Source organism: Nesoenas mayeri, assembly GCF_963082525.1.
Source record: "Nesoenas mayeri genome assembly, chromosome: 15".
In the NCBI taxonomy this organism is placed as follows: Eukaryota; Metazoa; Chordata; class Aves; order Columbiformes; family Columbidae; genus Nesoenas; species Nesoenas mayeri.
Genome location: NC_137559.1, coordinates 7,917,233 through 8,061,411, shown reverse-complemented (window position 1 = coordinate 8,061,411; position 144,179 = coordinate 7,917,233). Strand labels below are relative to the sequence as shown.

Sequence of the window (144,179 nt, the reverse complement as noted above, 5' to 3'; positions counted from 1 at the left end):
GCAACCTCTAGTGCACCTATGTGTGCAGTCAATGCACCCGCTGATTGAAAAGATGGAGAAGTTAAATGACTGTACAATTCCAGGGACTCTCTGTTTCAGGTGGTAGAAGAGAACAATTTCAGTGAAAAAGATGTGTTCAGTGTTTCAACAGGCAAGCTTCTCTTCCATGGATATTGTTCATCTTCTGTACTGCTAATTCTGGTCCTCCTTGGTAGCCTCTACTTCATTCCCTCTGCACTGGTGTCCTGGGGGACAACTCAGCACCAGCTTCTCCCATCAGGTCACCTCCAGAACGGCACCAACAGTGCTCTGGATATTGGGGTTTAGGATCCTTACATACATATATATCTCTATTTTGCAGAATGAAAATTGAATTGTGTGCAAGGTCTCCTGTGCTCAAGGGGTTAATTTTTGCTTTGTTTCCTTTTCTGGTGTCTCAAAGTTAATGGGAAAAATAGATTAAAGGCTCAAAAAGATCACCTGAAACAGAAGGTGAAAGCTTTTGTGGCCAGGGATTGCTTTACACGTGGTGTGTGAAAGAGAGCACCCCATGTCAGGACATCTCCATGCTGTTTGTTTGCCTACAGCAAATTGTTTTGACGTTTGCGGATGAAGGCCTTCTCCTGCTGGCTTGCTTCTGCTGATTCACCCATATTTTATGGAGGGGAGCAGAACGAGGAGGAGGAAGACAGAACTAAGTACGGGGGTGGATGAAGAACAGCAGGATATGAGACTGCCTAGTGCTTCTGAATGGCTTGGCTTCTTAACAACTGGGGGTTCTGCATTACCCACCTACCGTGAAAACTGGCTGTGCTCTCTCTTTTGTGTCATTGTCATTTCAAGAAAAAGATCTCCTTTGGAGTTTTTCCTTCTCAATCCATTTCAGCAGCCTGCCATACAAGGTTGTGCACTTCATAGTCTACTGAGCCTCCCAAATGTTGTACCTCGTTACCATTATAGCCCTGACTGTGTTGTTTCCTACTGATATGGCGGAAGAAATGCAAAGTTGTGCTCTGTAGTGGCGTTCAGAGATGTGCAATCAAGTCCTCTTCTGCATTAGCATGGATTCAGCCACACGCTGCCTTTCAGGCTGCCAGGCTGTGGTGGCCACAGTCACAGACACAGTGACCAAACTAAATTGCTCCCATCTGCACGCCTTGCTGTCACTGTTTCTGTGCAGGAACACTGTAATGAATCTATTCTTTTTCATAATGAGTCTTCTTCCCTTAAAGAAAAAGCATTCATTTTACAATAGGAAGTGACTCATTTTAAGCATGTTAGCAGCAGTTCTGTTCCCCTCTGTCCAGTAGTGCTACTGTAATGTGCTGCAGTGCCCTTCGCTTGCTCTGATAGCTAAGCTAAAGTTCTGCCAATTTATTTGTCCTTCTTTAAGCAGGATGCAATGTACTGGCTTTGCATCCACTTCAGATTTTAAGTCAGAGAAAGTATGGTCTTCGAATAAAAGGTGGGTTGAATCAGGCCTCAGGAGGGTTCAGTTCTTATTCATTGTGTGAACTCTATCTAATGAGCAACAGCTGAAGAGTGCTGTTCTTTCAAGGTCATAACTCTGCATGTAAAAATTCTTCCACTCATATTTTCAGATCTTCCTTTAGCACTTCTGTTGTTCAGGTGTGCTGTTATGAGAGAGGCTGTTTATTTAGGTGTTGGAAATACTGTCTTTAATCAGAAGCCTGCACTGTGATTGCAGAAGGATACACGAGGCAGTAGATGGCAGGAATCCAAGATGGGTCACACTTCTGTACTGCTGTGTGCTGTATGTACACCTGCCTTTGGCCTGCTTTGGTATGTACTGGGTATTACATGCCATGTGAGTCATCAACAAACATTGCTACCCGTCACCCTTCCTACTCATAGTACTAAGCAAGTTGTGGCTGTAAGCATGGAGGTGGCAACACTCTTCAGGTCTCGTTCCTCCTACACTGCTGGGAGTGGAGAGAAGCACAGCTGGGCTGCTGCGTGGTGCTGGTCTCTTAGGTGAGGGGTACTCACCAGCAGTACCTGCTTTGCCAGGACAATGACCTTGAATGCCTTCCAGGTAGCCTCCTTATTCCAAGCTGCATATAGGGAGAAGGATCCAGGAGGACCAGTTCTCCATTTTTTCAGCTTGCCTGTGACTGGTACTGCAGTTTGCGCAGGCGCAGTGCATGTCAATCCAACACCCTAGGAAGGAGCTGACTTGCTGTGCAAGGACAGACAGTCTGTCATCTGTTAGGGGAAGGCTAAAAAGGTTAGGCACCCCTGCTGAGTTTACACCTTCCTCTAGGTCAGGACTACAGTTTCTCTCCCTCTGCATGGAGCCTGCTGAGTGCGCTCTGTTCATGGCTGGTCTTTGAATGACCTGGCTTGTCCCCATCTCTGCGACACCTTGTTCAGGCATCAGGTCTGACACAAAAGCTACCTGTTCACGCCGTCCAGCTGGGAGCACCCAAGTGTGTCCAGGCTGCTTTCCCAAGCTTGCCAAGTCCTGAATCTGAGTTTAAATTGGTGTGATGGGTTTTAAGCAGAAGCCTAAAGCATGAATAAAAGGAATGTGTAGACCAGGCTCTCAAGGTTTGGAGAAACACTTCCCTGGGGCATTGGTGCGAGTCTGTTACCTCCTGGGAATGCTTTGTGGGTACCAGGTATGTGCCTGTCCTTTGTCACTGGGATACGATGATCCCTGAAGTTGAATTACTCCCCAGGTAAACAACTGACCGGGGAGCAAGGTGGAACCAGCAGTCACACAATAAGAAAGCCAGATTTTACTCTGCCTCTCTGCACTGTCACGAAGAGGAGACCCCTGGAAGCATGGATCAGGCCAGGCCCCGGTCTAGGAAATGCTTTGTCCTTTCAGCAGCAGTGTGCTGTCCCCATGATAGAGAAGTTGATTGCATGCGAGGCAACTCAGTTGCTGCTGCACCTTCTAATGAAGCAGGAATCAGGGTCACAGCCAGGTCTCTGCAGTGAGCATTGCTGCTCCTCTGCCTGACCTGCCCAGCTATGTTCAGTGGCACAGCTATAGCAGGAGCTCTTTGGTGTTGCTGCTTTGTGCAGCTCTTACTGGCAAAGAAATGGACTGAGAGTTGGTACCTGTTGCTCTTTGCTTCCTTACCAGCCCCCTCCTGTATTGAATTGGAGAAATTTCTTCCCTCACTCACATCTGACAAGACCTCTTGTCATTTTCTCTCACTAAAGCAAGAAATACTTCCATTAAGCCTTCCTGCAGCCCCTCTCTTGCCTCCTGGCTAACTGAAGATGCTTCAGAGGTCCTCTCCAACTGACAGACATGGGGAGTACAGAGACGGCAGAGCAGGGGCTGCAAAGCAGCTCCATAAATTATAAACCCACGATCTAAATGGGAGTGTGACCCCGCTTCCAGTGCCACTGCCTTGTGCTGCTCCCCACCCTTGCACCGGCAGTTTCTCCCCGTCTCACATAGCCTGCTCCTGGGGCACCCGTGCCCCTGGCAGCAGGATTGCACACTTGTGGGACCCCTTTGCACATCTGCACTCAAAACAAGTTTCCGAAAACAGTCTCTTGCTTGCTGGCCTATGGTTAGAGGGAAATGAAGCAACCTCCCATCCCAGCTGATCAGAAGGTGCTATCATCTCTGGCAGTTGTGGCCACTGCAGCGTGTGGTACCTGCTGCAGCAGGGTCAGCCTGCAGTGATGCCTCTCTGGTTGTCCCTCTGCAGGGCGCAGCCTGCGACTTGCCTCAGTGTGCTACAACCAGAGCAGGGGGCACAGGAGTTCACTTTGCTCTCTCTCATGTCAGCATTTTTCAGACTTTCTGGTGCCTGGTTGAAGAGGGAGAAAGAAAGAGCCACTGCTGAGAGCAGGATCTGCTGAGATGCCTGGGTCATACAAGGGAGGCGAAAGGATGCTTTCTCTGCATGCACAATCAGGCCTAGCATGGCTTGGCCTCAAAGTGGAGTTGTTGAGTTAGTAAAATTTCCTTCAGACACCAAAGCAGGAAAGGCAGAAACAGTTAACTGGTCTTCCCTCTCATCAGTCTTTCTTCAATATTTGTGACAAGGAGTCAACCATTTCCATTTCAGCAAAACACTGCACTAGTGCTGTATTTGAGGACAGATCTTAGATGATGTTTCCCTAAAATTCTTGGCACCACAGAAAGCTAATTACTAAGGCCCCACAGACTCCAGGGTTCTTCTTCTAACAGGTAATACCTGTGCTACCTTTACAATTTTCTAATGCTCAAAAACTGAAGAACAGCTTCAAATTAAACAGGAAAAGCTCTTTTTAGCACCGTTCTTGCCCCATATTATATCCTTAATGAAGCTTGGCCATGTGAATCTTCCCCTACACATATCCAGTTTGTTCTCATCTCTGTGCAGTCTCAGGGACCACATACCTGATGTAAGTCCCCTGAACTCAGCAGCGTTACACCACCACGTGCTTTGGCTGGTTCTGTTAAGTGCTCTCACTGGTACCACTGCTGATCTGATCCCTTGAGAAATGTGTGGCACCACTGCAAATTTGGATCATGCACCGATTTTAGCCATGTTCTTAAAATGACAGTGTTGGGTCTGTAATTACAATGTAGTATCCTTAGGGAGCTGGTGCAAGTATGTGCACAATGCTCATTAAGTGATTTTTCTTGTCTGTGTACATAAGACTTTCCCCTGTTTCAGAGACATACAAATGCAAGCTTAGCCACAGACTGCTTCATAAAACTTCTTCACCTGATAATCTTGAGAAAGTCTTGGCCTGTTCCTAGGGGACAGGTGTTGAAATCAGAGCTTGTCATTACTGTGGAGATCTAAGCAGCCCCTAAGGAACTAATGAAGAGGAAAGTACTTCCTCATCCCTGCTGGTTGAGTCTCTTTAGGTCAGGGCTGAGACTCATCAATGTTGTGGAGCAGAGACACTTGCCTAAGCCCTGCATCCTCTGTGGGTAAACTTTCCAGTTCTCTGAACTATTAGTGTGAACTATTAGCTAATCTTCAAATTTTAATTATAAGCCAGGGAGAAAAAAAAATTAAACTAACACAAAGAACATCAATTCATATGCAGAGTGGTAATTGCATGTGTGCTGTTCAGAGGCAGGCTTCTCTTCATGTCTGATTAAATTTTTTTTCTATGAATTAATTGCTTGAATAAGAAATTAAGGTGAGCAGAACATTAAGAAATTGTAGACTATTAACTGTTATTGCTGCTTGCCACTTTATGTACAGCTACACATTTAAAGCACGATATGGGCACAACCATACTCTTAAAATACCAGTTCATCTTGGTGCATCAGATTGCTCTAACTTTTCCCCGACTCATTCTGCCTGTCCTTGGGATCGCTCTAAGTTTCTCCAAGGCTGGAGGCATTAAAGCAGGGAGCAACCTGGGATGTTTGCCCACCTAGGCTGTGCTGGGATGGGAGCTCTGCCTGCTGAAGCCCAGTCTGTAACTGCAGAAGTGGTGCTGCACAAGCAATTCTGTGTGTCAAGGCATCTCACTGACAACCTCAGACAGACCCCTCCGGGAGAAAAACCTGCTCAGTCCTCTGTCTCAGCTGAGACAGTCATGCTGATACAATGCTCATGTGGCATCTGCATGTTTTGAGCTGTGGATACCTGCCTGCTGGCAGTGGTGTCTCACGAGTGTTCACACCATGCCTGAAACCTCCATCCTTTCTCCAGTTGGGGTCTGTTGCTTTTCTCATCCTCAGCACCTCTCTATTGTCTTTGTCCCCCTTTTAAGTAGGAAATTTTGCTGAACATCATACAGTCTGGAGGCTAGTTAGTGTCTGTGAGCCGGAACTTCCTTCTAAGCCCTGTACCTGCACTCAGAGATCTCAATGTCATCATTGCCTTTGCAAGGTGCTGACCTTAAGACTGGACTTGCTAGATACTGCCCTGCTCCATCAGCCATGAGGACCGGCTCTTGAGTAAGACAACTGACTGCTAACCTTGTGATAGCGTGCTCCTTTCCTAGACAAGTTATTTACCGGTGGCACATTGCTCCTAGAGCCAGCTCTGCCCCAGGGAGCCAAGCAGAGATTTGCACCAGAAAAACTCAACAGCTACACTTTTAATTATTGCCAGCCTGGCATGCGATCGATAGGGGACAGACCGGGTGCACTCCTGTCCTCAGTACCACTTTGTCTTCAAATGGCGATATTTGCTATGGTAGAAACTTCACGACGGGCTGAGACTTTGCATGTCAAGTTCAAAGTCAGAGCGCCCGAGTCCGGGTGGAAAAGCGACCGCAGCGGTGCGAGGGCAGGCAGGGACAAACCCCGGCGGGAGAGAAAACGCCCGGACAGCACCGTGTCAGGCAGCGAAGATGCTGTCTGAGAAACGCCCCTGTAAATCCCACCAGGTACGCGAGGGAACACCTTCCCGGTGCCTTCAGCAGCCCGGGGACGCCGCAGCGCGCTCACCCCGCCCCGCAGGCAGCCAGGCAGCAGCCGCTCCGGGGAGCGCTGCTCGCAGCTCTGCGGGAGCCCCACAGCCTCACCCGCCGCCGCAGCTCCCGGGGCAGCCCGGGCACGGCGCCCCGGCCCCGCCGGCTCCCCGCTGCCGGGGCGCGGCACTCACCCGGCAACCCGAGGCAGAGCAGCAGGCTGTAGTAGACGACAGGTGCGTATCCCAAGCCGCAGCCATAGCGGTGGTGCGCCAGGAGGGAGCCGTTGTGGAGGTGGAGGTGGTTGTGCTCCATGGATGGACCCGCTCTTCCCGCGGCCGCGCTGCTGGCGCTCACTCCGCCGCACGGGCCGCCCCGGCCGCGCCGCCCGCCCGCCCGCCCCTCGCACGCTCAGCGGCGGCGGCGAGCGCGGCGCGGTCCCCGCGGCGGGCGGCGGCACATGGCGCGGCCCCCGGCGGTGCGGGGCGCTGCGGGGCCGGACGGGGCGGGACCAGCCCGGCTCCCGCCGGCAGGGCGGGGCGGCCCCCGCCTCAGGCCGCCCCGGCTGGCGGCACCCGCCGCCCCTTCGCCGCTGGCTGTGTGAGGGAGCCTGCCCTGGGACCCCCTGGGCGGCAGAGGCGGGTCTGGGGACCCGAGGAGGACGGGAAGCCTGATGGAGAGGGGCCTGAGGAGACCCAGCCTCGGGGCTGCTCCTCGGGACCTTCTCCGCTCTCAGCCCGGGTCAACACAGGGGTGCCCGGCTCTTGGCCCCTCTGTCACTCCGGCTGTGGAGCTGAGTGGCGGTGAGGGTGAGCTCCACGGGTGAACCCCCACGGGTGCACCGCCGCTGCCCCAGTGGTAAGAGAGCTCACTCCACAGCGCGGGGTAGGAAAAGAGTTTTCTCTAAGTTGGCACATAATTCAATAACATAACAAAAGAGCAGAGGCAGAGTTCCTTAGCGGTGCACCTGCCTGGCAGCCCTGGATTGTGCTTTGACACAGTCTGGGAAGAAAGTAGTAAATCTAGAAATGAGGGTTTATATCTGTAAAATTGAAATGCAAACCCAGAGTTAATTGCAGGGTCACTCTTCTCCTCACAGCACTGCAGGGTGAGCGACCGGGGTGGCCAGCTGTGACATATGCTGTGCTCCCCCATGAAAAACAGACATGTGTGTGTTTAATTCCCATGAGGCAAAGCAGAAGGGAAATTGGGATTTCAAAAATCTTTTCCACCCATTCCTTAATGTTTGTATATTCCAATACATAGTTTCAGGTTTAAGTAATAAATGATTTAGAGTTATAGTTGTTACATTAAGGTGGTAGAGTCCTGTGCTTTGTGCTACCGATCAGTGCGCTGGACAGATGACAGCATATCGATGTGTTCAGGATGGTCATGGTTTAGTGATGAAATAGGTGTTTGATTACAGTGCACTTCCACTGAGCAGAAAACAAGCTCTTGTTTCACCAGAAGTGTGTAGGGTTGAGCCCACGGCCCCCACTGTGTGTGGGAAGACTCCCCTGGATCTCTGTGCCTGCCAGAGCTGGCTGAGGATGGTGTAGGTGGGCAATACATGTGAGGCTGGTCAATGGGACATGTCTGTTGGGTTGGGGTACACACAAAAATATAGCAATTGAGTTACAAAACTAAACAAAGATGTGGTCGTTGCTCTCCAAAGACACCTGATCATTTAACATGGATAACACTATAGCATTAAAAGTATGCTACTGGTGGGAAGACACCATTAGGGCAAGTGCTGTAACAGACCATCAGGTTACTAAGTATCTGTATCTTTGGATTTTCATGATCCTATTTGAAAAGGAGTTTAGCTTCAGTTTGGAAACACAAGGAATGAGCAAGGCCCTGGTTCTGCAAGGACTTGAGTAGGCCGCTTTTCTGGGAGACTCGGCTGGTTCATACACTAAAATGTTTAATAGAAGAGGTGTTTCTGAACTGTACTAAAACTGCTGTCAAGCTTCCCAGGTTAAACATGCGGGAAAAACATACATTTTTCCTCTGTTTTTTTCAATTGATGTCTTTGTGAATGTAGTCTGAAAGATGGTTAGAGTCTGCTAGGATGGCCTTTAAGTGAATGTGTTCCTTTTACAAAGAAATCTTTTGAAACCATTCATTCAAAGAACCAACAGAATTGTATAAAGCAGTGAGGTGTGTACAATTACACAGTACAAAGCACTGTTAAATTAACTCTGCCTATTTTTTTCCAGATTTTTAACCTACAGTCTTTTCTCCTTGTTATTTTAAAAAATGTCATTTCTTCTTATATTGCTGCAACAGAGCTGATGAGGAAAGAGATGTTTTAATGCCTCCTAAAAAACAAATGGTGATTCCCAGAACCTGTTCTTCGGTGGAGTAAAACATCAGTAGGGCTGAAATAATGACTTGCTGTTTCAAAGCTAAGTGAAGTTTATCAGCAAAGCAACACACCAAAGGAGATGGCAGTGGAGCAGTAGCTTGGCACCAATGGTTAAAAAGCCTCACATCCAGTTTGCAGCACTTCGGGTCTCTCAACTTTCCAGTTAACAGTGAAATCCCCCAGAAGCTGGAGGGCAAGGAATTGCCTCTGCCATCTGTTTTCTGTTGTGCTGCTGCCACTGTCCTATCTGGCCTAGTTTTAAACATCCTCAACAACAGGACTTCCCTGGAGAGGTCTCTATAATAGTAACGTTCGTTTCCTCTGGGTTAGAGTTGTCTCTAGGGTGCAGTTCAGGTAGCTGCTCATGTGCTGGGAAGAGCTTTTGGCCATAAGACAAAGAATCTTTTCCCATATTTCCACCTGGGACTCTCACTAGGGCCTCACCACTGTGAGCAGCTCTGCTGCATCTGGTGTGTTCCCATTGTATGAGGGGAAAAACTAGAAAATTTGGTCATGTTCACTAACATTTCCTCTGGCCTGCCCTGCAAAGGGAGAGGCTGGAGAAAATGAGTCTGCTCCTGCTACCTCAGTCAGTTGGATTGAAGTTCGTTGAAGAACTTTGCTGCCTCACTGCACCAAGAGCTTCTAATGCAGGATGGACCAGGTTTCCAGGTCTGATTTGGTTTTGCTTCACTGAAGTTGAATGAGTGAAATACTTGGCAATATAGCAGAATTAAAGGCCCAAAGTAAATGTGAAGATTGCTGTCGTGTTCAGTGTGTAAAATATGCTTTGAGGGAGGGTTGTCCTTCAAACGAGTTTTTGACCTAAACGAAGTGAACGTGGTTATTTTGCTCTCTGAATTGTGCGGTAACAGAACCTTAGACATAAATAGATTTCAATAAAGCTAATTCAAAACTAACCACAATGCTTGCTTCTACTTAAAGTTGTTTATTTTTAAACTTCTTGCTATTTTCTAGGTACTTTCTAAAGGGATGACATTTACGTGCAACATCAGGCCAGCAGTGAGAAAAGCACTGGTCTGCTCCTGAATTAACAGCCAAGGCAGAATGCCTCTGGAGCTTCAGTGAGGTTGGTTTCTGAATCTCATCTCATAAAGAGCTACATGCTCAGACAATGAATGATATTTATTCTTTTCTCGAGAGCAGTTTATTCTTTGTATGACATGTTACGTAAGAGGTGGATGTACTTTGCTTTTAAAATTCCAGAACCACTTGAACTTGATTATCTTTCTGTTTTTCAGAGCAACTGAGCCTTTCTATAACCTGCTAGGCAGTGATCCTGGGGGCAGGAAGATTGAGTGACGTGTTAGTCATGCACAGCCCCATCCACTCAGACCATGAAGCAAAGCAATGGTGACTTCAAGAGAAAAGAGCCATTGACTTAAGGAGTCTGGAAGAACTAAACGTCGTGATGTTGAAAGACACTGACACGAGTAACGTGCCTGGAAGATGGCAAAGGTGAGACTGGGAAACTAATGTGTGGAGTGTGTGTGAGGGAGTGGGAGAGGCAGCTTGAAAGATGAAGATATCTCTTCCCTCAACAGGGAAATACTGTTTGGCCAAAAAAAGTGGGACTAACAGTTGCAAGAGGCAAGGGACATTGGCAAGAGAACTGGTTTACGGCCTTATCAAGGTTGCCTGATCTCTGTAGCAGAGCTGGAAGTATTCATCTCAGGGCTGCTGCAGAGAAAATGATACCTGTAGGAATTGACAGAACTTAGATTATACTTTATTAGATGCTTGTATATAATTTTGCTGCAAAAAGGTAACTCCTTCTCTTCAAAGCAATATTTTTATCTTTCCTTAATGTTAGCCTGCAGAATAATTGAGTCAAATTCTACTCCTTCTGAGTTAAAGGACTGTCTTTGTCAATACCATTCTGTAGGTCTCTCCAGGCTTACAAGGGGAGGGAAACGTTTTTGCATTCACATAAAAGCTGTCAGAAAAAAAATGTGATTATGAAAGTTCTTTGCTGGAGCCTCCTCAGTACCTCTGAAAAGGCAGGCTCCAGTTTTACAAGGGAACGGTGAAGATTTGTTCATTTTTAAGGTGATTGCTGGGGAAGGCTGCAGGGCCAGAATGCCGATGTGTCATGGCTCCTCCAGCTTGTGCTGCAGAGTCAGAGCCTGCAGCCTCACTTCTCTTCATCTCCTCTTCCTTTGGCCTCATGTCTATTTGGAGACCTCATGAAGGTTATGATAGGTCTCAAACGGTGGCTGTAATAGAGCTTTGCCTATTTGACCCATCTGAAAACTAGTTTAAAGCTTTTAAACACCTATTTTTTTTCCTCCTAAAATTAAATGTTTATTCCCTGAACTCCCTTTTAGGTTTCAACTGACAAATCTCATTGTAATTCATTTGAGCGCTATTGTGAGTACACTTTCCAAGGGAACAGAAAACAGATGTGATAAATGCCTGAACATGAGATTGAACCTAGCATCTGTTGTTTTAAAGAAGTGTTACAAAACAAAGGAAGGTAACTCTGTTTTGTCTGCATTTAATTGGTAGGTGATACACCTGGCTTTCCATAATACTCTTTTCGGGTAATGTTGACAACATGTGGCAGAAATGTGCGCTGAGATAAACTCATTTGACCTGTCCAGTTTGCAGTGGTTATGACAAATTTCTACTATTTTTGCAACAGTCAGCATATTTAAAATAAAATGAATCCACAACTCAAAACAGAAATTAAACTCTTTCTGCAAGATAAGGAAGTGAAGAGAATCCATCAGAGCTCATATGATGTACTTGTATGATGTTTAACTGTAAAGTTAACGGGCCAATTCATATGTTTAGCATAAGCATACGCTCAAGTGCTTTGCTGGATTCAGGCATAAATAAATCAGGATTAAAATGTAACTACTTGACAAATACTTCTAAAGATGGAGGCGAATTTATCCTCTCCTCAGGGTGAAAAGAAAGCACATGAGATTCATGTTACAGAGATTCTCTGTGTTTCCTCTATCAGGATTTTTAAAAGTTGAATAATAAAGTACTTGAATATTTATCTTTTTGCTTAGTCTAGAAATTCCACGTGGTTTAAGTATAGAAAAGGTAGACTGTGCACAGCCCTTGCAGGGCTGACAAATGGAGGTGAAACTTTCTTTCTCTGTTACTGAGCAGCAATCAAGTCCAGCCTCTGAATACCAGGGAAAAGGGTGAAAATACATTACATTATCTCTTATTTCAAAATCATTGTGCAAATTGTTTATACTAATTATTGCAAAAAAATATTATTATTGCGGCATAACAAAGCGTTCATATTTGTCATGGTAAACCTTGTTAGACCTTATTTTGTCACGGAGCTGCGTACTTTGTTCTGTTGTTTAGGGGTTCCCATGCAAATGCCACGTTTAGCTGTTTTGGTTTAATCCTCTCTGCATATCTCAAGATAAAGCTACCTGATTTTCATTTAGATTTGGAGCTTTTCTTCACTTTAAGGAAATACATAATCCTTTCTCATATTTACTTGTTGATGCCTTTTGCATTGCTGGAGCATCATGAGTGCCAGCAAAATCAATGCACCTCTTCATGAGAGCCAGGGACAGTTTCTATATGGAGCAGTCGTCACTGGCTGGTCACGAGGCGCCTACAGAGAGCGTCTTGTCAGAAGTGGTGGCCCTGCCGTTGCCGTGCTTGTCACGGGCACGCACAGCCGCTACCCCGCAGCTGTGAGAGCCCAACGCTGCTTTTCCGCCCGCTTGTATGGGGCTTATTCCTGACAGCCTGGGAGAACTGGAGGAAGGTCCTGCAGCATCACGTTCATTTTCCACAGGAGGGACAGGAGGCACAAGAGAGTGCAGCTCCATGGATGAAAGGTTGATGCAGACTCTGATCTTGTGGCCAATTAAATCGATTGCAAGGCCTCTTGTTAACTTATGCCTGTCTACCAAATGAGCAGCTAGCCTGAGCAGAATAAGATTATTCTCTCATTTTACATAAGGCTTTCACATGCTATCTCCCCTATTAATTAACTAGATTAAAGGTTCTGGCTTCCTTGAACTCCTCTTTTCTTGTCTGATACACTTTGAATTAGATGTAACCATTATAAAATGTATCAGAAGCAAAAGACTAATTTTTTCTCACTTTCTAGGTGTTGTGGGTATTTTTAGGTACAACACTTAGCAGTACAGCAAAAATACCTTCCTGCAGGTGGATGTTTTAAGTGGCTATAAAGGCTACTCTTCATCTGGCTTTATTTCCTTGGTGTAAAAGTTCTTATTTTGAATTTTCAGCAAGTGTAATTTGTCTGCCAGTGGACACTTATTTTCCTGCTTTGGCCGTATCTTTTTATTGTTATTTTTCTAGATAAAAAGAGTTAACACTTGTTCAAAAGTAGTGCCATTACAAATACATATAGGCTTTGTGCTCAGTCTTACGCTCATGTAGTTCCAATGAACATGCCACAATTTCTCTTGATATACCTTGGCATGAGTGAGGCACAAGCAGGATCCGGCCCAGGTTAGCCACAGCTTTCCTGTAATCCATAAGCCCAATGAGAGCACAAAAAGAAGGAAGCTCTACATAATCAGAAATCAAATAATGCAGTCTCCCTACCTCTCTGCTTAGTCGCTTGCTGGTGATATCAAACATATGTCCAAGCCTACGCTAGAGGCACAGCAAGCAGTTGCCTAGGGGAAGAGCAACAAGACCAGTCGTGTGTCTGAGCCCCGAGACTAGAAATGGTTTTGATTAAATTCATGTCATTTTACAGGCAGGTGCAGCGCTCTGATATCCTTATGTTTATTCTGCAGCTCACCTAGCTCTGTCTACAGCAGGAGGAAAAGATGCTGGAACATATCATTGAAGAAAGAAAGAAAAAAAAAGAAAACAAACTGAAAATTGAACTTGTCAGTATTGGCAGGGAGAGGGATGTAACTGCAAACTCAGTGATGCAGTTCAACTCAACAGAGACAATCGAGCAATTCTCTGTGTGGCGGAAGAGCTGCGGTAAGCCTGTCTTCTAGGTGGGGACCAGTTTCATTAACTTCAGTAAGATTGCTTCACTGAGCAGGATGAGCAGGATTTGGCTTTTAGAAAACTGCAGAGAATATTATTGCAGGGTTCTCAGATTTTTTTCCCTGTTTAAATTGGCTCAGCAGGCCTTGCAAAAATCCCTGTGGGTTTGAACAAAAAATGATTTGCAGTTTCCTAGAGGCGGACAACTGTTTCTTCTCTAATCAGATATTGCCCTGAAGGGAGCTGTGGTCTCCCTGTGGATAAGGCAGCGGTAATCTAAAGTTACTTACACGGGGCCAAATCCTGCTTGCCAGCATGTTTTAAAGAGGGTTACTAGTTTATTTTACACCTAAGTCCACAAAGGCTCCGGATGATATACAGAGTGTGGTAAGATTACATGGCAAAAGTGTCTGTCCTTGATGATATTAGTGCTTGGGCATACTTCTGACAGAGACGTACGGCTGTGATTTTTCCTACCTTGAACTTGAAAGAGAAGTCAGGATTTAATTTTATGTCAGCATCCAGAGCCTCTTTATTTCTTGCCTTTCCTCTTTATTGCTCCCATACTGCAAAAACGTACACCAAACTGAGGTCTCTAATAATACAGTCTATGGAAATCACAAATGCAAGGTCACACGGTGCTTGCTATGGGCCCCTGAAGTCCAACTTGGGCACTGCTATAAAAGCAGAGACTCTTCTGCTATTGACTCTTCTCTTCCACTGCTGTTGGTCTGGGAACACTAGAGCACTTTCTAGACTACAGACCTTTACTTCCAAATACGTCATGGGCAGAACGGTATTTTCCAAAGGGGCCACTGATCTTCACCTGGAGTCAGTGGAAGCTGTCAGTGGTCAACATTTCCAGTATGAGGCCTGAAGTTAATAGTTGTGTGCCTGCTCCTGATGGTTGATATGCAAGGGCTTTGTCGGATCAATAGCAGAATTAAATTCCAGAGTCAGACTTGGCTTTATTTTTTTTGGTAGATTGGGGTTTATGTGAGAGGAGCCATCACGAGGACTTTGTCCCTTCCCTTTTCCTTTCTTTGTACTGGCCAGTGCTTCTGGGCCAGATGATGCAGGTGACTCCCCTGTTAATTTTTGCAAGTTCCTGTGGACATTGTGCTAGCAACGACTTGCTGCAGCTGTGGATTGGATACTCACCTTTTAGTCATTGAATGAGCTTGCATATTTCTGAACTTTATTTCTCTTGTACAGTATTGGTGGTAGATCTTGAAATATGCCTTGGATCAGCCAGCCAAGTGCTTCTTCATTTTCAGGGGTTTGGTCTGTTTTGTGATGGTTGTACAATGATGGATGAAATAAGCATTTGTTTTTCAGTTTGAGGTAGCTAATGGATTTCTAAGCTATTTGCTATTGTAATTTTTTGCCTAATTGTTTTCTCTCTGTAACTGTACGCCTTCACTTCCAGGATTCACTCTTACATTCCCATGTAGCTAGATTGATGCAGATTCTGTGCACTTCCACAAAATGACACTGTTCAATAGCAATCAGGGATGCAGACAGAGGAGACAGAGGCTGCAAGAAGATTATTTTCATCTGCCACTCGAAATGTAATTTCTAACCTGCTGTTGGAAAAAATGACACCCCAATCTCAGAAAGTGGTTAACGTATCATTTTATGTGGCAATCATTTAAAACTGCTGGGCAGCTGACTAATGAAAGAGACAAACAAGCTGTACATGAGTCAAATTTCTGACTGTTTTACAAAGGCGGTTTTTGCGCAGGCACCGGTTTATAACCATCATGCTTTTTGAAATCCTTGATTTGGTCTGACGTGTGGGAAGGTTCTTGTAGGTCGGCACCACGTCTAACCTTAGAGCCGTATCTAGTTTTGTAAATATTGATTTGTCTTTAAACAGGTTGACTTTAACTTGTGTTTAATTAGTCATGGCAGATGTTCAGCTGGAAGAACATCTAGGGATCATTATTCAAATAATGTCCTATTAGCTTTTAAACCTTCCTCTTAATGTAAATGTGTAATTAGAGTGCTCTATCTCCTGCATCCTACTACAAATTCTATCTGTAAGCCAATACACTGGGATGCCAAAAAGCTGCAGGGATTGTAAATTGTGTCTTATGACTTTGTGTTTTGGGTAATTGCACTCTGAGGACAAAGCAGAGTAACACAGCAGAGCTGCAGCAGCAGCTCCCACCTTCTCGCAGTCCACGGGAAGGATATTCCCCTGGGTGGACGGTGCTTCGACAGCAGGGGAGGGCTGGAGGGCTGGAACAGTGAGTGTAGTCCTGTCCCACGGGCACAAATAGAATCTAGATGCAGAACAGCCCTGGGGGTCAGTGGCGGTGTGTCCCACAGCCCTGCCAGCTCCTCTCTTGCGAGGACAAGCTTGGCGATGGTCTGTCTCAGCAAGGGAACACCTCTGGCGCTGGGGGTGACCCTTGTCCTCTGAGTTTGGATGAGGATCTCTGAGAATTAAGACTGTTTCACATGGGTCCCTGCCTACATGAATGAGATAACATGTGTTGGGTATCTGAGGCGGCTTTCCTTCTGCTGCAAGCATTTCGTTTGGTGTGTATTTAGATGAAGGTTTCTCCCTAGGTCACTGTTTCATTGCCTCACACGTGTTCAGTTCCCAACACAAATGGCACTGCCCAGGCACTTCCTTAAAGTGATTTTGCATCAGTACAGCTCTGCTGACTCTCACTGAACCATTTCAGCACCAAACTGATAGAAATCATCAGTGAATCAGGCCACAAGGTGTGTCTCTAAACACACGTGTGTAGAATTCAGCTGGTTTAGTTGTTTTATCCTTGTAACTTGTCTCTTACAAACAAAACCCAGCCCATTTCATTCACTGCCCTCTGGTGACATATTCACTTTTTCTCATATTAATCCTTCTCATGTACAAATGTATCAACTATTTTATCTGTGGATCCCAAAGGAGAAGTTAATGTCATTATTTGCACATGGTGCAAACCAGATGTTCAGAGACCTTGTTAGTTGCCTACAGTGACGCTGGCAGCGTCCAGACCCTCAGTGGCCCCAGGGATTCAGGAGTCCATCAGCCATCCCCTTGCTCCCACTCCGCCTGCTGTGAGAGGAGCTCTTCAGTGCATTACTCACAGAAAACGAATCCCATTCACATTTTCTATTGCAATAGAAAATGATAGTTCTTGCTATCAGATAGGAGGGCATATGTGACTGTGTATATATTTAATGTTTCCCTAGAGAATGTAGTGTCATTAAACTCCTTCAGTGTTGAGTCTTAGCCATGTACCCACATTGAAATAAAATGGCATTCTAAAAAGCTCACTCCAACTTTCCAGTCTCCTGGAGTCAAGCCTGGGGTGGCATAAATCAGCTGTGTTGTCTGAGGGACTGATTTCTAGTCCTGCAGTGACACAATCTTTTTGACTTACCTGCAAAGATTGCTTTCCTGCTCTCTTCCCATCCCACTGTACCTTTCTTTTCTCTTCCTTCAGGCACAGTGCTTAGCTACTGGTTTGATTTAAAGTAAATAATGCTCTAAGGTATCCATCAGACTGTCTTCTGGATCACTCTTGAAAGGTCATTCAGTGCTCACATGGCACGCTGAAGTGACCAGAGCCTGCTGACCTGATTCTCTTAGTTATCCTACAGCCTTCACATAGGCAGCATCTGCCTTTAGTAATTAGATAATCTGTACAAATGGAGTCAACAAGCATCAGATTTTATGCTGATGTAGGACAAGAACCAGATTCCGTATCCTTCTTTGCATTTCTTTTACATGATGGAGATACCTGATACTCTTGAAAGCCAGGGGGCCTGTCGGCAGTGACAGCTTACGAACTGCCATCCAGATGCACGTGCTGATACGTCCAGTTTATTTCCTTTAAATCCATACCTGCTCCTTCCCGGTACACCATGCAGTCTTACTCAAAAACTATCCCGTATGTTACCTGTTACCGTTTGAGGCAAAAAAACAATTAGGGTTGTTTTTTTAATTACCTTGTACTTCTCAGTGTTTAACTTCATTCTTTCATTCAGGCTGTGCTTGAAGCATATCCTGCCTGATGTGACTAAGCTGTTGACTCACTTCTTTTATGGCCGTAATAAAACTAGATCTAATGACCAATGCCTGGATATCAACCACCAACAGCATTTGCAAAAAATATCCAGATTGTTCCCTCTCAAGGTTGTGTGTCCTGATATAACATTCACTTAATTGAAAATACCAAGTCAGTAATTGTAATCACAATTTTGTTTTCTTCTTTTTCTAGAGATTATCTGCTTGGCTTTAGCCTTATTCTAAACCTTCCAGTTCTGAAGGTTTTAAATAACGTTCTTTTGGAATCTGTCCCTGCAACCATTAGCACCGGTAATTGCACTCTGAGAGTTAATGTAGACAATTAGCCTTGCACTGGGCCCTAGGGATTTCATAATTCTGTGAATTTGCAGCTCACCTCAATTTTGCCATCCATCTGGTGTAATTTGGGGGCCTCTCAGCCCCTGCTGTCATCTCAGGTGGGCTGTTGCCTGTGATTCCAGCGTGTCTGTACCACACAGGGATGGGGAAGGACAAGTGTCTAATTGTTTGCAGGTTGATCCCAGCAAGTTTCTGTGATGTAGGGAAGGCTGCGGTGAGCACCTGCTTGAGAATGTGGCATCTTTGCTGAGTATAAGGTGAATTGCATGCATGGGAACACGGCCTGAGAGAATCCGTTTCCTTCTCTATATCCTTGGTATTTTCCTTTCCAGTGGCAGAATAGTGTGCTGTTAAATGTAGTACAGGGTGTGGACTGGAAGGAGAATCAGGGACCTGTAATGATCTCTGGAGCCTCCACCATCTGCGATGCTGAGGAAAGCCTGCAGTAGTTCTACCCATTCCATCTAGACCCAGGGAAATATGGGTTTTGGCCATAAGACATCTGCAATTGCAAGGCTTCCAAATTCAGATTGTATCGCAATATTTGATGCTGGAGTCATTCAATTACATAGGATTCTCAGTTTCATTTAAAAGAAATAATAGTTTTCTGTACTGCACAGCAGCAAAGATTACCTCGCACAAATGAGCCGAGGGACGAGGAAAAGCTCATGGTCCAGGGCACTGATGCTTGTTGGTAACATGTCATGATTTTAGAATCCATCCCATAATAGAGCCAATCTCATAATGGGAAGTTGCTTTCAGTGAATGCTAAGTTTTATTTTTTATTAAAGCCCCAAACTGAACAACAGCAGTTTCAGCGAATCTGAAGCTGTCTGTGAACCAGATGATATTCAGCAAATAATTTGGGAGTGAAACTGGAGACATTTGCTTTTTTTTTTTTGTCAAACATTCTAGCTTTTGCTTTGACATGATATTTACATTCCAGAATTGAGTTGTTATTAAAAAGGTAAATTAAACAAAGAAGATAAACAAAACAACAAGGGATGATTAAAAAAATTGGAAGGTGCAGACATTTTGATTTGACAAATTGTACATCCATTATGTGCACAATTCATTTTGGGGATCTGGCTGGCAAGGCTTTGCTCTGTTGCGGATGAATGCTGCAGGGAAAGCTGCCCTGGGAAAATAAATCGAGGCCGGACCTTAACCATGCTGCACTGGTTTGTGCCCTTAGTGCCAGCAGAGAAAAACCCAGCACTCCTCAGGCCCTGGCCTCCTCCTTCCCAAAGACAGCAGAAGTATTTTTGGCACATGTACAAGCAGTGTGGACTTCATTTCCTTTGGCTTTCTTGTTTTGCCGCAACCTGAGCTCACTCCAACACCTCACCTGCCAGGGTGCAATCAGCAGGGCTTTAAAATACACTTTGAAGCCTTGGTTCAAAAGAAGCACTTTATCAAGCCGGGTGATGCTCACTTGGAATCCGGCTCCTCTTCTGACTGCTGCTTCTTGCTGTTCCTCATGTGCTTTCTCATGGGCCGTCAGCCCCGGTGGGTTTTAACCAGGATTAGATTTAGGGTAGGGGAACTGGAGCAAGGAGTGGGACTGGAGTGAGGAGCACAGCCCATGCTCCTGGGTGTGTGACGGGGAGAGACCAGGACACAGCACGGCTCTGCCGGCACCACCGGGGTGGCATCCATGGGGCCTAATGGGACATCTATGGTATTAGGTGTGTGTGAGAAAAGCTTTTCTTCTCTTTTTCTGCCATGATTTTATAGAGTGGAAAGTCTTTGGGGCAGTGATGGTCAGTTTTCTTTCTGTACAGTGCCCAGTATGAGCTGAGGACTTCAGACTGGTGGTATCTCTTGTATTAATGAAATAACAGGTATGTTTCCAGTGCCAATATTGGTAAAAGTTGCTGTACCTGTTATCCCAAACTTTCTGGAAACTTCTGACCCCAGAGAAAATGTTCTGTATACTAATCCTGTTTGGAGAAGGACACCTATACTTTATGTGCATTATTTCATGCAAAGTTCAGCCTCTGAGGTTCCTTAAAGGAGAAGAATGCCTGAGAGAAAACAGCCTCTTGAGAGTTTGGGGGAAGAAATAGCACTCTGCTCTCCTCTGAGAAAAGCAAGCCGTGCTCCCAAGGAGCTGCCTGGGGATCTCATCCCACTTAGGGAATCCTACCTGGGGAACTGCAGCATCTGGGCTGACCGTTGTATTTCTGCAGCTCTCACAGCGTCCAAGATCCCTAAAAAAATACAGATCTTTCAGTGGAGCTGGGTGAGAAGTTTTTCTCCTCAGCTGTAAGGGCAGCACTGGCTTTTGATAAGTGGTTGAGTGGTTTTAAACAATGAAAAATTAAAACAATCATTCAATTAAATGTGAGCAGATGCCCTGAAGTGAACTGGTGTGGCTAACTTTACAGTTTTATTGATGATAAGGCTTGGAAGTATTTGATCATTCTTATTTCATAACTCTCTCTTGCTTAATATTATCCTTTTTTATAGCTGAGATGGTTTTAAAACCTGAGATAAATTTTTGCAGCAGCAACACGTTTTCTTAAAAATTATATAGATATAAATGCAAATCTCCAGGAACAGCTTAGAGTATACGGAGCCAGAGGGGTCTTATTCGATTTTTATTTAGAGTAAAATTTAAACAGACATTTAAATATCTATAGAGAAAAGTGGCAACTTGGATTTTCAGAATAACTGAGGCAACAGCCCCCATGACCACTTGTTGAACATGGGCCCTTAATTCATCTTGAGACAAAAACCCCTATTAATAAAGCAGCCATGGTCTCTTTGCTCCCCTGAAGGCAGGAGCTGCTCCATCTTAGCACCTGCAGGGACCAGCACTGCGTGAGAGCAGGATCTAAACCACTTTGCAAGCAAAATGCCCCCTTTTTAAAAATAAATATTTTATTTGCCTATTCTGTTGTAAAAACTGAAAACTCCCCCTTTAGCAGATTTCATCCCTAACTCTCTTGAATGTCCTACATATAAGGTCTGAGTTACTTATTTCATTTTTAAACTCTTCTAAGCTTTCTGAGTTAAGGGAAAGTGGTGGGGAGAAGCCGCAACATGAAGATCCTTCATGTTGCTGCATTCAGAAGAGGGAACATATTCCTGTCCTCTGGGTTGTAGAGTAAAAAGGGCTTGGTAAAGAATTTTCAGCAGCTCCACTGCAGACCCATTTCACTCGTCCTTCCAGCTCAGCTCATTCCTCCCAGGCCAGCAGAGCTGCAGTAGGTCCCGTCTGCCCGGTTGTCCCCGGAGCACCACAGCCCTGCAGCGCGGTGCCAGAGGAGCTCTGCCCCAGGAGCGTTCCCAACAGCCTCTGGCATGTTGGGATCTCGCTGTGCCCCCGTTCATGTCGCATGTGCTGGCGATGGTTGTGGCAAGTTCAATATGCAGAGTGCATCACGGACACAAGAGGCTGAAGGACCAGAGGGCAGCTGGCTGGCATCTTCACTGCCAAAGCTGGGAGCTAATGAGATGACATGTCTTAAAAGCAGTTTGTCTTGCTGCTGGATGTGACTCTGTGCTTACCTCTGGTCCCTTGTGTTGTTTTAAGGAGCATTTTCTTGTTTCTGTATATACTGGTTCTGCTGCATTTCTGAATAAACCAGGTGGTAACTTCAGCACCATTGCAAATTAAGAAGGTGGTGCAAGTACTGAAAAGCAGGAAGACTGCAAATAATGACTTTCTCGGAAGGGTGAAACGTGATTTACCTCATTACAGTAAACTAATTAAAGCTGGGCTCAAATCTTATCCTTTGAGCTACGCATTGACACTTGGTGATAATAGGGCTAAGTACACATAAGTCAATGTGAAAAAGAAAGGTCCCTGTTTGTGTTAATGTAGCAGAATGAGTTTTATGCCCTCTCTTTGGGTTTCTAAGACTGACTATTAACAATTTGTGGGAAAATGATGCTCTAATGCATCTACCTGACCTTTCTGAGTAGCACATGGCAGCATGAAGTCGGGAAGGAAATACACTGTTCCGTATGAGAATTCCATTTTCTGGAGGCAAAGCCTGTGAAGATGCTGCCTGCTGAAGGCCCGCTCAGGCTTTACCTCTCTCTGAAGCTACTTCACCCCCCAAAATGCTCCTCACTGCTCCCTCAAACCAGGTTGTCCTCAAGAGGTTCACATATTTCTTCACCACCAGATGAGATCATGACTGTAGATGTTCTGGTTGAGAGCAGAAGAGATTTCCCGATCTCTGCCTTCATTTTCTGCCTTCTTTTCCCAAATCCAATATCACAAGTATTTTAGAGGCGCTTCAAAAAGTTCCTTGCAGAAGTTGTACCTGTATTCTTGGGTGGCAATTGCTCATTATACTTCTTCTCTCTTGTCTCTTGATTACAGTGGATTTTGCATTGAACTGATCTCTAATTATCTGTGTGTCCGTACGGCAGCATTTGTGGCTTTGGATCCCAAAGGGATTTTCTAATCTAGAGTGCAATTGCTCATTATTTACTGGTAATAAGCTAGAAATAACTCACCTGTCTGCAAGTGTAGGAAAACAAATGAAATTAAGAATGCCAATGAAGCCAGCCAGCAGGTTGCACTTTTGAGATTTGCAGAGCATGAAACTCAGTTCTAGTCTGAGCAGAAAGAGCAGCATGAGCAGCTCTTACGTGCCCAGAAGTGTCAGTTTAAAGGTACCACTGATATTCCTGGCTTTTTAGCCGTGCCACTGCTTAGCAACTGCACATTAAAATGTCCAAAAATTCCATGTTAAGTTGGAAGAGGAGAAACAGAGATGATAACTTCAAAGTGGGAGGCATCACTGCCTTAGTTATCAGTTTGAAAACCCCACGAGAAGGACCAAATGTGATACTCTAGTCACCTAGGGCCAGATGATCAATTCAGCAGCCACCTCTCACACCTAAGCTGGATTCTTAGCAGACGGAAGAGACAAATCCGCCTTCTCCTCAGGCTGTAAAACGTTCAGAGGGCTATTCCATGGCAGCTGTGTGCTGTTGTTATCCCTGGTGTGCTGTCAGCTGGGACTCCAAAAAACTGGCTTCAGTGGTGGCAGCCCCTGACCAGCTTTGGTCCATGCCGAGCCAGGAGAAAATTAACTGAGGAAAATGAGGAGCTATAATGTCAGTGCAAGGAGGGGTGGCAGCTGCGGGCTCACAAGGGGTGTTGCTGAGGCTTTGTGCTGCTCCTCTGAGGGCTCTTGTGTATGGGTGCACTGGAATAGATGTTCTCCCAAGAGATCTGTTCTGCTTAGGTAATTATTCGGTTACCATTTGTCATAACAACACATAATAATATCATAGAGGACATGAAGAATGTCATGAGGAGTGGCTATGTTTGGGAAATCACGGGGGAACATTCTTAACATCACTTGGGATCTCTGAAATGCTCCTCTAAGGCAAAATTGAAAAGTCAACAGGAGATGTGGGGTCTGAAATTAACTATTCTGTTTGGTTTTTGAATTCTCAAACAAATCCTTTGAAAACATCAATCAGAATGTTAATTTTGACTGAGCATTATTCAGTATAGAACTGTTTAACAAATTCAAGGAAGAGTGTTTTGTTTAAAGAATTCTTTTCAGAGATGCCTGAAGCAGAGGAATACAACCTCTGCTAAGCAGTACAGTACAATGGTTTTGATAGGACTAAGAGATTCTGTGTTATGTATTTCAAGTCATTTTCTCAAAGGCTTTTAAAATGGAGGACTAGGTATTAAAGAAGAAAAGTCTCTGGAACTTGTTCAGTGAAAAAAAAAAGCAACATCTGTAAAGTGCAAACGCGTCTTCATCACAGCGAAGATTCATTGTCAAAAAGGGTGGTGGTTGCGTGTTACATCATGGTAAATTGGAAACGTCTGAAAATACTGTGCGAGGAGGTTGGGTAGTAAAAAACCTGTCAAATGGCAGACAGGGACAATTGAAGCTGAAGGAAAGGTAAGCATTGCAGAGTGGACAGAGTGTAAACCAGCGCTCTTTTCTGATCAGAAATATGGCAGCTACATAAAATTAAGAAACATCACTTGTCTGAGTCAGAGTCTGGAAAAGATTACAAGAAGAAATCTTTTCAAAATGTTTACAAACCGCAGGGGAATGTAAATCCCACTTGAGTTTTATAAGCTCAGAGACACTGTTTTGAACTCATATTTTTGTGAATATCTTTGTACATATTTTCATAGTGTCTTGTGTTTTTTTCCCCTTTTCTGGAATGGTGGCACTGTTTTTGTTCAGCAGGACAGATTTTAAGGAACCTTTAAGTGAATGAGAAGCAATAAATGTCTACTTGTTGCCATAAAGCTTTTAGTTACTAAAAATGAATCCACATGAGAAGACATTCTCTGGTGTGAGCTTACAGGGATTTTGCAGAAATCTGGATGAATTGGGGTTTTTCTGGTTGAAATTAGACAATGCGGAAGATCAACTTGTGTCCACAAGTGATTGCAACTCTTCTAAAAAAGTTCTTTATCAATAAAAGATGCGTTACTACAGAAAGGAACACCGGGGTGGCTCGTGAGGAGACAGGACAACTGAAGTCCCAAACCGTTCCCATCTTTGTGATGCATTGCATGTGATTAACAGGAATGATGAAGAGACTGGAGGCAGAATCCTTCTGAGCAGAATGTCAGGTGAAATGGTCTCTGTGTACTTATTGAATCTAATAATTTACATCTCATTGAATCCAATCAAGTTAGCAGTTTATCACGTTAAGATTGCGTTAGGTTGGCTGTCTCCAGCGAGGCTGAGTTATTGCTGGAGGGGACCCGACCCTGTGCCTGGGGCTGTTGTATTCCCCAAGTACAACATCTGACTTCAGCTGGGATGTAGCTCCATGTCTCACTTGCTCGTGATGAAGGCAAGCTGTGGGCCATCAAAAGGAGACGGCTCCACACTCTCATCTTGTTTACGCTCAGTCACTGAGATGTCCCAGAAATCAGCAGGTTTGTTTAATTTTTTTCCTTGCAGCTGAGGTCTGATCGAGTCCTATAAATGTGTTTTTATGATAGAAGGCTCTTTTTGCCCAGTTGTGGAGGTGGATGACAGCAATAGTAGTTGTATAATGCCACTTTATCTTCACCTATGGAGAATATGGAGTGATACGCTTGTTACTGGAATATTTTGCAGTTCAGAACCTTAACTTGATCAGCTGTGATTGGAAAGGAAAAAACCAAAGTGACTGGCTTCCAGATGATTCAGCAGTGGCCCGCTGGCCACAGAAATGTACAGCAGGAGCGAAGGACAAAGTTAATGCTGAGAAATGAAAGTTAGAAAATGAGATGGTTTGTGTCACCCAGTTACAATATCTCAGATTGTACTAAAAATACCAAGTGTTTTTGTAACTAACTATTGCTTATGAGGCAAAACCAAATTACTGTGATTTTTTTTTTAGTCTGTAAGTACCCAGCCTGTAAACTGGAACAAGCATGAAGAGAAGAGGGCTCTGTAGAGATGACTTGGATGCCATATAGATTTTTATGGAGAATTTTGTCTCTGCGGTGGAACTCTGTTGGATGGCTTTACAATTCTGGGGACAGATTATTGTTATTTCTTCTAGAGCTTCATCTAAACACCTGGGTCCTGCTGCAGAGTGTGCCGGGGGCTGTGAGGAGAGCTGGGGTCTGGTCACGCTGGGTGCAGCTGGACTTGAGCAGGGTCCCTGACCTCCTGGGCTTTGTTGTCTTGTACAGGGATTGTGTCCTGTGCAGTCAATAGTGTCTGACTTCATGGACCTGCTGGTGCTCAGACTCACCGCTGCAGGTTTGGTTATTGCCGGTCCCGTCAGCTCAAAGGTTGGCTGGGCTGCACCGTTCAGAGGCCACGTCAGAGCCACTTTCCCCACATTGTGTCCTGTTTCACTTAGGAAGGAGTGAAGGGAGATGTGTTCCTGCTGAGCTGAAACCCAAATATTTCGGGCAGAAGAGAAAAAGCCGAAGGTATAGTGTGAGAAAGCCTAGTTACTGTGTATAGCTTACAGGTGTGGAGACAAATGTTTTCATTGCAAGTAAACTTTTAACCAGCTTTTTCTTCTGGATTGCAGCTGCCGATTGCCCAATGTCACAAACCTCTTGGTCTGATCCTCTGTTTTGTCCCCGCTCTGCAGCCTGCTCACATTCTGCTGAGTAGAGCACTGAGAATGCTTTTTAATATTTTTAAATAGCTTGTGGGCAATTGATCTAAGATTACCAGTATCCTGCAAATTGGTCATCATTATTTAAACATCAGATAAAGAATTTTTGCCCTAGTGCCTGGGCCAAATAAATATGGTTTTGCTGGAAAATGGTTTTATAGTAGTACTTGGAACATGAGCTGATGAGAGGGGAATCACCATGTCACAGTACAGCTCACCCCAGTGCAGCGATATGGGAATCACTGGGGAAGACAGCGCCATTTCTATCGAATACTTGTGGGATTTTTTTTGTCTTGAAGCTTCAGTGGCTGTAAACTGGTTACATTTGTTTTGGAACGGGCTGGATAAAATAGGATTCCAGAGAGGCTAAATAAAAATCCAGGTATTCCTAAATGATAATTCCGAGATGATTGGAAATGCATTTAAATATGTACTGCATTTTCAGAAAGGAATGCAGATTTTTGATAATTCCCTATTTCACTTTTGGAACTATTAAAAGTCAACTGAGTTGCCTTTTAGTATGACCCCACGTTCACGTCTGCATTTAGCCCAGTGTGAGTGATTATGCACCGTGCTGTATCTGACCTCATTTTCTAGAGCCCTCTGGACAACTGGATGTCCTTTCAGGTCCTGCAATCCTTAAATTAGCTTGATTTTTTTTTCCTCAGCTGCCATCTTCCTTGTAATCAAGTAACACTTTCAGTCCTTGCAAAGACCTTTCAAGTCTTCGGAAGGGTTCGCACCTATTTTAATTCAGCCAGACACTGGTGCAGAACCGGGGCTGCAGGGACACACATATATTGCAGCTTGGCTGGTTTAACAGAGGTGACTTTGAACTACCCCTGTGCTTCAGCAGTTGTGAGATTGGTGAGCTCTGAAGGAAAACTGGAAGGGAAACTACATTATATATGGCCACGATATTTCTTTTCTTTGCCATCATTTACATGTTTCTGAGACAGGGGCACCATTAACACTTCCAGCTGATTTTATGTAAAGCCTCGTCCAGTCACTGCATTAGTCTTGCTATTTTTAAATCTTTTACCATCACAAAATACATTTAATGCACTGACAAACTGAGTCCATAACTTTAAGATTTGGCCAATGAGCAGCTGGGCAGAAAAGACTTCAAGTAATGACATAGGTAAAGATGGTTTTACTCTGCTATTTTTGCTCATTCAGTGGGTTTATACAGCGAGCACAATTAATTTAGTGGCGACATTCTAAATCATCTCTGTGTTAGTCACAGTGAAAGAATACAAAATACTCTAAAGTGTTGTTTCAGTGATTTCTCTTGGTGAGCAGTTTAAAATGGCTGTTGCATTTGGACTAGATGGAAAATCCAATTTCCAAGGCTGGGAAAAGTACTTTACTTTTTAAAATCGGGCATGTTTATTAAACTCATAAAAGTTAATGGAAACAACAAAAAGCCAATAAGATCCGGGGAAGAAATAACAAGGTTTCTCTCCTTAATAAAACTACCTTTGCCTGGGATGGCTTTTTCTGTTCCTTTCTGCAGGAGCTGGCCAGGCACCGGGGGAGGTGGCTGAGTCAGAGCAGGACTCGCAGGTTCCCTGGGGACAGAATAACCCTGAAAAACCTCTCAGAAGCTGTGAGCAGCTGCTCGGCCTCCGAGTCCGGGATTTGCAGGGGAGCTGGGGAAAGCAGCCTCCTCCGGGACAGCCTGAGCCCGGCCCTGGGCCAGACGGGTCCGTGGGTGCCCGGGCCTGAGCTGGGGCTTTCCAGTGAGATTCCAGCAGCGACAGGGCTGCCTTGACTCTGCTCCCGGACAAATCTCTGTGGCTTCAAAGGGAACAGAGTGAGGCCAGCATGTCCCACCCTGGGGATACGCTTCCCTAGCCAGGCAGCAGTGGTGCAGGGGGAGCAGGAACCCAGACCCCTTCTTTGGGGCCAGCTCTGCGGAGATGCTTCCTAGTGTCACCTTCACTGGAGTCCCTCGCTAAGGACGGGATTAACTCAACAACAGAGTGCAGGACAAAGTTTTAACCTGTTTCCAAGAGTGCAATTGTATTTCATGCAAGCAGACTCTGTGATTCTGCTGAAGCACTGGCCTTCAGAAAAGATTATCAAGTAGATGAGGTTCTTAGGGACATGGTTAGTGCCAGTGTTAGGTTAACAGTTGGATTCTGATCTTAAGGGTCTCCTCCAACCAAAATGATTCTATGATTCTATGTACAACTTCCACTTATTTTTGAATATGCAGTAGAGGGAACAGTTTGCTGGTTGTTTATTCTCCCTAGTTTTAGGGTTTTCTTCTGGCAGTCAGTACCTGCCACAAACTTGGCAAATGACTCAGAAGACAAAACACATGGAGTATCTCTCTGGTAGGAAAGGAGACAGCAGTGCGAAGGCTCAAACAACTGGACCAGAGCCAGGTTATGTTACAGAAACAACAACTCCCATAAAGCAGGGGAAGGGCTCTCATTTCTCTGCAGAGTAAGCATTAGTCTGAATTACAAGAAGGAAGCCCATCTTCTCCTGGGCTTACGAAGAAGACATCATTAACTATGTGGGTCACAGGAAGCAAGGAAAGGGATGCATTTAATGACTCTGCATTAGAGCTGTAGAAGATTGATAGATTCCTTGGAAATAGCTGGCATTTGGTTTAGAGCATCCTTTAACAAAGAGCCCAGCTGTGACCCTGTTTCTCTGTGGGGCCATTCTCACTGCCAGGTGCCTGTCCCCAACATGAGAGCAGTGACTGCTAGGCTGCCAGTCCGGCTGGACGGTGAGATGCTGAGCGAGCCCCAGTTGTTAGGAGAATGTGCCTCTTTATTCCTTGCCAATCAACATCATCATGTATAAATCTGCTGTGGGACTCCAGTGATAAAGAAAACTGATGTGCATCACTCCAGCGCAATAAATCTTGGGGCTCTAGCTGTGGGGCTGCCAAATCCACTCGTCAGCTTGTTGTTCTGCAGCCCCTCAGTCGTGTGGCAGTTGTGGCTGCAGCCTGAACACCGTTGTTTAGTGCAGGGGCTGAGCTCTGCTCGGGCAGATGAAAAAATCCTTTAAGTGTGAAGCTTGGGTTTTGCTTTTCTACATGTTCTCAGTTTTCTATAATAGAATGTTTCTCTGTAATAATTTTAAGAGCCTATAATTTACTTCCTTGCCCCATCTTCAGTAGTGACAATTTTGGATTTCAATGTTCAATTGGTGTATCTACGTGCACAGTGCGTGTATGTGTGGGGGACTTTGGGTGCGATCAGACGACTTTTTCAACTTAAATGATATCCTACTGGGATAGGTTTGCACCAGCATTTCTGGTTTTAGGGTGAATCCAGGCAGAATGGACTCAGGTCCCTCTGCCCACTGTGTATTTCTGTAGGACCTACTGCACAAAGGTTTTGTTTCCTGCTGGGGCTGCAGGGTATGCCCAGGCTACGGGTAGGGACAATTTGAGTTAATGCACTCTACAGACCAAGGTGCAGCTCACAGGGGTGAGTCTCTCAGCCTTGGGTTCAGAGAGGTCCTCTGCTCTGAAGCTTTCTGACATTAGAAAAGTTGAACATTATCTTTCTTTAAATAAATCACATTATTTTGCCCAAGACCTCAGTATTTTGTCCAGCTGGTGTCAGGTTTAATCCAGTATGTCAGGCTGGCTGACCCAAGTATTTGCAGAAGCCATGTAGTTCCTAGTGATGGACCATTTGGGGCTTATTCTCATTACAAGCTTTTTGATCATTATTCTTAAAGTAGAAGCCTGCCGCCACAAATAATGTATGTAGTGTCTGGCGTGAGCTAACTAATGGGCTGCTGGCAGGGCAGCTATTTTGCTGCCTACAGTACTTTGTACTTGCATATTCTAGTGGGATGGAAACTTCTAACTGTAGTAATGATGGGCCATCTGCACAAGCCTATATATACGTCCCAGAAAACTGCTCCCTTTGGTACTAATTTCTTCTTTAAGTACCTTGTATTACATAGGCTATAGTAACACCACAATTTAGTATTAGAAAAATGAGGGGGAAACGCAAAGAAAAATCAAATGCATAAAATTGCACATAAGTCATATTACTCCATATTTCAGAACCAACTTTCTTTCTTGAAGCGAAGGTGAGGGGCTGTGAGACTTGAAATTTCCTTCCCAAGCAATCCGTATAATTATTTATATGACATCACGACAGCAGCCCCGCTAAGGGAGGCTGTACAGTGCTATGACAGATGATGTGCCATTACAGGAGAGCTGCGACAATGTATTACAGTATCTGGAGAGCTAGGGAAGTGAATTGGGTCTTGGGAACCTTGTAAAAATGATGTGGAAGGGAAAAGACCCAGAGAAAAATTATTTTAAATGAATTTTTTTTTGCATTTCTTTACTGACTATTTAGATTCCTAAAAAATAAGTTGATTGTTCAGAGTTTCAACCAACTCTATGGCTGAGCAAGCAAATCCCAAAAGTTCAGTACACTTTGTCATTAAAATGGTGGATCTGCATCTTTTCCTCCCTTACTTCTCCATTAGCTATAAAAGTGAAAAAAACATGTAGACTCTTGAAATTTGGCAACATTTGGGCAGGTGCAGGGTAAGAGTTTCGTTGAAATCACCCATCAGTATTTCTGTATGGGTATAATTAGGTTTCAGAACATACTTCTATATGTAAAAGGGAAAAGCTACGTGATTTTTGAGCAAGGGTATATAATTGTAACGTAATTATGTTTATGTTCTGTACCTGCATTATAATTCAAATATTTTATTTTTTGTGTCGATGAGACAACTGAACAACTGAATAGCAAGTTAGTAGTATTGTGTCTTGCTTCTCCTATCTATCAGAGAAGAATCTGGATTTCTCTTTCTGTATGGTCCAAAGTAAATATGATTGAACAATTAATATACTGTGTTTGCACACAGAATTGAAGATACTCAAGTTCATGATGTGCAAGATCAGGCTCATAAACTTTCTGAAATTTACTGCTACTTTCTGCCTGTATTTAGCCCACTTCATTTGGAATCTACATTAAAAACTAAATGCTTCAGAAGCTACCACCACTATATAATGTGTCAGAAGACTCGAGTTGTTAATGATCTCACTGTATTAAGCTTAAATTGAAACAAGACAGAATTTTCCAATATTTGCTTAATTACCTGCGTCACTTTTTAATAAATTAGGAAGCTGTTTCACTTCTTGTAAACACATCTATTTGCATGAAGCTCCTTTTAACTCAAGGGAACCTGTCAAACCATCTTTCTTGCTTGAATTTTGGTTGTCACTTTTTATCGCTGTCAAGCTGATGGAATTTAAATTGGTGATTAAAAATGACACCTTTAAGGATCTCATTTGCTTTTAAGAACCCCGAAAATACAAGTGGTTCAATTCAGACCTGCCAGTTAAGGCAAAATTGTTACAGTTTCTGGAAGTGTGAGAGACACCACTAATGAGAATAAGGTGTCTGCTGCTGATGCCATGGGGGTGGGAAGAGCCCTTTGGAAATGCCCTGCAAATGTTCTCTTTTTTAAAATACTCGGCAGGCAGGAGTGGGAGAGAAAGAGCACACACCGTTTTGGACACGTTTTGTTTCCAGTCTTATTCTTGCTTTTCACTTGCTATTTATACTTAATTATTATAATAATTCTATACTTAATAAGCACCTAGATAACCAAATACATACATAAACAGAGATAAATAAGATATTGATGTTATCTGGACATGCCGTGCTCCTGCAGCAATACAGTTATTTATACTGCTCTGAATAACAGAGTAAATTGTAGATAATTATACTATGTGACTGCGAGAAGTAACAGGGTGAAAATGAACCAAAACAAACCAGATCTGTAGGGGAGTTCACCTGACACTGCACTAGTTTTACATCGCAGTAACTATGAGTTAAAGGAAAAGGTCCAAAGTTTGTTGATGCCAGCTATGCAGAAAATACTTGTTGCCTGGGCTGCATCTAATCATAGCTGGTGGTGAGAGCCTGTGGTTTGATAACCAGACTAACACATTTAAAGAGGGATTTTGGTCCAGGAATTGTAATTCAACCTCCTCCAGGTTTTTAGAAAATTTGAAAAAGGCATGATAATTTTATGTTTCTATGTAGAGATTTCACTAACAATTCTGCATTCATATTTTTTTTAGCGTGGATATGATCTTTTAAAACAATTAATTGCATTTTGGCAATATATTAATGAAAACTTTCTTGGTTTTACTATTGGCAGGTTGTAAGTGAAGGTGAGCTTCAGAGCCTTGCCAAAGTAGCACATTACTGCTTTTTCCTCCTTGTCCTTAAATGACCAACTCTCCAAAATGCCTGAGAGAAAAGATGGGAGTTGCAGCGTTGCCAAGAAAATCTGGCAGCAAAAGGAGAAAAAGCTTTCTCAAAAGGTGAGGTGTTTTCTCTGGTAATTCCTTGTCACTGAATATTCTCAGTTACATCAGAGCAGCTCCTGTATGGATCTCTACTGCAGTGATGAGGTGTTCTCTGGTGGCTCCCAAAAGCTGATTCTTTCTACAGACTTTGTTGTACTGTGGGTCACAGCTGCGCTGCTCTGGAGGAACGTCTGTCTCCCAGCTCCCAAGGTCCCAAACCAGCATCAGTTCAGAGCATTGGGGTTGCTATTACCCACAGATGGAAAGGATCCAGCACCTCAGCTTCTCTAATCTAACATTTACACTAATTTGGACTTCACGCTTACAACCGGCATTTGGTAACTGATAATAATGATCTTGTCTGCAAGATGCTGAGGGAGCCGAGAAGCCTGAAAGAGTGAAGCTCTTTGAAGTGGTAACCCAGACGCTCATTAAACGCCCTCGTTGGGTTTTCATCCTTCCTCGGGACCTCTGTCTGCAGCTGCTCAATTGTTTCCATTTCTTCCAGACGCACTATTTCATTACAATGCCTCCTGGATTAGATAGAAGAGCAATAATAAGTTTAATTGTTTAATCATTGATGAGGGTAGGCTAAATTAGACACGAATTCAGTTATGTAATTTTTAATATAATATTTCAAGATTGAACTGAGAACGGAGCTGGTCCAAAGCTCGGGCAAAGGAGGCAGGAGCCAGGCATGGCAGGATGCAGAGGGCACATCTCCTTGTCCAGGGCTGTGGGCACTGGGATGTAGGGAGGGATGGGAAGACCTCAGCCCTGCCTCCAGTTCCCAGAGCCCTCTGGTGCTGGCAGTGCTGGCTTCATCCTTTTCCCCATCTTACCTGGCAGCAGGAACAGAAATCTCAGGTTTTTCGTTCCCTCCTGGCTGTGTCATTTCCCCCATCCTCACTGCAGACCGTGCTGGTAGACACTGGCCGAGGCTAGGACAGCATGAAACATCCCATGCCTAGAACAGCAGGGAAGGAAGAGAGGATCTGGAAATGGGAAGTGTTGCACCTCACTTGTTTCCAAACCCTTCAGCAGCCCCCTGTAAAACTCACATTCACCCCTGCCAGCCCTTCTCTCCCAATAGCTTCTTAAACCCCAGGCATCCCCCCTCCTGCTCTTGCCAGACACTCGTTTCCCTTACTCATCCCCACTGTTGCATCCGGACTTTTCCCCAACCAGACTCTTTGAAAATTGTGGATCTCCCAGTGAGACATCTCACCTCACCCACCTGCTGCCGTTCTCTTCCTACCACCAACACAAAGCTGAGTTTTGCCTCCACTACTGGCACACTGGGAGGTGGCACTGATCATGATGTCCGACGGGTGAGTGGTGTGGTGACAAGAGACAGTTGGGACGGGAGTTCAGGATCAAGTCTGTGCTCTGGAGTGACTGGTTGTGGGCATCACTGCAGGTGCCTGTGTTTGCATTGCAGCACTCACCCCAGCAAATCACCAGTGGCTGGTGGGGGATGATACCCCAGTGAGGATACCTGTAAGTAACCTGGTGGCATTGTAAATGAACAAAAGAAGTCTACATACATCAGCATAACAGTGTAGGCAGAGATTTACATAAATGTATTCATTTGATCCATAAGAGCCTCTTGTATTCTGCTCCCCATTTTATTGGCTCTTATATATACTCATATGCTTGAGTTTGCTTTGCTATGAAGGAAAAATAATAAAAGATGAACCTGCAGGTATTATCATTGTTTATAGCTCTCATATATCTTTGCAAAGCAGAACTGGTTATTAGAAAGCCTAGCTACAGAGCAACCTTATCTGCAGCATATAAGATGCTTTTCCAAACAGTGTAGTAAATACAGAGTAGTCACACCCCAGCTGTTCCCTGGAATTAATGAACTAACACAAAGCTAAGAATCTGGTCAGTCTAAAATCCAGTGTGGATAGCCTTGCTGATTTACAGTCCTACTTTTGAAATAATTGAGTAATGCTCTGGGACATTTTTCTCTGTAGCCTTTTATTCAGCAGTTTTACAGCCATAAGTAACTGCAGTGAGTTGATGCATCAGCTGGTGCAGCTCAGGACAGCTCCACTGAAACCACTGAAATAATTCCTGTATTACAGTTGCCAGGTTACTTGTAGGAATTAATTTTTGATTCACACTGTGCAGTTGTAAGTGTAAGTTAAGGGTCTTCATGTACCATGAAAATATGCTACAGTCAGTAGGTTAGCGGTGACCTAATAACAGAGTTTCTTGCAGGTATGTTTATGTGTCTATAGATTGATATATTTACCTTTTCAGCTACACGGGTGGTTTTAGTTGTATGCTAAATTTTATTTCAGGAGATCAAGAGGTAAATCATATTATCAAATCTTCATGAGAATGAGTAAACCAACCTGTAAATGTGGATCTATTCTGCTACCACTAGCTAGGAAAAGAGTCTTAATTTTAATCTGAAAACCCATCTAGATGGAGAACTCCAGCGTGCAGTGATAAGAACTGTGATGATTTGCTGGTTTAAGGCAGCACCAGAGATTAAATTCAATAACACTTTGTGCTACACAACAGAGGTGGCTGTGTTTTTTGGAGTTATTTACATCTGTAGCTCTCAGGTATAGTTGTATGTACAGCATTAAGGAAAAATGAGAATCACGTATAAAGAAGAACTCTTAGAAATATATTCTTTGGTGGAGTGTATGGGGTTGTAGCCTGTCCTGTTGGCACAGAGCACTTGAGAGGCTTCACTGGGTGCTGTCCCGATCAGGATCACAGCTGCATCGGAGTTGTTCCTATTCCCACCAGTAACGGTTATGAAGACCTTTTCAAATTTGAGCTCGCTTGTCCTTGCATCACCCCTGAAGTAATATTATATCCATTTTACAAATGGGAAGCTGAAGTGCAGAGAAAGTAGATGACTGTCTCTAGCCTCATCCTCAATCAATGTGTATCAAATTAGCTTAATGTCCATCCGAGTGCTCAGATTTGTCTAGAAGAAAGTGTGATCATCACCAGATAATGTCATTCACTTGTCATTATGGTCAAAATGACTGGACAGTATAAAGATATGTTGCTGCTTGTCCTCAGAGCCAAGTTGCTCTAGTTGTGTGTTTCAGTGATGAAGTTTCACCGTACGAGAGATCGAGTTGCCACCAGGTTCAGCTCCCCAGGTTTCAGCTGACAACGTTACCGATCTCTGCCCCCCCATTAGGTGCTATTCACATAGTTTAATATAAGGATAATAAGATGCTCTTTTGAATGATTAATGCTATTTTCTGTAAAACAGCAGGCAGGCTCCCCAGCTCTTAAATCCTCTATGACAGATAGATAAGTAAATGCAGTTGCTCCCAGAAGGTCACCTCTGACAAATGCATGACTTTGCCTGCTGGGACAAGGAGTAGTGTGTGTCCTAATAAAAGGAGCAATGAAATGAGAAGAAAAACTCATTTTCAAATCAGAGATCCTGGCTACAAAGCAATTATTCTACATGCTTATAGAAAAGTAACTCCCTCCAGGCTATGATTTTTTGCAGGACTTTGAACCATAGAGGCACTGCTTGTAAAGAAAATATGTGTTAGCTAATCTCCTAATTAGCTAATCAGTCAATCTCATTCTGTGATTTACAGCACATGGGCCCTAGCATGACAGACACACCAAAAAGCACCTGGAAGTACCTATGGCTGCTTTCAACACCAACAAGCTGCTTTTGGAAATGTTTGGCTGGGCAATGGTTTCTTTCACCTCTAATAATTCGCCATGGACTTTCCCAAAGATTATGTTTTCAAAACCAGACATCAAGAATGATGGGTCAGGTATGTATTTGTGGTAGATTATAAGCTTTTAGAGACTTACTGAAGTTTGTGGAGCTCTTGGTAATACCGCATATTCTTCCTGTAGATTTGTTACCAGGCTCTTTTTGTAATGACAGCCATGCTGTTTGCATATTAGGCTGAAGAGAGAATCAGTAAATCCCCTGTTCAGTAGTGAAGGGGTTGTTGTTGAGCTCATACAGTTTAGATGAGGGGGAAAAAAGGGAATGATGAGTATCTAAGTAACTGCCACAGCAGAAGGTGACAGAAAAGTTCATTCAGAAGCTGCTAGGACACAGGCTGAAGCCCAGTCACCAGTGCAGAGGTTGTTGGATGTCTGCTGGAAAGGCAGGCGCTGGCTTAGTCTAGCCACAGCAGTCATGAACGTCCATTCTGTGTTGTTTCCACTGTTGCATTTAAACTAGGCTGTTGTTCTTTTGATTCTGTTTTGAGTCCTCCAAAATGTCAAATGTCATGGCTCTAAATAGGAAAGTGCAGAGGAGGAAAAACCCAACCTGGTGCAATTGCGTAGCTGACACAGGGTAGCAAGAGCCACAGGTAAAGGGTAGTGAAGAGACTGGAGAAGAGAAGGGTATTGCTGTCCTCAAAATACCCTACAGCAAATGGGTGATCCCCGTGAAATGAGTGGAAGGCACCCTAACCTACTTGCTTCTCTCTTGATGGATCATTTTAAGTTAAATTCTGATGAAGCCCTTTCTCAGTGCTACCTGACAGCTCTGAGATCTGAACTCTTTGGTCTGATTAAATGTAGATGCAGAAGTCTACATCTACTCACTGCTTGTGTTATGTTTCTCCACAATTAGACTCTCCCTAGTATTCTTCTAGGGCAGACAAGTTTATCTTGTTCAGGAATATTTTATGTTCTCAATCAAGCCCTTGGTGTGTCAAAAAATGCGCAGCCCATTTTGGAGCACAATGAATAGCAGTAGTCTGCAGAAGGAAGAGGATGTTGTGTTCTTCATTAACTTCACCACCAGAGTGTTACTTTGAGTACTTGATATCTGAGCCCAGATCCAGAGTAGATCTCCGTCTCCTGAACTCAGCTGCTTTCTCTCGATTCTGTTGCTGTACCGCTTGCTGTTGCCCCGGTGAACAGTGTGAGCAGCATTGAGTGACAGTCTGCACAGGAACAGGGACAGCTGGCTGTGCGAGGTTGCTGTAGGACGGGTGAGTGGGCTGTGGTTACGCTGCTGCTCTTGCTGGGTTTGGGATGGCTGTGAAATGCAGCGCGTGGGGAGCATCACTTCAGCCGCAAGCTGTCCACTGGGAGCCTGGGGCTGTCACAGCTGTCCCCTGGCCCCATGGGAGGGGACCATGTCCTCCTCTGGATCTTTGGCCCAAAGGGCTGCTTTGATATGTATTCTGGGAGTATGAGCAAGATTCAAATCTACAAAGTAAGTTTGAACGTGTACAGAAGGAGTCCCTGAGAAAAGCCCTAGTGATGAGCAGAAGGGAGAAGTATCTTCACCATCAGCCTTCTCCCAGGGAGGAGCAGTTTGTGCTTCTCAGAGATCAGTCTAATATATATGACAAGCACGAGGAGACTGTGCTGCTGAGATTAGAGAATCTTTTAACTTTGGGATTCCTGATCAAGGACAGGAGAAATAAAGATTGATACTAAGATGTGAAGTACAAGATTTGAATGAATACCACAAACAGTCGCTAACACGGAAATGAAATCCAATGAAGCAGGGAGCAATATATACCTTCAAATAAGTAAAAGAGTGCATTTCAACAAAAAGTGTTGATCTGATCTCTGATTATATTTATTTTGCCAAATCATGTTTAAAGAACAAAAACAAACCTAAGACAGAATAGCTGAAGTATTTTCAAATGGAATGAGGGGTGCTGCAGATGTCTTGTAATTGCTGTTATGTATTCAGCTTGAGTTTCTCTGCATTGAGACATATGTATAAAGACCTGAAGGGGCTGCAATAACATCTGGATGGTGTTTTGGTGGCATAATCTGCTGGAAAATAGTGTTCTTGAAAGTGAGGAATGATGCTCTGCATGGGTTTTTTTTTTTTCTGTGATTTCACTCTACTAGTAGTTTTCAAACAGTGTTAAAATGAAGATGCCTGGTTAATGATCCATCCAGGCTCTTGTGTGAAATTTGCAGTGGTGTTCTCAAGGGTAAAATTCATTAATAACTAATGTTTATTCTGTAAAGTTTCCCAATCTAAAGTCTGACCTGATAGGATCCTAACTCTCTAGCAAGGGTACTGCTACTCTTTGAAGAGATTTTACAGCCTTGATGATATATTGCCAGCTGTAAGGGAGACGTTCAAAGCTAGAAAAACCTGAGAAGCAAAAAAATGTGGAAGCATCCACTTTATGTAAAGCTGATCAGTGCTGACGAGAAGATGGCAAGACCACTCACCCACTGTTTGGAAACAGAAGGTGGTGATTCCAGTGGGTACCTATCCTGACTTCTATAGCCAGTGCTACAAGCCAGTCCTTTCCACCACAACCAGTGGAATTGTACCAGTTCACAGTAGATGGTGGTAATGAAACTCAGTTAACATTTGCATTTATTTTTTTCCAGAGTATCATTGATATAGTATGATATTATTTATACAGAGTGTGCTTGGGCTTAGTGCTTTTTTCCATTTGCAAACTGTGTTTTATTTTCAGTAGCAGGGAAACTGCGTCAAATGTATTTACAGCTCATATAATGAGTCTTAAAACTGTAATGCTTCAAGAAGCTAAGAGATAAGTGACATAATATGTGATGAATGAATGAATGAATGCAGCTAGAATGGTTGAACAGCTCTGTAGCAATAAGTCTTCATAGAGAGACATGGGAACCGTGTCTGAGATAAGCCATTTATTTTTTCTGGTGTTTGGAGGGCAAGACTGAGAAGAGACTGTAAGATCATGAAATGGACTTTTTCCCAGTCTGTATCTCTGCCCCCAGTTTAAGGTCACAGGGACCTGATGTGTCACGGTGCTGACAGCGGCTGTGATCCCAGCTGAAGTATCTGGCAGAGTTGGTGCTGGCAGTGGCTCCTAAGGGGGGAGTGAAATGAGGGATGGGTGATAACCACTGGGGTCCTTTCCAAAGGAGGTGCGAGGATGTCCCAGGTGTCAGCATCTGTGTCCCACCAGATAGACGTAGTGTCAGAGACTGGAGGGACTTTTGCTACAAACTGCTTGGAGACAGTAAACTTGAGTACTTTGGTCAACTGTAAAATAACGATGAGCTGCCGAAGTGTCCAGTCTGAAAAGTGCTGACATGATTCTCAATTGCATCAATTAAAATATTATTTGTGACGATGGGGAGTCGTTATACTGTAGTATAAGAGATTGGCAAGTTCTCTTTTAGAATAATCACAAATACAAGAAAATGATAGATTAGCTCAAATTTAAAAGCATCAATGTTTTAAATAAACTCAGAAATCTCAGGTCTGTTAGGCTCTTCAAGGACAAGGCTCATTCACAGTCAGTGGGTCTCTGTCCAAAAATCCACATTTCTCATTTATTACAGAACATTTCTCAACTCTGTTAAATTAGCCTCTAATTAGAGGTCAAGCTTTTATAAACTACGTATACTTGGGAAAATAAAAGGAGACAACCTACAGTAAGTCATCTTGAAAGACAAACTTGGAGGAAAAAATTAATGTTTCCCTATGTGCAGAAAGTATTACAACAATTTATCTTTTCATGTCATAGTGAACCTCCAGGAAGGATGTAAAGCAAGGAAAAATAATGACAATGCCAGATATTAAGTTTAGAATTGTAGCACTTCATTTATTAGACAGCAGAAATCAAAATGTCTTATTTTGTCTGGAGGCAAATGACTTAAAAGAATCCCTGTAATGGTTTATTGCACTGGTAAACATTTTAGGAAGCTCTGTATGAGGAATTTTATAAGGAAATCAGTTAAATTAAATTTTGTGTAAAGAACTCATCACTTAATGGCTCTTTAGAGAGCCTACACACTGTGGGATTTTAATAAATATGAAAAATAGATTTTTAATATTTTTTTCCCCTACTTAATACCTAGGACCCAGTAATTACCTTGCTACTAAGGAAAAGCTATGAAAATAGGAGACCTGCCTTTCCAGGGAAACTGAATAGGCCATAGAGTCCACTTTTCCTAGGCATGAATTATCAGGGAGTAACACAGAACTACTGAACCTGTAGATTACATCCCCATATCTCTTATTGTTTATGTAAAACCTCTGCATATATGTGACACATTCATGCGTGTCAGTTTAGGAATGTTTGCCACTGTTTGTGTACATCTTTAGAAGTAGAAGTGTGCACAAAACTGCATTGTCAAGTTCTGCATTTGCCTGCATGGGGAAATTCCCAGTTTTGCATATGTGAATGTTGAGTATATTCAGTAAAATATTTAGACTCTTCATCTATCAGGTCAAGAGGAGCCAATAGTCGCATGATGTCACGACCAGTATGACGCAGTCAGTAAAATCTCATTTACTATGGAGGGAAATATTCTTTCGTGCTGCTTGAGACAGCGCAGTTCGCATGCGACTGAGAAGGTATTTTTTGCATCCACAGTAGTGCACTGGCACTTACACAGATCAGGCTGATGGGCGCAACGTTTATGTGTGTCCAGTCCTTCGAGCACCAGGACTGTTACCAGCTTCAGGTCAGGAAACTGTACTGAGAAGGTTTCCTGTTCTCAGGCCTAATCATCAACTGGAGCAGATGCAACAAAAATACCATTAAAAAGTCATTTTACATCAAGAGCTGTATAAGAAATCTATTTACATGCAATTGCATGAATAATTCCAATAAAAAGATGAAGAGAAAGAAGAAGCCAACCAAAACTATTGTAATGGTTTAATATCCCATTACCACAGTTCATAGAAATGGCATCATGCACAGTATTGAAACAGAGGAAAGACATGAGTCATTAAGCTGCATTCAGAGCTACAACCGCAACCTCCAAGTTTACATAAAACATATTGAATCTTACCTGCTGCAGGTGTAAATCAGTCTTGCTGTACCGTTGTCAGCAGAGCTGTACCCGCTTACAGACGCCAAGGATCTGTCTCATTAGGTTCATCTGACACACTGTGCTGATAGCCATGTCTTTTGCAAGCTCTACAGTTATGCTGCCAAAAACTTTTCAACCTTGAGAGAATAAAAGAAATGTGTGACAAAACAATTGTACTTTGGGGATAAAGCATCTCCTAAAAAAAAAATAAAAATCTGTTTTTCTCTGTCTGGTTGCCAAATGCTTCCTCTCACATTAGCAATTGGAAAGTCTCATTTGAGCAACTTCTCATGAATAGGATAACTGTTGTGAAAAATATATGGTCTGAAAGCCCATTGTAAGTATTTAAAGCAATCTTTCCTCAGACCCAAGGGGAATAGCTGCCAGCCTTCTCTCACCAGCAAGTTGTGGATTGTATGGCTGCCGGTGACACAGGCAGCCATTTGGAAAACAAACTTTTGTCCTGTCTCTTCCTGCTAACACCCACCACGCCAGAGCTCTCAGACCAGCTGCAAGGCTGATCATCTGCCCATTTCCTCCCCATGGTCAGATCCAGGATATTTTTAAATAGTAAAGAGTATTTCTGTAGGTCGGTAACAGAATTTAATAAATAACAGAATGCTCATATAATTCTTACCGGTAGAAAAAAGTGCCTGAGAGGTAGCGCTGTCCTCGTTTAGTGATCTGAGACAAGGAGACATTTAGAGCTATCAGGTCAAAATCCCCAGGAAAGGTGGGGTAAGGTCGGAGTAGCGGCCGTGTCTGCTGTTCCCTGGGAAATCATACTCTTCTATTAGCTCTAGCTTAACTCGACCAGACATCACAAAGATAAAGCAATTGGAGAGAAATGCTGGAGGACAACTTGATTGAGCAAGGAGTTACGCTGGAAACTTGCTGGAATCACTGAAAAACAAGAGGAGAAAAAGATGAGAGCAGCTGTAATAGGGATCCGGGATTAGCAAAGACATTATTGAAGGACTATGTCTCCAGGTGCACCCTGGAGGGAAAAAGTAAATAAGGACATATTATCCTAACGGTGGCATGTAATTTAGCAAAAAGGCTCAGAACAGAGTTATCCCATTGCTAAACCACAGTGGTGAACAACGGGAGGTGAGAAACTCCATCAGGAGGGCTGAGTCCTGGGCAACACCACCTTCTGCCCTCTTAAGAACACCTGCACAAGCAAATGCGGCTCTGGAGTTTGTGCTCACGGTTTACTGGCAGGGGAAAAGCATTTGGAGATGGCCACAAAACAAGCTGTAAAGTTCCTCAGGCTGGTGTTTGTCTGCGCTGCCGGGACACGAGCGTCTTCCCCCAGGATGGAGCCGTGTGGCCCTGTGTTGGTACAGCAGGGGCTGAGTGTCACCGCGTGAGCATGACGGGCATGGATGGGGACATTTGGTACTCTCAAAAATAGTATCTCTGGAAAATAACGTCTGTGGAAAAATAATACACTCTGCTGCTCAAATTTTAGAGTGACAGATAATTGATGTTTTTACCTTGTCGTTTAAAATTGAAGTAAAAAGTTTAATCTATTTTTGTCATCTGATGTACAGGACTTTTATGTGTTAAAGGCTCTGTTATTGTAACAATTATATAGCTAGAGAAGTCCTGATCTGTCCCTATTGATTTTAAATTTAACTTACTTTTACACTGTGGGTAAGCTTCTTCAAAAATCAATATTTTTACATTTTGACAAATCTACTGCAAATGCATTGTTTCACCTATCAATCCTTGACTTTTGAGTACCAGTTAGATATATTTAAAAAACAAAAAAGAAAGCTAGTCAGCATAAAACCTTCCCTATTTACTTAAAGTTGCTCCCAGTAAGTCTCATTGAACATATATGGCGTATGGACTCTGCTAAGTGATCAGGGTTTGAATTTAGGGTCTTCCTCGAAATTATGGCATTGTGGGATATCTTTTACCTCAAACTGAGTAATTTAACAACAATGCTAGGGAAAAATTTCCCAGTCTATTAAAATTTAAATGCTCATTGGAAGTACAGATGACCACTCGCATCCTCATTTTGCAGGCAAAGGAAGAAAAGGCCTGTCAAGGTGATAGGAAGGCTGTGTAGCAGATAAGGAGTTTTCTCCAAGTGGATGTGCAGCCTCGGGCACTGTTTGGTGGAGCAAATCGGAGAGTTTAGGACCAAAATTCCTCCCAGTCCCAAAAACGCAATGTTGCCTTTGTAGACCGTCTCTAAAAGTTCACGGAAAGCTGTGGGATTTTGCCATTGACTTCAGCAGCCACAAAGACAATTCCAAAATATTTTTGTACCATAGTTTTAAAAATGTTCTGCTTCCATTAAAGCTTCCCTTAAGCAACATTAATTTTTGTGGCCAGCACTTAGCAGGTCATCTTGGGTCCCACTGACACTGGCAGGATTAAGCAGGGTCTTAATTTTAATAATGAGAAGCTGTCAGACAAATAATTTCTATTGCTGTTTATTCACAAATGTAAATTCCTTTAACAGTCATTGAGGGCTCTGAAGGACACCTGTTGTTTTTTAATTTCTTCCAGCAAATGCATTTATTATGATTATGTGGCTCTTGGAGTCAGCAGCGTGTCCCTGCCTTTTACAGGGAGCTGCGCTGGGATGATGATGGGCACCTCAAACCCAGTTAAATCTGCCCAGGGGGCAAATATTCGAGAGCCCTACACACGTTTCTCCTCAGGACGGGTTCGCCGGCCATTTCAGGGAGTGGTAGAGACCAGGAGCCTCTGCTGCAGCTCTCACTGATTCCAGCTGAGAGATGGCCAGGAGCTCCCAGCATTCCTCAGACACAGGAGCCCATTCCTGTGTCCCACCTGGGTGAGGACGAGGTTGAGGAAAGCTCCTGCTGCAGCCCCTGAAGGTGCTTTTCGCTGGCCCCATTCCCCTTGCAGGGCTTGCAGCCTGGGAGCTGGTACATCCCAGCCAAGCAGGAGATCCTTGCCTTCAAAGCCAGGGAGAGTGTGTCCCCCTGGCCCCCCTCACTGAAGCAGCCTTCCTCCCGCTAGCAGGGGCTGCTCTCCTAATGAAGTGACAATGTCAGGTGAAGTGTCTCCCGCCTCCCTCCCGTGCCCTGCTGCCAGGCTTCTTGTGGGAGTGCGCAAAGGCAGAAACCGCCTTTCAAACAGAATGAATGCTGATGGCACATAATGCTTATTGTGAAACCCGTGCTGTGTCTGATAGCGTCACTTTTGATAGTTACACTCAGTTGTCCATTATTCCTCATGCTTAACCAGCAGTAAGAGTGAGTGCTCAAGAACATCATAGAGGGTAACACAAGGTAAGGTGCAGGCTTGTTGTAAGGAGAGAGTGAACCAAGAGCATGAAATGAGCAGTCTGGAGCCCTGCAAAGTGAGGCTCTGAAATACATATTGCTATTATTTAATGATAGTATTAATCCAGCCAGACAATTTATTGCTTCCTGCTCTTATCCCACCCTGTAGGCCATTATCAGTCTACTGCATAGAGTTGGTTGCTTTGGAAAAGTTTTTCCGTCCAACAGAGAAGACAGGAAAAACAGCCAGAGATTACTCTGCAGCTCCTCAAATGCCTTGTGGTGTCGGTCAGTGCACTGATCTGTCCCTGGGGACACAGGGTCTTGCTCTGTAGCCTTGGAGGCCGCAGTCCTGGAGCCCTCGCTCCTGGTACTGCTGGAGACAGTACTGGCTCTGAAGTCACTGCGCTGCCAAAATACATCTATTTCCCTTTCAGTGTTGAGATGCTCTTAATGGAAGTTATAGCGACTTGCTAATAAAGATCCCATTTTTCTTTTGAGATTACAGGCAAATGGCTTGATTTCTTGCTTGAGAAGGGCGCCCAGGGTGCCCCCAGTCCCATTTTTCAGTTCTGTAATCCCAGAGGTCTTGCTTTGACAAGTAAGAATGGGGAGAGCTTGCCCTATTTCTAGAGGCCAAGGACACCCCCAGGCATGAGCTATGCATGAAAATCCTGCTTTTTTGTTCCTTGTCATTTCTCCTGATCGTTAGCCTCCATGAGCTGGGCATCAACTACCTCTTTGATTTAGGGAATGGGGATCACTTGTCTAATGGTGTAATATTACCCTTTTGATAGTTACTATTATCAGCTATATATAAAATGATAACAAGACAATGATTAGACTGCTGTAGTATGAGTAATTTATATTTTATTGCTTGTATCCAATCGCATTGCTGTTTTGTAGGATTTCCTGGACCCTCTTGAAAGCTGTGAACAGTCCAACAGTTTCGCATCAAGCTGTGAAGTGCTATACTGCTGAGACTATGCGATACATCAGATGAAAAATAAGAAATGCTCAGGGCATGAGCACCTCAGTGCTGAACTATGACACCAGGAGTTAAAATCTGGAGATAGTTAAGAAAGGCATAACCATGCTTTTGGGTTTACTTCCCACTCCAAGGACAGGATGCTATTCATACTGTTGCCCTTTTTGTTTTTAGATGCAAGCCTGAATCAAGGCAGAGATCTTGTTTTGCTGTGACATTAAGCAAGTTTTTTCTTTTTTTTTTTAAACAAAACGTCTCAGCTAAGTAATTCTGACCATTTAATTGGAAAATACTCTGTACTGCTCTTGCTGACCCCTCTGAACAAGGCAACATTATCACCAACATGCAGAACAGTCCCTGGCAGAAAGCGCACATTCAGGGTATCTTTAATAGAGTACAAATAAAGGGGTGGGAGTGAACTTTGGGGTGCCCTCGCAGTCATGCCATCTTTTCCTCTGCAAGTGCATGCCCTCTGCCTGCTTCCAGGGAAACGCCAAATTGCATTATCAGCTGCTCTTCACGCACAGAACCGGTGCAGAGATTAGAGTACGTGACAGCCTCAATTGTTTGTTCTGCATTCAAGAATATCATTCTCTGCAGATGTCCCTTATCTTGTATATATATTGGGTGAGTACATTCAAGTAATGCACAGAAGTAGAATACCTGGGGTGGAATCCAGACTGGGAAGCACTTGGCACAGGCTGAATCACAACAGAGCTATAAAAAGGCCTTTTCAGCAGTGCTGGACAGTAAAGCCAGGAAGAATACAATTAGTGTGATGTAAAATTCACCAGTTTGTGCTCAGTGCTTGGAAACTTACTGGATGCTTTCTTGAGCTTTGCTTGCTAACTCTTTCCTCAGGACGGAAAGCTGTTTTCCTGTCCATTTGGGTCAAAGGACTGCCAGTACCTGCAGCCAGCTGGGGAGGGATAGTGCTGGTGGCACTTTGCTGGTGCCGCCTGGACGTATGGCACATGGCGACCCCTCTCCCCCAGCCCTCGCTGACCGCACAGTGCTCCAGCCAGGCCAAGACCTCATCTGCAGCATCCTCAACGCAAACATCGCCATTACTTTAAAAAACGGTGTGGCACTGAAACATATGAATTCCCAGGGAAAACAAGTGTTGCTTTTTTGTGAAAATACTGGTCATTGCTTTTAGGTTAATGTCTTTCATGAAAAGGGTTTTAATTCCAGAATGTAGAAAACACCTTGAAGGTTGGTAGCATTGCTTTTTGTTATGAATGTTGTACCTGATTGTTAATACTACAGGCTCTTGCTCTTCTGTCCCCAGTGGGGCACAAAGCATCACTTTCATCATTAATAGGAAACACGCAGTCATTTTCTATGCATAGGGGAAGCACTTTGTTCTCAGGGAAAGATGAATTATGTAGTCCAAACAGGTGACACATAGTAGATGATGTTGCTTTCCATAACCTGAGATGTAACCCAGCTGTGCCCTTTACTTTTGCAGATGTCAGCCGTACCATCTGCTGCTGAAAAAGAAACAACAAACCAACGAAACCAAAAACAACAACCAAACCAAAACAAAAACATGCATCACTGTGGAAACACTGAGCAGTTCTGTGGTCTTTTCTGCACTCTCCTCAGGCTATACATTTTTAAATAGTATGACCTTTATTGATTCTTACAAAGATGAACTGTGCAAGATGGAAAACCTGAAAAGTATACTGTCGGAGTTTCCTTTTAGGACAAAGAATACAATCACATTACAGAATGTTAAAACTAGAAGAGATGAAATCAGTTAATTTCCTCTGAAAACGTTTGGAAGAGCTTTGGAAAAGTGGAACGGATGACAAGAAGACACAGAAATCTGATCGGAGAGACAGTGGGCTGGGAGGAAGACTTGCTCCATTGAAGTCAGAGGTAGATTGGCATTGCCTTTGGTGGAATGAAGATTTCATTGACTCTCATATCTAGTCCACCACGATGTTACAGGCTTGTGCCTGGGGAGAAGTTGTGTTTCAAAATCTCTGTTGCTGCCGTAGGTGTTGGCTGCTGGGCACTGTGGGCAGGTGCTCGCTGGGAAGAGTCATTCCAAATGGCTCAAGAAGGAACACAAGTGTCATGGTTTAGCAGATAACCAAATAGTTACAGAATGCTGGAGAGCACAGCGGGTAGTTTTAACTCCACAGTCTTGTGCTGTTCTTGGCTACTGCCAGCACGAAGTGTACTACCAAAAAAATTGTGTAAGTACTCAAAGGTTTCCACCCAAATGTAACTGGACCATATAACTATTCTTCCTTGGTTTCAGATTTTCAATGTCTACATTATTCTGGGACTAATAGCAGCAAAATTTGTTTCTGCTCTTGCATAGCTTTTAGGTGCAAACTCTATTTAAGTAAGTACACAGAAGTCTAGTCTTAACAAACCAGCTTTCCTGATTTGAAGGGGTTGGAAGACAAATTCAAGAAGTACAGTACTGCTTTGTGTCACTGTGAAGCAGCAGGTGTCTTCAAACAGCCCCAGTGTCAGGTGGCGCAGGCTCCCTGAAGAAAGACAAAAACGGGAAGATCCTGCTAAAAATAGGAAAACAGGGACTTGTGCTATTAGACCGTTAGTGTGGCTGGTCCGAGAGGGGCTGGCTGCTGTGTTTCTCATCAGCGTTGCCTGCAGCCTGCGCATTCCTTATGGCTGACAAAGAACCGAGAGAGTTTCCTACGTCTGGTTAGGTGAAGGCTGTTTGCAGAAGTTATGACACTTAAATTTGGGAGGGATATTTCTTAGACTGTTTCTGGGAGGTGATTTAATGTAATAGTAAATGAAACCACAGACTCCTCCAGAAAAGAACATTTGATGTGTAACAGATACAGCTGCTGATGTAAACGTTTATGAAGAGTTTGTTAAGTATGTAGCATTGCCTGTATGGCAATGCAGAGATTATACTGCTAGTGAAAGATATGTTACGATATAAAAATCAGCAGCAGAAGAATGGATGAGAATGGTGCCAGAACAGGACCACTGCTATGACAAATGTAGTGCCAAGCAAGTGCAGTAAGTAGAAAATCCATTAACTACATATATTCACTGTTAGTGGCATATCTTGAATTTGTCATTTTAAGATGCTATTAAAATTAATGCTGTCCTGAGAGGTACTCTTGGAACTATGTATAAAATTGCCTAATTAGTCTAAAAAAAAAATCCAATGAGATGCTCGATTTTGGGAGAGAAGCAGTGAGCAGTTAAGTATGCCACCAGGCACTTGTAACATGGACTGTCCTTGGAGAAGAACGCGTTGTCTCTGATTTCTGAGAACTGCCTTGCAGCAGGAACTGAGGTAGGAACTCAAGATCATATCTGCAAATCTTTCAATTTTCAAAGGTATTATTTTACTTATTAAAAGGGCATTTTACTGAATGGATTCATACCACAAATCAGTGGGTTGATTAAATGAAATAAATTACCCTCTTATTGAAACTCTCTTTCATTACAGATGCAGACCCTGAAATCGCTGGTCACTAGTTTCCATGTCTGTGATTTAATCTGACAGTGAAACAGGGAATCCCTGATATTCATCTCTGGCAAAACAAATACAAACATTTTTCAGATCTCTCTCTCTTCTTCCCATCCAGTCTACTGTAGGACACAGGAACATATTAATGATCTGGCCATGTGCTGTGGGGTCTAAACCTTTGGTCCCACTGGGCTAACAGCTGACAGGAGAGACCGTCACCTTTTAGAAGACAGAATGTTGTCAGAAATAAAGAAAAAAACGCAGGCAAGAGCTGGCACAGAGCGTTCTGCATGCACTGGGAGGGAAGTGTTAGAAGTGCCAGAAGACGCAGGCAGAAGGATGCAGGGAGCAAACAGAGCCCTCCCCAGGTCCAAGATGTGGTAACCAAACCTTTCCCAGGGGAGGTTGTTCTCTGGACCGCACTGGTTGGGAGGAACAGAGCTGAGCGTTCCTGCAACCCAGACGGAGCCTCTCGTGTCCCTGCACCTTGAGGCTCTGCTCATGGGTCTGTCCTCCCACCATCATGCTTCTGAGTGTTCAGATTTTCTGGCACTAAACCCTCAGCAAGGCCTATAGATATAATTTTCTTCAGTACCCAAGTCAGTAAGTAAAATCACAGCTTGGTATTGATTTTATGTTCTGCTGATAATGAATTTGGGAATCCTCTGGGATTAGGTAAACATGCTGACACAGAGCCATGGGGTAGGCTCCTGTGTTCCTTCCTCGCAGCAGCTAGCCACTATTGACACACACATTTTTGTTACAATGATGTATTAAAATTCAATATGTGTGTCTTGTCTTATTTAAAACAAGCCAGGGGGGTTGATGTGGGGAGGAGGGATGAGATTGGCCTGTTAATCCTTATAAAAGGAAACCTATTCAAATGAGTAATTTTATAAACTACTGAGCAATTGTGCTGAATAAGAGGCGAAGCTTACTGCTATTAGCTTTGGCAATAACAGGCTGCTTTGATTATTACAGCCACTGCGAGGGAATACCTAGCAGCAGAAGCTGCCAGTGAACCACATAGACTTTGGGCAAGAGATCTTTTCAATATGTAAGTCCAGGGAAACATTTCCTTTAATAAAAAACAAAACCAAATTCCTACCACATTCAAAGCAAAACTATGGTGCAAAAAAAATGTTACCATCCATGCTCTAACTAATTAAATGATCCTTTTTTTTCTGCTCTGAGGTATACATTGCATGGTATGAACTCACCATAGCTCCATCCACCGCCGTGTAATGCTTAAAATATGTACAGCAGAGTTAGAGATACAAAAGAAAGGGAACGTACACCGGGAGACCTGGAGGCGGCTCCTGGAGTGTCAGATCCTGCCTCCAGCAGACACTGTCACAGCCCCTTCCCCTGCGAGCACAGGGACACACAGGACAGGAACCCCACGTGAACAGCTGCAGTAAGTATAGAAACCATTTGAGAACCAACTTTAATAGTTAAAATTTAATTTTGGTACTTTGGTGTTTTTAATATTACCTGATTCTTGCTTGTGGAAGGCAGCACTTGTAACATTTACAAAGCTCCCACAATCCTCAGAATTTGCTTAGATGGTGGTTTTGAAGGCATGTGCTGCTAATCAATGTGTTAATGATTTCTTCCATGCTGTAATCCATCATTTTATCACAGCATACAATTTAGCAATTTGCTTATGCTAATTACTACAACAGCCGGAGCAGTTCTGAGCACAGCTCTGGGCTATGGCTAGAGAAATGTTTGCCGTGTTATTTACATTTCCTTCATTTAGTGTGGGGAATGCCCAGAATCCAAAATACATCAGGAAAAATTTACTTAAATACCAAAGATATGCATTTTGCAATCGGCAGGTTTCTCTCTGTGACCACTGCAAAGGAGCCTTAAGGAAAGCTGCTCTCACCTCCTGAACACGCTGCCCGCCCAGGCGCCAATGTGGAATGGAGACAGCCAGGAACTGGAGGTAAAAGGGGCTTCTTGCACTGCTGCTTGTACCCCAGTAAATATGTTCAGGGACCAGGGCTGTTAATCACAAGAGCAAAGCGGTCTGAGAGATGGCAGTTTGGCAGACAGAGCACTGGGCAGCACCACATTTAGGCTTTGTTTTCTATCTGTTGTTGTATGGCCTGTTTAGGCTGCTTTGACCTTTTTGAACGCGGGAAGCATCGCCAGGGTGTCCTGCTTGCCTGCGCGTGTTCCTTGCTGAGAGATTTTAGTTATTACAGCAGAGGTGGATGGTTTTGTGTGCCTGAGGGAGCTGCCAGGCAGGATACCAGCAGCAAGACACCCCTCTCCCTTCAGTTCTGGGGAAAACCAGCACAAATAGAACACAGAATATCCACATTGTCTGGGGAAGTGTCGGCTGCTCTCCCGCATGGACCTCTGCGTCTTGGGGAGCGCATCAGTCAGCTGCCCAAGAGAGTGAGCACTGGGCGGGTGTTTGGCAGGGCAGATGTGACTGGAGGACATTTGAACCGGCTGCCCTGCCCCTGGCCTTACTGGGAACCTGAAGGCAACCAGCCTGTCACAGAACAGTAGTTTTCAACCTCTGTCAAAATTGTCCTCTTAAAAGTAGCACAGAAGACTTTCCTGACAAGGCCATTACTGCTGAAAGGACAAAAGGAAAGTAGTTAATCAGCTGTGTTCAGAACTGGGTTATCAAATTAGCTTCAGCCACTTTCAATTACAGAATCTCATGGTTTTGAAATGAGCTCTAAATGAGGGGCTATAATTCTTTGTCGGCAGTGAGCAAAAAGAACATAATCATCATTATTTAACAGAGGCCCACAGTCTAGCTAGCTCCAGGATAAGTTTGTCCAAGAGAAGAAAGGATTCGGTTGGCATGAACAAGGCAAAAGATTATCAGCTGGCCAGGCTTCAGTGCATTTCTCCATCCTGCGGCTATGGAAGTGACCTTGGGAGTCATCCAGGAGGGATTTACTCCCAGAGCCATCTGAACCACTAGCTAATGAAACATAAATACCAGAAAAATTAGAGCAGTAGGGGTTGTCCCAGGCAGGCATCATTCACAGAATCGCTTTGTTCTGACTTTCACTTTGCCTGAAGACTGTAATTGTTATTATAATGGCGGTGTTAAATTCTACCTGTCTGGTGGCTGTTGGGTGTCACTGCTGCTCTGTGCCACAGTATCGAGGGGAGAGAAGAGTTGGGCTCATGCCAATAGAAAGTTCATTTGTAGGATCAAGTCAAGGCAGTGACTGAGACCTCTGAGGCTGTCTTCCAAAGATGGTCCTTTAACAACATGCACAGGCAACATCAATGAAGTTGTCCAGGATTCTTGGTCTCTGAGGGAGCTGCTGATGACATCCAGATTGTTTTTCAGTGCATAGTCCAGAGCAGCTACAGTGACATAAATTGCAAGGACATCATGGTCATGCAGGCATTGGTGGGCCACCAAGGGAGATCAACAGACATCTTGGCAGGCTTCATTGCACACTTCATGACATCTACATTCTCTGTAACTCAGGCTCAGAAACAAGTTTAAATACATTAAGGAGGCTGAACTATGGTCTCATTTTTTCTCAGTGCATCCATCTGGAAACGAGAGACCATGGTTCTTCTCTGTATCTTAGGATGGCAGCTGCAAGCATCAGTGTGAGAAGATGAGATGGAGTCACGGAAGCCAGCATAGGCTTGTGTCCATATGGAAGTGAGTAGGCAGTATATGGTGCTATGGAGGTATATACCACAGGAGCTAGTCTGCGCTGATCCCCCACTGCACACTCCTAACACAAAGTAAGTGTGGGGTCATCTGTCACATCTTGAAAGTAAATTCCAGTCTGGCCTATCTCACAGGAACCTGTGTAATTACTTCACTCTAGACTGACACATCTGCCTTAGGAGCTTACACTACCCCTGAGGTAGTGGAGAAAGAGGTGTCACCAGATTATCACAAGGAGGGGGTAGGAAAGCAAGTTTTGGGCACTGTCATACATTTTCAGGAAGATTTTACAGAACAGATGGACAATTCAAAGACCATTTTCCTCCTTCTGTTCACTGGATTTCGAAGGTCAAATTTCCTGCCTTCTGGCTGTTGATAAGTTTGGCCCAAATATCTGGGGCAAAATTCTGTCTCTGCTGAAGTCAAGGGAGTTTTGCCATTTATTTCAACAGGTCATTGATTCTTTGATTTTTTTCTGTGTTTCTCAATCAACATTGCCCTCAGGCTTGAGAATGTATTTAGATTTATACACAGTCATGAATACACACACAAATGAAAGTGGCAGAGAAAGAAACCATTTCTTTTCAAGTCCCACAGCTTTTATTAATTTGTTCAGTCCTTGTTCTGTACATTAATTTTATTTTCAACAAGATTTCTACTCTATGCAAGTTAGAAAATGGGTAGCTGGGGAAAACTCGTGCCATTTCACACTAGATTTGTTGTTACTGATGCTGTCAGAAATTTAGACATTGACTTCCTTGTTTTACATGACAGTTTTGTGGGTTTATTCTGTTCTCCACCATAAACGGAGTTTCACTGACAATGCCTAATAACTGCTGAAATTGCTGTGAAGTTTTCATTGGGAAACATCATAATATTATATCTGAAAATGAAATGATTGTAAACAGTGGGAATATGGAGGTCAGTCAGGTTTGTAGCCTAAGACTGTATCACAAAAAGGTGCAAAATATCTCCCTAATGGATGTGGTGCTTGACTAAAGGTTATAGAATTTACCCTCTACTTGCTGATCAGAATGACAAAGAACTCTTGTTTTAAAAAAAAATTAAGTTAATAGAAAATTAATGTTCTGATTAGCTCTGGAGTGGAAGGATCTCTTTCCTCATCAAAGAGATGGACATTGAGAAGAACAGCACGTAGTTTGGGTGCACTGGGGTAGGACCCTGTGACAACCATCAGTTTCATTCAGGTGTTGAATGAACAAACAGGATGTTGGTTCACTCCTGGCTTTGTCTTCAGGGCCACGTGCTGCTCTCATGCCTTGGTTTCACTTCCGTTAAATGGACTTTGATTATTTACCTTTGTTGTGGATTTTTTCTGTGTTGGCATTTAGGTGTTACACACTTCAGAGGAAAGAGAGAGAGTCTCGGGCCCTTGATTTTGTCAGGTCCACTTAGTCGTGCTATGAATCAAAGTGTTATTAATTATAGACAGTTCTGTATACATCTGTCATGCCCCAAAGTGCTAGTTGGCTCTTAGAAAACCTGTTATCAACACTGTTAGGGCATGGAATATAGTTTCAATTTCAGACTACTTAGAGACTGGAGACCATTAGCAAGCCAAAATGTTCTCTCAAGGGATCTATGAAATTCTCTGGAGTTTCTCTTTGGCTTTCAGCAGAGAGGAATCCCACTACCTCCCCTCGCCTCCACAACCACGGTACAAGCGTGCCCTTGTGCATGGAGTGCAGCACACGTGCACCCACAGTCTGCAAGAGGAATTAGCACTTCAGTGCGCAAAACAAAGGGGCAGCTGGTGTGGCTGTGTTATGTTTACACACCTCATTCACCCAAACCTCTGCTAAATGGTCTAATGAAATAAGGTGCTCTGAGGGAAAGCCCATTTAACAGAATAACAAATCCCATTAAGCTCAGCGGGACTGGAAATCTACTGCATAATATAATAAATTAACTCTGAATTTGTGGCTTTGAACATAAATTTCCAGGTCTAGACTGATATATTTTTAAGCTTACATGTAACGTAGCTAATCAGCTCAGCACTAGTTTTCCTTCGGATACGTTTTGCTCGTAGTTTTTCTCCTTTTCCCGTAAGAGCAGCAGCTTTATTGCTCTGTCCCGCTACAGAAGGAAGAGCTGTCGTTACTCAAACTGCAGCAGCACTTGTGCGTTCGTGTTCAAGAGCAAGGCCACAAGATGGAAGGTACCACCCTGACCCATAAGTAAAAGACTGTCCCTGTCCCACAGACTTTGCAGTCTAAGGCGCTCTAATACAGTCCACAGATCCAGAGACCAGAGAGAGGAGAAATGCTGTCTCTGAGTGACACAGTCCGCTTCACAAAAGTCATTTTAGGCCAGGAAACAGAATGGCTATGTATGACTTGGTACAGGGCCCACAATAATAAGCCAGGAGACAGGTTTTACTGATCTGGAGGTAATTCAGCACTAATGTGGCTACGCAGCATCCAGGCTGGATCTGGCATGCCCACTGCACTGCGGGAACCTACTTGGGGCCTGTCCAATATCTCAGCTTTAGGCTTCATCAAGCAGCGTAGACATATGTTGTCTCCAGTGCAGCATGCATCGACTCTTGTCTTTAAACAGTCTTGCTGCCATGCTACCTGGAAGATACAGAATAGGCAACACAGTAAGATCCTGGTAGAATTAATTTGAGCAACTTGCCCTTCGGTTGTTGCTTCTGACTGATCACAGCTGCTACATGGATTAAACAGTAAAGTTGCCAAATCAAACTACTTGAATAAAAGCTGAATTTCCACCCTGTGAAGCCAGAATGCATCCTGCAAAGCTCTTGACTGACAAGGCAACTCAGTCAAGTTATATAATTGGCACCCTCACAAGCTTTTCATCTTTGTCTGAGTGGTACTCGAAAGGAGTGAAGTTCTCTCCTACCCTTGAAAATATCAATGAAACTCAAAGAGAGTGCTTACTGCTGAATGTCTCACTGATCACAAGAAGCCAAGGGCGCACTGCCTCACCACCAACAAGAAAAGAGTTTCTGGAAAGTCAATCCCCTTCGTCTATTTTTTTTGTTGTTTGGTTTTGGTTTGGTTTGGTTTGGTTTTTTACATCAGTGATTCTCAGGAGCATTCCCACCAAAATTATGTAGATCCTTTGGCTCCCTAATTCCTATTCTACGTGACGTAAGAGCTCCAGATTGGGAGGCTGTTTCTTTACAGCTCATACGCGGGAGTAGCTGAAACGCACTTTCTGCCTTTCCCTAAAAAAATTCCTAAAAATGACAGTCACCTTTGCCCACAGCATTCACCGCACCCCGTTGTTTATTGTCTCTGCACTTCTGCCACTTGACAATTTGGCAATTTCCATATTGCCATTCTAAATAGTAAGTATTATCAATGTCCAAAACAATGAAGGTGCATTTTATAGCTTGTTGAAGAGATGGAAGATTCATGGAGACTATTTCTTCTTGTGCGTGATTGATTCACAGACTTCTTTGACCATGGGTATTAAAATTGGAATCAAACACATCCATATTTCTGAATGTATAAAGCAAAGATGAGCTCTCATGGGTCGTACTTACAGCTTTACAATAAGACACTCCTCAGCTCTTCATAAGTTTCATAGGAGCATTGTTTGATTATTTTTGGTTTTTAAAAGTATAGAAGCATTGAAATGCGTGGGCTTGCTTTAAGAGTTATTGGCTCTCTGACTTTTGTTTTATAAATAGCACATGGCATTTTTTCTGTTAAGGCAAAGTTCAAATAGAGAAAAGCATCCTGCTTTTTTCTGTGTGCATTTTTGTGTCGTGGCTTCTCAAAGGACAACTCCTAAAATAAAACTGTTTACAATAACCTCCTCAGATAAAAACATTTCACTTCTAAGATTGAGCATAACATTTTCACATCTTACACTTCAGCTCTGATGTGCCACGCTCACATATTTTGCCCAGAGGCTTGATTATGGTTCCATTACTAATATAAATGGAGGAGATTTTGTTTCAGTTCAAGCTCTTCAAGTAAACTCTCTTCAAGTCATCAAGGTCTAGGCATTGTAGTCTTTTAGTGACTAGCTATAACTTTTTCCACTTACCATTTAAAAGCTGTTTTCTGTTATAATTTAAATGTAATGGTATTTTTCCTCTTTTCATCATTGTTCTCCTTGCTTATCTTTCTTGCTTTGCCATACCCTTATGATGGTGTATATTGCTCGAATTGTCTGCAGTACAACTTGAACCCTGGAGACTGCGCAAGTGTGTTTGAAGAAAGATGTAAGAGGATAGCAGTTCCCAAGAGGACAGCACTTTTTGTAATATTGGTTAGATTTATTGCTAGGTACTACAAACGAGTGTATATATTGAATGAGTCCAGTTCCTTCCCTATCAACTTTGTAATTAATGTAAGCAATTGCTACTGTGGTTCATCTGTTTGTTCAGTTTTTCAATACTGCAAGTTCATTGTTTCACAAGTTGCCCCAGTGCTCTCCTAAATAAAATGAAGAAACATCTTTTTCCCTACAGTGGATGCAAATGAAAAAAGTGCTGCTTCTGACAGAAATTTCATAACAGTAGCAAAAATGAAATAGTGTCACATCTTCTTTGCAGCAGACTTAGACTTTCTCTGTGACAATTCGGTACAATTTTACTGTACCATACATGTACAAATTACAGCTCTGATGAGCAATCATCGAGGGCATTCAGCACTCAGTGCTGTTGCAGTATCTTCTTGTTTATCCTTAGAATATAAGCAACAGATTAAGTACATTGGTACATGTCTGAGTCTACCGAAGTGAAAATGTCATTTTCCTAATAGAGTTTTGTTTGATGACTGCATTGCTAATGGCCTGTTCACCCTGCTTCCTAGGAATGGCCTAATTAAAGGTTTGACACTGGAAAAGTGATTAAAATCTACATGAAGAAGCATTGGAGGAATTTTTTTCTGTTGAGTAGATATGTAATAACATGTATTTTGGTGAATGTTAGAGCTCTGATCCAGCGGACTTACTGGACAGAAGCATTTAGTTGAAGGGTATTATTTAGTTCTCACTAATTTCTTTGAGACTCAAGCATGTGTTTTAAGTAAAGCAGATATTACAAATGATATATGCTGATTAGTGAGTGAAACCTGTGTGCCACTATTTGGCAGGATAATGCCCATAACTCTGCATATGTGTTTACTTTTGGATATACCTTTGGCAGTTTAAAGGATGACTCTTCACAAAATTTAATAAGTGAATAACCAATACGGAGTTAGGTTCTGGGTAGCCTTACTTGTAGTGAGAAGTACACACTTCGTAGTGAAGTAATAGACTATCAAAAACGTACCAGTAACACTATTAGTATCTAGTTTTATTGTTGGCTAGCTAAGAATATCAATATTGCTCATGCCTAATCTGAATTCACCTATATATATATATATATATATATATATATTTCGAAGGCACTTGTTTTTGCAACAAGCAGGGAATAGGCCTTTGTACAGACACAATGACATAATTTTTCTTCCCAATGCAACTCTATTGGCCTAAGTGAAGTTATAGCACTCCAAATTAGTCATTGATGTATGGAATAGATGCTGCAGAACTACTGGAGGGATCTTTCTTCCTGCTGTTATATTGTCAGAGAACTGTTTCATCTACCTCCCCTGCCATGATGTACAATGTTTTCAAAAGGATTCAAACCTGCAGGCAACTTCTGCGCTCATCTCTAGTGCTTAAAATGCGACATGTAAATCAACTAAGGGCAATTACAGGCATTGCCAGGAGCAGTGCAGGCACATGACTGAATGCTTGTAGGCAAGAACATACTGTGCATCGAATGTCTGTGGAGTTCACTAGTGCAGGTGCGTCTTTCTTGCTTTAAAGCCATGTGTGTACACGTGCAAATTTCTTTATTAGTTTTCGCTGCATAGTGAGGAAAGAAAGCCTCGCTGGTCATCACAAGTTCTCTATCAAGGCCCCTAACGAGCAAAATAAAATAGAAAGTGTCTCATCTTAGTGGGTCATACAATTCTGTGTTAGCTGTCCTCATGTCCCTTCTTTTGAAGTGTGCTTGCAACACATGGTTCTATCTGTAAGAAGAATTTATATCCTAGTGTATCGGGCTTAAGTAGGGAAGACCATTGTTGCTGTCTCACAAATACATTCAATTTTCTGGGATGGTGGCGTATTTTGAAGACTTGAATACTGGATTTCTAGGAATACAAAATGTAAATGTCGGAGGAGTCACTAGACAGATGAGGCAAGCTGCCAAGAGGAGGGCAAGGGCTTCTGTTATTGTGGAATCAGCAAGGGAAAATCTGAGTGTATCATAACTGTTGAGAATCCAAACTTCTGCTGAGTAATTCCCTGTAGAAACATAAAAGCTTTTGTGTGAAGATCTGACCCACTTCAAGCAGTGAAAGCATTACATTAGAGTTTCACAAAAGGCAAGTAACCAGACCGCTAACAAGAATCATTTGGGAATTGGCTAATTTAGATCTTATAAACCCAGTGGGGAGAAAGATCTTTGGAGAAAACCAGGGGCTTCTCTAGCAATTCTCTGCATTTCCTGGAAACAAAATGGTATGTCTGTCCTGTTACAGGCCATCTCTGTTGTTCAGTTTTACCCACAATTAACCTAAATATGCTGAACTGAACAGAAGAGAGGGCCCTGCATCAAAGCAGGCACAGCTCCGTGCTAACTCGTTCTGTACCTGTGGCCTCAGAGGTCTTGATTTCAGGTGCAGATAACCAGGGCCGTGAGAACGTTGTGAGGGATTCTGAGTGTGGAGTTTTGGTGGGTTTGTGGCAGAAAAGCCACTAAGCCTATTTTTCACTATAGCTATGAAGCTGCCTGTTTTGTGGGGTTCATTATCCTAAATTGCTTCTCTGCATCCACGCTGAAAAGAAATGGCCCTTAGCGGCGTCCTGCCTGCAGCAGGGACCTTGTGCACCCGTGTGTCTGAGCGGAACACAGAACCCGTGCGTTCCTGCTGGGAAGCAGTTGTGCCATATGTGTGTAAGCTACGCAAACAGCCTGCCTGCCTTCTACTCCCCCCCTTTATGTACTTCAAAGCAAAAAGCAAATGTGTTGTTCTCCCCCTCCCCGCCCCGTGTTCTTTTTCTATGGACTGGCTTCGGGTTTTTTGATTCATGCATGCAAAGTACATAAAGGAAAGTAATTCCTGAACCTAATAAGCTTTTTTCCCAAACCAAAGGAAAAAAACCCTAACAACTTCCCTGTGAGAATAGATTATGATCTCAGTGATTGGAGATGCTTTTCTTGATCTGTTTGGGTACAAAGCCATTGCTTTGTCAATGACAGAGCTTTTAGGACTGCTACAATGCAAATAAGTGATGCCACAGACTTTTTTGTCCCTCCCTGTGCCCAAATAGAGGTCGCAGTATATTTGCATAGGCAGGGTGCTAGGGTGAAATAATTCAAACCTTAGGAAAAACAACCCAACAAACAAAAATCCCAACCAAACAAAAAAAACCCCAAACAACATCAACAAACAAAACCAAAGAAACAACAAAAAAATCAACTTCATTACATGCAGATGCAACTGAATAGGAATGCTCATTTTTGTTTCAGAGGCTTATTACATTTTGAAAAAGCATAGTATACAATAGAAGGAGGATGTGCTGTGCATGTGTAATTATTGGCCTTAAATGCTCTCTCTAGGCACGGCTGATGAAAAGGAAGAAACCTGTACAACATAACTACAGTGAGGTGAAATACATAAAACAGCACAGCCAGTCCCAAAGACTCTCCCCAAATATCGTGGAAGTTGTGGAGGCTTTGCATATTTTGGGATAAGTAATGGTTGCAACATTTGAAGACTTGGCATACAACCTTATATTCTACTTGCCCGTATTCAGTAGCCATCTCTGCCTGAAAATAATGGCAGCTTGAAATTCAAGATGATCTGCTTGGCTGCGATGCCCATCCTGTGTGTCACAGCGGTTCCCCCAGCTGCTCCTCATTGCTCCGTCTGTCCAGCCGTCTGCGAGATGCAGGTCTAATGTGTGCTTTGGGTTGAATTTGGGTTTGCTGGCTTAACACAGTCTCTGTGATGCTCACAGTAAATGAGCAGACGTTGGACTTAGTGAGCAAAAGCAACTCCTCTGAAATGAATATTGGTAAATGTGTAAACAACTCGCAGCCTTTATGCAGCTCTCCGCATATCTCATGCTACGTACATGTAACACCTGCCACCTCTGATAATTTCAATCGTGAATATTGGAGCCAACCTTGTTCGGTGTTATTCTATCAGGCAAACGTTTTATGTATTTTACAAACAAAAAATGGTGTTTTTAAGGGTGCTGCTGAGAATCCATCACTGCTGGTCAGGGCCCAGTGTGCTGGACACTGCGCAAGAGCAAACAGCCTTGCTGGAGGAGCTTCCAGTCAAACCAAGGGTGCCAAATGGGTTAGGCAATGGGAAGTGCTATGGCAATAGTGACACTGGGTACCCCAGCAGCCTGTCTATTAAATGTATTTTGTAGATGTCCCAGGAAAAGAGAGATCTGCAGAAGTGCAAAGCTGATGTTTCCATGTGCCGAGTCTCTTTTTGCACAGTTACAGTTAGGTGGGAATACCTGTGTAGGAGGAGGAAATGCCTCTGCTTCTCACTGACATCATGTTCCCTCTGTCTACCTATACATATGGGCATGTAGCTTTTTTGTATAATATATGTATAAGTGGTAGTAATTAGACTGTGCAAAAGAATCATAAATAACAAAGGAGCAATGAGCTTTAGGCAGCCTAATTAAAAACCTGTTCTCTTTATTACTTCACAAGGTAATCTAACTCAACCTCTGGCTCTAAAGATTTTTAGTGTGCTGCAAAGGAAATTAATCACCTGTTAAAGACTATTTTCCTTAACTCTTCACCTTGGCAAAAGTGTATTGGTTTGAAGTGGATTTTGTAAAAAAAAAGAATAGATGCAGCTGAGATTGTTTTATTTATTTATTTATTTATTTATTTTAAATTTGGTAGTATATTGTTTATTCGAAAGAAGCACCCTGCACATTGCATCCTGTGTGGGTACCTGCTAGTATGGAGTGCTTCACGCTGGGTAATTTGCACCCAGGGCAAACTCTTCACGTGTAAACTTGCCCTCATGAACCCAGTGCTTCTGATAAAGAATTCTCTCAATTTTATCTTCTCTTAACTGATGAATTGCTTTTCTGTCAGTTTCAGATACTGTTACAGGTTTTAAATAGTTAATTTATGTTTTTGTTTTGATAAAAGCCCTGACAGGGAAACGTGTGGAAAGCAGAGAGCAGCAGTTTTCTAGAAATATTCATGCTTATCAACATTCCTTTGCTGGATGAAGTAGATCTTCATTAAAAGTTACTGTCTGCCAACACTCATTAAGCAAATAGTACAGATATTGCAATACTTGAGGTCTTTGCTGCAGTGTAGCCGATGACTTGGATGTAGTAAAGTCTGTCTAAGGTAGCTTTTTGGGTCCTGTTTCTGTGGTGAGAGGACATATAAGCAAATCAATCTCTGTTATGACTAAGCTGACTCCTTGTGAAAACAGGCATTACTCTTTTAAAATCTACAGGATTTTGGTCAAGTCTGCATCAGCTGTAAATTGTCCCAGGGTGTTTTCTGTGTGTCGAAAGGGGGTTGCCATTATCATTTTCTTTACTTAATGTATTTACATTTTATGAAGTTTCCAGAATAATTTATACTGGGGTGGAGGGGGAGGAAGGAGAGATTTGGAAGTGAAGGAGAAAAATAATTAGCATTTGTGTAGCAATCAGGCATGCCAGGTTCTCTTGAATTATTAAACCTAATTAGCTTCATTTATTATTCTTGCAGGCTACAAATATTGGTATTAAATGCCAATCTAAAGTGTGATATATTTGATCTCTTGGGAACACAAATTTGGTAATATACTGCAATACCACTAAATGTCTGAATAAACCCATGGCTCATTTTATGAATAGTGCATGTATTTTCATACAATGCTGGTATAAATAAGAGCATCTTAAAATGTACTCAGCACTGTGTCATACATCAGTAGTCCAGCAGATATTTCAGTCTGTATTTCTGGAGTTATTTAGGTCCTCGTTTCACAAAAGCTTCTATGTGTGCAGAACATTATTCACTGACTGCAGGTGCCTGTGCAAAACCTTGCCATAGATGGCACTTCTGGCAAGACCTGACTTCTGAAAAGTGATGTTTTTCTTTGGCTTATAGTCAGTAACCTCTTAGGGTGGTGGTGATCTCTTGGTAAATTATACAGCTACGGCCTCATGTTGAGAAAATACTTCCTCTCATTTTTCTTGTGTAGATGATGATTTGATCCCTGCCCCATGTTAATTATGCTCCTGAAACAGACAAAGGAGAAAATGCCCTTTTAGCTGTGGTGGGCAAGGGATAGGCTGGACAGAGGGATAGCCTGGACAGAGGGATAGCCTGGACAGAGAGCAGAGGACTGGCACAGAGCTTGCCAGTTAGTGGAATGAAGAATTTTCACCTGTAAGAAGCTGGTCATGACAAATGGGGAGATTTTGGGTAGCAGTGGAGATCCAAATCTGCTTCCAGGGCCCCCAGTCATTGCCATGCTGTGGGCTGCCAGCTGCACATCCCTTGTGCGCAGGTGAGCACAGACGCCAGGTCTGACTGACCATTACCAGCTTCTTGGTTGGCAACTCTGATGTAAGTGCAAGAGCATCCTTCCTGCTCTGGAGAGCTGGTAACCCTCTGAAATGAAACCTTTTGTTTGGGCAGGATAGAAGAGGATGTGGAAATAATTTGGTGTACGGCAGGAGTAGATTGGTTGCATAGGAAGGTTTTTTTACGTATTTGCTTTTCAGGATAAGACTTTTCAGAATTCTAGGTTACTTTTTGCAAGCACTGACTTCCTAGCTAGCTATTTCCAGAAGGCCATAAAACACCTCCAAAGTAGGAGGAACAGCTAAGTAGAGAAGTGCAGACTGGAAATGGAGAACTGTACTGAAGTAGGCCCAATTTAGTCACTTAAAAATTCATTGAAGCCTGCAGTTATTTAATTTTGCAAAGAACAGGGTCTCCCAGTCTAGCTGACATTTCAGTACTTTATCTTCATTTTGTGGCTCAGGTGAGATTTTTCTAACCTTCACAAAGAAGTGACTTGATTCAGCTTCTTGCTTCTGACCAAATCCAGATGACAGTAGTATACCTTTGTAGAGCTCTTGGATCCATTTTACATATTAATTGGTAGTCATCGTTGGTTAACTAAGGAAGGGTAATAAAAATTACTCTAAATTGTGACCCTGTCCCTGGCCGTGTCAACTTATCACCATATTTGCTGCAACTTCTCTTTTTGGCAAGATGGCATGCACTGTTTCTTTGTTGTTTTCTAATTATAAATTAATCTGTTGCAAAATAGTTAATTAGTCTTGCCTGTTGTTAAGGGCAGTGAAGAAGCAAGAATGCAATTCTCATACCAAAGAGTTAGTGCTAGCTAGAAGAGAATATTCCATGTAGATGGAAAAGGACATGGCTTTTTGCAAGAAATTTGATAGAAAATCAAATTGGGAAGGCGAATAGATGGGAGGGGAAAGGAAATAATGGACTGAATGATGGGGTTTTGCCACTCTCCGGTTCTTCAGCACAATTCATACCTGCAGCCCCACTTACAGTGATGATTTACAGTTGTATCAGCTGGTTTATAAATTCTCCTCCCATTCCAGGGGTTTCACTATTCCCATAGGATTGCACTGCATTAGTGCTGTAGTACTGTTGCAGTTTGCTATTAGTTACCCTCCTGTGCTGTTTCAGTCATGTGATAGATTTTGGGTTGGACCTTAACTGCTCATAGTTTTGATTATCAATTAGTGATGGTGTATATTGCCTGATTGCCTGAAAACAGCTGCATTTAATAGCAGTACTTTTATCTATTTGTGGTGTGGGATACTGTGAAATATCCTGAGTCCTTTATCAAAACTGGGCACGAGGCAGGTTACGGGTAACAGGCAGCTCCTGCGTTCTCTGAAGCGGTGCCAGCATCCTTAGTGCTAGTGCCACAGGCATGTTAAGACTCATGTGAAAAGCTGCTTACAGCAGTTAACTCTGAACACCTTTAGTGTTATCTTTATGTTAAAGTTAGATCACAGATTCCCAGGCCTGAATCGTTCTGAGTGCCTGTAATATAAATTGATTTAATTTAGGGTTTGATTTTTATTTATTTCACAGTGGAAACTGTATCTGTGTGCTCAGCAGATGCTCAGCTTCTGTCACGAACTGAACTCTCATTAATTCATATTCCCTTTTTTGTATGTATCCTCTGAATGTTTTTCCAGTGTGGATGAAGCTCTTGAATTTAAAAACACTTGTAATATAGAAACATCTGAAAATGTGCTTTTAAAAATTCAGTTACTGTGTGAATCAGCACTAATATCTGAAAATAAAATTAGACTTTTTTCTAGAAAAATGGGTCTGGGATCATTCGCCAGATTTATGGTCCTTCACAAATCCAGACGGAAGGTCAGACATTGGTAGATGGCTGTAACACTACCTAAATGTAGTAAGGACTTAGAGGTGCAGTAAACACACACAAACTGTTTACAGAAAACATGGTAATCTTCTGGTTTGACCCCACATTAAAAAATGGTTCAGTTGCTTCAAACCAACAGGCAAACTTATTGAAGAATATTAATAAAGGAAACATTCTGGAATATCTCACTGTATCTATCATCCAGCATAGCTGTGCCTTAGCTGTTACTCTTCTGAGATCAGCTCAGTATAAATGACTGTAAAGGGTTTTGATGGAGGGCGCAGGTCCCCTTACTGAATTTGAAGTGCAAGCAGAACAGGCTGTCCCAGCCCCAGAGCGCTGCGCTCAGAGTGCCCCGTGCCACCTTAGTGTTGTTTGGAGGTCTCTGGCTCCTGTTTTCTTAACAGAGACCATTCAAAAGAGTGAGGTTCTGGTTTGGTTTGATCCGTGTGGCCTGGCTAGGTGGAATATAGACTTCATAAAATATTTAGCCATGGAAAATGTAACACTTGGCACCTCTTCCTAACTAAGGGCCACATGGAGTAGAATTAAAATGTAGAGGCAGAGGAGGCTTGTGCTATACTTGTGAATAAAAGCACAAGTGTGGTGGGAATGAACTGAACTTGTGAAAGCAGACCCTCTTAAAAATAGTATTCTAAGGGTCAGAAAAAATAAATCCAAGGGCCGCTGTTGAGTTGCTGTCCTTTACTGGGGAAAGCCAACAAAACGAGGAGAGGCTGTAGGGAAAACTGGATGGCAAAGAGGGTGACAAATCTGCTCACTGTGGTCTATTGATGTTGTTTCTGTCTTATTAAAGGTAATGAGCTTCTATAAGAAATGAGCAACTGCCAGAGAAGATTTTTTGGCAGGGAATAGAGAGGAGAGGCCCCAGCCTGCCCTCCTGCTGCAGAGCAGGCGGAAATACCGAATGCTACCTGCATACACAATTCAGAAGTCAACACATGCCTCATCTTTTTATTGAGGTGCTAAACAGATCTTTCTTATTTGACAAAGCACATTAATACACTGCTTCATTTCAGATGATGCAAATAGAATAATCAATGGTGGATTCAGTCAACTGACATGCTGGTGTGAGAGAGGAGAATGTCGTATTATTCTGTAGTGCCGTGCGGTGATTTTCTGTTTTCCTGTAAAACAGGTCCCCTATATAGTCCACCATTAGTAATTTATTTATCTTCTTTCTTCATTTTAAAAGCAGACTGAAATAGCAAGGAAAGTGTGTACTCTGAGCCATGTAAAATAAGTCAGGCAAGAGCTTTTAAAGCCACTGTATTGCTGGTTGTATTCTGAAGGGATGCTGCTGCTGGCTGTGGAGCTGTGCTTTTTTACAGGACCTCGCAGTGAACAAATGAAGGCAGCTTTCTGTGACTGGCAGCAGTGAGGCCTCTAGGAATGAGTCTGACAGGTAGCTACCTGCAGCTGGTACTGGTTAGGATGGGGGGGAAATGCCATCGAGAGAGAGGAAAATTCCCACCTAACTTCACTCTGTATTTCAGTCTTGGCTAAATATATTAGGTACCAGTCCTGCCCTTGTGGAGAGGTTATACTTTGCAAACAATGAGAAGATTAGTTCCTTTGACTTACAAATCCAAAATCAAAAATAACCTGTGAACAATATTTGCAGTAGTGATAACTATTAAATTAGACGTGGGAACATTACAACATCTGAGCTTTATGTGGACCTTCAAACTGACCTGTTAGCTTAGAAAGCTTGCTTAAATCACACTTTTTGTACTGGAATAATGAAAGCGGTAAATGTTCAGTATTTCGTAGGAAGTCTACCTGTTTACTTACAGAGAAAGTGATTTGCTCTTACTCTTTCAAAAAGACCCTCTTACAATATTTCAGTAAACTTAGTTTATTCACAAAAAGCTGGGGACTTAACCTGTTTCTGATACAAAATTAAAAGCCTGAGCTCACCCAGCAAAGAAAAGTTTGATCAGTCAATCGGAGAGAAGCTCTTAAAGTTCATATTTCAATACAGTATAAGCAGGGTTGGGGACAGAGAAGCCCACCTAGTCCAATGGTGGCTGATGACCTGCAGGATGATATTGAGTATCCAGCTGTTATCAGGATGGTTTGCATTAAAAGCTGAAAGAGAAGTTTAGGTATTAATTAAAAACAAAACAAAAAAACACAAACCCACCACTATTTAAGTTGGCCCAAATTTCCTTGAAATCAGCAGAAGTGTAGCCTTTAAACTAAAGGCTTAGGCTAAATTCATAAAGCTACGAACAAGACAAAAATAATACCCTCCCCCTTTGCACCTCCTCTTTTAATTTCTCCCAGTGGCATTTGGAAGGATGCTGCATGCGGCAAATGTGTCTGGAAGAGAGGATGTGTTTTGTGTGTCCAGAAAGCATAGAAGTGCTGGCACGTGAGGAAGATGGTGCCACAGAGCTTGCGGTGCTGGAGGTGAGGTGAGGAGAACGTCCCTCCACCCTGGCAGGACTATGTGATGGTTTATTCACTGACCAAGTCTCCTCTACAGTGACTGGTGGGTCATGTGTTATTTCCCGGAGTTGTCCTGGGTGTGATACAAACCTTGCTGCAGACTTGGCGGCATGACCAAACAGCTGTCACCTGCAAGAATCCAACAGTCCTAAATACTAGAGGTATCTTTTGAAATTGCTTCCGTAATTGCCCTGTTGTTGCACTGAACAGATGTGCACATTAGAAATACTGAAAAGTCTCTTAAATAAGGTCAATAAATGCACAACCAAATAGATGGGTTTTAAACCACTGGGACAGTCTTTAAAAACATGACAAAATTAGTTTTGAGCCTAATTCTTCACTGGTGTTGAGAATGGAGCTGACCCAGTTTTCGCTCATACGAAACGAGAAGTTAGTGTTTTAATGTAGCTTTGCTCTGAACCTTTCCATAGCACCTTTCCATGTGTGCCTTTGAAGTGAGGGATGTGGCGGAGCCGTGCTGGGGGATCAGCGTTACACTGGCAGTCCGGGCTCTGCGCGTTCAAGCAGGATCAGGTCTGTGTGCTTTCATGGCAGAGTTGCTTATTTGGGACAGAATTTCCATTGCTCTGAAGAGAGATCTCTTACTTTTGAAATAGAGAAGGGGGTGGTTAGTGAAGCACTTCTAGAAGTGAATAAGGTTGGTTATTGGGACGATGTTCTGCTTCCACCTTGCATGGAAATACAGTCTGAGGTAGTGGCTATGGGAATGAGTTGGTTACATTGCATCAGATCATCCAGCTGCTCAGAGAGACAGAAAAAGTGGAAAGGTTTTATATATGGAGTTTCAGTATATACTTGCAGAATTGCACATTTTATAGTGTTCTTCTTCCTCTAAAGATATTGATCTTCTACATGGGAAAAGTGTCACAAAATCTGATCTAAGGCTTTTAAAGTGTCATGGTGTAATATCTTCGGGTATAATATTGTCTTTTTCTTTGGAACACCCTTTGCTATCCAAAATAGACAAGTTAGCATCTTGACAAAAAGAAGCTTTGGGATTTCAGTTTTACAAACTTGCTGCCTGACACCTCACATGAAGCTGATAACTTCTGTGGTCATAAAGACTGAAGTGCAAAATGGCTTCTGGGCAGATGTTGTATATAATGAAATCTTAGTTTAGGGATTCATTCTTGGATAAATATTCAAGGCTTGAGTATAATATCTCAGATGTGAAAAATGTTTAGTGTTCCTCTTAAGACCATTGAAAGGGAGCTTTCAGGTGATGGAGGATACGTTGGCCGTCCGCTTGACCCATTCAGTTCTCTTATTTTGCAAACACATTCTTTTTTCCAGCTTCTGTTTCCCTAAAATCTATAGCATGAAAATGCATGACCTATTGTATTTGATGCCTACTGCGCTCTGTAAACAGTGGTGGGAGGCAGAGTAGATGTGACCTTTTCAGGCTGCTAAATAACTCTGTGTGTTGCGGTATCCTGGAAACTTTAAAATGCTACTTAATGTGAAGATCACAGCTCATTCACATTTCTAATTAGAGTGGGAGGTTTTCTGTCTTACTGTAATTGCTTTAGTCCTCAGCCTGCAGGCTGGGTTATGGCATGTACCTGAAACACAAGGAAACAGCCTGTGACAATAAGCAGTGATCAGTGGTTCTTCTGGTAGATCTTGGCCTGGACAAAGCTCCTTCAAGTCGTGTCACATTTTATGTGTGTTTTGTTTGGCTTCCCATAGTCTGTGCTGCAGCGCTGCCTTTCCCTGCAGCCCTCGGCAGGTTTCTGAGCCCAGGGTCAGCCTGTTACCTCGTCCATGTGGAAGTGACTTCTGGGACAAATGCCTCTTAACCTGGTTTTGTAAATGCTCGTTCTCCCAGCACCCATTTTCCAATCCAATTTGGTTTACAATTCACCTCTCAAAGAGCAGAAGATGCTTATATCATGCAGGGTTTTTAAGGTGTTATCATAAGCTCCTCTATCTGAGCAAGCAAGTGGCAACCTTTGCTATCATTGCATCAGCTGCAGTCTTGGCTTCTCATGAAACTTCTGCCTTGATGTGGAGACCAAAGGGGACAGTAGACAACCAGACTCCATGTTCTGTCAAAGTGCAAATTCTGTGTTCAGAGAGTTTCCACACAGGGAATTCAGAGAGTTCCTCACAGGTTGCACAGGCAGATCCACAGTTGGAAATCTGAAGATGTACGCTCAAGGCACCCTTGGATCTTTCAGTGGTCTGGAATTTGCTGTGCATCCATCACCATGAGCACAGAGGGCTTGGGGGTGAAAAGGGATCAGATGAAGGTCAAATGAGACCTGTTGTTGGGATCTGCTGTGGGTCTGGCTCAGGCATCAAACACAACTTTTACTTCTATTGACCAGGAGCCATTTCAGCACAGAGTTTGGTGCTGTCCTGAGTTCAGAACCCATTTCCATTCCCTGGCCAGTCCTCCTTATCACTACAAGTCTAGCATTAATGCAGTGTGCTATCAGTGTCCCAGTCCGAGCACAACCTCTGTGGGGAGCTTTGGATCAGCAGAAGCAGTTGTCCCATATCTATGGAGACATCTGAATTTCTGGTTACTTTCCAGTGCATTTCTGCAAATGGCTGATATTCAGTTTCAGAGCACATAAAAAATTTAAAGAATCACTAAACACTAAGTAAAAAAAAATACAATGGAGTTCTCTGCACTCAGTGAAATTATTGAAGCAATAAAGAATAATGCTTTTGCAGATGAGGCTCCAGACCAAACAGTGCAGAGCAAATCAATAATGTCATACTTCTTGCCAGAATCAAAATACTCGTGGAAGTAGCTGTGGAGTGAAAGGGGAAAAGGTTTGTTTCAATCAGTCATTTTTGTTGTATAATGCAATATCACAGACCAAACTAACTCTCTTGCTAGGGACTTTAAGAGCTTGAAAAGCATTTAATCAAAAATGTCAAGGCATTGTTTATCCTGAAGGCTCCTTATAAAGGGAGTATATGGTGGATACAGGGGAGGGAGGCTGAACCAGCAAATTTCCATCCAGTCCTGGACATTTACCTTGCACGGCCTCATGCGATGAGCAGTTTCCTAAAGCTGTGAGCCTGTCTTCTTGTTCAGAGCATCTCACTGCGTGCTCGGGCTGTGACTGCCAGGGAAACACTGGGAGAAATGCCCGGTCGGGGGGAACTTGCTCGGTATGTTAATGTTTGTAATGGAATATTGCCCTGGAGTCCAGCCTCTCTGCCAGCTGTTGGGGTACACAGTGTAAAATGGTCCTGCTCTTTGGTAATTTACAGTTTAAGCAGTTAGGCTATGCTTAGAGTAGGTAAAAGCTCTAATAAAATTAAATTACCTGCTCAGGAAACTTGTAGTGGAACTGAGAGTTGAAATCTCATGAATCTTAGTCCCGTACCTTTATGGCCAAGCTTTCTGTTACAGACAGCACCAAGCTAACACAGGCAAACAAACTTCGGATTAGAATTGCTCCCTGAACCTTGCTGTGGTTGAGAGCAACTCAGGTTAACGTGCCTGGGGTCAGAAACCTGTTACAAAGGTATAATTCATGATACAATAACCAGAGAAATGCCAGTGCCATCCCGGTAGTGTTGCCGGTGCTGGGGTTCAGGAGAGGCTTGCAGCTGCTCAGGAGCTCTTCAGCAATACTCAGCTCCAACAATATTCTGAACTTAGGGCTGGTTTGTTTAAAGGATGCCTATTTTGAATGTGTCCATGGAATGTCTGTTCACGGGGTGTGAGGTAAAACTTAGCTTTTGTAGTTTTCCCATGAGATTTGTTTTTGTTGTTGTTAAAGAGGAACATGATCTTTGGCATCAGTTGTACAGAATGATGAAACAAAAATGATTGTTTCTGCAGCAGACTCTCTGAAGCAACCTGTATTGATCAGGAGGATGTGACAATTGCCCTCTTTTCTGGTGTCAGTATTTCATTGATGAAAGGCCAGCAGTTCCAATTTCAGCAGCTTTGCAGGTTTTGAAATGCATGTTAATTCTGCTGTGGAGCAATATGAACCCTTTTTCTGTAAATATGGAATTGCCATAACTTATATTTTCAGGCTGAAAGCCCAGTTTTATGGGGGACACCCAGTTTTATGGGGGACTCTCTCTCCCCTTCTCACACACAGAGGTTCTTGTGCTTAGGTCTTATTTTCATCCCAGATATCTCTAACTCGGTCAGAACAGGGAACTGAATTGATGTCTCCCTTCATTCTACCATACAGCCATCTCATTTTATATGTATTTTTTTAAAAAACAAAAGTTCAAATTATTTCATTGCCATAAAATATTTGATAAAATAGCACATTTCTACAAGATCCAATTAAGCCAGAAAAGCTTTGACTATAGTCTGACTATCTTGCAGTTCTCTTGAAGGTCATCTAAAGGCATGAAGCACTTTGGGTTTTGGAACGAAAGCTGTCATCTTCATTCATTTTGAATAATAGTGGAAGGAACCAGAATTATAAATTGAGATTCAGTTCTTCCTCCTGCAGCTACTGAATTAAAAAAAAAAAAAAGTTGTATAAAATGAGATCCATCTTCTGATTACTCAGAACAGGATTTTCAGCCTCTCATAAGGCAGGTCAAACAATGCCCAGAAAGTTTCCCCTCCTTTCCTTAGGCAATTAGAGTATTAAATTGATTGCATCATTTTCAGCATCATTTCACAACAGTCAATAGTCCATCTCCCAAATTGTATCAGTGCCTTGTACCATAATACCCATCGGGAAAAAGGAGCAGCTGCCCCTCCTGATACACGAGGCATTAGAAATTCGCCTACAGAAAATTATTCAAACGAAACAGTAAAATGGCAGCAATTTACCAGCTTTCTTCTCCTGCAAATAAATTCTTCTCTAAGAATAAAATTATTTGCTGTTGTTCTTTTTTTTTCTTCCCCTATCAAGTAGCCTAAATTCACCATTACATCGAGAAGTTTAGATCAAAAGAGAATACACATAGTAACTGTGCCATAATAGTCACAGGCACTAACTAACTGAATAAAGCAAAGTCAAGAAGTCAGCTCGAAGGCCGGGAGGAATCAATTCAGCCAGCGAGCAGCTCTGCTGCACCCTCGTGTCGTCTGACCTGGGGGCGGATTTCGAACTGGAAGGGGAAGGGCGGCCAGCCGGTGTGTGCCCTGGGAATCGTGCAGGAAAGGCAGGAGGAACTGGGAGATAGTTTCGTGCTTCTGGGTTTTTTTTTTCCTCCCAAGCTATAGTGCATTTTTCATAACTGCTTTGTGAAAATTATTGTGTCCCTGGCTGACTCCTTTACAGATCATCCTCCTCCTTAACTTAGTGCTGTGAAAAAGAACATGCAACCTCCCACCCAAATGTCCTCCCAGTCTCCTGGTGTCAGCCCCTGCCTGTGGCCATTGGAAGCTGCTGCTGATGCCACTGCCTGGGTTAAGAGAGAGAGAAAGCAAGTTGTTACAGGCAGCAATAGTTCATCAATTACTGGCTCAGTGCTACTGCCCATGGGCTGGCAAAGATTGGACATCAGGCTCTTAAACTGAAGACTTTCTGCTTTTTTCCTGAGGCCTAGAGTTCACAGAATATGAGGGTGGGTTGAAGGCCATGAGATGGAAAGCACATCTCTCTGCTGGTCTGACCTCTATGTTCACTGAACAAGCTGGAGTCTGGACCATCGGGCATTTGGGTGCTCGGCCCAAACTTCTGTTCGGCAGCCCTGAAAGTGTTGCTGCAGCACTTGGTGGGAACAGTTTATAGTGAGCCCCTTCTGAGGCTTTTCTGCTGCCTTATGTCTTGAGGGCACCCTCAGCTTGGAATTTTCCTTTTGCAGTAGATCTACAGGATTTTCCAAAGAACTGTAAAAGCAAAACATTTGCTTACCTCTGTCAGCTCGAGGTGATGATCCTTGTAGTAAAGTGAAGCTGCTAGCAGTGTGTTTGTCTGCCGAGGTGATTGGTAGCATTTTAAGATAAATTGAAAGAAAATGCAGAAAAAAGAAAATTTATGATTTGTGATTCTGCTTTCAGTAGGGTGGTTGTTCCACGTTAAGCTGCAAAACTCTTGAAGAGTGCATGGCAGAGTTTGCCTGTATCTGTTCGGTTTGGTTCCTTTCACTTTTTTGTGGTTTTCCCCCAAACAGAAATGCTGGTGTTTGTTTCTTTTTCTGTAGCAAGACAGAGGGTGATAGTTGCACAGAAGAGTTGAATAGCGGTAGTTTCTATTTTACTTTGATTTGCTGTCGTGGTATCATCTGGAACAGCTAGTGAGGCATTTAAGAAATGCATTCAGTATCAATAGTTTTGTTTGTGAATGTGACTCAGTGCTAGTCTGGCTTTCTCCTTTTTCGTCCCAGCTGAAGAGCTATTGAAGCACCTGGGGACCAGCTATTTGTTCAGGTTGAAGATATTCACACCTCCAGCTCACCTTAGGCAATGGCTTGGTCAGGTTCCTGCTGGAGAGTGGAGTCTCCTGGTGCCTTGCAGTCAATGTTCATAATCGCCACATGGATAGAGGTTAGGAATGGAGATCAGGTTCAAAACTAGAGCTGATAAACTTTTCCCCAGTTCCATCCATCTGTCCATGCTCTTTGTTCTGCAGACCAGTTTCCAGAAAGTACTTTCTGGACCTCTTTGCCTATCCCCTGTCCTTACCAAAACTTCATCGTTCTGCCTGCATTTTGCCACTGTAATACCTCATAGTCTCCAAGGGCTCCCTAAGAGTTTGCTTCTTGGCTATTTTCCAAACTGTAGAGAGACTGCTTCCTCTGCTCACCATGCTGAGGACAGTTATAGGCCTTCTTCTGTAGCATAGCCATTACAAGGGCATCTTTGGTCCAGTGATCCTCAGTGGGAGGAAAGCCATAGCATCAGTAATAGCCAGTGGTGCATCCTGGAGACAGCAGCTCTAAGCTGTAGGGATAAAGTCTAGCAAGTGTTAATCCTCAGCATGGTCTTGCTGCAGGGAAGTCTTTGGCAGGAATGATCCTTGCATCCTGGCAAGCCTGGTGACTACTGCAGTGCTACCAAGCGGCCCGGCTTGGAGAAGTGAGGAACCCACCCCCTCCCTTTGCTAAGCAGACTAACAGTGGCTTGAAACATGGGTGAGTCAGGGTGGATTGTGGTACCCCTTTGGTTAAAATTAGCTGCAGTCAACAGAGCTTGATGATTCCAGGCCCAGCACCATGCTGATGCCATTATTTGGCTTCTGGTTTTGGACTCTGGTTGGTGGCTACTTGTTCAGCCATCCCTGCAGCATCCTTGGTTTGAGGTGTAGATGTGCCTGAAGTATAATAGAACTGGAGATAAACCGATGCTAATGCTGCTGCTGGCCAACACTGATCGATAGTGTTTAGTTTTGGATTGTGTTACCTAACCTGTATCCTACCCAAAATGTATACATTTGACAGCACAGTAACATTCCCTTCTGTGATTGCAATGTGTAAGTGAAGAAACCGCTGAGTATGCTGATTGAAATCCTCCTGCCAGACCATCTGGCTTCAGTCACCACATTATTATGATCCAAACCCCTGTTAACAAAAAATCCCCTTTAGGACTGAGATTTGAATAAGGAAAAGTGAAATCTTGATTTAGAAAGGTCTGACAGTGTATTAACCTGCCATTTTAGGAGGTACCTGTCCCACTGTGAATATAAACATGCTCTTAATGAGAGTGCAGGAACTGTCAGGGAGCACTTTATAAGTGAAAACAGGTGCTTCCACAAGTGCTATCAGCTGTTAAATTGTAGGATTGCCATTTGAGGTGATACAGGAAGGGGAGAGGAGTTCTCTGCTTGTCTAAGAAAGTCATCATTTCAGGTATGATGGGAGTTATTTCTGATAAGCTTGCTTGTAACAGTTCAATCCATGTAATTTCAGTCTTCATGGGAGTTAATATAGAGCTAGAAAACAGCTCTGTGGAGTTTAAGTGTGAGATAGAGAGCTAGTGATGATATCCATTTGCCTACAGCTGCTCCACCTGTGCCCTCTCATTTTCCCAGAGGCACATCAGGGCTCATGTAGAAGAAATGTCTCCCTATCATCTGGCTGAGACAAGTCTATTGTTCCAGATTTTACCCCACCTTAGATCAGTGAATGAAGTTGTATCCTCTCAGGAAACAGACTCTTTTTCCTGCATATTTTACTGAAGCTGACAGTGGCCATTCCCCGGCTGTATTACACACTTACCAGCAAATGGAATGTATCAAAGGCCAGATATGGGAAATGAGAGGTTAAACATAAATCTGTTCTCCGGGAGCCTGCAATAGTCTGATGTGTAAGGTGCCTGGGAATGTACCGTGTGCCTCGGATAACAGCTTCTCTGAGTATGTGATGTTCATAGGGCACTTGCGTCTGTAGAGTTTGCTGCAAAAGCGTGTAGAGACTCCATCACAGGATTTGCACAGTTGAGAGCACCTGAGAAGGCAAACAAAATGCGGTGAGGGGCGTTTGCTCTAATTGTTTACAGGATGGCTTGGAGGGAGCATCTTTGCTTCTGGAAAACTTGGAGATCCCAGCTGTGTTCGCTGTCAGTGGATGAAGGGATCAATTCAGTCCTTTAATGCTCCTCATCCCACAAGTGCCAAGTACTATATGGCTACATGTTTGGAGGGGTTTGTTTTTTCCTGCCCTAGGTGGGCTGTGTGCCAGAGGCAGGCTGTGTTTGGGTTGGAATAGCACAGTGTATCTGCAGGCTTCTGTTGGATGCAACCAGCAGCCTGCATGCCTCCCTGGGCACTGCTGGTGGTGGGTCAGTACCATGAGCCTCCTGCTCCTAAACCATTGTTTCGTATTTCAGAAGCGGTTTGGTCTGTTTTCTACGTGCTGCTGAGGTCTGGTTGTGGAGGGAGTCAGAAACAAACTACAAAGTGCAGATGACTGCAGCTGTGATGTGACGTTCTGCAGACACTGTTGTGGCCTCAACAAGGGTCTTCATGGCTCACCAGGTGAATTTATCTACTCCTCCAAAAACCAGTGTGAGATTATCTGTCATGTTCAGCTTCCCTGAGAAGCAGGGGAAGGGATTATATCATATATTACTGTCAGCTGTATCGTGACCCTCAGGTGAAAGATTTGCATCTTCTTGCTGTTATTATCAGCCTTTACTTTGACGTTAGAACTACCATTATTTCCTCAAAAATGTATTTGTATTGACCAGAAGAGACAGCAGACCTACATACTACAATACAATTTCTTGCAATTTGTTCCTTTACTCCAAATGACACTTCCCTCTAATAGCACTCCCACAGTGTCTTTCAGAAATTATAACTGCTGTAGACTGCCTGCCCCAGGAGGTGATCTCTGCAAATTGGCAGCTTTGCCTCTCTGTAAATCTTCTGCCAACTTGCAGAGTTCATGTGGTTCATTCTTTAACAGCTTCTTTATATTTAAGCACACACATACACTCACCCTCACAGTGAGTTTCTCATCGTAACTCAGAAAAACGTTGTTGCCTTCTTTCTGGTTCATTATACGTTTAAATGAAAAACGATGCTCCCTTTTACAGCATAGCCACATTAGCTGGTCAGCCATTATAGCTGATCTTCTGGTAACTTTAGTGGGAAAACTGGGGTTCTGGTTTTGGCCTTCTCTGTGCTTATGCTCTTCAGGAACAACAGTTAATGTAGATGATAGCTGGTGTGAGTAATATATATCATCACTGTTCTATCTGTTAGAGTCTAACTGTGCTGCACCATAATCATGTGTGTAGCTTGTCTGCACATCCCACACCCTGTACTGTTCACCTGAAAAATGTGTACCAAGCACAAGAGGCAAAACTGATACTGTTAAAGGAGATGCTCTTTATTAGTCACAGACCTATTGTATTCCTTGCTTTTAATGTGATACTTCCATGGCTGTTGTCATGTATTGCTCTTACTTCTTGGAGTTGGTTTTGGGAAGGCAATACTGACTGTAGGGTGCCTCCATGGCATACGTATTGCAAATGTAGCCAGTGCTTGGGAAAGTGATATTAAACATTTTGTTTCAGAAGAGGACAGGAATGAGATTTTTATAAGTTATTCTCAAACATAATGGATCCACTGCAAAATTCAGTAGCATGAATTTGTGCTGAAGATGACCTGATCACCAGTTTGAATTTCTTTGTGATTTGCTCAGCTGCTCCTTATCCTTTACCTTTGCCATAATGTAACAGCTCCCTGGGGCCAAATGCTGTTTTAACCCTCGGATCCCACCTCAAAGTCTCAAGAGCTGCTCAGAGCTCGGGCAGAACCAAAGCTGGGCATTTTGAGTGTGCTGAAAAATTCACTCGCTTTCCCAAACCTGGAAAGCTCCGTCCCCCTGTTGCCATGGTAACATCTCCCATCCACATTCCTTCATCACCTTGCTCTGCCGCTGTCTTGAAGCAATCATTATCTTTTCCTATCGCTGTGCTGAAGCAAGGAGACAAATTACGTAGAAACTGAAGGAATGGCCATAAGCACACAAGGGCAGGTTCACTCTGGGTATGAAACCACCAGAGTGATTAGCCCTGAGAACAGCCTAGACAGAGAATGAAGAACAAGTTGTTGATTGGAAAGTGTAGCTCTGGTTCTCATCAAGTAATTCACTGCATAACTTTTATGTTGACAGTCGCACAGATTGTTCCCTGGCACAGGTGCTTTCACTCATACCTCTGAAATCCGGGATTATTTAGGAAACTGATTGCCTGGGATTTCTCTGCCTGGGTTATGGTTGGCCACCTGGCCAAGCTAAAGGGCACCTGGGTGAGGAGGTTGTCACAGAAAGCAGACTGGCTTGAGACCACAGAAACTATTGTGAAGGGGGTTAAATGAAATGCCTGCAGTGCCAGTTCCCAGAGGCTCTATTCTTCAAAGTGATGCCAAATGGATTTGTTGACATAGGCTTGACCCAGGTGGTTGAAGCTTCAGTTCTATAGCTGGTCATCTCTGTAGAGTATCTAGATCTTTCTACTAGAAAATGCTTGATGGCAACCAGCCTGGCAAACTCTCCTTGTAGATACTATTTGTGTCACCCAAGTTAATGCATGTGTGATAGTTCCCTGTGTGAAATAAATTTTACAAGGAGTATGGTCCTATTCATACAGGTCTGTACCACCACTTTTGGTATAGCAGGCTAGAGGTGAAAAGTTTTTGGTATGCTCTGAACCTGTGTGGCCATGCAACATAAATGTGGAGGTGTGGGCCATGTCTTATTTTGATGCAAAGGTTATCTCACATAATTACAAAGTCCTGTACAACTACCTATTTTTAATTAGAAGCACTGATAATTATCTATTGCGAAGTGGATAATTACAGTACTTCTAACTAAAACTCACTCATTGGTGTCTTCTAGAATGTGAATGAGGGCTGTTCTCCCATTCCTGAAATGTACGTTTTACCTGTCATGGCTTGAGATGAGGCGAGTGCCATTGTGGGATGTCCGCATCTCTCAGCTCTGCTTGATCTTTTTTTATGACAATGTGGTAACTGATGTACTTGGAAAAATAACCCAGCACAGCCTGGTGTAAAATATTCACAGTATACACTGCACAATTCTAATGGAAACCCCATAATCACAAAAAAATTCGGGGAACTGGCTTTATATTATGTTGACAGTTTTCACTTTAGTTGGAATGTTTTCCACTGTCTGGCATTCTTCTGGGGTTTAATAAAACCACTCTAAAAGTGTTTCCCTAAAGTAGAGGCTTTGTAAATCAAACTCAGATAATTCCATAGTGGAATTCCCTCAGAAATGGGACAGGGAGACTTGCAGTGACAGTTGGTCTTTTGTGTGTGAGGTGTCTTAGGTACAATATGGTGGTGTATTTAGGATTGAATGCAGGATTAGTCAGCAGCAGACCTTCTCTCCTCTTATAAAATGAGTTATTTATTTTCTTCTTTAGTTCTTCATGCTTATATGTATCTCTTCTCATGATCTTTTCTGTCCTACTTACCATTTTAAGGCTTTCTTCCTTTGAGAGTCTCGTATTTAGTCAACAGATTGCTCTCCCTCCGGTTCCATGGTATCTCTTAATTCCATGAATCTGTCTCACCTTTCTTGCACTCTGCCCTTCCCTCTGTATTTTTTCGACACAAGAACAGAGGAGAGAAGGGGGGATACAACATGATGAAGATAACAGATTATGTCATTTGTTATCTGCTTGAGTATGTAGTATATGTAGAAGAGTAGTATCTGCAGAAGGAATAACATGCACAGAATAAAAGTCTTTCATGTTGTCCTCTATAGGATTCCTGCTGAGAAGCCATAAGATTGAAAGGATGGCAGAAATTTAAATCAAATTCATTCTCTCTATAAGCAAATGGGTTGATAGCATTACACTTTGAGAAATGCTGGATTCTCTTGAACAAGACATTCATTGTGTCTTGCTTCAAAGCCTTATCTTACTCCTAATATTATATTCAGCCTGCTAAATATAGCTAATTTTTCTGATATTCAGACATGAAGAGAAGGTAATTAGTGGTGTTTGTGTACAGAAAAAGCTGATTTGTGCAGGGAAAACACAAAGTCTGCCTCCCACATTTCCATGACAGAGAGCGAATGTAAAGCTGTAACATACCCTTTTTCCCTCTTGCCTCGTCAGAGAGAGGGCAAAGGAGAAGAAAACTTGCTGCTTTGGGCAAAAATATATTCAGAGAAACTGAAAGAGTTGATCTAATGCAGCAACTTGAGCAACTTTTAATTGAGTATGTTTAGTAGCTGGTCATGCTCATGAGCAAATGAAAATTAGAATTAGGATTGTTTGTAAAAAGAAGTCTGATCTGTCAGGCCATCTCAACAGGCCAAAGTTACTCCTGTTCTGAGTAGCTCAATGTCAGCATTAATTGAAGTTCTTTGTTGATTGCACTTATTTGAAAATCCCTTGGCACTTAGCTGATGTTTCTAGCATCCCTAGAGGGTGGTGAGTGTGTTATGTACAGGTATGAAGGATCTAGGAGATCTTCAGTCAACTGTTCTCTTTCATGAGGATATGTGGATGGGTCTGTAATCCTTAGGGTCCCCACAGGCATTGCCCGTGAGGTCTTTTCTTTCCCAAATATCATATTTGGCCCTGTGGTGCTCTGTGTCCTGTCCCTAAGGTCAATAAATCCCCCAAGGAGCCAACACAGAGAGTAAGATCTTTCGCTTTGCCAGCAGGTGGCATTAGGGGAGCAGACAGGGATGTGCTGTGGGCATTGCTAATGAGATCAGCGGGACTGGCTTCCTGGGAAACCTGGCTTACCCTGTTACCTTTACGTGCCAGCTCCTCCCCTTAGACTGTGCCTGGGTAGCTTTTCTAACACTTTCAAATCTTGTACAGAATGATTGCCTTAAGTTGCTTTTATTTACCCCTTAGTGTGATTTTTTTTTTCCTAAGTCATATGGCCTTATTCCACATCTCTGTATGAATGAAGTATGTTGTTGTACTAGGCTTGGATGAATTACTAGGAACAAGGTTGTAAAAGAATGAACATATTTGAAAAAGTATTTTGCATGCTCTCAGTATAAATGAGAATTTGTGAACTTCAAAATCACAGTGGCTGTCAGTTAAAAGGGAAGATTTTGTGTTGCAAAATGATATCAATTTCAAGATGAAGATGTTTGTATATCCAAATGGATGTTCTTTTCATGTATCAAAAATTCTGGTTCACTTCCACCCATGACTGTTCAATAGAAATCCATCTTCCTTGTTCTGGATGAAGTCCTCTGGTTGCTGGGGGAGCACATCCTTCACATTTCCCTATCAATGTGTTCTCTGAGGAGACCGTCCAAAGAATTCTTATGCCAGCCAGCATCTTAGTGCAAGGATTTCAACTGGGAAGAATACACAGATGAATTTACAGCAAAGGTTCTCACTGAAGTGCATACTAAAAACCGTTCAGTCTCTTCTTTCAATGCGTCTTAATGAAGGATTGCATGGGAAATTACTAAGGACTAGAACAAAAATAGTTTAGACTAGAGACATGTATTTAATGCCAGAGGGAAGGTTGTTAAATCCCACACTTGGCTCTTACAGCGGCTGTAATTGTCACCCAGAAACCAAGTGTTCCTAGAGGCACCTCATGCTGTGTGGCCAGTGTAAAACAGGGATACAGATTTTTGTCATGTTCTTAGAGTCTTCCAAGCAAATGTCATTTCTGGGTAAATGTCTTTGTCTGTTGAAGTTACTAGACTTTGACAAATCAGTATTTAAGAAAAGGATCAGGGCATGGTGGAAAAGGGTGGATTTTTTCCTGACTCAGCAAATCGTCATGCTTTGGAGGAAAAGAGAGGAAGGCAGGCAGAGACCCATCAGTGTCAAACTATGTGAAGGGAAATGACAGTTAACCAATATATATGAACCCTTTCATCCATTACTGATCTAAAAGAGCTATTTTTCTGACAACCATAGGTGGCGTGACCTGGGATGTAGAGGCTGGAGGGAAAGCTCTCGCCAGCTGCTGGTTTAGCTCAGGAGCAGTGTCTGAGTCTGCTGGCATGTGGTGCGCCCGCTAGGAAATAACCAGCACCTGATCCGAAAATATAAGGCCAGAGAAGGGAAATTTAGGCAGAATTCCCAAATTATTTAAATCTATTAAATACATGCTTTGAAAAGCATAGACTTGAGCAGTGATGTTTGCAGATGTATGGTCCTGAGCCTCTGCTGACTAATTATGATTCTACCTCAATTGTACTTGGCAAGCAGACAGCATTTGTTCAAGGCCCTCTTGCCAGATGTGCTGGTGAAAATGCTTTTCAATAAGATTTCAATTAAATGCTTTATTAATATTTATTATTCACTGATTGCATTTGTTGGTAACGTGTATTCACCCAGGAGAGCTCAAATGAAATGCAGCAAGGTGTTACATGCTGGGGTGTGGGAGTGAGACGATTCTTGAGTTGTTTGCACTCACTGCACGATGTGTAAGTGCCGATACGGATCCAACACGTGGATGGTGAGGGGCCCGTTCAGTGATTTCCCTGTGCAGGACTGGCGCGGCGTGGCTGGCGGGCTCTGGAGAAAGGCAACCACTGCATGTTTGTGCAGCAGCGAGAGGGGCGGGCAGCAGGGCTGGCACGGCTTTAGTTCTGTCTATGTTTTACATAAAGCAAATGTTGCCAAAGGTGATTCTCAGAGACTAGAAACTGGGGGCATGTTGGGCAGTGCATGTTCCTCTTGGTCAAGCGCTGTGCCATAAGAAACAGCTGCCTCCTCTGAGAGGAAAGGAAAAGCTGAATTTGGCTCGACCTTTCAGTCACAGTAGTTCCCAAATGTAGTGGATCAAGAATGAAGTGCAAGCAGTGACATGTGCCTGGAAGCTCTCTGAACTGGACACAAACTGGAGTGAATGATGGCCTTTGTGGGACTTGCTGCGCAGATGCAATAGTGTGGCCGCAAGTCCAGGAGACAGGTGGGTATAAAGCATTTCCCAAATGAAAGTTTGAAATGGACACAGCCTCCTTCCCCCTGCCACATTTGGTGATACCAAGCATGGTTTTCAGACAGCTGAGCCGAGTAATTTCCATCAGCCAAACTCCGCTTGAGTTACACAATATTATGTTTTTATTAAAGTGTGAATTGTTCCTTTTTTGTTAATATTTCTCTATAAAGTCATTGTGGCCTTAGAGCAAACTCCCCTCTCTTTTCTGTGATAAGAGAGAAAAAGGCAAGACAGAGTTAACGGCTTCCTAACGTGAAGTTTGACGATCAAAGTCTTTGAAGTAAATGCCTGAATTGCTGGATTTCGACACCTCCCTCTGGCCATTCCGTCAGTCTTCAGACATACAGCACATAAATATGTTATCTACCAAAACCAAACTTCTGACCTCCAAGCCAGACATTTTGATTTATACCAATTACACCATTTCACACATCAGGGTTTTTTGAGCAGTCAGTGGATTTGTTGTGCATTTGTATTAATCTCTTTTAATGTATTGTGTTCTGTTTCTGCTATTATGCTGATGCCAGCTGAGAGTAATTCCAGGGGAGTTAGGCAAGGATGAAGCTGTATTAAAGACGAAAAGAATGATTGCATTTCTCTTTAGGATTGATTATGTTTCCTGTGTATCTTAGCGTTTTGAATGATTGTCAATTCTGAACCACGTTTTTGTTCCTCAGGATTTAAGAAAAGAACTTAATGAGATGAATTGCTATCTGCAAAGTGCTCAGAGCTTGGATTTTAAGGTAGAATTGGCTGACATTTAGTAGAAAAACAAGTCAGCATTTCTTGGGGGAAGTTCAGGTTTACCCTCCTTTTTTATATTAAACTTTGCTATGCTTCACATTTAATTTATGAGGTTTTTTTATAAATAAGATTGCTAGCTGGGTGTGTTTCTTCCACTACTTCATATTGATAGCGAAACCATCTGACACTACAGATGAGACAAGCTCCGCAGTTGGTGCACATTGATATCTCTTTACTTAATCCTGTCAGTCTTAACTGATAGGGCTTATTTATGTGCACGGGGGGATTTTTCATATGATTAAAACCTAGTAATATTGGTGCATTTGGAACATTGCTATTCATTTACAGGGACAAATTTGACTAATAAACATTGATTTTACTTTTTTCATGGATTTAAGTAATTTTTAGAATGAGCAGTTACAGCGGTATACTCTTTAAATAGATTCACTTCATGTTTAGACTAAAATAAGTAATATTTGACTTAGCAAAGCTTGAGGAAGTGATTCTGTTTCAGGCGTTTAGGGCTTGATTCTGCTTGAGACAGCTGAGGAGCTACACTACACTGCAGAGAATACCAGTTTTGTTTATTAAACTGACAGAAGTTGGCACAACCGAGCAAGGGAGTTGGTGGTGGGTTTTAAATTTTTGTTCCAAGAAAATATTCTGGAACTGACTTGGGTCAGAGGGGAAAATGGGACAAGGCGGATGTCCCAACATAGCAAGACTTGCCTTTCAGGAAGGCTTTTTCCAAGTGCTTCATAAAGTAGATTTCAACTCTTGTCATGTGTCAAGGCACGGCCTGTGACTCTGTGCTTGGCCCCTTGTCTTGACGCAACATCTGAGAGTGGCTGGAATAGAAATGAGAACATCATTTGCTGAGATAGAGCATGTTTTCATTAATATGTAAACTCGCACCTTATAATAGGATAGATAGCAGTTTCAGGATTGAGCCTCATGTACAGTGGGTAGGCGCAGTGAAAATTATTTCTTTTTCATTATCTTGAATGGTAAACCCATCTGCCAGATACAGAGTGCTGCCGAACACGGCTTGCTCTGTTTGTCTGTGGGGAAACTAATTAAAAGATTATAGCTTCTGTGTTGAATAGTTGTTCAAAATATATTGGTGGCACTGCTTGCCATTCAAATTTCATCATGTTGCAAGCAGCAAAGGGAAAGCCTGCCGACACTTTGGGATTCAGTTCATCTCATTCGCTTTCTAACCTGATCTCCCAGCTTCTGTTTGTTAATAAATGCCTAATGTTAAAAGAAGCCCAGCATCCCACAGTGATCCAGTTTACTTTGTGCAAGGACCTTCTGGCAATCTCCAGAGAACTCGTGTCTGATGTCCAAAGGAGAATTGTCGTCTTTAGTTGTGTATTATAGAAAGAGTTCTGACATACTTCGCTGGTTGAACTGGCAAGTTGCTTTTTCTGTGTGACGTTTGTAAATCAAGTCCTGATAATGGGTGCTGAGAAGCACTTACTGTTAAATGCATCCCACGCTGTCCAGCTGGAGTGGGAGTTTCATCCCGCAGCAAACATAGATTGATCTATTTAAAACCAGCACCCTGGTATCTGGGATCCCGCGTTTTCCTCTTGCCGCTAAGCGAGACTTTGATTTGATTTGCACTGTATTGCCGTTCTATCAAAAATTTACTCTATACTAAAAACATAAGAATTAATTTTCACTTGGCATCTTCAAAGAAAAATCTGGCTGTAAATAATAGTAAGTCAGCTGTGGTTCACAATTAGAAGTGAAGGAGCAGGGTGCATCTCTCTGATCTACTTTTCTGACTTTTGAGCTAGTTTCCCTTTTTAGCTTTAAGCTACTTTTCCCCTTGTAGGTGATGTTTTCTGGGACAGAGGGAGCTGCAGCCGGCAGAAGCCTGAAGCATCTGATCAGTGGTCTTCACCAATTTCAGACAGTCTAAGTAAACTGCTCAAGAAACTAGGTCCAAGACTTACAAAACCCAGGTGGACCATATTAGAAATGGTGATCTAGCACGGAACGTGCTTCCACAAGAATCCTTTTCCATTAAGAGGATTTAATTGCAGTCTCAATGAATGTTTTCCCCAGCAGAGATTAAGCTGTACTTGTCAAGTATCGACATAAACTGGTTTACTTTCTGTGTCGTCTCGTTAACTCCTCATCAGTGAAGGCTGACTGATGGCCTCGTGAGGTCAGTGTGCTGCGTGTTGAGTGCCACTTATCTGCAAGAACTGTGAAGTAGAGAAGTTAATATTTAATCTTAAATCTCTAAGTACAGGTATTTAATTACATGTTGCAGCCTGGATAACAAACAAGCCATCTGTCATGAACTGCACTTTTTAGCAAATAATTGTAAAATGTAAGATGTCCAATACTTTAGAATTGTCCATCTCTTGTTGTCTTGTGTGACAGGTGAGAGTTAGGACATCCTGATCCTGATAAAACTAGGAGTTAAATTGGATTCACAAGAGAGATTACACATAATGAGCTATTGATATTTAATTCTTTACTTTCAGTTTTTGATCCTTCTCTGTGTTGCCTTGAGATGATTCATTCTTCTAGTGAGTTCCTTCCAGGAAGGATTCCCCACAATCCTCAGAGTTTCGCTCTTTCTCTGTACTATTGAAGTTCTTTCTCTGTTATTAGTTTCTTTTTAGCTGAGATCCTCTTTGTTTCCTCCTGGAGGATCCTTTTAAAAAGCAAATGCAGGAGCAAAGCTGCTTATTACTGATATTCACAAAGAGACTTGCTCTAGTAGTTCTTTACTTCAAAAAAAAATTTAAGATTTTATGAAATGCACCTATTAATCTTTTCAACCAAGGAACCTGAGCATGTTAATGAGGTCAGAAGTAGCGCAGCTGTTGCTAAAATGTGTTATGTTTTCAAACCTTTACACTGGTTATGGCAAAGCTGAAATGAGGCTTTGTGTGAAGGTTTAATAAGAACTTAGAGAACTGTTTTGTAAGCTGATGGGCATAAGACAATCTTTCCTAGGCAATGCCAAAGAAACTACCTTCTGTTTCTCCTGTTTGGGAATGCCCTGAAGTAAGGATGCAGAGTTCCTCCAACAGAGGACTTGATATCAAGCACTGTACTGCAAATGTTCTAATACCACAGTCTGCTGGGAAGATTTGCTGGGGGTCAGGTAAGGATGAAGAATGTGAACAGATGAGCAAACGCTAATTACTCACCCCTTTTGCTACCTAGAGCATTTTTTTGAATGGTGTTTCCTGAGCTGGCTTTTTTACTTCTTCTTTAATGGGAAATAAAGCATGATGACAAGTTGACAGAACATGCACTGCTCTAACATTGTACATAAAAGACTGTACGTAGGACTCAACGTAAGTGTTTCAAACACATCACTAAAGAGTGTGCAGCAGAGGCAGACACCAAACAGAGGCTTTCGTATTGGAAAAACAGAAACAGAGAAACAGAAGCGTTAATGTCTGGGCAGAGCTGGAAGTCTGATCCATCATTGCAGACTTCTTTGTCCCAGTTTTAATTTAGTTGTCTGTCTCCATCTGTAACCACCTATTTGAGCAGTGAATTCAGGAGCAAATCAAAGCCTCTGGTGGAAATATCTGAAAACTCAACCCTGTTTCTCCTCCCACAGTTTCCCTGCTACTCGAGAAGAGTGTTAATGGTAACAACTGCTACCCTGTGGGTCTACTTCCTCACTTCCAGGCAGAGTGGGCCCATGATTGGGAGATTTCAAATACTGTTTAATTTCAGGGTATTTGTAAGTATGAAACAATCCTTTAATAGTTAATGAAAGTTGTTACCGGTACTTTTTCACAAACTGACATTTATTATGAGCATTTAGTGGGTTTCCACTTTTCTGCATGAAGACTGAACATGGTGTGAGTGTGCAGGACTGCAGTTCAATACATTAGAAGCCGTGCATGCACATCAGAGAGGAAAATCTCTCCCTAAAAGATTAAATGAGGGCATGGGAAAATGCCTTAGAATTTAATTTAAGTTCGAGACCAAGAAGAAAAATGAAAATCTTACTAATATTTTAATTAGAACAGTGTCTTAGATTTTCTTTTTCTGCTTCAGAAATATTTTCTTTTTAATTAGATTATCTATGTAGATGGAGAAATGTAGCTATTCAATATTTTTCTTTGCCTTCTCTTTCTGCAGCATTTTTGCTTTATTGCGTAACATAGTTGATGTATTAGGTAGCATTTTCTAAAGATCATTGGTCTTGACAACAAATATTCCAAGTTGAGACCATAATACACGAATGGAGTAAAATTACTGGTGTAAGTGTATAGAAGAAAGTTTTAGGATTTGAGTTTTGTGAAAATGTAGATATAACAAGAGTAGTACCAGTGTTTGAGAGGCTATAGTTGTACCTGCTCCAGAAACAACTGGCACAGGGGGCAGTATAGCTAGTTGTCTATTTACATGAATGCTGTGTGTTTGTTCTACTGAAGTAACTAAGGCACAAACTAATCCCTGGTGGCTGTTGCAGGGATAGGGCAAGGGTTTCTTGCTGGGAAGGGTCCAGCAGGAAAGCCGCTTCCCTTTCAGACAGAAGAGGAAAACAATAGTTATAATTTGCTAAACCACAATTTCTCTCTGGGATTTAATCCTAGAGCATTATAACCAGACAGCTTCACTTCAACTTTCCTTTTGTCCTTGGAAGACAGCCTGACTCATACAGAACAGCATGTTGTAATGTTCCGTTGTACAACATGGCATTCTAGTGTCATTTTGTCTTTCAACACTGAGATTTTATATGGCCTTGACAAATATTTACTTAAAGGATGCAGTACAACCCTAAGTCTGCAAACGTATCACAATGTTTCCATAGATATGACAATTTTTTTCTTCAGTGCTTTCATCAGATGACAAAAATTCATCAATCTGGGCTTCTGTAAAGTGCAAAGATTAGTTCAGTGTGTATGTATAATAGCTTTCATTTTTCACTTCCAATTGATCATGTTGAAGCAACTTAAAAACTGAATACATTGACACTTAGAAAACATAACAAACACAGTCATGGTCTTATTAAAGACAATCCTGTTGAAATTCTTCCCAACAAGCACTTTGACAAGCATCTTGTTCCAGACCTCTAGAATTTCTTCACTAGGGAGGTGTAGCTGAGCAAAAACAGGAACACGGCTGTGAAAGTGCAGGGAGCATTGAGAAACTGCACTCCAGCTCAACTTAATGTGAGACTGATGGGATGTTTCTCTACCTAATGTGCACTATTACTGTATGTTATTTTTTTATATCTCTACATCCTATTCAGCCTTCATGTGCTATCACCTTCTGTCTCGTCAGCGGGGAGCTGGCTTCTCAGACCTCTGAATAATTGGTAGTCAGAATTATAATGCTTGTCCTTTTCTTCAATACAGGCTCCATAGTAGGTTTTCTGAAAATGACCCTTTGGAACACAGCTGCATCCATTGTCCTGAATTCCTGCTGCCTGGTGTTCAGAAGCTAGACTACTGAAAATCTTACCTGTTGTGGGCTCTCAGAAGTGATGTAAAACACACCAGAAAGTGCACATTGCTGCTTAAATCCCCACCTTCACCACCAGTCACTGTTCCCATGACTCGTACAATTTACAGTATACTAGCTGGCAATTTCCTTTTACAGCACAGCCCAGTAGTAGAAAGGGACACGTTGCCCGTGGAAGCTGTTCCCTGCTGTGACTGTGCTACCCAAGCAGATCCTGGTTGAGAAGACATCCCCTCCTCTTCTGTCCTTCTGCCCCCTCCAACACTGAAATCAGGATTTGTTACTCAAATCCTTGTTTCATTGGTATCCACCAAGGCAAATATTATCTGATAATAAAGAGGGAGTCATGCATCTGGTTGAGTCTTCCAGCTTTGGTTTAGCCATTTCAGACAAATGGACCGTGGAGCTCGGCAGTGGGTTAGGACCTAACCTTGAAGGAATGAATTGTGTAGAACCATGTTTTGGTCTCAGTCGAACAACCAGCAGCTCTGGGGACTTTTTCATTCCTTGAACCTACTTAATAACAGATGCTTAAGTAGCCAAAAGGAATGAAGCTTTTCCCTCTGTCCTTTCACAGTGGTTTGCTATCACCTATTTTAGTAACACTTCTAAATTACCCTTCAGAACTCTTATTTCTCTTCCTAATAAGTCTTAACAGGACAAAGGAGCAGAAACACCTGTAATCCATATGTCTTTACAGATACTAATGTGTGATATTTTATTACTAGATGACATACCATTCTTCAGTGTCTCACATACTTGGAGCAGGAGTAGCACCACAGTGACTGACAATGGAAAACTGAAATACTTTTGTGTGCAACCTCCTGTATTTGTTTATATACATGCAAACACGTGTGCTGTGAGCAAGGCTATGCAGATACCTTGCAGTATTTCTCAGGTTTTGTAGCTGGTTCAAGCTCTTGGTTCAGTCAATAGCCTGAGATCTCATGGCATTTCCTGGTGGTGGCGGAAATTGCTAGAACATTGCTAGAACTATCTTAGGTTGGAAGTTGCTCCTATCAATTCATATTTGTAAAATCAGAAACAGGTTTATTGAGAGCAGCTGAAATTGGTGTTGGTTTGTGTGATCTTTGCATTTTAAAGAATAATTTTCAAGTGAAGTTTTACTTTTCAGCCTGTGTCCCTAACAAATTAAAACAATAGTTAGGGAAACTGGTTTTAAAAGGTTTGGTAGAAATAGAAGATGGACTGACAGCAGTGTACTTTCACACTGGTGAGTGTTTTTCCATCGATCTTTCAGCATTCGTATTTGCAAAGCAGGATTCAGTATTACAAACCTTTCAATTCTGCAGCAGCAGACTTGTAGTTTTCATAAAGCCCATTGAAAGTCTCCGAGTTCATTGGGGTGAACAGCAGGATGTGTTTTTCAACAGGGACATCAAAAATCTTCACAGATGTCTAAGAAACAAAAGACTCAACATCTGTTCCACTCTTTGTAAGCAGAACAGTGAATCAGAAGCTCACAGTGTCAGTTCCATTCAGTTCTGCTACTGCAAATTTTACTTTTAAGACTCAGTTCCCAATGATTTCCATAGCCATTGGATTTTTTTTTTCATTGTTTTAAAGAAGATAGTGAAAAGAATCAGCAGCTGCCGCCTGTTTTCTCTGTTCCAGGAAAAACCTCATTGTTATTCATAGATTTTTACAGCCAAAAGGGACTGTTATGATCTTCTAGTCTGACCTGTATAACACACACTGAAGAATTAGTGCTAAAGATGTGCTGAAAGCAGAAGGCAAGGAGGCCCAACGGCAGCAGCCGGAGGAGCTGGACCAGGCTGGGTCCTGCCATCGCACCTGGGTGGCATCAGCAGCTCCCCTCTCCGTCCCTGCCCAGAGCTGCCCTTGTTCTCATGCCACCCCATGATCAGAGGCAGTGGGCTACCCCCTAGGCAGGTATTTCCATGTCTTTCCCTTCCTACCTGAACTAGCAACAGTTATTGCTGGTGTCTTTCTTCCTTGTCTTGGCCCAGAGGATCCGGTTGCCGCGTGGTAGAAGGGTTGGAGCTGGGATTAGGGACTGACGTTCCCACCTCCTACCCCACTTTGCTGCTGCAGAAGCAGCCCAGGCCATGGTGTTGTCTCCCCAGGAGGGAGGTGTTTGCATGTTCAGGCAAGTTCACTATCTGGCCAGCCATTCCTCATTTGTTCTAAGAAACAGCATCCCTGGGCCTCTTTTCTGCTTGGGTTCCTGTCTTTCTATTGTGGCTTTTGTTAATACAGAGAAATACGCACACCTCAGGTTTATCTTCAGTGACCAAATCCAAGGTAAAGTTTTTTAATAGCCTCGTTAGCTTCAGTTTGTTCTGTCTCCCGTCTTCAAGCACTTCATTATGCACAGTTTTTCCCTGGGACAAATAGTGAAGTTTGTGGGTTTGTTTGCTGTACCAACTATAGGAACAAAGGCTGTCTTTACTCTGAAATGTTGTTCTCGGCTTTGCTGTTTCACGATCCTCAGTAACTGAAATTCCATAACTTGTACAATAAATGTCGCAGCTAGATCACAGAACAAGATTATAGATAAAATTCAAGGTACATCTGACAGTTTTAATTTGCTCAGTAATCTTAATATACTGCAATATACCTTTTCTATTTCTGTACACACTATCTGTGACATACACTCAGGATGCCCTTGGTCTGACTGCTTCATAGCCTAAATGTTGGTGCTACTTATGTGTGGTTTTGTTCTTGTTGTTGGCCATGTCTGTTGCTGAAGATGGCCAAAAGCAATGCAAAGGAAAAGAGGTAAACATCTGCAAAACTCCCTGAACCTGGCAGTACATGTTATTTAGAATGTGGGTTGGAAAATAAAGTTATTTTACCCAGATCATTAAGTATAAATTAGGAGCTTGAATGCAGGCAGCCAGACTGAAAATGTCAGTTGTCCAAAGGTTGCTATTTGCCTCTTACTTGCCTCTCCTGTCTATAAATGCAATATTTTTTGTGTTAAGCTGTTTGAGTTTCAAGTAGGAAATAATTTAACCTGAAAAATTCCCAAACAGCCTTTCCATAGCTCAAAGCTGCCACGACAGCTCACTGCACCTTGCCTGCCAGGCTTCCGTGCTCCTGCCTTCCTAAACACAACACAGGTGTTCTTCTGGATGCCATAGTTAGCATAGACATCCTCGCTGGCTGTTATCCTGAAAGGCCTCTCTGGCACATCTCTTACTATCTCACAGAAAACCTCCATGCTGTTACAGTGATGTTCCTAGTCCCCAAAAGAGTGTTTATTACCACTGTGTCCTGCATCCTGCTAGGATGTGTTGGAGTGAGAGCTACAGGTGAGGCAGGATGCTGAAAACTTGTGAGGTACTGAAGAACAGTGTCATTGTAAATTGTGTATAGCTTGTCATGATTACATCCATGGGGAGATCCTAGGAGCGCTGTGACACCACTGGTGCATTCACCTGTCCAGCTGGTGTTGGCTGACCTGGTTCAGAATGGATGGTGTATGGTCCCCAATGTCCTTCCTGTGCTCCTCTCTTCTGCCCTGCACCCCCCGGCATTTCCATGCTCTGCAGATGGGGAAGGATGGTGCCAGCAGCTCTGCGCAGCCGGCAGGATGAGATGGATTAGAGAGGAGGGCACTCGGCTTGCAAGAGGACCTGACAGATGTGTTTGGTGTTTTGAGTGCTCTTCAAGGCAGGGACCTTGACTCCTACATCTGTCAAATAGTCACCATGCTGTCCACCCTCAAACCAACAGTGAATAAGCATGATGAAAGGCAACAGCACCTCCAGATTTGATTTAATCAGACAATTATTTCATGCTAGATGAATAGTAATTTATATGCTGAGACGTCCCAGCACATCCTGGCACTCACATTTTTGAGCAATCTGTGACTAATGGAAGGCCAAATACAGCTCCCTGTTTGCTTGGACGCTATTTTGTTGGCTTCAACCCATTAAATTTCTGACATGCCCTAGCTCATGCTCATGTATTGTCATTTCAGCCCCTGAGTGAAATCAGAGTCCAGTCAAACACGTGCAGGCAATACCCGCTGTCAGCGGGGTCAGGAGATCTCCGGCATCACTGCAATACCAATGGATTCTCAATCTGGCCCAGCACTGGAAATCTGCCTTCCTTCATCAACGGCTGCAAAGCAAAATTCTGGGCACTCTGAGCATTTTCACAGTTTGTCCTATTACACTGTATGTGTTCACTGGCTCTGTTACCGTGAGGCATTCTGGCAATGAATCCTGTTTTCCACATCGAGAAAACTTGGACTATGCACTGTAGCCAGCACATTTTGGATCTTATCAGTTCAGGTCTGAGTCCAGACACTGCTTTGAACTGGGCAGAGAGGTGCCAGAATAAAAGTCTCTTCAGTTGGAGAAAACTCTTAATTGAGTGTTTCAGATATTAAAGATTTCAAGGACACGTTGAAAAAGCAGGAAAAAGTGTTCCTATTTTACAGACTTCTGGCTCTATGACTTGACAGCTGAAATTAATTTTGCACTATTTGACTGTTATTCTGTATCATTCAGCCCCAAATCCGAAGAACCTTTCTCAGCTCTGGAAACTCGTAGGAATTTGCTGGAGAAAGGACAACATGAGTTGGATCATATACAGCATAATATTTTATGACTTCCTACCCATGCAGATTTCTTAGCTGGCAGGATCAGAAAACCACAGTTAGTGTGATATTCCTAGAGCTGTGCTCTGCCCCCCACACCGCGTTTTGTTAAAGTTGTTTAAATCATCAGATGGAAAGATGAAAAAAGGCACTTCGGTATGTTAGACGATATTTACTGCTTTTTTTGATGGAATTAAGCAGGAAAGGACCATTCTTTCACCAGAACAGCCTGCAACTATTCATGTCTATGATTTTACACCATGTTTGAATAGAAAGGCAGCCATCAGGTAAGCCTGGATGTTTAGATCAGTTACAACTCTGGGCAGGGTTTACAACTTTCTGCATTTGGAGGCTCCAGTAGCAGTGTGACCCACGCCAGCAATGGGATAAGTCTCGCCAAAGAAAAGGATGGAGTTAAGTAAGGATGGGTAGGTCAACAGTTCTACCCACTTCCCAGCAACCACCAAGTCTGGGACGGTTTGGCAGAAGCTCTTCCTCTGACGATACAGGGAAGTCTGTTGTGACCAGGGCTCTGCAGACACTGCTGTAACAGTGGAAGGTCTCTGTGCCCGAGTACCTGTTCAGAAAAGTGCTGTGGATATGAAATGGTCTTATCTCTACCTGGACTGCTCATCTAGAACTGTGGAAATGTAAGTAGAAACAATCACATTTTTAAAAAATGCAGAGAAAACTGAGTGCCTGAGTTTTTCAGGTGGGCTCTGGGTCTTCTGAATGTGTGGGCTTTGGTGGTGATGGCAAGCAATATATCCCAAAGTTGGAAGAGAAAACAGCCTTTTGAGTTTAACAGTGAATTACTTTAAAAAAGCCAATCACTGCCAAATCGTCAGCATGTATGATGGCTTCAGCCCGATCAGTAGAGCTGACTAAAACAGTACTGGGTCCTGTTCTTTTCACCCATGTAATAAACGCTGAGGCCTGTCTGACCCCTGTGGAAGGAAAAAAGAGTTGAAATGGCCATCAAAATGAATGACAGAAATTTCTGTGCAATCAATATAGAGGCAGTGGAGGTGCAGAAGGATGCTGAATACAAATGGACTTGGGCTTCTTAGGACTGAGCTCGAAGCTGATTCAAAGTGAGCTTGGGGCATCCAAATTCAACCTGAGGTTCTGGTCACCATTTAAACTATCACTGACTGTAGAGGATCAGTGATGGATCGGTAGTGTTTTCTGGGACCTCTGCAAATGGCTGTATGTCCAATTAACTGCTTAATCACAGATGGAGAATGGAGATGAGGAAATTCAGACAAGTAGGAAACCTGTTCTGCAAGATTCCATGTGTCACAAAATCACAGTAAGCTATGAAGAGCTATCGACCTGAGGTGTAATCCAAAATGACTTCAAACCAATTGCAGATTTTATTGGATTGTCTGTTCAATTAAATTAGGTGTCAAAATTGTTCCTTCAGTGCTGCAGAAGGGATCTGATAGTCACAGAGACGTAATAAAATTCCTCTGTGGTGCTGCAGCTTCACTTTTCAGTTTAGACATAAGAAACAGAGCTGAAATGTCACAGTTGTCCTTTAATTCTGGATTGTTCCATCTTTTTGGTTCTGAATTACCCCTACTGAGATTACAGTCAGTCTGTTTATTTGGTAAATTCTCTTCCAGCTTTCAAGAGTTTTAGGAATCTTGAGTCTCTTTAAAAAATATGTTTTCTAACTATCATATTTTCAGAAGAATTGGAGCCGCAAATTGAGGATCATGGCATTAAAATCTCAGCCATAAAGTAACCCTTTGACCTCTGTACGTCATCCTGGTCGGACCAGAGCAAGAGTCCAGCAAAGGGTTAATGAAAATTGTATATGAAAAAGTCCGTATGGTGGTAAGTGCTAGAGTCAAGACGTACAGTACCAGTGGATTATCGAAAGATACAAGTCCTGGTATTGTGCATTTTAGCAATACGACAAGATCAAAAATTGAGTCAGACTGTTTTACTGCCATCAAGTCATTTTGCAGCAGGCTACACTGCAACTAGTTTAAAATACTATTTATTTTAAGGTGAAGCAGGCAAGCGTCTGCTCTGGAGTGTGCAGGCTACAGAGCAAAGCGCAGAGCAGTATCTAGTGGTCACATAGTGCTTGACTTCTGCTGTCTAAATGCAGAATGGAGCTCTTGCAGCTTATGTCAGTGATATAACCCCTCAGCATATTTCTCATGTGGTTAATCTTTCTAATGGGTTGCTTTAAACAGGCCTGTGTAGCCTGTTCTTGCTGGCCAAATTCTGGCCTTGGAGTTGTAAATTGTGATTTTACAAAGCATAGGATTTGGCTTTCATGCTATGTCCCTTGCCAGGACAGCCATTCAAAAATTCTCTCTTCCATACAATATCTGAGTGAATTTCTTGATTTAAGCAAGTTCTTCAGTTTCTTGTGTGCTGTGGAATATACCAGGTTGTGTATGAGGAATCATTAGGTGGCCACCTGGCATTTTCAGTTGCCAGTTCTCAGTAGTTTGAAAGTCACTTGTGATAGGTGAGATTTTACTTGTTGTCATACATAAACATTTACCAGTCAAAATGTGATTGAAGTCACTATTGGTGGTGCCTGTGCTCCGAACACTTCATACTACCTTGTACAAATCATAAAGCAGAAGCCAGTTTCCTGACGTTGTGTGTCTTGCTAGTGTGTGTCTGAAATAGCTGCTCTCTGCTGAAGGCTGTGTGTGCTGGGTTACCATACTCTGTATTCCCAGTTCCCACAAGCATACCTGTCAAATAGGTTTATCGGTTTAAAGGAGGTATTCTTGTCGATGCTATAGATTTAATCAGAGGCTGAAGGTAGGTGATTTCACTCTCCTATATCAGCACCTCTAATGAAAGTTCAGTATGGCGAATCACGCTTTCGGTGGCATTTGTGCAGAAGCTGCTGTTTGCACAACTCTAGATGGTGGGAACTTGGGAAGAAATTCAATAGCAAGGAGGAGCAAGTTACTAAAAATACTGAAGATCAGCTTTCAGCAGCAGCAGCCACAGGGGGCTCAGCAGTTAAAGAAATCAGAGCACTTGGTTTTGTACAGGCTCAGGAGGCAAACTTCACTGTCTTTTGTTTGGTTAGTGTATTAAACTTGTGACTCAACTGTATCTGCTCTGAGTACACTAGGAGATGCTTGGTGAAGTCATGTCATTTTTGTCAACTTCATCATTTTAAGAAAAAAAAAAAAACTTTTATATATGTTCCATGAAAGAAAAACCTCTATTGAGGCCTGGATTTCCCAGGATTGCTCAAGTCAGTCCTATTCCAGTATTCTTGTCTTCGCTTAATAACTTTTCATAAAGATTTCAAATTATTTCATGTTTTTTTCTGAGCCACATATGAGCTCCCTCTTATGGCTAAATGGCAAAATTATTTTCCTTGGTTTAAGAAGTATACCTGCATATTACAGACCCTAGTGAATTCACAGTGTGTTTTTAGATGCACAGGGTTTTGCTCCAGCCTGTTTCCGTCACTGTGCTACCCGGGGGAATTGCAGTGAACTAGAAGTGCAAATGGAGCGGGTTCAGGACCAAACTCTTGTTTGACATAACTCATTTTTGTATGTATAACGTAGTAAATGGGAGTAAGTCATCTTGCTGGGGTGATTCTCTTCTCTGTGCTTGGTGGAATTACGGCAGCAATGATTTTGGCTGTGTGAACTAAATGTAGAGAAGCATATTCAGTTATACACTTGGAAGATGAATTAAAATCCAAGTTCTTACATGGGTACAGAGGTGATTGTATGTTTAAAACCAGGGGTAAAAACAGCTTGCTATCTTGATGTATTCTCCATCTAAGCATCTGTATTTTTCTTCTCAGCAGCATAATAGATCGGTACATCCTGTCATTACATACCGCTATCTTATCAATCTTACCAATGCACAAGACAGTTTACCTTTGCAGTCTATGGGATCTTCCCTGCTGCCATCCACAAGAAATGTCACTGTAAGAAGTTCTCAAACATTATTTTCTCAAATCGTACCCACTGGCTGCGTGTGGCAGCTTATCCTAGAGCAGCCAGAGCGAGTTCTGGGCTCACCAGGAGGAGGCTGTGTGGCTCCGGGGGGTGCTGTGGAATGAGGAGCAGGATCCAGCACGTTCTAGCTAATTCCAAGGCAATGTTTTACACCAGAGGCAATGTCAATATAGTGATTTTTTCCTAATAACTTCAGGCTGCACAGCTGGTTTACCACCACTGGGAATTTGGAAGATGAAATGCTTGTTGCACAGTGAAACAGGACTCTCTTGGGAAGGGGCAGAAGAAATTGTTGGTGAAGTCCAGGCACATAAGCTGAAGCCGTTTAGAAGCTTCCCAAATTATACAGGGAATACTAAGGTGGTGTATGGACATTAGATATGTATGTAGATTGTCTGGGGGTTTTAGGATCTGTTTTTCTCTGAAATATTTCTATTCCAAACAGTTATTTTATGAATAATCTCTTACCACTGAGTGACCTGAATAGACAGAGTTGCAGGTAACGAGCTGTGGAACTAGTAATGTAAGTAGCATGCTTAGATAGTGAAGGTTGGTGGAGTTAGTAGCTCCTGGCTGGAGCTGGCAGAAGTTTGGGACTTCATCCCATAAAAAGCAGTCATTGCACTCACAGACCAGTGAAAATCCAACACAACATTCACCTGATAACTGCGAGACCGAAGTTCAGTGAGTGAACAGCCTTCTTCATCAGACAGATAAAAACTGTTTCCTTGACTACCCAGAAACAGTGTGGAAACATCCATCACGCACCTTTCCCCTGCTTTACTGAGTGATTAGACTGCTCTTCAGCTTTCCATCAATTCCTTTTCATTCCCCTCATTCTCTGTTTGCCTCCCAGGTGCTTTATTTTTCAAGTTGCTTTAGTATTGCAGGAAATCATCACTCCTCTTATTTGGAGCCTTTTCTTGAGTTTTGTTTTAGATTTTTATTGACATCAATCACTTTGGGTATTCGAGAGAGAAAGCAGCTGCTGAGGCTAACACAGCACCCCAGGCTCCGGACTGGAGGAGAGCTGGTGCCAGTGGAGTATGAGGTTGGACAGGGGAAAGGTAACAGAGTTGGTGGCACCGTCGCCAGGGAGGACATGGGTGGGTGGTGGGACACCTGTGTAAACCAGCATGTGTTGCCACAGCTGCCAGAAGCAAGAGGCTCCTCACGGGTTGTCAACTTGGGAAACAGCATTGTATTAAAAATGGGAGAATGTCATCATTATCAGTAATATTTTTTGTGTCGTAAGTAAAAAGAAAGGTAATTTAAGTGTTTGAGATTTTTAAATTATTTTCCTAGGTGGTGTTTTTGACCTGTCTTTTGGAAGCATCATTGAATTCCCTCTCACACTCCATCACTGCTGTTTTGTGAAGTGTCCTTTTCAAAACAGATGTGGACCTCCAAAGGAACATTTTAACAGATAACAGATTGCCACCACTTGATCATGGGTACAGAAAATCCTGAAAATAAATTATCCAGCACCTGAGAACAACTCAAGCTCTTTGGCTCAGATATGGGAAGAAATAAAAAGGGTCACAGAACTAGGAGAGTTGAAAGCACCCTTGTGGTGTCCTCTTGAATTTCTATTCTCGTTTGGTTTTGATAGCAATTGAGGTGCAGCCGGTCACTTTTTAAAATCACTTGCAGAGAGGGGACTGTAGCACCGTTTCTGCAGCCACTTTGCTCAGACAGTGTTTGCGTGTTGCCTTTGGGAGAAGGCGGCCCCACAATGGAGAACAACATTGCATTTTTCAGCACCTTCTCTGACAACTGGAGTTTCCCCTGTTTTAGGAACTGCTGTAAGAATGCTTTCCTCTAAAGGTCATATAGAGCAAATCTTACACACTCCTTCGTGCTCCAAAAGAAGGGTGGTGGATGTGGGAGGATTGCCACATTTTTCATTTCATGAGCTATAATAAAGTCTACATATTTGGGGATTTAAATACATTTTTATATTTTATCTGTCTCGTATGTCAGCAACTCTAATGTTGTTGGGTTTGTTTTCCATGGACAACCAGTGAACAAGATTAACGTGAAATCACCTGTACTTTGAAAGTGAAGCCTGAAAAACTGAAAGGAAATGCAGATTTTAAATCAGATTGTCAAAAATGCTGATTTTTTTACAGCTGAAGCCACTAGCAGCCTTGTTCTAGGCAATCTAAAATAACTTATGAGAAACCAGTCTTACCTCTCTGAGGAATTTACAGTGTGACGGCGTAAGGATCAAGAACAATGTGGGTATCGTGATGTGTCGTCATCTCTATCTTAGAGAAAGAGTATATTTTGCCTGAAACCACACCAAATGGATATGGCAAAAGTGAGAAGAGAACTAGAAATCTTGTATTTTGAGAGACTCAGCACATCAGTAACCTGAGTAAGCTGCTACTTTTTTTTTTCATACTGCAACTTACTGAACTAAAATATATTGAAATGTGGTCAGAGAAATTTTTTGCTGACACATAAATGTGTTTTATGGCCCTATAGCATTCTTGGAGTATACATGAAAGCATTATGAGTTCCTCCTTCTTTAGCTAATTGGTGATGGCCTCCAGTTTCATTCTACATCTCTATTGATGGTGTAGTGATTGCTGCAGACATTGTAAATATGTCTTTTGTCATGCTAAATACTTATTTCCTAGCTATTAGTTTCTAGTATGGTAAAAGTCATTTTAGCAGTTCCACTTTTCATTTTTTGCATAGGCTCTTTTTATGGTTTTGCTAGGGATATACAATTTTGTCTGTAGAAGACTCTTGAGATGAAGGATGGATTCATGTTTAACATATCAGAGTAGAAGCATGTTAATCTTGCTGCAGTTGGGAACTTTCTTGTGTGACCTTGAATTTTCCCATTCTCTTCTGCAATGAGACACAGCCCATAATCTCCTGTGCAGACCTTGGTACTTTTAAACTGATGTTTGCAGTTCACTTGAGATCTTTTGCTATGCAAACATCAAGGATTATTCTACGGTTTGGATCCTTATTTAAAGCATTCAATAAAAGAAATGTTTGTGAGAGACACCTACGTAAGGGACACATGCTCATCAGTAAGTCTGTGCAGCAGAACATCATTTAGTGATTCTTGTACCTGGCGGGACACGTTTCCACTGTCCTGCTCATTTTTATATGCACAGTTCACAAACAATTTAAGTGGCTCTCTTCTGATTATTTCCTTCTAAACTGACTGACACATGTTTCTGATGAAGCCTACAGGAATAAGGCACCCACGTTCCACTATCTCTCACACTGCATTAGGTTCCTATAGGAAGCTCAGCAGTAAGAAATACCTATTCTGGGTGGTTTTGAACTGTTTGCCTTTACCTCCTGTGCTGAGGAGACTGCTGTATGCTGAAATCAGTATTAGCACAGGAGTGAGTATGCTTTGGATGTCGGCTTTATAAGTGAGCCGACCACCTGATCTATATCATTGATTCAAGATAAGTCATGCCTCCCTGCTTTCTAGAAATTGCCTTTTTTGCGAACTGTATATGTACATAGGCAGCTATTTCTTGTGTTTGTTTTTGTTGTTTGTTTGTTTTGTTTTGTTTTTTCTAACAATATCACCTTCAGCTTTTGTGCCTTGAAAAGGAGACATTTGTCTTTAAGAGTAACCCCCATCTTGCCTATTAAATGTCATTATCTCGGCATAGATTGTCAGTCACGGGCAGCAGGAATCCTATGGCTGACTCGGTGCCTCACTGGATATACAAATGTTCTGCTAGAAAAGGTAAACATCACTTTTTCATAAAGGAAAGTGCACTTGGCACACAAAGAAGCAGTGCAAGGTCTGCACTGCTTGTGTGCTTATCCTCAGGTTATCCCCATGTTTATCTTGGAACTGAAAGCATTTTGCTGGAAGGACAGGAGCAGGTATTCTCAGAGATCTGGGGAGTCAAATATTCACTGGGGCTGGGCCTTTTCCTGAATTCTTCTGATAGGCCGGAGAAAGTGGTGTTAGCATGGGCTCTATGTCCATTTTGTGCTTCCCAAAACATGCCACTGGCCAAGTTAAAGGCTCACAGCACGAGGGCTGTAAGGGACTTGGAGAGGTCATTGCTCTGGCCTAAGGCAAGTTAAACCGTATCTAAACTAGTCTTGATAGCTATTTGACTAATATGGTTTTAAATATTGCCATGAATGGAGATAACAAAGCCCATGATCCTCCAGTGCATCATTCACCTTCCAGATAAATTGTAATCTTTATTCCTTCCTATGCTGCCTGCTGTGCTTCAACCTGTTATACTGCAGTGAAAATGAAGAACAACTTAATACCCACTTCTTTGCAAAAACGGCGTATTTAGGTACATTTAACGTGTCTCCTCTGAGTTGCAGTACGGTCAGTTGCTGACATGGGCTAATGCACTGTAATTTTCCCCCTGGGCTGGAGCATATTGGGGGCTGTTTCTGCCTCTCTGGCCTGGGAAAGCCTTGAACATGAATGCTCTTCACTGGACTGTTTGGGGGATGCCACAGTCTGGAGCAGAAAAGCAGTTTCAATTGGGCGTTGAGATCAGGTGCTCTTAGCTGGGCTTGTGTCCACAGCAGAGTAGTATGCACGTTGCTTGTGTGCTGTTTGCGTTGTTTTCAGACATTGTTCTCTGTGCCTTCCCAAAAAACAAAGAGAATCTTGAACCTCTGTTCTTGTGTCCTTCCCCACCCTTTTTATGTCACCCCTTCATCTACTTTCTTGTTGCACAATGCAGTTGGGATGAGGGCAGCAGAGTGGCGCATTTCTGGGTCATTACTTTCTTTGGCTACTTGCCCTGCGTACTTTGCCCAGCTCGTGACAGTGGCCTGCCAGCGCTTGGCAGAAAGTCAGCGTATGCTTTTATAATAAACCTGACCTGAAAGAAGGAAGACCTGAGCCACTGTGAGGGTGGAACTGAAGGGCGTTAGGAGGACTATAGGGCCGCTGGGGAGAAGACATCAAAGCAGGCCTCTCCTGATAAATATTGTGGGACTGGTAAGTAGTTCATGGTGTGCAACAAGGTAAGGGTTGGGATTCTCTCACAATACATAGGCCTAAGGCAGATCCTAGAGTGTTGAAGCAAAGGCTGGAGCTCAGCCTTTACCCCATGTTGGTACAGGGCCAGAACAAATCGCACTTTCTGGGGAGCATGGGATTCCTTCCCATTCTCTGTGTCTCTGTCATTGAGAATGGGTTGAGAAGAGAAATTTTTCCATCCTTGCGTTTGTTCTGGATTTCTGAAGCTGGTTTCTGGCAGCTGCACAGATTTCCTTTGTGATCTGGGGAATATTACTTTGTCTCTCATTATGTAAGTTCCCCGAATAGTTGCATGTTCACATAGATTGTTTATTTAGAGAGCCCGTTTTAAGGAGTAGTGCATAAAATATTAAGGCTTTATGGTTTCTCAGTTGAGGTGTATATGTATGTCCATTCGAATGCTTGAAGCTGTCACTGCAGCTACACTTGCAATATGTAATGGAAAGGTGAAAGTAACTGTTTGTTACCCCTGTGAGATGGGTACGCACTGTTGTCTGTTAAACAAGGACAAGGTTGTGGCACAGGAGGATTTAAAGGCAAAACTGGCTCCTTGAATTGAGGGAATATTTCCCTTAGATTTAATGGGGGGGTAGATTCTTAAGGACTTGATTACACTCAAAACAAGGTTATCAGAAGACTCTGCATCGATCAGTAAAAATCCAGTTTTCTTTACTTGCAAGGCTGAGCTTTAAATAAATACAGTATCATCCATTCTGTCTCTTCCATATGTGCCTCTATGTTGTATAGGAAAGACTAGAAGAAACTGGAAGTGCTGGAATTTTCTTTGCTAGTTTGTTTTACAACCTGTATCATCTTCGAAGTTGTACACTTCAGCTGAAGTGCAAAGCAAATGGAAGTCTTTGGCATTTCACCTTTCCTTGCCTAGTGTTTATTTTGTGTTTCTTCTATGGCTCCAATGAAAACAGAACTCACAAAGAAATAAATCAGAGATTCATCCGTTTTATTGGTGTGTAAGTTCAGTGTGAATCGCCCTCTGGTGTGTGTTTAAGACATAGCATAATTACAGAGACTTTTAAATCAAGGGGATAAACAAAGGGTCCTCAAAACACTCTCTAACTAGTGGCATTTTATTTCTGAAAGCAGGCAAAATAAGATATAAAATGTACAGGAGTCAAGATATGGATATTTAGAAAAGGACTGTGAAGTGAGATGTGTGAGTGAATGAGGAATGAGATTCATTCATCAGCTGACAAAGTAGAGGATAACGGTTATGATGAAAGAATAGTGTACAATCTCTTTGCCAGAAAAAGAGGAACGCTTACTTTAAGAATCACATAAAATAATGGAGTAAAATAAGGAAGCCCAGCAAGAACCTAGTTATTCAGGCTGGTTCGTATTAGTTTATCCAACATCACAAACCAGACAGCATCCGATACGTGGCTGGTTTTAAATGTATTTTCTTTCATTTCAGATGACTGATTCCTGTAGGTGTGTATCTGATTTTTTTCCCCACTGTCTGATAAAACATCATTTATCATGAGAACATTTATTAAATCATGGATTCCTCAGTGGCTGCGGATTCTCAAGTCACCTTGCAGATTATTCCATGGATGCAACAGGCTTCTTACATCGCAGATTGTTTCATATTATGACGCTGTAAACCAGTGTAAAAAGGAACTGCCAGAATATTTCAACTTTGCAAGTGATGTCTTAGATGAGTGGTCGCAGCTGGAAAAGGTAGTATTTTTCTTTTACTTCATAGGCATTGGAACAAATCTCAGATGACACAAACCAATTTTCCTGGTGGATTCTGGATCATATTAGCTGCAGAATAGAATACACAGTTTTATTTTCTTTGTCAGAAATACAGGTATCACTTTAAGAGACTAGTTGCCAGAGATTATTTGCTTAGTCTGAAGTTATTTTGGATTGAAATTAGTCCTTTGAAGGATTGTCTTCGTATTTTAAATCTCCTATTGTGTGTTCTAGGATGGAAGGCGACCAGCAAATCCAGCTTTTTGGTGGGTAAATGATGAGGGAGAGGAGGTGAAGTGGAGCTTTGAAGAGCTGGGATATCTCTCTAGGAAAGCAGCTAATATACTTTCTGAGGCATGTGGTTTGCAGAGAGGAGACAGAGTTATAGCAGTTCTGCCTCGTGTTCCTGAGTGGTGGCTACTGAATGTAGCCTGTATGCGAACAGGTGAGTGATCTCACTCATCTCTTGGATGCAGAAAGAAAATAAATAGAAAATATGAAAAATATGCAAAATTCATTTGAAAAAAATGTAAACAGGAATAAGCTGCTGTGCCCTGCCTATGCTTTTGGCAGCACCCACACAGGAACCAAAGCGCTATTGTAGCAGGTGCTGAGCAGACATGGTCCAGTTAAATGGCACACTCAGCTGAGGCTAGAGAGGCTTGAAGGGTTACAATCTAAGGCCAGGTTTGACCAGATACTGCAGTAAAACTCTCCACACTGATAATGTAAGTTATGTGGCTAGACTGGTTAATAATTCAATACATTTTTTTTCTTACTCTGCCATTACAGTTTTACAAATTCCTAGGAAGAATTTGACCTATTGCATTTTTAGACTGCTAAAGTTCCATGATGAAACAGCTCAGCATCAACAGGGACATGATCAAGTATTTTTCTTCTACATAAGCTCTGTGATTCTTGCAGGTTGTAAATGGGGCCAAGACCCAGGGAATCCAGTTCTATTGCATCCAAGATTTTCTGAGCTATGACATGGGAATATCATTCAGTATCTCAGTGCCTCAGTTTCCCAATTGTAAAATTTGGTGGACACCTCTGAAGGTGCAAGAAGACTGAAATAAATCTGTAGGTCAAATCTATTGAAATCCTTGGGAAAAGGAGGTATAGAAATGCACTAAATTGATTCCTGTCCCACTTTCCCCCCTGAAAATGTGATTTCAGTCACATTGCACTCAGTATCCAAACTTACGTGTGTTCACATTACAAAATGAATCCAAGCTTGAGGGATATGTTGACTGAACAATGTATGTAAATTACCTGATATCAGTCTATTTATCCCATATCAAAGGTATTAATTCCTTATTGAAATAAACAATTGCTTTATTGCAGATGCAAATATAATCCAAATGCTGGTTTTATGCATATTTTTAAAAGGATGATAATCCCAACACTTCCTTCCGGAGATATAAAGCATCAAAGTTCTCAAAAATCTTTGAATCTGGATCTTACTGATGATCCAGACACCTTTAATATGGATGGCACAAAACTCAGCATCAGTGTTGCAGGATTTGGAGGCCTTTCAGCACCACATGATCCCAGGTCATTTCTAGGCCACAATTTTGCCCAAGCTCTGCTTTCAAGTACGAGTTGTGTTTGACTCCTGTTTCTGGAATAATAAGTTTTTGACAAGTAGCTCAGCCTTTTTGTCGCTGGGGTCTTGTCCTGTGAACATAATAAAGAGAAATGGTCAGTTTTCTAAATTGCTTGTTGCTTTTTTCCAGGAATTGTCTTTATTCCAGGAACATCCCAATTAACAGCCAAAGACATATTATACCGACTCCAGGCTTCAAAGGCCAAGTGCATTATTACCAATGACACACTGGCACCTGCAGTGGAATCTGTCATGCCTGAGTGCCAGTTTCTGAAAAGCAAACTAATTGTAGCCAAAGGGAGCAGAGATGGATGGCTGAACCTCAAAGAACTCTTTGCGTGAGTATCCAGCTGTTCTACCATCATCCCTGTGAGGTGAAGGAACCTGTATCAGTCAGGTGACATTGCTGAATTTTGGGATTGATTTCCAAAACACTAATGAGTTAGGTTTTTACATCCCTCTCCCAGATCTCTGTAATCACTGCATTAAGTACAAAAATCCCCTACATGGAGTAACCATCGTATACTATTTCTTCTGCAGGGTGACATCTGCTGACCATAAATGTGTCAAGACAAGGAGTCAAGACCCAATGCTGATCTATTTTACTAGTGGAAGTACAGGCTCTCCAAAAATGGTGGTGCAGTCCCACAGCAGTTATGGCATCGGATTTGCAACCAGTGGCAGGTATACCTTGCAGTTGCGCCCAGTGTCCTGATTAAGTGACATGATTACGGTTACATTGAAAATGTGACCGTAAAACCTCCAGTAAATGTAGGCATTTAATGAGTGTAGGATCTTGCTTCTTCCTTTCCTTCCCCCTCTCATAGTGAAACCCTCATTATTAAAAGCTTCTTGAAGACTCAGCTGAGATCATCACACACAGTGTTCTGTCACTCAAGGGCTGACTGCAGAGTAGCTGTAGGGATAGTCTCCTTATAGCAAAACCAGATAAAGTTGAGTGCTTTAGTATTGTGTAAAACTTCCTTGAGAGACAGAGCAACCTTGGACCATAGCATTATACATTAAAAGTTACAGTTCAGTATGAAACTGTGGCTTGCTACTTATTTGCTTTCATTGAACATCTTTTATTTATGCTTCCCAAAGAGTGAGAAATTTCATGAAAATCAAAGGATCCATTTCCCAAGGCATTCTGAGTTGGAAGCTGGTGGTATAGAGTCCATAGAAGTAATTTGGTTAGTTTCCCAGAGAAATAAGATGTGATTTAGCTGATGTCTATAATCCACGAGATGGGGAAAGCCAACACCAAACAATCTGTTCAGTTTTTGATCTAGATCCAGATTCTGCAACTTAAGCCAAGGATGTTTTGCACTGTTGAAGAGAAACACAAACACTGGAAATGTTAAATGGGAGCAAATAAAGGGAAATAAGAGAATGGTTAAGATTCTCTTAAGTTTCTAAAGAGCCCCACTTGCTGATGCTGCATCTTGTAATGGAAGCTTCCCACCTGTTCCTTTAATTATGCTATGACCTCTGCCTGAATCTCTCACACTCTGTGAACCATTTTTTTGGTTTCTGCTTTATCACCAGGTACTGGATGAACTTGACTCCTTCAGATACGATGTGGAATACCTCAGATACGGGCTGGGTAAAATCAGCTTGGGGCAGTGTTTTTGCACCATGGATCTGTGGATCATGTGTCTTTGTACACAATATGCCGCAGTTCAAGCCAGCAGTTATTGCAGAGGTAAGTGTATTATTTTACACTGGGAGTTTTATTTCCATTTTGCACAAATAAGACAAACCAGCTGGGCTCCAGTGCATGGGTTCCCACTGCTCTGTAGCAGCAGGGACAGTACTTCCCACATACCAAGCAGTTATCCCTCCCTTTGTGCCCCTTGCTAGAGGAACAAGCCATTCCCTCCTGGTTACACCATGAGATATGGCTGCAGTATGGGGGAGGTGTGGTGAAAGATGCGGGATAAAAAGAAGTCAAGCTCACTGCTGTTTTGTCCCACACTTGGCCTAAAGCTCTACTTCAGGTGTGGACTTCCAGCTACTTTGGGCTCAGGGTGAGCATGGGCCAGTATTCAGAATATGGCATAGACCTGAATCAGGACCCTGTTATCCTGAATTCTTAACAGTTGCCACAAAACCTATTCTTCCTTTCTGCCATTTCACAAAATCAGTCAGCTGGCCTGTTCTCCTCAACGTTAGCCCCTTTCGTGGAGAGGAGACCCAGACTTCCCCAAGAATAGAACTGGAAAAGCTTTGGTCCAGATCACTATTGTCACTTAGCCTTGAGCCTGGGACGCAATTGCCTTGGGAAGGAGAAAACAATCTTAATTGGAACTGCTGCTCTCAGTGGTCATTCAGTTACGTGAGTGATTTTTTTTTTTTGGACAGAAAGTGCCGTATTTTCTGCAGCAGTGGGATGGACTGGTACGGCCACTCTGCAGTCAGGATTCATAGTTACTAATCTGTAGTTATTCTCTGTGTTGAATGTATGTTGGTTGCGTTTTATGATTTTCATTTTGTGGACATTTGAGCACGTAGGTTGTGTTAACCACCTGCACATTTACAAGGTCAGACCTGCTGTTATATTTTCCTTTCAACAAAACTTTCTGTTTTTCTAGACTCTCTCAAGATACCCCATCACTGTCTTTTGCACGGCTCCCACTGCCTACCGAATGCTGGTCCAACACGATTTGAGCAGGTACTGCGCTCATGTCTGTTGCAGGGGTAGCAGGGAGAGGTTGGGATATAATGCTGTGACAGCTCTGGCTGTTTCGTTCCTTACGTTGCTTGATTTGTTTCAGCTAAAGGAAATCTAATTAGCGAAATTTGCTCTCAGAAAAGAAAGCTAAGTTCTGAAATATGAGAATAACTAGTCAAACTTTAGGCTATTCAGGCTTCAGGAGTGGATCTTTGAAAAGACAACACAGAGGGAACAAGTGAGATTTTTTTTAAGTTCTCACTTCCTTTGAACATGTGGTTTACAGTGACACTGAAGTCAGGGTTTCAGGCAGCACTGGATCAGGGAACTACTGGAGTACAGTAGAACTGTTGTCACATATTTGAGAATGCAGTGAGTGATTAGAGGACTTCTACGTGCTGAGAGCTATTTGGCAGCTGTTCCCACCAGTTCGCTACACTGTGAAATACTCAGCTTATGACAAGTGGTCAGGGTGATTTGTAAGGAGTTTTCACACCTTCCATAAGGTATTTCTTCTTCTCACATAGGTCTTTTATTCTGACAAAAGCCAAACCTGGTTTAGCAGAGAGCTCAGACTTTGTGTTCCTATTCAACTTTCCTTTTGCTCTAGAAAATTCTCAGTGGCTTATTTGATCTTGGATGTTGGCACATAACTCAGCTTTCCATGAACAGCTGATGTGCTTGTTCAGATGTCTCCCTTCTTGTCAGCTCTTCCAAGAAAACACCTTTGCTCACCCTTTTTCTAGCAAAAAAAACCCTACTTCCAGTGACTCAGAAATAAAGCACATTATCCTCGGTGGTAACACAAGCAGTGTAGGAGTCCAGTCCCGGACTGTGGAACAGGCTGATTATTGTCATTTCCAAAGTAGCTTGTGAAGTTTATGTGTACGTACTTTGAAAGATGAGGGAGGCTGCCCAGTTCATAGCATTCACTGCTCTTTTCAGAAGTTAACAATATTATTTGATTTGCTATTCCTCTCAAGCTACAAGTTCACGAGTCTGAGACACTGTTTATCTGGAGGGGAAGCACTCAACCCTGAAGTGATGGCAAAGTGGAAAATCCAGACAGGGCTGGATATCTATGAAGGTTATGGCCAGACTGAAACAGTACGCTTGCATTAATTCTTGCAGTATACCCTTCCAAAGGTAACAATACCAGAGGCACAATGTGCTTGATAAATCAATGGAAAAGGTGAGAAACATATAAATGAACTTTTTAAAAAAGGCTGTATATAATTATGATTGTATAATTCCAAAATCAACTAGCTGCACATTTTAATGTGTATAGGAAATACTATGACAATAATAAAAGCTAGCCAATAATGAAGTCTAGAAGATGTTGCACAAATTTAAAAAAAAAACCCTATTATGCAGGTAACAATATGTGCCAATACGAAAGGAATGGAAATTAAACCTGGCTCTTTGGGAAAAGCTGTTCCGCCTTATGACGTGCAGGTATGTTGATATATTACATCTGAGCTCAGCTGCAGTTGTGGGTATAAGAGTAAGTCAGTCCCTCTCTGTCTTCACTGGGCTATAATGCGGATATTCGACTGAGCTAATCGAAGCAGTGGCACTATGTCCATTCTGCAGATCATAGATGACCGTGGGGCTGTCCTGCCTGCAGGAGAAGAAGGCTGCATCGCAATCCGAGTTCAGCCTAGGCGACCATTCTGTATGTTCTCTGAGTACTTGGTAAGTTGGAGTTGGCCTGTCTGTGCATGCTGAGGAGCTCGAGGGACCCAGGATGAGGTACTGTTGACTTACTGAGGAGCATAATTTCATCCAGCATCTTCACAAGGTCTCTAGTTATCCCCTGCAGCGTGCATGTATCTGCAGCCTGCGTGTATCACCTGTGTCTGAGAAGCCCTGTGTACAGCTGCCTGTCACGTAGATGATGTGCACAAGATCAACGACACAAAAAACAAGCTACAACACAAAACCCTCAAGCGCAGACAATCATGGCTTTGTGGAAGTGGCATCTGTAAGCTGACATCAGTATTCAAATGGGAAGGTTCTGTCCACTGAAAGCAGACCAGGCTTGAAAACCATTGAAAACATGTCAGAAGAATGGCCATGGTTCAGGTCAAGGGTCCATCTAAGCTAGTAGTCAGGCTATGGTGGTGCATACTTCAGAAAACACTACAGTCAGGCAAATATATTCTCCACTGCATTTGAACAATTATATTGAAAAAGTTTTGGGGAACCTATCTGTGTGTTTAATTCTTTTCTGAATCCCCATGATATTTGGATATTTGTACCATCCTCAAACAACAATTTGCACAAAGTAATTGCTTGCAATGTGATAAAAAAAATCTTCTTTTGGTTCATTACTATTACTTCAGTTTTTCATTATGTCTTCTGTTGTCAAGGTCTCTTTCCTCTCTAATGTAGACCTTATAAATCAATGTAGATAATGAAGTTTTCGTGTAGGTCATCTCATTTGTGTTTTGGTTTTGAAGGTTAGGGGTGAAAAGTTTCCATTGACAGGAGGTTATTGTGGCAACCCCCTGCAAGGATAAATTGTTTCTCTGAAGAGAACGGGTTATACGTTTCAGTAATTTGCTGTGATGGATGAGCATTTTGATAGAGCACACCCTTTTTTCTCTAGAATATTAATCCATATATACACAAATGCTCTTTTTCACCTCTCATGTATTTCTACCACAAAACTGCTAATGCATGCAGCTCTGGTTTTTTTTAACTGAAGGCATAAAATAGTACTGAACATACTAGTTTTGACAACAATTTAAAATAACTATCTTGATTAATTTTAGCACCACTGCAAAGTAAAGGCATTACATTTTTTTAAATGTTTGATTGTTGTCAGGATAATCCAGAGAAAACTGCTGCCTCTCTGTGTGGGAATTTTTATGTCACTGGGGACAGAGGGATTATGGATAAAGACGGGTATGTCTGGTTTGTTGGAAGAGATGACGATATAATTAATTCTTCTGGGTAAGTCAGTTACTTTTAGATTTGCTCATTTGCATGTTAATGATGCTCTGTTTATCTCAAAGTTCAGTCTGGAAAGATCAGGTGAATGGCTAACTTGCTACATCTGTCATATCTGCATTTTCTGCTAGGTATCGTATTGGCCCATTTGAAGTCGAAAGTGCATTAATACAACACCCGGCAGTGTCAGAGTCAGCTGTGGTCAGCAGTCCTGATCCAGTTCGAGGAGAGGTAAAAAGAAAACCAAGAGATACAAAAAGCAATGCGCCTTATTCTAAGCATGAAGTTCCCTGTATGTACTAGGCTTCACTGGAATTAAATATGTTGCAAGTTTCAAAATTAAAATGGGTTAAAAAAATTTTAAAACCATACCTTGACAGATCTTAGAATTTCAGAATTATTTCCCTGTTTACAGGGTTTGATGTGGGAAGAAGTTTGTCTCTTCAAATTTGTTGTGACATCTTTTGTCTAAGAAATAGAATTTGGTTTATTTCCCTTTTTGTCACTAAGCACATGCTGGCAATGATATCCAGTGTTTAATTTTTCTTGTTGTATTTGCAATGTTTCTTTGAGCTCTGGGCTGAGATTTTCAGCTCTTTTTTTTTTTCTGTTCTAGAACTTTTTGAAAGTTTGGTAGTGTGTCAAGTTAAGAAGAAAAAAACGCAGAAAAATAGCAAAAAGTCTTATGCTGCAGAGTATGTTGTTCATAACTTGGCACTCTGTAAAAAGGGCCAATGAAAAGGGAAATTAAAGGAAAAAAACTTCAATTTTTGGCGTTTCTCAATTTTGCTACTCAGTTTTGGCAACAAATGCATCCTGTTATTCCCATGTCTGGAAGTTAATGGAGTCCCTTGACTTTTGTGGCACAGGTAGTCAAAGCCTTCGTTGTTTTGGCTCCTACTTTTGTATCACATGATCCAGAAAAGTTAACTCATGAGCTTCAGCAACATGTCAAGAAGCTGACTGCACCTTACAAGTATCCAAGGAAGGTGAGTACAGCACAGAAAGACAGGTCTTCTAATTAGATCAGCAACTGAAGAGTTTTTGTCCTGCCTTGGCTTCTCTTTAACTGCATTCTGACAAATAGTCCAACCATAGCTAAATAAAATAAAATAAATTACAGGCTCTGTTACAGCTGTAGCCTTGGCCTCACTGTGTGTACTAGAAAGGACACAGAGAGTAGAAGTGATACTATAACTTATCTTTATCAAGGTCCAGTCTTCCTTTTATGAAATCCTAGGGTTTCACAGCGACTCAAATGGGACAAGGCATCCAGCTCTTACCAGTTCCTCCCGTGAAGTCTGTTCAGACTCTCAGCCAAAGCAAAGGCGAAATTCCTGCTGGCAGTAGAGGGGTTGGAATCCATCCCTTACAGCCAGGAAAGACGCCAGTAACTCCCTGTCCTGACCATTGTAACGCTCACTTCGTCAGGATTGTGGTACTTATCCCTGCGGGTATTGCCTGTGCAGTCAGCTCAGACGTGTAGTGAGCAATTTCACCATCCCAGCTCCAGGCTGTACAGCTTCCCATCTTTCTACCCCAGCCATAACACAGATGTGTCTTTCCTTGCACCTTGGAGATTAATCAGAATATATTTGGCTACAAGTGAACATTTTTGCCTTTCAGGTGGAGTTTGTTCAGGATCTGCCGAAGACGGCTACTGGGAAAATCCAGAGAAAGGTTCTAAGGAACCAAGAGTGGGGAAGAGGATAACATGACCTGGAAACTGGGGAGAGAAAATTTCCATCATCCATACCAGCCATAGCACATCACACTTGGCATATGGTCATGACCCAGAGAACTTGGAGAACATATGGAAAAACAAGATATTGGTGGGGGGAAGGAGATAATGCTCACATAGCTTGAGGATGTGTGGTATTAAAACCACCTTTGCCATCTATCTACACATTTTTGGAAGGGGGAAGGTGTAAGAATTAAGAATGATGAATGGGAGAGAGAAGAGACAGATCTGGGAGCTTACAAAGGTTTCATTTTTTTTAACTGGAATTAATATAAACAGCTTCCTTAAAAAAAAAAAAAAGTGTAAATACCACATTTTGATAATTACAAATAAATAAGAAATTTATTAAAATAATCTTTGTCCTGTAGTGGGTATCAGCAGTGAAGAAATATCCTCTCTTCAAAAACTATCACTGTAACGTTCCCAAATTCTTTGTGATTGGAAGGAGAAAGATGTGTTCTTTAACTACTTCTCTTCATCTCGATTAACTTGTGTTCTGCTTAAATGGTTAAAGTGGAGGAAAAGAGAAGATACAAAGTGCTTTAGGTTAAGGTGCAAATTACACACAGTTAACGATGGTGTAAATGATTATAGGAAAAAGGTTACTCCACAGAAAGAATTGTGCTGCCTGATCTGTTTTGCGCTATGTTCTGTTCTCATTACTTCAAAAGAAGTAAATGATAAAGTAGAAAGGGGTTTGCTCCAAATCCTTTTTGGCACAGCGTCCGGATTTCATGTCTCCAGATGAAGCTCAGTCTTCACAGAGCCTGGCTTGGGAACCTCATGTCCTGAAAGCCGAATGAAGAGGATCTACCCCAGCCAGCCCTCAATCTGTACTATCCACAGCAAACAGGTCAGGAAAACATTATTTTCTGAATTCCTAGTCTTGCTGGTCCTTGAGAAGAAACAGATGATACTAAATCAGGAAAAGAAACATTTCTGATTCCTATAGCAGTTCAGAGGACTTTGCCATTACTATGTCTTTTCCTCAGTTTCTTACTTCATTTTCACCTCTAAGTTTTCAAGTGAAAAAGTGCTAAAAACTGTTGAAAGCTCTCACAGCAAAACTTTGCACATATTTTTGTAAACCACAAGGGAATCCTGGATTTAAAATGTTTTTCATCTTGCCAGTCTCGAAGGCCATTTCCAGTCTGGGAATACTGTTCCTGAATGTTCTTTCTCTCTTTTCTTCTTTACAGGCTATTGTGCAGGTTTTGTCATTGCAATACTCTGAAATCTGTAGATTAGAGCTAAATCATTAGAGCAGACTAAGATAGGAGAAATATCTTACTTTGTGATTAAAAAGAATACTCAAAAAGATTAAACTTTTCTGCTAAAGGAATGAAAGGTGATCTGTTGGTTTTCAGCATTAACAGTAGAGGTCACAATCAAATGTTACATTTGATGAAAAACTTGATATTTTTACTGACAGTTGTTTCCTTAAGTAAGAGAAAAAAACCAATAAAAATAAATTCATATCCCAGAATATCACATAAAACCCCTTTATTAACATCCATTTCAGTGAATATTTAAAAGACCTTTTTTTACCAGTAAAACCTTTTTAGATCAATTCTTTCCACCAGGTCCGTTTTAATAGAGTTTTCATTTAAAATGGAAGTACCACCTAAATAAATTTCTGCTTTATAATCCTGATTCCTGAAGTGGGTGGCACTTAGGGACATAATAACAATTTTATATCCACATCCTATGTGTCTTTCTCAGGAGCAAATGATATCCTACAGGATTACTTACAGCTGGTCAGTATTTCTCTACCACAATGTCATGTAGCATGGGGAACACCATGAATTACTGTTGGTTTTGACAAAGTATCTGTGCTGGGGGGAAATCTCCATCCAGATTTTTTGTGCTGACAGATGTCTCTGAAAAGATTAAGTTGTACAAGTTCTAGGTTGAGTTAATTAGCCTGATAAGCAGTTTAAATATTACTGTGAAACCTCCTGTTAAGTAATAAGTAATTCCACTGTTAAACAAGTTACTTTTTCTTGGAGAATGAAATTTGACCAAAACTGAGATCCATGCATCAGACACGTAAGGATAAACAGTTACAGCTGAAGACCTGGGACAACAGGTAAATGAATACAAAACAAACCTTAAAACCTGGGACAAAGGGCAAAACTTTGCGGCTTTTCTCAGGCCATGGAAATTCCATATGGAAAATAATTTAATCAAGAGTATACATATAATTTTGTACTAGATTGTGAATAGCTTCATCCTTTGTAAGAACAGAAAAGAAAATTAAGCTGTATTTCAACGGTCACTTATCTAACCTTGTATTGAGTTTAGTAACTTGGGTTTAGAGGTCGAAAAAGGAAAACCAGTAGATGGACCCAGGTTTTAGAATCGCCATAGGCCTCCAGGATTGTTGGCTCCTGCTCTGACTGCGGGCTCTTCCAGACACGAGCCGGGTTTTGTTCCATGTTTGATCATCTTCCTGTGCACTTGTGAGAAACCTCTAAATAGCATTAAAATGTTTAGAGTGGGGCACAGTTCTACCGCAATCTTCTAGACTGCTTATAATAATAATAGTAATATAAAAAGAGAGAAAGGAAGAAAAAAGAGTAGCGATGGAAAGGAAGAAAGTAATTGGACTTGAGAGCTTTTAGGATCCAGCAGCAGTCTGGAAACATCCTTCAGCACCATGTGAGGGAAAAGGAATCGTGAATCAGCTACTGAATGCTTTAGTGCAAGAACCAGTAACCTCCTTCTAATGCAAACAATACCATCTGATGTTTTGTTTGACTGAAGAGACTTGTGGGCAGTTAGCAGCCTCAAAGAGCACATCAAGCATCTGTAAGGATCAGCTGAGCTGTGGTCAAGATGCCAGATCAGTACAGTATATGATATCCTCCAAAAGCTGGTGATAAAAAACGAAAGAAAGGAGGATGGGGAACTTCACACTGAACTGTTAAAAATTCAATTTGGCTGTGACTAGCCTAAGTGACTTCAAGTAATAGCTCATCAATTCATAACTGAATTTTCTTCGGATAATCTCAAGATCATTTTGTTTATTTTAATTTGTATTTGTTTGTTGCAGGATTAATAGCAACAATTCTGCTAATTTTCTACAGCATCTACGTACGTCTTCTGCCATGAAGTTGTTTAAATTACAGACTCTAAAATCCTTGTGGACTCTGAAGCCTCCTGATAGGGCTTTCCGTGGACACTCCAGGCTACTTGTCTCTGATGTGCGTTCACAGTACGAGTCCATCAGGCGGGGCAAACAAGAGATACCGAAGTATTTTAACTTTGCAAGTGATGTACTGGACAAATGGTCTGAGATTGAAAAGGTAGATGATCTTTTGTGCAGATGAGATACTTTAATTTGAAATTTCATTTGAAAGAAGTTAGGTTTTTCTCTATTCTCAAAATAATCAGTTGCCAAAACCAACTTGTATTAGGAAATTAAGCAAGATCTCATTCTTTCTTGCTTTAGCTCAAAAGTGTCTCTGACTCTTATCGCTCTCTGTGTAGGTAGAAAAAACAATGGTAAGTCTCTTTTGACTTTGATTTAACCTCATAATGGCTCTGCTTATTCCTTCTGCGTCCTATAATATTAGATATTCACGTCATGAAAATACAGGTAAAAATAGCATTGCATGCAAGGGAAAATTCTCCCACAAATGTTTAATTGCCTTGCTCCAAAGAGGATTCTGCATTTGCCCAGGTGCCCTGTAGTTAGAGACGACTTAACTCCCCTCTTCCTGAGCAATCCGACTGGGAGGAGTCCTGGGATACCATGTTGTCCTGCTGTTTTATTTTGTCCTCTGCCTATGCTCCCTCTGTTTAACAGTATTTCACAACTCGATATCAGTATTATGTTTTGTAGAGGCATTAATGCTCAGCATAAGGCTTAAACTGAAATAGGATCCAGAGTAAGACTTGAGTCTGGATACAGTTGGGCTGGTAAAGATTTCAGGTTCAGAAAAGGAGAATTTATTGGGGAATATCTGAGCTTGAGCTATGACAAATCTTGATCTCTTAAGGACAAGGGAAAAATAGTAGCGTAGCTTATGTGTCTGTTGTGAAATACTTGGATCTTCCGTAATATGCAGATGCTTCTGCACTGTGATTTCATGGTCCTTCAGAAGAAAAAATTTGGGGTTTGAATCCCTATGTTTTGTAGGTTGGAAAGAGACCTCCAAACCCTGCCTTTTGGTGGGTAAATGGAAAAGGCGATGAAGTGAAGTGGAGCTTTGAGGAGCTGGGGTTCCTGTCTCGGAAAGTGGCCAATGTGCTGACTAAAGTATGCGGACTGCAAAAGGGAGACAGAATTATTGTGATCCTGCCACGAATCCCCGAATGGTGGCTGGTGTATGTGGCTTGCATGCGCACAGGTCAGTATGTCTAAGACTGGTAAAGCCGATTGCTGCAAACTGGTAGGGAGGATCAGGAATTTATATTATTTAAGACAGAAAAGTAATGTAGTAATCTAGCAAGTGGCCTAGCTATCAGTTATGCAGGGAGTCCTGAAGGATTTACACAGGGTGTGGTGTGAGAGGTGGCCTGTGCAGCAGGCATGGAGATGCCAGAAGATAGGCAAGAACCATAGAAGTCACCAGGCAGGTCCACGTTTCATTCCTTACAGAAGACCACAAGCAGACACCATACCCCATTATAATTGTTCAGCTTGGGAGTGCCAGGGCAAATTCATCTCAGAGGTCAGTTTGGGAAGAGTTAATAGTTGAAAAGAATTAGATGTAAAAAATGCCATCCCAAACTGACTGTATTGCTCTTCCAGGAATTGTCATAATTCCGGGAACATCCCAGTTATCAGCCAAAGATGTGTTGTATCGACTCCAGGCGTCAAAGGCCACGTGCATCGTTACCAGTGACACGCTGGCTCCTGCCGTGGACTCAGTGGCATCTGAGTGTCAGTTTCTGAAAACCAAGTTAATTGTGTCCAAAGGCAGAAGGGAGGGATGGCTGAACCTCACTGACCTGTACAAGTGAGTATGAGATAGGGACACTGCAGTCATGATGCAGAAAGCAGACCTGTTGCTCACAAGTGCACATTTACAACTATTCATTGTCTACAAATACTCATCCAGTGCCAAGATTAAGGTGTTAATCGTGACTGTTTCATTACTGATCCACATCAGAGCTGTTTACCTAACAGCGGTCTTGTTGTGGGGAGTTTCTACCCTGTTCTTTAGGGGAAGTCTGTCTTTGAGGAAGGTGTAACTCCATATAATAGTCTAACTTGGTGAAAAGCTTCTGTGAAGCTTATTTGCAGTAGGAGTTCTGCAATACACAATACTTCATTACATTCTGAAGTCTGTGTAAAGTAACCATTGAAGTTTTGATTGCATTCTCTGTTTTAAAGAAACCAATCTGCTGACCATTCCTGTGTCAAAACAAGGATTCAAGACCCAATAAATATCTTCTTTACCAGTGGAACCACAAATTAAAACAATAGTTAGGGAAACTGGTTTTAAAAGGTTTGGTAGAAATAGAAGATGGACTGACAGCAGTGTACTTTCACACTGGTGAGTGTTTTTCCATCGATCTTTCAGCATTCGTATTTGCAAAGCAGGATTCAGTATTACAAACCTTTCAATTCTGCAGCAGCAGACTTGTAGTTTTCATAAAGCCCATTGAAAGTCTCCGAGTTCATTGGGGTGAACAGCAGGATGTGTTTTTCAACAGGGACATCAAAAATCTTCACAGATGTCTAAGAAACAAAAGACTCAACATCTGTTCCACTCTTTGTAAGCAGAACAGTGAATCAGAAGCTCACAGTGTCAGTTCCATTCAGTTCTGCTACTGCAAATTTTACTTTTAAGACTCAGTTCCCAATGATTTCCATAGCCATTGGATTTTTTTTTTCATTGTTTTAAAGAAGATAGTGAAAAGAATCAGCAGCTGCCGCCTGTTTTCTCTGTTCCAGGAAAAACCTCATTGTTATTCATAGATTTTTACAGCCAAAAGGGACTGTTATGATCTTCTAGTCTGACCTGTATAACACACACTGAAGAATTAGTGCTAAAGATGTGCTGAAAGCAGAAGGCAAGGAGGCCCAACGGCAGCAGCCGGAGGAGCTGGACCAGGCTGGGTCCTGCCATCGCACCTGGGTGGCATCAGCAGCTCCCCTCTCCGTCCCTGCCCAGAGCTGCCCTTGTTCTCATGCCACCCCATGATCAGAGGCAGTGGGCTACCCCCTAGGCAGGTATTTCCATGTCTTTCCCTTCCTACCTGAACTAGCAACAGTTATTGCTGGTGTCTTTCTTCCTTGTCTTGGCCCAGAGGATCCGGTTGCCGCGTGGTAGAAGGGTTGGAGCTGGGATTAGGGACTGACGTTCCCACCTCCTACCCCACTTTGCTGCTGCAGAAGCAGCCCAGGCCATGGTGTTGTCTCCCCAGGAGGGAGGTGTTTGCATGTTCAGGCAAGTTCACTATCTGGCCAGCCATTCCTCATTTGTTCTAAGAAACAGCATCCCTGGGCCTCTTTTCTGCTTGGGTTCCTGTCTTTCTATTGTGGCTTTTGTTAATACAGAGAAATACGCACACCTCAGGTTTATCTTCAGTGACCAAATCCAAGGTAAAGTTTTTTAATAGCCTCGTTAGCTTCAGTTTGTTCTGTCTCCCGTCTTCAAGCACTTCATTATGCACAGTTTTTCCCTGGGACAAATAGTGAAGTTTGTGGGTTTGTTTGCTGTACCAACTATAGGAACAAAGGCTGTCTTTACTCTGAAATGTTGTTCTCGGCTTTGCTGTTTCACGATCCTCAGTAACTGAAATTCCATAACTTGTACAATAAATGTCGCAGCTAGATCACAGAACAAGATTATAGATAAAATTCAAGGTACATCTGACAGTTTTAATTTGCTCAGTAATCTTAATATACTGCAATATACCTTTTCTATTTCTGTACACACTATCTGTGACATACACTCAGGATGCCCTTGGTCTGACTGCTTCATAGCCTAAATGTTGGTGCTACTTATGTGTGGTTTTGTTCTTGTTGTTGGCCATGTCTGTTGCTGAAGATGGCCAAAAGCAATGCAAAGGAAAAGAGGTAAACATCTGCAAAACTCCCTGAACCTGGCAGTACATGTTATTTAGAATGTGGGTTGGAAAATAAAGTTATTTTACCCAGATCATTAAGTATAAATTAGGAGCTTGAATGCAGGCAGCCAGACTGAAAATGTCAGTTGTCCAAAGGTTGCTATTTGCCTCTTACTTGCCTCTCCTGTCTATAAATGCAATATTTTTTGTGTTAAGCTGTTTGAGTTTCAAGTAGGAAATAATTTAACCTGAAAAATTCCCAAACAGCCTTTCCATAGCTCAAAGCTGCCACGACAGCTCACTGCACCTTGCCTGCCAGGCTTCCGTGCTCCTGCCTTCCTAAACACAACACAGGTGTTCTTCTGGATGCCATAGTTAGCATAGACATCCTCGCTGGCTGTTATCCTGAAAGGCCTCTCTGGCACATCTCTTACTATCTCACAGAAAACCTCCATGCTGTTACAGTGATGTTCCTAGTCCCCAAAAGAGTGTTTATTACCACTGTGTCCTGCATCCTGCTAGGATGTGTTGGAGTGAGAGCTACAGGTGAGGCAGGATGCTGAAAACTTGTGAGGTACTGAAGAACAGTGTCATTGTAAATTGTGTATAGCTTGTCATGATTACATCCATGGGGAGATCCTAGGAGCGCTGTGACACCACTGGTGCATTCACCTGTCCAGCTGGTGTTGGCTGACCTGGTTCAGAATGGATGGTGTATGGTCCCCAATGTCCTTCCTGTGCTCCTCTCTTCTGCCCTGCACCCCCCGGCATTTCCATGCTCTGCAGATGGGGAAGGATGGTGCCAGCAGCTCTGCGCAGCCGGCAGGATGAGATGGATTAGAGAGGAGGGCACTCGGCTTGCAAGAGGACCTGACAGATGTGTTTGGTGTTTTGAGTGCTCTTCAAGGCAGGGACCTTGACTCCTACATCTGTCAAATAGTCACCATGCTGTCCACCCTCAAACCAACAGTGAATAAGCATGATGAAAGGCAACAGCACCTCCAGATTTGATTTAATCAGACAATTATTTCATGCTAGATGAATAGTAATTTATATGCTGAGACGTCCCAGCACATCCTGGCACTCACATTTTTGAGCAATCTGTGACTAATGGAAGGCCAAATACAGCTCCCTGTTTGCTTGGACGCTATTTTGTTGGCTTCAACCCATTAAATTTCTGACATGCCCTAGCTCATGCTCATGTATTGTCATTTCAGCCCCTGAGTGAAATCAGAGTCCAGTCAAACACGTGCAGGCAATACCCGCTGTCAGCGGGGTCAGGAGATCTCCGGCATCACTGCAATACCAATGGATTCTCAATCTGGCCCAGCACTGGAAATCTGCCTTCCTTCATCAACGGCTGCAAAGCAAAATTCTGGGCACTCTGAGCATTTTCACAGTTTGTCCTATTACACTGTATGTGTTCACTGGCTCTGTTACCGTGAGGCATTCTGGCAATGAATCCTGTTTTCCACATCGAGAAAACTTGGACTATGCACTGTAGCCAGCACATTTTGGATCTTATCAGTTCAGGTCTGAGTCCAGACACTGCTTTGAACTGGGCAGAGAGGTGCCAGAATAAAAGTCTCTTCAGTTGGAGAAAACTCTTAATTGAGTGTTTCAGATATTAAAGATTTCAAGGACACGTTGAAAAAGCAGGAAAAAGTGTTCCTATTTTACAGACTTCTGGCTCTATGACTTGACAGCTGAAATTAATTTTGCACTATTTGACTGTTATTCTGTATCATTCAGCCCCAAATCCGAAGAACCTTTCTCAGCTCTGGAAACTCGTAGGAATTTGCTGGAGAAAGGACAACATGAGTTGGATCATATACAGCATAATATTTTATGACTTCCTACCCATGCAGATTTCTTAGCTGGCAGGATCAGAAAACCACAGTTAGTGTGATATTCCTAGAGCTGTGCTCTGCCCCCCACACCGCGTTTTGTTAAAGTTGTTTAAATCATCAGATGGAAAGATGAAAAAAGGCACTTCGGTATGTTAGACGATATTTACTGCTTTTTTTGATGGAATTAAGCAGGAAAGGACCATTCTTTCACCAGAACAGCCTGCAACTATTCATGTCTATGATTTTACACCATGTTTGAATAGAAAGGCAGCCATCAGGTAAGCCTGGATGTTTAGATCAGTTACAACTCTGGGCAGGGTTTACAACTTTCTGCATTTGGAGGCTCCAGTAGCAGTGTGACCCACGCCAGCAATGGGATAAGTCTCGCCAAAGAAAAGGATGGAGTTAAGTAAGGATGGGTAGGTCAACAGTTCTACCCACTTCCCAGCAACCACCAAGTCTGGGACGGTTTGGCAGAAGCTCTTCCTCTGACGATACAGGGAAGTCTGTTGTGACCAGGGCTCTGCAGACACTGCTGTAACAGTGGAAGGTCTCTGTGCCCGAGTACCTGTTCAGAAAAGTGCTGTGGATATGAAATGGTCTTATCTCTACCTGGACTGCTCATCTAGAACTGTGGAAATGTAAGTAGAAACAATCACATTTTTAAAAAATGCAGAGAAAACTGAGTGCCTGAGTTTTTCAGGTGGGCTCTGGGTCTTCTGAATGTGTGGGCTTTGGTGGTGATGGCAAGCAATATATCCCAAAGTTGGAAGAGAAAACAGCCTTTTGAGTTTAACAGTGAATTACTTTAAAAAAGCCAATCACTGCCAAATCGTCAGCATGTATGATGGCTTCAGCCCGATCAGTAGAGCTGACTAAAACAGTACTGGGTCCTGTTCTTTTCACCCATGTAATAAACGCTGAGGCCTGTCTGACCCCTGTGGAAGGAAAAAAGAGTTGAAATGGCCATCAAAATGAATGACAGAAATTTCTGTGCAATCAATATAGAGGCAGTGGAGGTGCAGAAGGATGCTGAATACAAATGGACTTGGGCTTCTTAGGACTGAGCTCGAAGCTGATTCAAAGTGAGCTTGGGGCATCCAAATTCAACCTGAGGTTCTGGTCACCATTTAAACTATCACTGACTGTAGAGGATCAGTGATGGATCGGTAGTGTTTTCTGGGACCTCTGCAAATGGCTGTATGTCCAATTAACTGCTTAATCACAGATGGAGAATGGAGATGAGGAAATTCAGACAAGTAGGAAACCTGTTCTGCAAGATTCCATGTGTCACAAAATCACAGTAAGCTATGAAGAGCTATCGACCTGAGGTGTAATCCAAAATGACTTCAAACCAATTGCAGATTTTATTGGATTGTCTGTTCAATTAAATTAGGTGTCAAAATTGTTCCTTCAGTGCTGCAGAAGGGATCTGATAGTCACAGAGACGTAATAAAATTCCTCTGTGGTGCTGCAGCTTCACTTTTCAGTTTAGACATAAGAAACAGAGCTGAAATGTCACAGTTGTCCTTTAATTCTGGATTGTTCCATCTTTTTGGTTCTGAATTACCCCTACTGAGATTACAGTCAGTCTGTTTATTTGGTAAATTCTCTTCCAGCTTTCAAGAGTTTTAGGAATCTTGAGTCTCTTTAAAAAATATGTTTTCTAACTATCATATTTTCAGAAGAATTGGAGCCGCAAATTGAGGATCATGGCATTAAAATCTCAGCCATAAAGTAACCCTTTGACCTCTGTACGTCATCCTGGTCGGACCAGAGCAAGAGTCCAGCAAAGGGTTAATGAAAATTGTATATGAAAAAGTCCGTATGGTGGTAAGTGCTAGAGTCAAGACGTACAGTACCAGTGGATTATCGAAAGATACAAGTCCTGGTATTGTGCATTTTAGCAATACGACAAGATCAAAAATTGAGTCAGACTGTTTTACTGCCATCAAGTCATTTTGCAGCAGGCTACACTGCAACTAGTTTAAAATACTATTTATTTTAAGGTGAAGCAGGCAAGCGTCTGCTCTGGAGTGTGCAGGCTACAGAGCAAAGCGCAGAGCAGTATCTAGTGGTCACATAGTGCTTGACTTCTGCTGTCTAAATGCAGAATGGAGCTCTTGCAGCTTATGTCAGTGATATAACCCCTCAGCATATTTCTCATGTGGTTAATCTTTCTAATGGGTTGCTTTAAACAGGCCTGTGTAGCCTGTTCTTGCTGGCCAAATTCTGGCCTTGGAGTTGTAAATTGTGATTTTACAAAGCATAGGATTTGGCTTTCATGCTATGTCCCTTGCCAGGACAGCCATTCAAAAATTCTCTCTTCCATACAATATCTGAGTGAATTTCTTGATTTAAGCAAGTTCTTCAGTTTCTTGTGTGCTGTGGAATATACCAGGTTGTGTATGAGGAATCATTAGGTGGCCACCTGGCATTTTCAGTTGCCAGTTCTCAGTAGTTTGAAAGTCACTTGTGATAGGTGAGATTTTACTTGTTGTCATACATAAACATTTACCAGTCAAAATGTGATTGAAGTCACTATTGGTGGTGCCTGTGCTCCGAACACTTCATACTACCTTGTACAAATCATAAAGCAGAAGCCAGTTTCCTGACGTTGTGTGTCTTGCTAGTGTGTGTCTGAAATAGCTGCTCTCTGCTGAAGGCTGTGTGTGCTGGGTTACCATACTCTGTATTCCCAGTTCCCACAAGCATACCTGTCAAATAGGTTTATCGGTTTAAAGGAGGTATTCTTGTCGATGCTATAGATTTAATCAGAGGCTGAAGGTAGGTGATTTCACTCTCCTATATCAGCACCTCTAATGAAAGTTCAGTATGGCGAATCACGCTTTCGGTGGCATTTGTGCAGAAGCTGCTGTTTGCACAACTCTAGATGGTGGGAACTTGGGAAGAAATTCAATAGCAAGGAGGAGCAAGTTACTAAAAATACTGAAGATCAGCTTTCAGCAGCAGCAGCCACAGGGGGCTCAGCAGTTAAAGAAATCAGAGCACTTGGTTTTGTACAGGCTCAGGAGGCAAACTTCACTGTCTTTTGTTTGGTTAGTGTATTAAACTTGTGACTCAACTGTATCTGCTCTGAGTACACTAGGAGATGCTTGGTGAAGTCATGTCATTTTTGTCAACTTCATCATTTTAAGAAAAAAAAAAAAACTTTTATATATGTTCCATGAAAGAAAAACCTCTATTGAGGCCTGGATTTCCCAGGATTGCTCAAGTCAGTCCTATTCCAGTATTCTTGTCTTCGCTTAATAACTTTTCATAAAGATTTCAAATTATTTCATGTTTTTTTCTGAGCCACATATGAGCTCCCTCTTATGGCTAAATGGCAAAATTATTTTCCTTGGTTTAAGAAGTATACCTGCATATTACAGACCCTAGTGAATTCACAGTGTGTTTTTAGATGCACAGGGTTTTGCTCCAGCCTGTTTCCGTCACTGTGCTACCCGGGGGAATTGCAGTGAACTAGAAGTGCAAATGGAGCGGGTTCAGGACCAAACTCTTGTTTGACATAACTCATTTTTGTATGTATAACGTAGTAAATGGGAGTAAGTCATCTTGCTGGGGTGATTCTCTTCTCTGTGCTTGGTGGAATTACGGCAGCAATGATTTTGGCTGTGTGAACTAAATGTAGAGAAGCATATTCAGTTATACACTTGGAAGATGAATTAAAATCCAAGTTCTTACATGGGTACAGAGGTGATTGTATGTTTAAAACCAGGGGTAAAAACAGCTTGCTATCTTGATGTATTCTCCATCTAAGCATCTGTATTTTTCTTCTCAGCAGCATAATAGATCGGTACATCCTGTCATTACATACCGCTATCTTATCAATCTTACCAATGCACAAGACAGTTTACCTTTGCAGTCTATGGGATCTTCCCTGCTGCCATCCACAAGAAATGTCACTGTAAGAAGTTCTCAAACATTATTTTCTCAAATCGTACCCACTGGCTGCGTGTGGCAGCTTATCCTAGAGCAGCCAGAGCGAGTTCTGGGCTCACCAGGAGGAGGCTGTGTGGCTCCGGGGGGTGCTGTGGAATGAGGAGCAGGATCCAGCACGTTCTAGCTAATTCCAAGGCAATGTTTTACACCAGAGGCAATGTCAATATAGTGATTTTTTCCTAATAACTTCAGGCTGCACAGCTGGTTTACCACCACTGGGAATTTGGAAGATGAAATGCTTGTTGCACAGTGAAACAGGACTCTCTTGGGAAGGGGCAGAAGAAATTGTTGGTGAAGTCCAGGCACATAAGCTGAAGCCGTTTAGAAGCTTCCCAAATTATACAGGGAATACTAAGGTGGTGTATGGACATTAGATATGTATGTAGATTGTCTGGGGGTTTTAGGATCTGTTTTTCTCTGAAATATTTCTATTCCAAACAGTTATTTTATGAATAATCTCTTACCACTGAGTGACCTGAATAGACAGAGTTGCAGGTAACGAGCTGTGGAACTAGTAATGTAAGTAGCATGCTTAGATAGTGAAGGTTGGTGGAGTTAGTAGCTCCTGGCTGGAGCTGGCAGAAGTTTGGGACTTCATCCCATAAAAAGCAGTCATTGCACTCACAGACCAGTGAAAATCCAACACAACATTCACCTGATAACTGCGAGACCGAAGTTCAGTGAGTGAACAGCCTTCTTCATCAGACAGATAAAAACTGTTTCCTTGACTACCCAGAAACAGTGTGGAAACATCCATCACGCACCTTTCCCCTGCTTTACTGAGTGATTAGACTGCTCTTCAGCTTTCCATCAATTCCTTTTCATTCCCCTCATTCTCTGTTTGCCTCCCAGGTGCTTTATTTTTCAAGTTGCTTTAGTATTGCAGGAAATCATCACTCCTCTTATTTGGAGCCTTTTCTTGAGTTTTGTTTTAGATTTTTATTGACATCAATCACTTTGGGTATTCGAGAGAGAAAGCAGCTGCTGAGGCTAACACAGCACCCCAGGCTCCGGACTGGAGGAGAGCTGGTGCCAGTGGAGTATGAGGTTGGACAGGGGAAAGGTAACAGAGTTGGTGGCACCGTCGCCAGGGAGGACATGGGTGGGTGGTGGGACACCTGTGTAAACCAGCATGTGTTGCCACAGCTGCCAGAAGCAAGAGGCTCCTCACGGGTTGTCAACTTGGGAAACAGCATTGTATTAAAAATGGGAGAATGTCATCATTATCAGTAATATTTTTTGTGTCGTAAGTAAAAAGAAAGGTAATTTAAGTGTTTGAGATTTTTAAATTATTTTCCTAGGTGGTGTTTTTGACCTGTCTTTTGGAAGCATCATTGAATTCCCTCTCACACTCCATCACTGCTGTTTTGTGAAGTGTCCTTTTCAAAACAGATGTGGACCTCCAAAGGAACATTTTAACAGATAACAGATTGCCACCACTTGATCATGGGTACAGAAAATCCTGAAAATAAATTATCCAGCACCTGAGAACAACTCAAGCTCTTTGGCTCAGATATGGGAAGAAATAAAAAGGGTCACAGAACTAGGAGAGTTGAAAGCACCCTTGTGGTGTCCTCTTGAATTTCTATTCTCGTTTGGTTTTGATAGCAATTGAGGTGCAGCCGGTCACTTTTTAAAATCACTTGCAGAGAGGGGACTGTAGCACCGTTTCTGCAGCCACTTTGCTCAGACAGTGTTTGCGTGTTGCCTTTGGGAGAAGGCGGCCCCACAATGGAGAACAACATTGCATTTTTCAGCACCTTCTCTGACAACTGGAGTTTCCCCTGTTTTAGGAACTGCTGTAAGAATGCTTTCCTCTAAAGGTCATATAGAGCAAATCTTACACACTCCTTCGTGCTCCAAAAGAAGGGTGGTGGATGTGGGAGGATTGCCACATTTTTCATTTCATGAGCTATAATAAAGTCTACATATTTGGGGATTTAAATACATTTTTATATTTTATCTGTCTCGTATGTCAGCAACTCTAATGTTGTTGGGTTTGTTTTCCATGGACAACCAGTGAACAAGATTAACGTGAAATCACCTGTACTTTGAAAGTGAAGCCTGAAAAACTGAAAGGAAATGCAGATTTTAAATCAGATTGTCAAAAATGCTGATTTTTTTACAGCTGAAGCCACTAGCAGCCTTGTTCTAGGCAATCTAAAATAACTTATGAGAAACCAGTCTTACCTCTCTGAGGAATTTACAGTGTGACGGCGTAAGGATCAAGAACAATGTGGGTATCGTGATGTGTCGTCATCTCTATCTTAGAGAAAGAGTATATTTTGCCTGAAACCACACCAAATGGATATGGCAAAAGTGAGAAGAGAACTAGAAATCTTGTATTTTGAGAGACTCAGCACATCAGTAACCTGAGTAAGCTGCTACTTTTTTTTTTCATACTGCAACTTACTGAACTAAAATATATTGAAATGTGGTCAGAGAAATTTTTTGCTGACACATAAATGTGTTTTATGGCCCTATAGCATTCTTGGAGTATACATGAAAGCATTATGAGTTCCTCCTTCTTTAGCTAATTGGTGATGGCCTCCAGTTTCATTCTACATCTCTATTGATGGTGTAGTGATTGCTGCAGACATTGTAAATATGTCTTTTGTCATGCTAAATACTTATTTCCTAGCTATTAGTTTCTAGTATGGTAAAAGTCATTTTAGCAGTTCCACTTTTCATTTTTTGCATAGGCTCTTTTTATGGTTTTGCTAGGGATATACAATTTTGTCTGTAGAAGACTCTTGAGATGAAGGATGGATTCATGTTTAACATATCAGAGTAGAAGCATGTTAATCTTGCTGCAGTTGGGAACTTTCTTGTGTGACCTTGAATTTTCCCATTCTCTTCTGCAATGAGACACAGCCCATAATCTCCTGTGCAGACCTTGGTACTTTTAAACTGATGTTTGCAGTTCACTTGAGATCTTTTGCTATGCAAACATCAAGGATTATTCTACGGTTTGGATCCTTATTTAAAGCATTCAATAAAAGAAATGTTTGTGAGAGACACCTACGTAAGGGACACATGCTCATCAGTAAGTCTGTGCAGCAGAACATCATTTAGTGATTCTTGTACCTGGCGGGACACGTTTCCACTGTCCTGCTCATTTTTATATGCACAGTTCACAAACAATTTAAGTGGCTCTCTTCTGATTATTTCCTTCTAAACTGACTGACACATGTTTCTGATGAAGCCTACAGGAATAAGGCACCCACGTTCCACTATCTCTCACACTGCATTAGGTTCCTATAGGAAGCTCAGCAGTAAGAAATACCTATTCTGGGTGGTTTTGAACTGTTTGCCTTTACCTCCTGTGCTGAGGAGACTGCTGTATGCTGAAATCAGTATTAGCACAGGAGTGAGTATGCTTTGGATGTCGGCTTTATAAGTGAGCCGACCACCTGATCTATATCATTGATTCAAGATAAGTCATGCCTCCCTGCTTTCTAGAAATTGCCTTTTTTGCGAACTGTATATGTACATAGGCAGCTATTTCTTGTGTTTGTTTTTGTTGTTTGTTTGTTTTGTTTTGTTTTTTCTAACAATATCACCTTCAGCTTTTGTGCCTTGAAAAGGAGACATTTGTCTTTAAGAGTAACCCCCATCTTGCCTATTAAATGTCATTATCTCGGCATAGATTGTCAGTCACGGGCAGCAGGAATCCTATGGCTGACTCGGTGCCTCACTGGATATACAAATGTTCTGCTAGAAAAGGTAAACATCACTTTTTCATAAAGGAAAGTGCACTTGGCACACAAAGAAGCAGTGCAAGGTCTGCACTGCTTGTGTGCTTATCCTCAGGTTATCCCCATGTTTATCTTGGAACTGAAAGCATTTTGCTGGAAGGACAGGAGCAGGTATTCTCAGAGATCTGGGGAGTCAAATATTCACTGGGGCTGGGCCTTTTCCTGAATTCTTCTGATAGGCCGGAGAAAGTGGTGTTAGCATGGGCTCTATGTCCATTTTGTGCTTCCCAAAACATGCCACTGGCCAAGTTAAAGGCTCACAGCACGAGGGCTGTAAGGGACTTGGAGAGGTCATTGCTCTGGCCTAAGGCAAGTTAAACCGTATCTAAACTAGTCTTGATAGCTATTTGACTAATATGGTTTTAAATATTGCCATGAATGGAGATAACAAAGCCCATGATCCTCCAGTGCATCATTCACCTTCCAGATAAATTGTAATCTTTATTCCTTCCTATGCTGCCTGCTGTGCTTCAACCTGTTATACTGCAGTGAAAATGAAGAACAACTTAATACCCACTTCTTTGCAAAAACGGCGTATTTAGGTACATTTAACGTGTCTCCTCTGAGTTGCAGTACGGTCAGTTGCTGACATGGGCTAATGCACTGTAATTTTCCCCCTGGGCTGGAGCATATTGGGGGCTGTTTCTGCCTCTCTGGCCTGGGAAAGCCTTGAACATGAATGCTCTTCACTGGACTGTTTGGGGGATGCCACAGTCTGGAGCAGAAAAGCAGTTTCAATTGGGCGTTGAGATCAGGTGCTCTTAGCTGGGCTTGTGTCCACAGCAGAGTAGTATGCACGTTGCTTGTGTGCTGTTTGCGTTGTTTTCAGACATTGTTCTCTGTGCCTTCCCAAAAAACAAAGAGAATCTTGAACCTCTGTTCTTGTGTCCTTCCCCACCCTTTTTATGTCACCCCTTCATCTACTTTCTTGTTGCACAATGCAGTTGGGATGAGGGCAGCAGAGTGGCGCATTTCTGGGTCATTACTTTCTTTGGCTACTTGCCCTGCGTACTTTGCCCAGCTCGTGACAGTGGCCTGCCAGCGCTTGGCAGAAAGTCAGCGTATGCTTTTATAATAAACCTGACCTGAAAGAAGGAAGACCTGAGCCACTGTGAGGGTGGAACTGAAGGGCGTTAGGAGGACTATAGGGCCGCTGGGGAGAAGACATCAAAGCAGGCCTCTCCTGATAAATATTGTGGGACTGGTAAGTAGTTCATGGTGTGCAACAAGGTAAGGGTTGGGATTCTCTCACAATACATAGGCCTAAGGCAGATCCTAGAGTGTTGAAGCAAAGGCTGGAGCTCAGCCTTTACCCCATGTTGGTACAGGGCCAGAACAAATCGCACTTTCTGGGGAGCATGGGATTCCTTCCCATTCTCTGTGTCTCTGTCATTGAGAATGGGTTGAGAAGAGAAATTTTTCCATCCTTGCGTTTGTTCTGGATTTCTGAAGCTGGTTTCTGGCAGCTGCACAGATTTCCTTTGTGATCTGGGGAATATTACTTTGTCTCTCATTATGTAAGTTCCCCGAATAGTTGCATGTTCACATAGATTGTTTATTTAGAGAGCCCGTTTTAAGGAGTAGTGCATAAAATATTAAGGCTTTATGGTTTCTCAGTTGAGGTGTATATGTATGTCCATTCGAATGCTTGAAGCTGTCACTGCAGCTACACTTGCAATATGTAATGGAAAGGTGAAAGTAACTGTTTGTTACCCCTGTGAGATGGGTACGCACTGTTGTCTGTTAAACAAGGACAAGGTTGTGGCACAGGAGGATTTAAAGGCAAAACTGGCTCCTTGAATTGAGGGAATATTTCCCTTAGATTTAATGGGGGGGTAGATTCTTAAGGACTTGATTACACTCAAAACAAGGTTATCAGAAGACTCTGCATCGATCAGTAAAAATCCAGTTTTCTTTACTTGCAAGGCTGAGCTTTAAATAAATACAGTATCATCCATTCTGTCTCTTCCATATGTGCCTCTATGTTGTATAGGAAAGACTAGAAGAAACTGGAAGTGCTGGAATTTTCTTTGCTAGTTTGTTTTACAACCTGTATCATCTTCGAAGTTGTACACTTCAGCTGAAGTGCAAAGCAAATGGAAGTCTTTGGCATTTCACCTTTCCTTGCCTAGTGTTTATTTTGTGTTTCTTCTATGGCTCCAATGAAAACAGAACTCACAAAGAAATAAATCAGAGATTCATCCGTTTTATTGGTGTGTAAGTTCAGTGTGAATCGCCCTCTGGTGTGTGTTTAAGACATAGCATAATTACAGAGACTTTTAAATCAAGGGGATAAACAAAGGGTCCTCAAAACACTCTCTAACTAGTGGCATTTTATTTCTGAAAGCAGGCAAAATAAGATATAAAATGTACAGGAGTCAAGATATGGATATTTAGAAAAGGACTGTGAAGTGAGATGTGTGAGTGAATGAGGAATGAGATTCATTCATCAGCTGACAAAGTAGAGGATAACGGTTATGATGAAAGAATAGTGTACAATCTCTTTGCCAGAAAAAGAGGAACGCTTACTTTAAGAATCACATAAAATAATGGAGTAAAATAAGGAAGCCCAGCAAGAACCTAGTTATTCAGGCTGGTTCGTATTAGTTTATCCAACATCACAAACCAGACAGCATCCGATACGTGGCTGGTTTTAAATGTATTTTCTTTCATTTCAGATGACTGATTCCTGTAGGTGTGTATCTGATTTTTTTCCCCACTGTCTGATAAAACATCATTTATCATGAGAACATTTATTAAATCATGGATTCCTCAGTGGCTGCGGATTCTCAAGTCACCTTGCAGATTATTCCATGGATGCAACAGGCTTCTTACATCGCAGATTGTTTCATATTATGACGCTGTAAACCAGTGTAAAAAGGAACTGCCAGAATATTTCAACTTTGCAAGTGATGTCTTAGATGAGTGGTCGCAGCTGGAAAAGGTAGTATTTTTCTTTTACTTCATAGGCATTGGAACAAATCTCAGATGACACAAACCAATTTTCCTGGTGGATTCTGGATCATATTAGCTGCAGAATAGAATACACAGTTTTATTTTCTTTGTCAGAAATACAGGTATCACTTTAAGAGACTAGTTGCCAGAGATTATTTGCTTAGTCTGAAGTTATTTTGGATTGAAATTAGTCCTTTGAAGGATTGTCTTCGTATTTTAAATCTCCTATTGTGTGTTCTAGGATGGAAGGCGACCAGCAAATCCAGCTTTTTGGTGGGTAAATGATGAGGGAGAGGAGGTGAAGTGGAGCTTTGAAGAGCTGGGATATCTCTCTAGGAAAGCAGCTAATATACTTTCTGAGGCATGTGGTTTGCAGAGAGGAGACAGAGTTATAGCAGTTCTGCCTCGTGTTCCTGAGTGGTGGCTACTGAATGTAGCCTGTATGCGAACAGGTGAGTGATCTCACTCATCTCTTGGATGCAGAAAGAAAATAAATAGAAAATATGAAAAATATGCAAAATTCATTTGAAAAAAATGTAAACAGGAATAAGCTGCTGTGCCCTGCCTATGCTTTTGGCAGCACCCACACAGGAACCAAAGCGCTATTGTAGCAGGTGCTGAGCAGACATGGTCCAGTTAAATGGCACACTCAGCTGAGGCTAGAGAGGCTTGAAGGGTTACAATCTAAGGCCAGGTTTGACCAGATACTGCAGTAAAACTCTCCACACTGATAATGTAAGTTATGTGGCTAGACTGGTTAATAATTCAATACATTTTTTTTCTTACTCTGCCATTACAGTTTTACAAATTCCTAGGAAGAATTTGACCTATTGCATTTTTAGACTGCTAAAGTTCCATGATGAAACAGCTCAGCATCAACAGGGACATGATCAAGTATTTTTCTTCTACATAAGCTCTGTGATTCTTGCAGGTTGTAAATGGGGCCAAGACCCAGGGAATCCAGTTCTATTGCATCCAAGATTTTCTGAGCTATGACATGGGAATATCATTCAGTATCTCAGTGCCTCAGTTTCCCAATTGTAAAATTTGGTGGACACCTCTGAAGGTGCAAGAAGACTGAAATAAATCTGTAGGTCAAATCTATTGAAATCCTTGGGAAAAGGAGGTATAGAAATGCACTAAATTGATTCCTGTCCCACTTTCCCCCCTGAAAATGTGATTTCAGTCACATTGCACTCAGTATCCAAACTTACGTGTGTTCACATTACAAAATGAATCCAAGCTTGAGGGATATGTTGACTGAACAATGTATGTAAATTACCTGATATCAGTCTATTTATCCCATATCAAAGGTATTAATTCCTTATTGAAATAAACAATTGCTTTATTGCAGATGCAAATATAATCCAAATGCTGGTTTTATGCATATTTTTAAAAGGATGATAATCCCAACACTTCCTTCCGGAGATATAAAGCATCAAAGTTCTCAAAAATCTTTGAATCTGGATCTTACTGATGATCCAGACACCTTTAATATGGATGGCACAAAACTCAGCATCAGTGTTGCAGGATTTGGAGGCCTTTCAGCACCACATGATCCCAGGTCATTTCTAGGCCACAATTTTGCCCAAGCTCTGCTTTCAAGTACGAGTTGTGTTTGACTCCTGTTTCTGGAATAATAAGTTTTTGACAAGTAGCTCAGCCTTTTTGTCGCTGGGGTCTTGTCCTGTGAACATAATAAAGAGAAATGGTCAGTTTTCTAAATTGCTTGTTGCTTTTTTCCAGGAATTGTCTTTATTCCAGGAACATCCCAATTAACAGCCAAAGACATATTATACCGACTCCAGGCTTCAAAGGCCAAGTGCATTATTACCAATGACACACTGGCACCTGCAGTGGAATCTGTCATGCCTGAGTGCCAGTTTCTGAAAAGCAAACTAATTGTAGCCAAAGGGAGCAGAGATGGATGGCTGAACCTCAAAGAACTCTTTGCGTGAGTATCCAGCTGTTCTGCCATCATCCCTGTGAGGTGAAGGAACCTGTATCAGTCAGGTGACATTGCTGAATTTTGGGATTGATTTCCAAAACACTAATGAGTTAGGTTTTTACATCCCTCTCCCAGATCTCTGTAATCACTGCATTAAGTACAAAAATCCCCTACATGGAGTAACCATCGTATACTATTTCTTCTGCAGGGTGACATCTGCTGACCATAAATGTGTCAAGACAAGGAGTCAAGACCCAATGCTGATCTATTTTACTAGTGGAAGTACAGGCTCTCCAAAAATGGTGGTGCAGTCCCACAGCAGTTATGGCATCGGATTTGCAACCAGTGGCAGGTATACCTTGCAGTTGCGCCCAGTGTCCTGATTAAGTGACATGATTACGGTTACATTGAAAATGTGACCGTAAAACCTCCAGTAAATGTAGGCATTTAATGAGTGTAGGATCTTGCTTCTTCCTTTCCTTCCCCCTCTCATAGTGAAACCCTCATTATTAAAAGCTTCTTGAAGACTCAGCTGAGATCATCACACACAGTGTTCTGTCACTCAAGGGCTGACTGCAGAGTAGCTGTAGGGATAGTCTCCTTATAGCAAAACCAGATAAAGTTGAGTGCTTTAGTATTGTGTAAAACTTCCTTGAGAGACAGAGCAACCTTGGACCATAGCATTATACATTAAAAGTTACAGTTCAGTATGAAACTGTGGCTTGCTACTTATTTGCTTTCATTGAACATCTTTTATTTATGCTTCCCAAAGAGTGAGAAATTTCATGAAAATCAAAGGATCCATTTCCCAAGGCATTCTGAGTTGGAAGCTGGTGGTATAGAGTCCATAGAAGTAATTTGGTTAGTTTCCCAGAGAAATAAGATGTGATTTAGCTGATGTCTATAATCCACGAGATGGGGAAAGCCAACACCAAACAATCTGTTCAGTTTTTGATCTAGATCCAGATTCTGCAACTTAAGCCAAGGATGTTTTGCACTGTTGAAGAGAAACACAAACACTGGAAATGTTAAATGGGAGCAAATAAAGGGAAATAAGAGAATGGTTAAGATTCTCTTAAGTTTCTAAAGAGCCCCACTTGCTGATGCTGCATCTTGTAATGGAAGCTTCCCACCTGTTCCTTTAATTATGCTATGACCTCTGCCTGAATCTCTCACACTCTGTGAACCATTTTTTTGGTTTCTGCTTTATCACCAGGTACTGGATGAACTTGACTCCTTCAGATACGATGTGGAATACCTCAGATACGGGCTGGGTAAAATCAGCTTGGGGCAGTGTTTTTGCACCATGGATCTGTGGATCATGTGTCTTTGTACACAATATGCCGCAGTTCAAGCCAGCAGTTATTGCAGAGGTAAGTGTATTATTTTACACTGGGAGTTTTATTTCCATTTTGCACAAATAAGACAAACCAGCTGGGCTCCAGTGCATGGGTTCCCACTGCTCTGTAGCAGCAGGGACAGTACTTCCCACATACCAAGCAGTTATCCCTCCCTTTGTGCCCCTTGCTAGAGGAACAAGCCATTCCCTCCTGGTTACACCATGAGATATGGCTGCAGTATGGGGGAGGTGTGGTGAAAGATGCGGGATAAAAAGAAGTCAAGCTCACTGCTGTTTTGTCCCACACTTGGCCTAAAGCTCTACTTCAGGTGTGGACTTCCAGCTACTTTGGGCTCAGGGTGAGCATGGGCCAGTATTCAGAATATGGCATAGACCTGAATCAGGACCCTGTTATCCTGAATTCTTAACAGTTGCCACAAAACCTATTCTTCCTTTCTGCCATTTCACAAAATCAGTCAGCTGGCCTGTTCTCCTCAACGTTAGCCCCTTTCGTGGAGAGGAGACCCAGACTTCCCCAAGAATAGAACTGGAAAAGCTTTGGTCCAGATCACTATTGTCACTTAGCCTTGAGCCTGGGACGCAATTGCCTTGGGAAGGAGAAAACAATCTTAATTGGAACTGCTGCTCTCAGTGGTCATTCAGTTACGTGAGTGATTTTTTTTTTTTGGACAGAAAGTGCCGTATTTTCTGCAGCAGTGGGATGGACTGGTACGGCCACTCTGCAGTCAGGATTCATAGTTACTAATCTGTAGTTATTCTCTGTGTTGAATGTATGTTGGTTGCGTTTTATGATTTTCATTTTGTGGACATTTGAGCACGTAGGTTGTGTTAACCACCTGCACATTTACAAGGTCAGACCTGCTGTTATATTTTCCTTTCAACAAAACTTTCTGTTTTTCTAGACTCTCTCAAGATACCCCATCACTGTCTTTTGCACGGCTCCCACTGCCTACCGAATGCTGGTCCAACACGATTTGAGCAGGTACTGCGCTCATGTCTGTTGCAGGGGTAGCAGGGAGAGGTTGGGATATAATGCTGTGACAGCTCTGGCTGTTTCGTTCCTTACGTTGCTTGATTTGTTTCAGCTAAAGGAAATCTAATTAGCGAAATTTGCTCTCAGAAAAGAAAGCTAAGTTCTGAAATATGAGAATAACTAGTCAAACTTTAGGCTATTCAGGCTTCAGGAGTGGATCTTTGAAAAGACAACACAGAGGGAACAAGTGAGATTTTTTTTAAGTTCTCACTTCCTTTGAACATGTGGTTTACAGTGACACTGAAGTCAGGGTTTCAGGCAGCACTGGATCAGGGAACTACTGGAGTACAGTAGAACTGTTGTCACATATTTGAGAATGCAGTGAGTGATTAGAGGACTTCTACGTGCTGAGAGCTATTTGGCAGCTGTTCCCACCAGTTCGCTACACTGTGAAATACTCAGCTTATGACAAGTGGTCAGGGTGATTTGTAAGGAGTTTTCACACCTTCCATAAGGTATTTCTTCTTCTCACATAGGTCTTTTATTCTGACAAAAGCCAAACCTGGTTTAGCAGAGAGCTCAGACTTTGTGTTCCTATTCAACTTTCCTTTTGCTCTAGAAAATTCTCAGTGGCTTATTTGATCTTGGATGTTGGCACATAACTCAGCTTTCCATGAACAGCTGATGTGCTTGTTCAGATGTCTCCCTTCTTGTCAGCTCTTCCAAGAAAACACCTTTGCTCACCCTTTTTCTAGCAAAAAAAACCCTACTTCCAGTGACTCAGAAATAAAGCACATTATCCTCGGTGGTAACACAAGCAGTGTAGGAGTCCAGTCCCGGACTGTGGAACAGGCTGATTATTGTCATTTCCAAAGTAGCTTGTGAAGTTTATGTGTACGTACTTTGAAAGATGAGGGAGGCTGCCCAGTTCATAGCATTCACTGCTCTTTTCAGAAGTTAACAATATTATTTGATTTGCTATTCCTCTCAAGCTACAAGTTCACGAGTCTGAGACACTGTTTATCTGGAGGGGAAGCACTCAACCCTGAAGTGATGGCAAAGTGGAAAATCCAGACAGGGCTGGATATCTATGAAGGTTATGGCCAGACTGAAACAGTACGCTTGCATTAATTCTTGCAGTATACCCTTCCAAAGGTAACAATACCAGAGGCACAATGTGCTTGATAAATCAATGGAAAAGGTGAGAAACATATAAATGAACTTTTTAAAAAAGGCTGTATATAATTATGATTGTATAATTCCAAAATCAACTAGCTGCACATTTTAATGTTTATAGGAAATACTATGACAATAATAAAAGCTAGCCAATAATGAAGTCTAGAAGATGTTGCACAAATTTAAAAAAAAAACCCTATTATGCAGGTAACAATATGTGCCAATACGAAAGGAATGGAAATTAAACCTGGCTCTTTGGGAAAAGCTGTTCCGCCTTATGACGTGCAGGTATGTTGATATATTACATCTGAGCTCAGCTGCAGTTGTGGGTATAAGAGTAAGTCAGTCCCTCTCTGTCTTCACTGGGCTATAATGCGGATATTCGACTGAGCTAATCGAAGCAGTGGCACTATGTCCATTCTGCAGATCATAGATGACCGTGGGGCTGTCCTGCCTGCAGGAGAAGAAGGCTGCATCGCAATCCGAGTTCAGCCTAGGCGACCATTCTGTATGTTCTCTGAGTACTTGGTAAGTTGGAGTTGGCCTGTCTGTGCATGCTGAGGAGCTCGAGGGACCCAGGATGAGGTACTGTTGACTTACTGAGGAGCATAATTTCATCCAGCATCTTCACAAGGTCTCTAGTTATCCCCTGCAGCGTGCATGTATCTGCAGCCTGCGTGTATCACCTGTGTCTGAGAAGCCCTGTGTACAGCTGCCTGTCACGTAGATGATGTGCACAAGATCAACGACACAAAAAACAAGCTACAACACAAAACCCTCAAGCGCAGACAATCATGGCTTTGTGGAAGTGGCATCTGTAAGCTGACATCAGTATTCAAATGGGAAGGTTCTGTCCACTGAAAGCAGACCAGGCTTGAAAACCATTGAAAACATGTCAGAAGAATGGCCATGGTTCAGGTCAAGGGTCCATCTAAGCTAGTAGTCAGGCTATGGTGGTGCATACTTCAGAAAACACTACAGTCAGGCAAATATATTCTCCACTGCATTTGAACAATTATATTGAAAAAGTTTTGGGGAACCTATCTGTGTGTTTAATTCTTTTCTGAATCCCCATGATATTTGGATATTTGTACCATCCTCAAACAACAATTTGCACAAAGTAATTGCTTGCAATGTGATAAAAAAAATCTTCTTTTGGTTCATTACTATTACTTCAGTTTTTCATTATGTCTTCTGTTGTCAAGGTCTCTTTCCTCTCTAATGTAGACCTTATAAATCAATGTAGATAATGAAGTTTTCGTGTAGGTCATCTCATTTGTGTTTTGGTTTTGAAGGTTAGGGGTGAAAAGTTTCCATTGACAGGAGGTTATTGTGGCAACCCCCTGCAAGGATAAATTGTTTCTCTGAAGAGAACGGGTTATACGTTTCAGTAATTTGCTGTGATGGATGAGCATTTTGATAGAGCACACCCTTTTTTCTCTAGAATATTAATCCATATATACACAAATGCTCTTTTTCACCTCTCATGTATTTCTACCACAAAACTGCTAATTCATGCAGCTCTGGTTTTTTTTAACTGAAGGCATAAAATAGTACTGAACATACTAGTTTTGACAACAATTTAAAATAACTATCTTGATTAATTTTAGCACCACTGCAAAGTAAAGGCATTACATTTTTTTAAATGTTTGATTGTTGTCAGGATAATCCAGAGAAAACTGCTGCCTCTCTGTGTGGGAATTTTTATGTCACTGGGGACAGAGGGATTATGGATAAAGACGGGTATGTCTGGTTTGTTGGAAGAGATGACGATATAATTAATTCTTCTGGGTAAGTCAGTTACTTTTAGATTTGCTCATTTGCATGTTAATGATGCTCTGTTTATCTCAAAGTTCAGTCTGGAAAGATCAGGTGAATGGCTAACTTGCTACATCTGTCATATCTGCATTTTCTGCTAGGTATCGTATTGGCCCATTTGAAGTCGAAAGTGCATTAATACAACACCCGGCAGTGTCAGAGTCAGCTGTGGTCAGCAGTCCTGATCCAGTTCGAGGAGAGGTAAAAAGAAAACCAAGAGATACAAAAAGCAATGCGCCTTATTCTAAGCATGAAGTTCCCTGTATGTACTAGGCTTCACTGGAATTAAATATGTTGCAAGTTTCAAAATTAAAATGGGTTAAAAAAATTTTAAAACCATACCTTGACAGATCTTAGAATTTCAGAATTATTTCCCTGTTTACAGGGTTTGATGTGGGAAGAAGTTTGTCTCTTCAAATTTGTTGTGACATCTTTTGTCTAAGAAATAGAATTTGGTTTATTTCCCTTTTTGTCACTAAGCACATGCTGGCAATGATATCCAGTGTTTAATTTTTCTTGTTGTATTTGCAATGTTTCTTTGAGCTCTGGGCTGAGATTTTCAGCTCTTTTTTTTTTTCTGTTCTAGAACTTTTTGAAAGTTTGGTAGTGTGTCAAGTTAAGAAGAAAAAAACGCAGAAAAATAGCAAAAAGTCTTATGCTGCAGAGTATGTTGTTCATAACTTGGCACTCTGTAAAAAGGGCCAATGAAAAGGGAAATTAAAGGAAAAAAACTTCAATTTTTGGCGTTTCTCAATTTTGCTACTCAGTTTTGGCAACAAATGCATCCTGTTATTCCCATGTCTGGAAGTTAATGGAGTCCCTTGACTTTTGTGGCACAGGTAGTCAAAGCCTTCGTTGTTTTGGCTCCTACTTTTGTATCACATGATCCAGAAAAGTTAACTCATGAGCTTCAGCAACATGTCAAGAAGCTGACTGCACCTTACAAGTATCCAAGGAAGGTGAGTACAGCACAGAAAGACAGGTCTTCTAATTAGATCAGCAACTGAAGAGTTTTTGTCCTGCCTTGGCTTCTCTTTAACTGCATTCTGACAAATAGTCCAACCATAGCTAAATAAAATAAAATAAATTACAGGCTCTGTTACAGCTGTAGCCTTGGCCTCACTGTGTGTACTAGAAAGGACACAGAGAGTAGAAGTGATACTATAACTTATCTTTATCAAGGTCCAGTCTTCCTTTTATGAAATCCTAGGGTTTCACAGCGACTCAAATGGGACAAGGCATCCAGCTCTTACCAGTTCCTCCCGTGAAGTCTGTTCAGACTCTCAGCCAAAGCAAAGGCGAAATTCCTGCTGGCAGTAGAGGGGTTGGAATCCATCCCTTACAGCCAGGAAAGACGCCAGTAACTCCCTGTCCTGACCATTGTAACGCTCACTTCGTCAGGATTGTGGTACTTATCCCTGCGGGTATTGCCTGTGCAGTCAGCTCAGACGTGTAGTGAGCAATTTCACCATCCCAGCTCCAGGCTGTACAGCTTCCCATCTTTCTACCCCAGCCATAACACAGATGTGTCTTTCCTTGCACCTTGGAGATTAATCAGAATATATTTGGCTACAAGTGAACATTTTTGCCTTTCAGGTGGAGTTTGTTCAGGATCTGCCGAAGACGGCTACTGGGAAAATCCAGAGAAAGGTTCTAAGGAACCAAGAGTGGGGAAGAGGATAACATGACCTGGAAACTGGGGAGAGAAAATTTCCATCATCCATACCAGCCATAGCACATCACACTTGGCATATGGTCATGACCCAGAGAACTTGGAGAACATATGGAAAAACAAGATATTGGTGGGGGGAAGGAGATAATGCTCACATAGCTTGAGGATGTGTGGTATTAAAACCACCTTTGCCATCTATCTACACATTTTTGGAAGGGGGAAGGTGTAAGAATTAAGAATGATGAATGGGAGAGAGAAGAGACAGATCTGGGAGCTTACAAAGGTTTCATTTTTTTTAACTGGAATTAATATAAACAGCTTCCTTAAAAAAAAAAAAAAGTGTAAATACAACATTTTGATAATTACAAATAAATAAGAAATTTATTAAAATAATCTTTGTCCTGTAGTGGGTATCAGCAGTGAAGAAATATCCTCTCTTCAAAAACTATCACTGTAACGTTCCCAAATTCTTTGTGATTGGAAGGAGAAAGATGTGTTCTTTAACTACTTCTCTTCATCTCGATTAACTTGTGTTCTGCTTAAATGGTTAAAGTGGAGGAAAAGAGAAGATACAAAGTGCTTTAGGTTAAGGTGCAAATTACACACAGTTAACGATGGTGTAAATGATTATAGGAAAAAGGTTACTCCACAGAAAGAATTGTGCTGCCTGATCTGTTTTGCGCTATGTTCTGTTCTCATTACTTCAAAAGAAGTAAATGATAAAGTAGAAAGGGGTTTGCTCCAAATCCTTTTTGGCACAGCGTCCGGATTTCATGTCTCCAGATGAAGCTCAGTCTTCACAGAGCCTGGCTTGGGAACCTCATGTCCTGAAAGCCGAATGAAGAGGATCTACCCCAGCCAGCCCTCAATCTGTACTATCCACAGCAAACAGGTCAGGAAAACATTATTTTCTGAATTCCTAGTCTTGCTGGTCCTTGAGAAGAAACAGATGATACTAAATCAGGAAAAGAAACATTTCTGATTCCTATAGCAGTTCAGAGGACTTTGCCATTACTATGTCTTTTCCTCAGTTTCTTACTTCATTTTCACCTCTAAGTTTTCAAGTGAAAAAGTGCTAAAAACTGTTGAAAGCTCTCACAGCAAAACTTTGCACATATTTTTGTAAACCACAAGGGAATCCTGGATTTAAAATGTTTTTCATCTTGCCAGTCTCGAAGGCCATTTCCAGTCTGGGAATACTGTTCCTGAATGTTCTTTCTCTCTTTTCTTCTTTACAGGCTATTGTGCAGGTTTTGTCATTGCAATACTCTGAAATCTGTAGATTACAGCTAAATCATTAGAGCAGACTAAGATAGGAGAAATATCTTACTTTATGATTAAAAAGAATACTCAAAAAGATTAAACTTTTCTGCTAAAGGAATGAAAGGTGATCTGTTGGTTTTCAGCATTAACAGTAGAGGTCACAATCAAATGTTACATTTGATGAAAAACTTGATATTTTTACTGACAGTTGTTTCCTTAAGTAAGAGAAAAAAACCAATAAAAATAAATTCATATCCCAGAATATCACATAAAACCCCTTTATTAACATCCATTTCAGTGAATATTTAAAAGACCTTTTTTTACCAGTAAAACCTTTTTAGATCAATTCTTTCCACCAGGTCCGTTTTAATAGAGTTTTCATTTAAAATGGAAGTACCACCTAAATAAATTTCTGCTTTATAATCCTGATTCCTGAAGTGGGTGGCACTTAGGGACATAATAACAATTTTATATCCACGTCCTATGTGTCTTTCTCAGGAGCAAATGATATCCTACAGGATTACTTACAGCTGGTCAGTATTTCTCTACCACAATGTCATGTAGCATGGGGAACACCATGAATTACTGTTGGTTTTGACAAAGTATCTGTGCTGGGGGGAAATCTCCATCCAGATTTTTTGTGCTGACAGATGTCTCTGAAAAGATTAAGTTGTACAAGTTCTAGGTTGAGTTAATTAGCCTGATAAGCAGTTTAAATATTACTGTGAAACCTCCTGTTAAGTAATAAGTAATTCCACTGTTAAACAAGTTACTTTTTCTTGGAGAATGAAATTTGACCAAAACTGAGATCCATGCATCAGACACGTAAGGATAAACAGTTACAGCTGAAGACCTGGGACAACAGGTAAATGAATACAAAACAAACCTTAAAACCTGGGACAAAGGGCAAAACTTTGCGGCTTTTCTCAGGCCATGGAAATTCCATATGGAAAATAATTTAATCAAGAGTATACATATAATTTTGTACTAGATTGTGAATAGCTTCATCCTTTGTAAGAACAGAAAAGAAAATTAAGCTGTATTTCAACGGTCACTTATCTAACCTT

General features: G+C 42.2%; 4 protein-coding genes across 4 annotated transcripts in view; 2 read left to right on the top strand and 2 right to left on the bottom strand.

Annotated features, from left to right (window-relative positions):
- The window catches only part of GPR139 (G protein-coupled receptor 139), a gene marked incomplete at both ends in the record, with an annotated part of 14,777 nt that extends 7,958 nt beyond the window's left edge, over positions 1 to 6,819 (bottom strand). Inside the window, 4 exon segments of the mRNA XM_080353665.1 lie at positions 6,552 to 6,681; positions 6,683 to 6,757; positions 6,759 to 6,797; positions 6,799 to 6,819. Coding sequence (XP_080209791.1) covers positions 6,552 to 6,681; positions 6,683 to 6,757; positions 6,759 to 6,797; positions 6,799 to 6,819 — 265 coding nt within the window.
- An 81,725-nt stretch (positions 6,820 to 88,544) lies between these two features.
- On the bottom strand, positions 88,545 to 99,911 carry LOC308046243 (protein disulfide-isomerase-like; the record flags this gene model as incomplete). The annotated part of the gene is made up of 9 exons (XM_080353972.1): positions 88,545 to 88,721; positions 89,516 to 89,598; positions 90,384 to 90,504; positions 91,341 to 91,451; positions 92,174 to 92,311; positions 94,496 to 94,626; positions 97,567 to 97,614; positions 98,116 to 98,126; positions 99,859 to 99,911. The coding sequence occupies 9 exons, from the start codon at positions 99,909 to 99,911 to the stop codon at positions 88,545 to 88,547; spliced, it is 873 nt and encodes a 290-aa protein (XP_080210098.1).
- Positions 99,912 to 104,152: 4,241 nt separating this feature from the next.
- Positions 104,153 to 113,322, top strand: LOC308046241 (acyl-coenzyme A synthetase ACSM4, mitochondrial-like; the record flags this gene model as incomplete). Its single annotated transcript, XM_080353969.1, has 13 exons — positions 104,153 to 104,353; positions 104,606 to 104,816; positions 106,111 to 106,318; positions 106,521 to 106,664; positions 107,529 to 107,685; positions 108,575 to 108,654; positions 109,638 to 109,761; positions 110,029 to 110,109; positions 110,248 to 110,349; positions 111,485 to 111,612; positions 111,741 to 111,840; positions 112,479 to 112,598; positions 113,236 to 113,322. The coding sequence occupies 13 exons, from the start codon at positions 104,153 to 104,155 to the stop codon at positions 113,320 to 113,322; spliced, it is 1,743 nt and encodes a 580-aa protein (XP_080210095.1).
- Positions 113,323 to 116,460: 3,138 nt separating this feature from the next.
- Positions 116,461 to 141,860, top strand: LOC308046240 (acyl-coenzyme A synthetase ACSM4, mitochondrial-like; the record flags this gene model as incomplete). Its single annotated transcript, XM_080353968.1, has 13 exons — positions 116,461 to 116,658; positions 117,495 to 117,705; positions 118,110 to 118,317; positions 135,059 to 135,202; positions 136,067 to 136,223; positions 137,113 to 137,192; positions 138,176 to 138,299; positions 138,567 to 138,647; positions 138,786 to 138,887; positions 140,023 to 140,150; positions 140,279 to 140,378; positions 141,017 to 141,136; positions 141,774 to 141,860. The coding sequence occupies 13 exons, from the start codon at positions 116,461 to 116,463 to the stop codon at positions 141,858 to 141,860; spliced, it is 1,740 nt and encodes a 579-aa protein (XP_080210094.1).
- Between the last annotated feature and the right edge of the window lie 2,319 nt (positions 141,861 to 144,179).